This window comes from Chenopodium quinoa, unplaced genomic scaffold (genome assembly GCF_001683475.1).
Source record: "Chenopodium quinoa cultivar QQ74 unplaced genomic scaffold, ASM168347v1, whole genome shotgun sequence".
In the NCBI taxonomy this organism is placed as follows: Eukaryota; Viridiplantae; Streptophyta; class Magnoliopsida; order Caryophyllales; family Amaranthaceae; genus Chenopodium; species Chenopodium quinoa.
Window position 1 is genome coordinate 4,501,663 of NW_018742914.1, and position 144,179 is coordinate 4,645,841.

At 35.6% G+C, this 144,179-nt stretch overlaps 11 protein-coding genes and 1 long non-coding RNA gene across 12 annotated transcripts in view; 2 read left to right on the plus strand and 10 right to left on the minus strand.

The window, feature by feature from the left end:
* The window catches only part of LOC110727658, a 1,293-nt gene extending 1,277 nt beyond the window's left edge, over positions 1-16 (minus strand). The window contains exon 1 of the mRNA XM_021907237.1: positions 1-16. This exon is cut by the window's left edge and continues 507 nt beyond it. Within this exon, the coding sequence (XP_021762929.1) occupies positions 1-16 (16 nt within the window).
* Positions 17-25,018: 25,002 nt separating this feature from the next.
* Positions 25,019-28,084, minus strand: LOC110727659. The gene is made up of 4 exons (XM_021907238.1): positions 27,998-28,084; positions 27,286-27,898; positions 26,897-26,938; positions 25,019-25,500 (listed from the first exon to the last, which is right to left on the minus strand). Exons 1-4 carry the CDS (start codon positions 28,082-28,084, stop codon positions 25,019-25,021), a joined length of 1,224 nt encoding a protein of 407 aa, XP_021762930.1.
* A 6,833-nt stretch (positions 28,085-34,917) lies between these two features.
* Positions 34,918-37,122, minus strand: LOC110727947 (major allergen Pru ar 1-like). The gene is made up of 2 exons (XM_021907540.1): positions 36,840-37,122; positions 34,918-35,520 (listed from the first exon to the last, which is right to left on the minus strand). The coding sequence occupies exons 1-2, from the start codon at positions 37,027-37,029 to the stop codon at positions 35,225-35,227; spliced, it is 486 nt and encodes a 161-aa protein (XP_021763232.1). The 5' UTR covers positions 37,030-37,122; the 3' UTR covers positions 34,918-35,224.
* Positions 37,123-42,159: 5,037 nt separating this feature from the next.
* On the minus strand, positions 42,160-47,353 carry LOC110727949. The gene is made up of 2 exons (XR_002512604.1): positions 47,068-47,353; positions 42,160-42,496 (listed from the first exon to the last, which is right to left on the minus strand). It is a non-coding gene; the product is annotated as an uncharacterized LOC110727949 (long non-coding RNA).
* Positions 47,354-49,498: 2,145 nt separating this feature from the next.
* Positions 49,499-51,069, minus strand: LOC110727950 (pathogenesis-related protein STH-21-like). Its single transcript, XM_021907541.1, has 2 exons — positions 50,742-51,069; positions 49,499-50,083 (listed from the first exon to the last, which is right to left on the minus strand). The coding sequence occupies exons 1-2, from the start codon at positions 50,929-50,931 to the stop codon at positions 49,788-49,790; spliced, it is 486 nt and encodes a 161-aa protein (XP_021763233.1). The 5' UTR covers positions 50,932-51,069; the 3' UTR covers positions 49,499-49,787.
* A 10,088-nt stretch (positions 51,070-61,157) lies between these two features.
* LOC110727660 (protein FAR1-RELATED SEQUENCE 5-like) lies at positions 61,158-62,345 on the plus strand. The gene has a single exon (XM_021907239.1). It carries the CDS (start codon positions 61,158-61,160, stop codon positions 62,343-62,345), a length of 1,188 nt encoding a protein of 395 aa, XP_021762931.1.
* A 10,904-nt stretch (positions 62,346-73,249) lies between these two features.
* On the minus strand, positions 73,250-74,468 carry LOC110727951 (pathogenesis-related protein STH-21-like). The gene is made up of 2 exons (XM_021907542.1): positions 74,166-74,468; positions 73,250-73,760 (listed from the first exon to the last, which is right to left on the minus strand). The coding sequence occupies exons 1-2, from the start codon at positions 74,353-74,355 to the stop codon at positions 73,465-73,467; spliced, it is 486 nt and encodes a 161-aa protein (XP_021763234.1). The 5' UTR covers positions 74,356-74,468; the 3' UTR covers positions 73,250-73,464.
* A 3,174-nt stretch (positions 74,469-77,642) lies between these two features.
* Positions 77,643-81,002, minus strand: LOC110727952 (putative disease resistance protein RGA4). Its single transcript, XM_021907543.1, has 2 exons — positions 78,345-81,002; positions 77,643-78,052 (listed from the first exon to the last, which is right to left on the minus strand). The coding sequence occupies exon 1, from the start codon at positions 80,957-80,959 to the stop codon at positions 78,353-78,355; it is 2,607 nt and encodes an 868-aa protein (XP_021763235.1). The 5' UTR covers positions 80,960-81,002; the 3' UTR covers positions 77,643-78,052; positions 78,345-78,352.
* A 6,706-nt stretch (positions 81,003-87,708) lies between these two features.
* LOC110727661 lies at positions 87,709-89,097 on the plus strand. Its single transcript, XM_021907241.1, has one exon. The coding sequence runs from the start codon at positions 87,709-87,711 to the stop codon at positions 89,095-89,097; it is 1,389 nt and encodes a 462-aa protein (XP_021762933.1).
* Positions 89,098-115,648: 26,551 nt separating this feature from the next.
* Positions 115,649-117,076, minus strand: LOC110727765 (pathogenesis-related protein STH-21-like). Its single transcript, XM_021907342.1, has 2 exons — positions 116,421-117,076; positions 115,649-116,158 (listed from the first exon to the last, which is right to left on the minus strand). The coding sequence occupies exons 1-2, from the start codon at positions 116,608-116,610 to the stop codon at positions 115,863-115,865; spliced, it is 486 nt and encodes a 161-aa protein (XP_021763034.1). The 5' UTR covers positions 116,611-117,076; the 3' UTR covers positions 115,649-115,862.
* Positions 117,077-128,979: 11,903 nt separating this feature from the next.
* On the minus strand, positions 128,980-130,334 carry LOC110727953 (pathogenesis-related protein STH-21-like). Its single transcript, XM_021907545.1, has 2 exons — positions 130,048-130,334; positions 128,980-129,542 (listed from the first exon to the last, which is right to left on the minus strand). Exons 1-2 carry the CDS (start codon positions 130,235-130,237, stop codon positions 129,247-129,249), a joined length of 486 nt encoding a protein of 161 aa, XP_021763237.1. The 5' UTR covers positions 130,238-130,334; the 3' UTR covers positions 128,980-129,246.
* A 6,756-nt stretch (positions 130,335-137,090) lies between these two features.
* On the minus strand, positions 137,091-138,989 carry LOC110727662 (chaperone protein DnaJ-like). The gene is made up of 5 exons (XM_021907242.1): positions 138,873-138,989; positions 138,629-138,716; positions 138,239-138,312; positions 137,586-137,696; positions 137,091-137,189 (listed from the first exon to the last, which is right to left on the minus strand). The coding sequence occupies exons 1-5, from the start codon at positions 138,987-138,989 to the stop codon at positions 137,091-137,093; spliced, it is 489 nt and encodes a 162-aa protein (XP_021762934.1).
* Positions 138,990-144,179: the final 5,190 nt, after the last annotated feature.

The window sequence follows — 144,179 nt, forward strand, 5'->3', positions numbered from 1 at the left end:
GAAACTGTCTGTACATCTGACCAATTTTAGACCTTGATGCCTCCAAGTCATTACGAATTTGTATGATGCGATTACCGATATGATAATGGACTCAGGCCCATACGGTATCCAAAGCACCTGCCAATGATTCTAATTAGTAAATACATTTTAATTTTTTTTATAATTACAATTACGTAACAACGAGAACAACTAATAAAATAATACAACTAACCCGTGGATGATTCAAACCAAGTTTTCACTGCTGAATGTTGGCTCTCAACTCTGCAGTTGGTGGTGTTACCAAAGTGAAGAACCTGGTTCGTCCAAAATTTCACAAATTTCTCCTTATGACAAAGCCATGTTCTCTGAACATACTGAATCACTGCCGGATATTTTCCCCACCTCACTTGCATGGCAGCTAGAGCATGATCATACTCCGCCTGTGTTGTTGCATTCACAATTTTGAACCATCTCCCAGCTCTAAAACTGACACCAACCTTCTTGTTTCCGAACATCTTCGTCACCTTAGCCTCCACATCTCCGTTGATGTGCCGTAGACAGAGTAAATGTGACGTCCCTGGAAAGACTTTTCTCAAAGTCGCACATAGCCCAAGATCACGGTCTGAAATAAATACATATGGCTCTTTATCAAACCCAATCAACTCCCGTAATCTCTGCAACACCCACCGATAGCTAGCCGTGCACTCGTCGTGCATGAAAACATATCCAACTAGAAAATTCTGGTTTGTCGGTGTCACGCCTACTATCTCAAAAAAAGGCATGTTATATCAATTGGTCTTGTAAGTAGAATCCATACCTATGACATGTGGGTATGTGCGGAGTAGGTTGACCATGATCGGGTGCACCATAAATGCATGTTGCAAAACGTTGTGATCATCGTTCGTGACCCAGTAAATGTATTAACTCTCTCTCGCCAGATGAAGAAATTGCTGAACAACTCCTCTTCCTTCGGACATCTCCATCCTGAAGTCATTTCGGCAATTGTAAATGTGTCGGATGTTTGGATGATCATTAGGAAATTGCTCGGCAATAGTGGACATGATGTTACGGGGAGAAACCTTGGACTTTGTCATGTCCCGCACAACCTGTTTTGCACCCGGACTCAATCCGCTCACTTTACGGTGACCCTCTGGGTACACAATCATTGGGTGGTTATGTGTCCCGGTGTGATCATTTTTCGCAGTGATCTTCCAACTGTCGGTGCTGACTTCATAATATATCTTGATGTAGAATGGACAACCATTAGCTTTGGTTTTGGTGTCCTTCCATATCGCGTTCTCCAAATCTCTCGGCTTGCTCCTTCGTGACCAATCACATCGCAAATACCGATACGACCGACCATCTTTGGTTTTGTTATAAGATGATTTCACTAATATAAATCCCAATTTTATGGAAACACCATCAGCCCATGTAACTGCATTGTCAAATGTAGGAAAAAACGCATCTGTGACAAAATTCCCACTATAATTCACACCGTCACCGCCTTCCTCAGATTCCATATCCTATACAAATTAAACAAAACACGGTTTGTGTCAAAATAATAATAATAAAAACAATAATAATAATAACAACAACAACAACAACAATAATAATAATAATAATAATAATAATAAAAATAATAATAATAATAATAATAATAATAACAATACTAATAACAATAATAATAATAATAATAATAATAATAATAATAATAATAACAATACTAATAATAATAACAACAAATACAAAACAATAACAATATTAATAATAATATTAAAAATAATAATAAACAATTATAACAACAAATACAAAACAATAATACCATAACATTAATTAATAAATAATAATAATAATAATAATAATAATAATAATAATAATAATATTATTATTATTATTATTAAAATTATATTTCTACTAATTAATAATAACAATATCATCATCAACAACAACAACAATAAAAATAACAAGAACAACAACAACAATAATAATATCAACTACAACAACAACAATAATATCAACAACAACAACAACAACAACAACAACAACAACAACAACAACTACGATAATAATAATAATAATAATAATAATAATAATAATAATAATAATAATAATATTTTCAATAATAATAATAATATAAATAATAATAATAATAATGTAACAAAAAATAATCATATTACTAATAATCATATTAATACAAAAAAATTACATTAATTATCAAATACTAAATCACAACAATAATCACAAGACCACGAAAAAAAACATAAAAAAAACAAACTTAATTAACATTAAAAAAATAAATAAACGTACTTAACATTTAAAAAAAAAATATATAAACAGGGACATCCGTCTAAAATTTCCGGATGTCCCAAGGTACATCCGCCTAAAATTTCCGGATGTACCATGGAACATCCGGATTTTTCAGGCGGATCCCTGCTTCCGCTTGAAATTTCCGGATGTTCTATGGTACATCCGGAAATTTTAGGCGGATGTACCTAGGACATCCGGAAATTTTAGGCGAATGTCCTATTTGCTGAAAATAAATAAAAAAACTTACAGGATGTTCCGACGCATTCTCCGGCGTACGAATGTTCCACTCGCCGTCCATGACCCAAGACCCGTCGGAAAATTTCACGATTAATTATTTTTTTTCAAAAAAAAAAAAATTAAGGTGGTCGTGGGGACCGATTTGGTTTTAAGGTCGTGGGGACCGATTTTGGGAGGCTCGGGATAGCAAGGTCGTAAAGTGAGGGGACCGTTTCATGTAATGTGTCCAAATGGGGAACAAGTTCCTTTTTATAACCCAAATTGCATAAAGGGCATAGTTGTCCATTCAAGTCAAAAAGGGAGTGTTACCCGGTAAAATGGGAGCGACGAATAGCAGTTGAGAAATTTATTGATACTAGTTGTGCACCCGCGCGCGTTGCACGCGGTTCCCCAAGATATCGATAATAGGTTGAAATTATTGCTTTATGAGTGTGTCTATGTTTGTTAATGGATTAATTGAGTAAATGATATACAAAATTGATGTTGCTGATTAAATATATTGTTTAATTATTAAAATAGAGTATTTTGTATTGGAATTTTATTAACTATTTAGGATATGTAATTTTAATGTGAGGGTTTACAAATTATCTATTTTCAAGTGATAAATAGGTATAAAGCGTCTTAAAAGTGAATTATAAGTCATCAAATTGACTGAATTAAGAAAGTGAATATCAGACTTTTTAGAAATAGCTTTAAATGAATTATATAAATTTAAAGGGCCGACATTGTAGTGAAGTAGAAGAAGCCCAATCTTAAAGAGATTCAAATAGTGGTAATCTTTATTTGGCATTGTAGGGTAAGCTTGTTCAATTGGCTCTAGATTAATTAGTGGGCTTTGTTGTAAAGGCCCAACTAATCTGGACTACTTGATTCAGATAGTGGTCCTGATCACAGTGGCTACTCTGATGCTGCTAATGATAGTGGTTTTGATTCTGATTCTGGCGATTATTGTGGTGGAGACCAGGAATCAAGTGAAGATTCTGACATGTATCGAAGGAGAAGTCCGTAATTTGCTGGTAGAAGAGTGCCTTTTGCTTTTGTAGGTATTTATTGCCTTTTGTAAGGTTCCTTTTTTGTGGCTCTGATCAAATGATAATATGTAAGTAGGCCCTTATATTTAGGCTTTTTTTGCTATTAGATTTAAGAAAGAAACTACTATGGTAGGATGATGGGGTATGTGTAGGTATATAAAGATAGGGTGCTAAGTTCTAATTAAGTAATGTATCAAACTATGAAGTATATATAATGGTTGTGTTTCTTCTGTTTTTTTTTTTTTAATTTTTTTTGGTTTTTCTGTTGAATTTGTTGTTCATTGCTTAACACTACAATTTGCTATTCTGTGTATTTGGTTGATATTGATAAGTGGTCTAGGAGGATGTAGCTAATGTCAGAATGAACTTGGGTGCTAACTGCCAGCTTGGAGAAGAGGGGTCAAAAACATGTTTACGGAATTGAAATATGTAAATATCTACTATATATATATGGTCAAAAATATTTGTAGACACAATATATACAATATATATATATAAAAACATGTTTACGGAATTGAAATGTGCGAAATATATAAATACATGTTTACAATAGACACAAGCATTATATTGTTAGGCTATTGAAATTGGAGCTATCTGAACCATTAATCCATAGTTAGCAAATAAGATATTATTGATATAGGCAACACTTCTTTATTAGCATGTTCTACATTTCCATAACTCCATTTACAAGATACAAAAGCAAATTCAAACTTGTCTTAGATAAATACAACAAACCCACAATGAAGAGAAACATTGGTATATCAATTCGTAACAAGAATTTAATCAAATATTCTCTTAAGCCCAAAATAAAGGGCAATAAGCAAAACAGTATATTAAAAATTAATTTTATCACATTAATGGATGTATGAAATAAACTTAAACCAAGGTAGTGTAAGTAATACCACTCAAATCACCTCACTACACATGTGAAGCTAATTAATTGAACTACTATATTGAGGTTGCGTAATTAAAGTAACTTATTTTTTGTATTACTTACTTTATGACTAACTACTTTGTCATTAATAATACTAATACGGAAAAGCAAATAAAGGGTTTATCATAATAATAGCAAAGGGAGTATATAGAGATACTACATAGTATTTAAAAAGGTAGATAGTAGTACATAAATGATCATATCTTTTGCATAAGTATGTATTAATTTTCATTTCATTATTTGCATTAATATAGTAAATTTTTCATAATGAAGTAAACTAAATTACAATTGTAATATCACTTAAAATGCTATCAAATTTTCCCGGGCAACAATAGTATTGGCGACCCGGGTTAGCCGATTTATTGCTAACCCGAATTTCGCACAACCCGGCACTGCTAAAGCAGTGAGTAATTATTTTGAAACTCTAATACAAATATGTTGTTGACGAAGACGATTTAATTGGCAACTTCATATTTGTATTAAAGAATCAATTTTAGGAATACATTAGCAAAAATTGTGCTAATGATTCCATATTTTATCAAAAATTGTGCTATTGAATATCAAGGTTTTGGGGTTGCAGAATGGAATTTTAAAATAAGCTGTAATTGTTTTTTGATTGATAAGTGGGAAGTAGGAGGTTTTTTTATTTTGTATCAGTTTTGGAATCATAATGTATGTAGGTTTTTTTCCAGTGGTTTTTTTGAAGGGGGATTTCTTGGTAATGTGAAGGCCATGGTCTAAATTTGTAGAGATATATTTATAGAGGAAGTTTCTGGTTTTTTTTTTAAAAATTTTTTGTTTTTTTTCTTTTGTTGAAAAAAAAAACCAAAAAGGGGAAGATAATAATTTAAACACGCGTTGATCTATTGCATGGTTCTACAGATTGCTTATACATTTTTATAGATTTTGTGATAAGATAAGTAGTTTGTTTTGTCAAACTTGAATAGTGCATGCCACTTGTTTACTTATTATGGTTCATGTATAGATCTTGTATAGATTTTTCAATGCTTTTTCTGGCAAGGCTACTATGTACAACCTAGGCTATTCAACATTCTAATTATATTTTATGGTATATAATGATAATATAGGTTATAAGTTGTATATGTTTAAAAACAAGCTGGGTTTAATTGTATTATGAGTAATTTCGTGTTGGTTTTTATTGGGTATAGGAAGTTTTGAATTGGATAATTAAAGGTTAGGTAAAAAGTGGTATTTTTTCGAATCTAGATGGATACAAGTAGATTTCTTTTCGGGCTAGATCAAATTCAGATATTATATTAGCAGGTCTTACTGGTTTCGGTTTAAATATAAGTCGATTTCAAATTTGGTTTGCATCGTAAATTACCAGGTGGAGTCGGTCTTGTAGTATATCTTTCGAACGGGTAAGTTTTTGACACACCTAATTCTAATGATATTTAAGAAAGCTAGCATTTTTAACACATCAAAAAATCGAGCATTGTTTTTTTTTTTGGAACAAAGAGATTAATTAGAAGTCTAAATTTTTTAAAAATTAAAGGTAACAATTGAAATAAGCTATAGCATAGTAAATTGGAATCGATTTCATAATATTTGAAATGTAATGTCAACTATATAAGACAGAAGTAAATCTTGTAACAGATAGTATTTAATTTTATAACATATTTTCCATTATAATTAATATATATATACATAGTATATAAAGTCTATAGTTACTTAATATCATATCTGTTTAGGGTAAAATTACCCATGACAAATGGACCAATCCGGACCTGCCACGTGTCCACCACGCGGGCCAATCAGCGTCCGCCACTTGTCACCCTAAGAGGTCCAACATGGACTAATCAGGCCACGCCACGTGGCCTCCCATATGCCAAATAGGCAAAAATGGCCACCAAGGCCCAAAGTCCGAGAGAAGCCCAATTTGCCCTGGTTAACCTAAACCTAGGATTGGCACGCTTCTCAAGACTATAAATACTTAATTAATCCTCATTAAAGGGGATTCAGCAATTGATGACTCTCACCTTGAGAAGTCTAAACACATTGATCACTCCTCCCCTAGAGGAACCAGATCTCCCACCTTTAATTTCCGCATCTATTACTCCTCAAACAAAGTACTAACTTGATCGTTGGAGGCGGAGCTCCCACCACAAGGAGTCTCCGTTGTTTTGCAGGTACAGGCGTCCGGTTCCAGTCTCGGAATTGTAACTCTCCCGCAGGACATCAGAAAACCCCGAAACATTTGGCGCCGTCTGTGGGGAGAGTACTTCTGAGATGGAATCCACGTCTGTACCGACTCCTGAAGAGAGGCGTCCCCTAGACGACCCTCAAGTTCAGTCGGACCATGATACTAAGGAAGAATTTAAAGTTGAAGCTCACACAGCTTCAGACGGGACCCTAAGGGCCCGGTGCACCCGTCCTACCGAAAGGAGGGAACGAGAGGCTGGTCCCAGTCGGCCAGCCGACCTACCGCCTGAGACTCAGCAGGCGGCCGAAGGATCTGCTCCTATTACTAGGACATAACTCATGACTCTCATGAGTACTTTCAAGGGAAAGATCCAAGAGCTTGTCAATAAAAAGGCGACTGCTCCACCAAAGGAACAGTCGGCCAGATCAAACAACTCCCAGTTGAAGTTACATGCGCCTCGCATGAAACTACTGGGTACAACCGGCAATATACCAGCCTCCGAGCATCCGGCCAGGCGGCCAACTACTGCAGGCGTCATACGGCCGAATGCAAAGAGTCAGACGGTCAAGCTTCTCCACCTAAGAGCTCGACGCACCCGTCCCATCGAAAGGAAGGAACGGGGAGACTGCCTGGCTGAATCTAGTAAACCAGTCGGCCCGCCGCCTAAACATCAACAGGCGGCCGAGGGATCTGCCCCTATCACCAGGAATGAACTCATGACCCTCATGAGTAGTTTCAAGGGGGAGATCCAAGACTTGATCAACCAAAGGGCGCTTGTTCTTGCAAAGGAACAGTCGGCCAAATCAAACCACTCCCAGTTGAAGTTACATACGCCTAGCACGACACTCAATGGGTACATCCAGCAAAATATCAGCCTCCCAGCATTCGGCCCGACAGCCAAGTACTATAAGCGTCGTACGGTCGGATGCCAAGAGTCGTATGGATAGGCTTCTCCACCTAAGAGCCTTAGGTGGCAACCTACTACAAAGTTAATCTTAGCATTTGATATTATCAAGTGGCATAAGTAGTATCATAACTACCAGCCCACATCGCTATATACATAGCCGGCTCCCATGATGCTTGTCACGAACAGCTTCCTCGGTCGGTTGTTCTACATGTCTAGGAAGCCTGCTGTTTTTCCTTCGATAAAGGCCCGACTGTGAGTGCAGTAGTGGCATGCCAACGTCGAGCCTTTGAGCTTTTAGGCGGCAACCATAAGAGCAGCCCTCATTCTCGCATAAACAGCCGGCTCTATATGATGTTTTATCAAGGTACAGTCGCAAGGTTTTTGCTCAAAATATAATGCCAAGTATACTTGATACAAATGAGTTTGGTTCCAGCTTGTTCTTCCAAAAGCAAACAGCCAAAATACTCGCACATATAAAAATCTCTCGGCCTGCCGAGAGGAGTAGCGCTTGGCTCGTAGTAATATAATTGGCCATGAGAGTGAATGCTTTAACTTGTTCATGTGCTAGTCTCTTATTGTGAAAGCTGGGCATTGGCGTCTCGCCCAAGGAAGCAGACGGCCAGATGACAGCCGGCCTAGTCCTAGCCACGAAGCATGACAAATCAGCTAGCCATGCTAATGTAGGCGACACGTAAACAGCCAGCCCAATCCGAGCCACCAAACAGCCGGATTGATCACTTCAAGAACAAGCAACTCAAAAGGCCGAGACGAATGAGTTCGTGTGTATGTAAAAAATAGGCAGCTAGGCAGCTGTATTTATGTATGGGAAGCATTGAAACCGGCTGTTTAGCCATCAAGTAAATCCAACAAACCACTTGTCTTTCATGAAAGCAGGCGGCATCCACAGCGAACGCATCAAGCAATGCGTGAGGTGATATGGTCTTCATGTTTTGTAATGAGGGCCGAGTCTTGAATCACTTTGGTCTAAATAATGCCCGCCACGATCAAAACATAATTAAAACAAGCGGCAAGCTGATCATACGACATCATGTGGCCGAATAAAATTTTGAAAGTTAGCTCCATTGAGAAGAGCAGCTCGGCATCCTTACCAAAGCACCATGTAAGCTCAAAATGAGTGCCTTTTGAAATTTCATAGTATCATGGGTAAACATCAAGAATCAAACGACACATTGCTATTGTTTGTAAAGAAACAACCACCATGTGTATGCACGCAACAGCAAGTCCCTTGTATGTCTATAGACAGCCAGCCTAGTCCTAGCAACACAGCAAGGAGGCGGCTCTAAAACACATCCGGCTTGGCTGAGTTCAGATGGTTGAATCATTCGAGAGCAGGCGACATCTAGGTGTCGTAGCTCAAGCTAGCAGGGGGCACTTGCAACCAAAGAAGCTAGCCATAGTAAAACATGCGGCACATGAAACACAATTATCGTGCTAAGTTCAAATATCATGCTGAGATTTGACGTTGATGCTGGGTACGAGTACATGCCAAGTAGATGCTAAGCTATCCATTCGTCCAACCAAGTGTGTATCCATGTGTTTGAAGAGCCGCATGAAGTGATCATCCAAGCCAAATTTATGAGCCCAAGAGTATATAACTCAACTTGCTAAGTTAGGGAATCCTCATTGCTCTTATTTCAGCCGGCATTCAGTGCTCAGACGCTCAATAAAATCAAATAGTCGGCCACCCTTGTTAATGAAAACAAGTGGCCACAAGTGCTCTTCAAGACTCAAGCCCAGACCCAGCTAGACTCACCTTAAACAACCGGCACTTGGTTGAAAGGGCATGAGCAAAAGTGGGTCTTCATACTTTTTAAATAGGGGCCGAGTCTTATGATCATTTTTGTATAAATAATGCCAAACACCTAAATAGCATGCAACCGGCATCATGCGCTAGTCACCTAGCTTCAGCCGGCATGTCCACTTCGATGGCACCTTCATTGGTCCTCACAAATAGGCTAGCAGGCGGCAGCTCAAACTCCAACCGGCACATCACGGCAGAACCAGCCGGCCTTTGAAATCATTGACAAAGTACAAGGTGGAGCATGGGCACCTATGATTAAAGCATCCGGAAGTAGCACAAGCAAGGGGCGAAAGCCGTATGTTTGATAGACTCCTTGCTGAGTGGAAAAATGAAGATGAATTAGAAACACAAGCGGCATAATAAGCCACCTGTGAATATGCAAGCTATATACAAGTGGCTCGGCAATCGACATCATACAACAGGCGGCATGCCAAATGATTATTGAAAACACCTCCTCGTATCTTGGTGCTATGAGAGAGCCAGCTCTCTTTGAACAACCAACAAAGGAGACCGGCACCATGCTTGGCCGGATGTGAAGCTTGAGCAGGCGGCATGTAAAGCGTCGTAGCTCAAGCAGCCGGCCTCAAAACCCAAAGAGTAGTCGATTGCTTTTTCATTGCAAGCATGTGTGGGGCTTGACGCCTTGCATATCGTATAAAACCTGCCGCATGATTGTTCAGGAAGTCTCATCTTATGTGTGAGTTGTCACCATAAGCACATTATCATTATTATGATTGCAAGAAGTAAAAAAAAAAAAAAAAAAAAAAAAAATTGCCTAAGGCGGCACCCTACTGAAGACCGTCCTCCACTTATTTGTGTGACAATCTATCAAGCAAGAGAGGCGGCATGAATAGTAGTCGGCCCCCTATACGACGAAGTCTCGAAGCTATGAAAGCAGTCGACCCTCATTAATTTCACTAAGGGGCTAAAGACCGGCAGAAAATGTGTGGGCCGAACAGCAAGGTCGCAAACCACATTAAAACAATTGTTCCCATTCGAAGAAAGTAGAGTCACCAATCCTCCATGGAAGGGAGCTAAGTCCTCCATGGAAGGGAGCTAAGTGATCTATCTACTCTAACACTTGAAATTATTTCAATACTTGGGGCATGCCGTCTGTACCTTTACAGTCGGCTACTCTCCATTGAGTATTTTACTCTATCTTCAGAGGGGCATGCCGCCTGTACCTTTACAGTCGGCTACTCTCCATTGAGTATTTTACTCTATCTTCAGAGGGGCATGCCGCCTGTACCTTTACAGTCGGCTACTCTCCATTGAATATTTTACTCTATCACCATAGGGGCATGCCGTCTGGACATATAGTCGGCTACTCTCCATAGAAGAGGGCCGACTGGTTCCAAACACACAGCCACCCCCCTTATACTTAGCTAAAAAAGATTAGGGCCTGGCCGACCCTGTGCCTAAACAGGCGGCTACCCTCCTCTTACTTAGCACCTACGTTCACCAAGAACTAACCAAGGCCACAAGCCGAATGATCAGTCCAGGCGCCAAGCCAACTGACCCAATCTTTAAACTAATACGACCTGTCCCAACATCATAGCAGGCGTCCGGCGGCATCCCTCAGGATGAAATTCGTCGTAGAGAGCAGCTCCCTTTTGGGTGGAACATTGCTCTATAAACTAATTACACGGCACCTATACGACTGTCCCCAAGGGCAACCACGTAGCCGTTTTTGAGACAAGGATAACTCTATCACTAACCAAACCAGTGGTAGTAGTTGACATCTGAGTCAGATGACCGCCTGTATTACTTGGGATAAATGCAGGGGGTACCTCTTGAGTTAATAGCCAACAAACATTGGCGAATCAAGGGGTCTAGCCGGTCTTCGCCGCCTGGTACCTCTACTTCTCAAGCAAGAGTGACGACGACTGGGTAACACCAACGTTAACTCATAGTCACTCCCTCAAACTTGGTATGGAACCTAAAAGGTTTGAGTAGACCGCCTGTTTTTTGGCAAACAGGGGCACTCAAACCCCTATTCCTACTAGGTAACCACTCCTTGGGTTAATAGCCAACAAACATTGGCGAATCAAGGGGATCAGTCGGCCTCCGCCGCCTGGTACCTCTACTACTCAAGCTAGAGTGTGACAGAGACTAAGTAACTCCTATGTTAACTTATAGTCACTCCCTCAAACTTAGTATGGAGCCTAAAAAGTATGACTCGCCCGCCTGTTTTTAGCAAACAGGGACTCTCAACCACTACTCCTGCTAGGTTAACAACCTTTGAGTTAATAGCCAAGCAAAACTTGGAGAATCAAGGGGACTATCCGGCCCCCGCCGCCTGGTTTCCCTACCACTCAAACAAAATAGGCAGTGATTGACTAACCGCAAGGTTAACCAGTCGCCCTCCTTAGTACAGAACCTAAAAGGTATGAGGAGTCCGCCTGTTTTTTGGTAAACAGAGGTACTCGACCACTATTCTTACTAGGTTGGCTATACTTAAAACTGCCGTCTGTAACCCAACAGGCGTAGCTACTTTGGTTGGACGTCCTGTCTGACGCCTGCTTCTATGCAGCCACCAAAGCAGACGACCAGCCATCCCCCAACGAAATAAACTAAGTACCAAACTTAGTATATTGAATCAAAAGAGGCCAATGGCCGAATAATGCTAAACGCTTACCCCTTATGCAATAGTTGACAGTCCACTTGATCAGGGGCTATCTGCATAGTGGGGCAAAGAATCGGCATCTGTTTAGTTCGGCGGCAATCATTATTATGATTGATTAACCTTGAAAATGTCATACCGCCCAAGGTATCAAAATTTTCTAAGATAATCAAGTCCATCTCCCATTAGAACTAGACAAGATGCCGACCTAGCAAAGCTTTGAGGGTCTAACTTTCGAAAGGAGCAATCCCTCCTGGAAAGAGAAATAACTCCTTCCGAGGGGCAAATGTTTAGGGTAAAATTACCCATGACAAATGGACCAATCCGGACCTGCCACGTGTCCACCACGCGGGCCAATCAACGTCCGCCACTTGTCACCCTAAGAGGTCCAACATGGACTAATCAGGCCACGCCACGTGGCCTCCCATATGCCAAATAGGCAAAAATGGCCACCAAGGCCCAAAGTCCGAGAGAAGCCCAATTTGCCCTGGTTAACCTAAACCTAGGATTGGCACGCTTCTCAAGACTGTAAATACTTAAATAATCCTCATTAAAGGGGATTCAGCAATTGATGACTCTCACCTAGAGAAGTCTAAACACATTGATCACTCCTCCCCTAGAGGAACCAGATCTCCCACCTTTAATTACCGCATCTATTACTCCTCAAACAAAGTACTAACTTGATCGTTGGAGGTGGAGCTCCCACCACAAGGAGTCTCCGTTGTTTTGCAGGTACAGGCGTCCGGTTCCAGTCTCGGAATTGTAACTCTCCCGCAGGACATCAGAAAACCCCGAAACAATATCTTATTTAAACTTAGATGGTTAGGTAGAATTAGGAAAAGAGTTACATTGGTGTTGATATTGAATGCAATGGATAATGAGAAGTTGCTGTATGATATTAAATAGCTGCCAGAAAATATATTTACCATAAAATGTTTCTATATATATTTACTGAAATTTGCCAGAAAATAAATACTTACCTTAAAATATCCGTACACTAAAATTTGTTAAAATATCATCTAAGGTTATGTATATTACAGTGGAGGTATTGGACTTATTTTTTCATCTCATTAATCAGAAGGAATGCTTTTGGGTTTCAAACAAAAACGAACCTAATGATATATCCATCATGAACCGATTATAAGTAACATTCAATTAAAGGCTAAATAATTGTCAATTGTGATGTGGAAATGTCCCTTTGCAACATGCAGTTAAAGGCAAATAATTATTTTTGAAAAAGGGATTATAATAGTAGTAACAAATCCAACATCCAGAAATAATATTGAAAATGATTTTCAATAATAAAGGATTTGTAATAAGAATAACAAAGGCAACATTGAAACTGTATAAGACAAAAGTATATCTTCTAATAGATAGGGCTTAGTTTTTAAAATTACAAAAGTTTAAAGTCTACCTTCCTATACATAGCATATAAAATGTAAACTTACTGAACAGAATAGGATATTTAACCTTAAATGGTTAGCTAGAAGTAGCAAAAGAGCTAAACCATTTTAAATTTAGGTAGATTAAGTGTTATGAAGGAACACAAGTTATCACTTATGTTCCTTCACAACCCTCCAAAAGACTTAGGATTTATAGTTCCAGATTGTACATGGCTTATCATACACTACTAAGTTGTTGTGAGTGCAAAATGCAACAACTTTATATTATATTCTAAGCTAAGTGTTATGTAGGAACAAGGGCTATTACCTATGTTCCTACACAACCCTTCAAAAGATTTAAGTCATATACCATAGTTGAGTATTTAAAGTAGTTGCTGAAGTTTTTAAGCACATCTTGTATCTTGTCTGGGTTATTTTGGAAAGTCTGACCTGATTGCTGAGGAATTTTCATCCGCTTGTGGAGGTATTGCGCTGATGTTTCCAGTCATGTCAGTGCATGGCTCATTTAGATCAGAAGATATATTTTTGAGACGAGCATTGGGTATGCAGATCTTGGTCTTAACAGATTCATCATCACTAACTGTGTTGCATTGTTTTCTTTTGAGTGAAGAACGTGCTCGTCTATGCAGTGACCAATTAGGGAAGGCTTCTTTTGCAAGTGCTGTGCAATCCCCTTGACCAACGTCTATCTGAACTGCTTCTAAAGTCCACTGAAGTATGTTGGTAGCAGTTAGTGTTGGTGAGGGACTAACTTTTAGACAAAAAACTTTGCTCCTGATCTTTTGTTGCACCGTTGTGAAACAAATTAGATTTTCCTGTGACCATTAATACATGAATATGTTAGCTTATGTATATATAATAGTGCTAACTATACTACTTTATAAATAAGAATACATACATTTTCCATCATATTATATATATCAGTTGTATTCATTCCAAAAATTTGTTCAGTTTCATTGCCGAATGCTGTAAGTGATATGTTGTCATAAGCGTCTACAGCGTTAAAAGTTAAAGCAACCCTGCAAATTATCCTATGTTGATCAATATATAGTAGAAAATTATGTATTATTTACGCAGGTGCTATAGCAAAATGTAAGTTAAGATAACTTGAGACAAGCAATTGTTTCTCTGGTATAGCATTTAGAACAAGCAAATTGCCTCCCCTCTGGTAGTTTTGTTGTCTTCCCACACACTGAACATCCTACATATACTTCAAGTTGTTCCATAGATGTAAAGCTCACACTTGCAAGTATCCAATGCCTTTCATCCTGTAGTGCATTCTGCACCTGTATTTTATTGTTGAAAGGGATGAGTTGCAACATTAGGACAAATCATTATTTAATATATTATAGTATATGTGACATCGATTACCTTTTTTTCCTTAAGATACTGAACAGTGACAGGTGTTTTTTTGCTTGCAGGGTCTCGGACTTCTAGAATCCTTGCTTGTCGATCTAACAGCATTTGTGTGTATAGGCTTGACCTGTAGAAGTTATAATACATAAATATAAGTGATGGCAATGTAATTTTGTCCTACAAGTTATTATACAGAATAATATTACCATTCGCGCAACACATTAGCCCTGTCTCCCTTAGGATCATAGATTATATGACTATACATTTCGGCAGACATAGAAAAACCTTTAAAATATACAAAATCATTAGTTCAGAAGAAACTCAATGAATGAATTGTATGTTAATATCCCTGTTTTCTAACCTTTGATGTTGCTTGGCCTGACTGATGTGAACCCAACAACTATAAATTTTTCAGCCCAACCTTTGAGTTGTTCACAATTATTCCCAGCAAGATGATTCCACACATTAATAATTATAGGCTGGGTGTTGCTGTTCAATATTTACATAATTAGCTTGTGTATATCTCAACAATGTTAGTATTTATTTCCCAATAGATAGTAGAATATAATACTTACGTTTGATCAGTTATGACAACTTCTCGGACATAGGCTTTCTGTCCATAGAATGAAGTTACCAAACGCACTTCTTCCTCTACAAACAAGACTACTCCTAATACATCTGCTATTATTAAAGGCATATATTAGTTTAGCTTTAATAGTGTATATAAATAAATCAAATAAGTATAATGTAAGTGTTCATACCATATCTAACATCTTCTCGTATGTCCTGTGATATTGAACTGATTTGCTGAAGGTTTGTATAGAACATTATGTTAGAATGACATATCTTTTATGATTCAAGGTATTAAAAGTTTAAGTTTTTATACCACATATTTCATCCAAGAAATGTGCTTTGGCTATTTCAGATATCTCTTGAAAATCTGGTTCTATTTGACCAGTTACAGAACATATACGCTGAATCAAAGTCTTGTCTGTGAAATTAATCTGATACGGTATGTTTGTAATTGCTCTCTCAAAATGTCGTTCCATTGGATTTATCAGTATTAGTTATCTCATAGTGAGCATTCATTGTGAAATGCTGACCAATAGTGTGAATTTGATCCTCAATCAAACGAGCATGCATTATAGTACCCTAGAGGATACAGTGAAACAATTTAATGTCAGTAATATGTTGCATAATATTCTAATTTATGGAACTGATACATGTTAGTGTGAGTTGTTTAATAGGGGAAACAATAACCTCGTGTTCCTAAAATACTTTTCATATAATCATTGTCTATATATCATATAAGTTTTCTATTTATAAAGTTATAGGTATATCAAGACATTATTTCAAACTAATATATCCAAAAATAAAGGATCCATAAGTATCATCTGAATTAGAAAGTAAAAGTTGGAAATTTCTGCCAAGCCATATAAAACTAAGATCACTTCAAACCTCAAAAAAATCTTAAGATTCAACTTGACTGCTGCACTAATCACATGGTTTAGTAATTGGTGATTCGTTGGCTTAGAATATGAAGAACCATGCAACCAGGTATTCAGAAGAGTTACATAGTGACAAAACCTCAATAATTATGCTGATATCAGTTAACAATCCAAATTATAATGATGCTTTTTGCATTAAAAGTCTGAAAAAAGTAAGGCATTCTAAAGTTGGTACTTGTTAGCTTGTATAAATTCTGCTTTTCAATATTTTCAATCAAAGATTTTATCTTTTGCTTCTGTATTGTGTGTTAATGATGTATGTGATAGTCCAGTAAGTATTAGTGTATCACAGTTCTTAATTATTTTATTGAATATTCGATTTGGAGTCTACTTATCTGACCACTTCTTCTGTTACCAAATACATATACTGGACATATTATGAAATTAAAATCTTTGTAGTGGCAGGTGTAGGTGAGAAATAGGAAAGATAATGACACTATATTTTTTGCCTAGCAACAGGTCCTGTAGTCTATTTCAAAATACAGATAGTATAAACTTGCAAACTTGATATCTTCTTCCTAGATAATTTCGTTTACATAAGCATACAAAAAGCTTTATTAACCAGTCCAGCATTATGACTCCTTTTTATTAGCTTCTTTTTTTTTGCCTTAGTTATATTTATGTATGAATTATCTGTAGGCAACATTTAACTTAGTATAGTAAGAGTTTGTGTATGTATATTTGTCTTTATACTGTTGTAGTTTAGTGAGAGTACTACCAATATCATAATAGGTTGAAAGAATAGCCCCCCCTTTTTTTTGCTCCTTGTTTTCCAAAAATCAAAAATATATATTCAAAGAGTAAATATCAAGGGAAAAAAAGAACAGATAGTGTTGTACAGAATATGATATAAATCAGTATAGCATTTATACAACAATAAAAGCAAGATCTGTACCACAACAATGATTTTTTAATGAAGTAACACTGAGCTATAATAAATGTAACGGCATGTAAGTTTAAAATATACCTTTTCATCACAGAATAGAAGCGTTTCATAGAAAGTGCAGTCATCTGTAGATAGTTTTCTGTCTGAAATGTCTACTACCTTGACTTTTATTCGATAATCATCAACTCCTGGACTCAATTCACTAAGAAATAGTAATTCTGGTTTCATTTTGGTCCCTATAATTGTCAAGGAAAAAATTAGTCAATTACTTGATTATTATAGATAACCATAATTCAATAAATTGAAGGAAATTGATAGATAGCCTTAATTTACCGAATTCGAATACATGATATATCTATACTGCATTATCTAATATTGTTTGGTAGCTCTTTGTTTTATGATTTTTTCCCCCTTGTTTTTTCCTTTGTTTTTTAAAAGGATTTTCTTAGAAATACAATGTACAATACCTTCTTCTACTAACAATTTAGGTTGATTTAAAATTAAATTTCTAACATATTCTAACACTGCATGTTTTATCAAATATGCTGAATTGCAACAACAAAGCAAGGATCGACACAATTGCTGAGAAAAATTGATTGACACTGGGTATATTAGTGAAATTGCAGTAACTAAATCTAAAGTAAAATGTGGAAATAATTAAATTTATACATAGTAGGAATTGTAGCAGATGAATATGGTAAAGGAAAGCCAAATTACCTAGGTTATAAGCTTGGTTGCTATATAGATCTGCTGATTTTTCCAAAATTTATGGTGTACGAATATTACTTTACTGAAATAAATATATATATATGAAGCAATTAAAGAATGTCAACCTTTTGAGCATCAAGTATATATAGTCTATATATAAGTAGGGATATATAACGGCTAAAAATATATATATTTAGAAATACAATTATATTACTTCTATATTGGTAATATAATTTATTATTTTAAACAAATTTGATCCTTTTAAAAGTTGTGGTTGTCCATAAAGATATGTAATTTTTTGCTTGTAGTAGTATGCAAAAATTTAGGAAGTAGATTTTGTGTAGAGGTGACAGTGCTATACTTCTATTGTGTGTTTTTTTTTATTATTATTATTTTGTACCCAAAAAATCTCCATTATGATTTTTAAAAATAAGTAAAAAAGGACTAAGTCCCATATTTAGTACTGTTTGTGATTCAGAATTTAGGAAATCTTGGTATACAAGCTAAAACTTTGCTTAATACTGCTATCCATTTTTTGTTTCATTAAATGAAAAGACATAATTTTTGCAAGTCTTAAAATGTGGGTTACCTCTTGAGCTTGGAATGGTTTAGCAGGCTTGCATGATCCTAAGCGTGTTAGGCTTATCTTTCTGCTTAGTGATTTGTCATAAAAGCTATCAATATGTTGGGGTATTCTAGAAAACCAAATTATTTGCACAACTATTGTAACCCATTGTTCGCGAATATGAGATTTGAGCTTGAGTGTACATCAATTCGTTATAAATACATGAAAACACATGTTGTTTATATGGTTTAAGTTCAATAATAGCTGGTTCTTGATTATTACATCATCCATATATTGTAAGCATTCAGATTCATTTGAAAGGATTAGGGACTACAAATTCTAGTTCTAGGCAGATATGTATATAGTTTGTATACCTGAATAGGAAAAACTTGTTAGCTATTATTATTACTTTGCTCCTGATAAGTTGTTCCTTTTTTCATATTCATAAAATTAAAATTTCACTTCATGAACAAATCTATATGTGCTTTTGTCGATCAGAAACATCATTTTCAGAAATGGCTGTGTATAAATCTATACATTAGGAATATCAAACTTCCATAACCCTTCCTTGCCTCATTCTTGGTATTAATTAACACTACACCTTAAATTATAAATTGATATTCATTAACTAAGCTCCTTCAGTAAAAGATAGTAAAGTTATCAAGTCATAAGCCATCTAAACAGAGAATGCACAATACGTTTTAATGGAAAAGAGTAAGAGATAGAACGCAAAGTCTGTTCATTCCCTCATTTGATAAATAATTCAACATAACCTTATAGTATATGCTTTATTTTGTGTTATTTAATCAACATAACCAAAGAATCTATGTTTTAAAAAGCATAAGTGATACGATTCTTGTTGAATCCAATCTGTCAAAGAACTTTTAACCTCATGTATAACCAATTGTCTTCTATAGTCTTGTTCATCCAAGTAAAATTTTTTAGAACAACCTTTATTATCTGAGTTTTAGTAATGCTAAAACAGTTTGAGCTTAAAAGAATTATTATAAGCCTATTAAATATTTTCATTTGTTTCAATGTACCTATGTAGTGTTTTTGCATAAGTTTTATTTGATTTATATAGAGCCAATAGGAAATCTGGAAAACAATAAAAGTAAACTATAGATTATAAAGAAGTTCTAATAACTAATATTTATAATAACATAATGCACTTCCATTATAACCATAGTAATACATATGCTTGTTTTTTATTTTTTCTTCTCCATTGCTTTTTTTTTGTTGCTTCCCATACTTAGCAAAATCTAAATACATTCTACCTACATCATCATATTATAATGACAAAAGGGTAGTCCTTACATGCATAGCAAAAGATACTGAAATCACCAAAACATGATCAAATTGTAACCTTAGTTTTTGTATTCATTAAGCCAAGGTTCGAGGACTGCTTATCTAATCAGAGTTTTCTCCATGTGCTGGTGCATCAAGACTTTGTGTTCCCATCACTTGATTAGTATTTTCTGATTTCTCCTTGAGTTCTGTCCCTATGAATTCTCCACCTATAGTCAGAGCATTCAATGAACGCTTCCTCCTAGTTGTTTTTAACCCGCTGAATTCGACATTTCTTTTCTTCTGAGTACCAGGGTTTTGCTGTGGAAGACAATCCAAATCAATTTCTGGTGCACCAATTTTCTTTGCAGGTGTCTTTGAATCATCATCAACTGAATAAACATCTTTGCTATGATCTGATTCAGAAATATTTGGTAGTAACCCAGCTATCAAGTCTTGTGCATCAGTATTGATCTTTTTCTTTGGGTCCTCAACGCAAGCCTTTTGCTATGCACTTGCTACAGAATGCAGGTTTAGCTTATAATCATGGGCATCCTAATTTTCCCCATGAACAATTTGTGAACTATTTGCTGCATTTTCAGGATTACTTCCATTATCAGAAGTATCAACTGTTGATTGTGCAGAGTATTCATTATTCTCTGATGATAGTTGATTCACAGTACCAACTGAAGTAATGTCTGTATGCATCGTAATTACATCAGTATGCAAATTCTCAGCAACTAAAGTGGTAGGCACTTTCTCATTTTTGTCTTTTGGATTAATTTCAATTCCTTTCAAACACCATTCCAGGACATTGTTCCTTGAAAGAGCTGTTGTAGGGCCAACTTGTACTAAAATCTGACTTGTACGTAGTCTACGTACAATAGGCAAGAATGTATTTTCAGCTCCCTGTGAATAATAATAGTCTTTAATAAGTATATATCCTGAGAAAGTAGTGCAAAATTTATAACTCTAGTATATCACTTACAAAATCTCTTATAAAATGAATTTGCTGTGCATTCTGCCCAAATAATTTTTCTGTATCATTGTTGAATGTTGTGAAAGTCATAGCTCTAGAATCATCAACTGCTTGAAATTTGAAAGTAACTCTGTATCATGAGAAGCCATTGGATATGTTAGCATTACATATTGGACAGTTTTCCTTAAACTTCTTTAGGATTTTATTTTACCGGTATGAAGCATTGCTGTCTTTTTTGCATCCACCACAAAAGAATCCTGTCCCTACATGAACATTTGTACGTCTTCCACAGCTAAAACATCCGATATAAGCAATAATATTATCAACCTCAGGTTGGGCAATTGTTATATTCAACCAGTGGCGTTCTTCTTGTAATACATTATGTGCCTGCAATGTAAACACAAGGGCATCCTTCAATTTAATTCAATTGGAAAACAGGAAGCATAGTATTATTATTTAACCAATAGTGAATGTACTTGAACCTTCTTTTCTCGCAAGTTCTGAATCTTTGTGTAGTTGTCATTTAAAGTTTGACATCGAACTTGCAATATTTTTTCCTGCCTTTGTAATAGCAACTGAGTATGAATCCTAGCCCTGCAAGGGATATCAAACGTTTGAGCACAATTATGTTATAAAAGCAATAAATCATATAGAATCTTGTGAAGGTATACCATTCATGCAGAATGTCTGCTTTCTCTCCCTTGGGATCATGGATGATTTCAGTGGACATACCAGTAGATAGCGAGAATCCTTCATTATCATTAACAGAAGTTAGATGTAATCTGTGAATGAGATATGAAATTGAAATTCCTCTAAATAACTGTTGTTACCTTTATGTAAAGAAGGTCTTAATGTTGTAAAACCAACAACAGCAAAATCCTTGGCACATGTATGCAGAGCATCACAAGCCATTTTAGCCAAATCATTCCATGCAGTTATAGTAAAAGGCTGAGTGTTTCTGTCAGTAAAGATACACATGTAAGCATCTAAGTTTCTGTTTATTTTTTTTTTTAAAAAAAACCCCTCCTAACCATGATATCAACCTTAGGTTTCTAAAATGTAGACTATAAAGGATGCAGGTATAAGCTTACGTGTGATCTGTCACAACAATCTCTCTGACATGATATTCCCGACCTTGGCTTGAATTGATAACTCGTAGCTTTTCTTCCACATAAAGAACAATTCCGACAACATCTAGAAAGCGAACAACAAACATAATTAAGCAACAAATTGTAAGACTTAGTGATTATGTAATGTTTGGAATAGACTTTTCAAGAGAATCTTTGATATAAGTTACCATATTTAGAGTCTGCTATCATGATACGAGGTATTGTGTGTATAGACTGAAATATTGGGCCACCAACTGGCATATCAGAATTTGCTGGTCTAACAACAGTTTGTCCTCCAAAGGTCATTTGGTAAGGTAGTTCACCATTGTTGGATCTCCACTGTTCTTCAATAAGTTTGATAGGTGCATTCGAAATTATATACTCTCCATTGTAGACTATTGCATCACTAAAACTGTCAATTTGATCTCCAAATAATGCAGCTCTCATTTTATTACCCTAAAATGCACACTTGTAAGTATTTCTGGTCTATATGTATAATATTTTAGTGCCATCAAATTTCTAGGATATCATCATGCAGACATAATAAAGAATTAACATTGTTCTAACTAAACATATTATAAGTTTACATAAAGCAATTACCTTAGCATCAGTAAGTAACAGAATCTGATACAAAAGGCCTTTCTTGGAAGATGGTTTTGCTCTTGCTTTCTCCACTACCTTAACTTTCACACTGTAAGTTTTGCTACTACTATTTAGCTCATCAAGGTATGAAAACCCTTTATCCATGGTTCCAAGCCTATAAAGAGTTACAAAGTGAATTAGATCAGTAAGTGTAGCTATATTACATAATGTATAAATTAAGGCTATTATAGCTAACAATGAGCAACAAATTGTAGTAAAAGACATATTTGAACTATAATATATGAAATTTTTAGCAGGTTTATGTTAGGTTATAGATAATAATTGGATTTAAAACAATGAAAGATGTTATTACTATGTCTACTACTATAGGTACATACAATAATACTCAGAAATTTGAATAGAAATATAACCGATGAATAAGTGAAGTACCTTTGATAAAAGCAGGAGTGTTTTCTAGATTGAAATCTATTGATCTTCTTATACTAGAACAATAATAGGTTGTTTGGAAATGATATATATATAGTCTATGAAAGTATAGTAAAATACAGAGGAAGACACACATGGATAGTATAGTTAGTTAATTCTTACCACAAATTTGAAAAAAGGCTTTTCCTTCACCTCCAAGGCTGCAAAAGGTAATTCTAGAAATGTTATGTGTACTATCAGAGGATTTTATAGTCAAGATAATTGTAAAAAAATTCTATAGGAAACTTTAACAAGTAATCTATTCACCTAATCCCTATGTATCTGTGTACTATGGAGATAATAAAAGTAATTTTTATATCTATATACTTATGTTTTTTTGTTTTCTTTTCAAAAATAAATATATTGTACTTATATTATTAAGCTATCTTCTGTGCTATATAACTGATCTGCAATACTAAACAATCTTCGTAAAAGACTGATAGTATAAGTGCAGGTGTATTGAGTATAAATGCATATTTATCAGTTTTCATACAAAATTAAATGAATAGGAAGCACATTATTTGATAGGAAATCATAGTCCGTATTATATATAGTATTTCTGATGTTAATGTGCTAACAGATTCCTGATAAACGTAGAACTTCATAATACACTACATTTTTAGTACATGTTGAAGCAAATGGCTGTGGAGGCAATGCTGAAAAGACTGTAACATCTTCCTTTTTTTTTGCTCGCGAAAGGGCAACATATAACTGTCCATGTGAGAAACAGGGCCGAGGTAAGTACACAGACACCTTGTTTAGTGTCTTCCCTTGTGATTTATTTATTGTCATAGCGAAACTTAATTTCAAAGGAAATTGTTTTCGCTCAAATTGAAATGGATATCTAACAGAAGCAGAAGGTCGCAAATTGATACGCGGTATGAAAACATGACTGCCTTGATACTGTCCCACAACAATTATACAATGAACTACGTTTGGGAAAAATCCTTTGCATATAAGGCGTGTCCCATTATACAGTCCAGCATATGGAAGTAAATTCCGCAGCAAAATAACTGGACAATTTTTCTTAAGTACAAGTTCATGAGGACTCAATCCACCTGGACAAAGTTTATTCAAAAACTCCGTTGGATACACATCACATGTATCACTTAACATGACATCAAAACTTTTATACACCACAGGTTCACCAGGAAATTGATTTATCAAAGAACTATTGATACAATCAACATTATCATTCAAAGGGGTTAGAATAGCCCTTTCTGTAAACAAATTGCTATCAACTTTAACAGTGTTAAAATCTGGAAAGACTGCTTTTGTTACTTGGGAGATAGGATTATCGCTGGCTGTAAAAGGGCATGCTATATTTGCAGGCAGTTCTACATATGCATTTTAAGACCTTTGGAGCTTGCCATTTCCAAGTGCAAGTAAAAAAGAGGAAAATTCTGGATCTTCTTTTGCTCTTTGGTTTTCTGTTAGGCTGAATTTTGTAAGCTGAGGCCATATATATGAAGTGACTATGCTAGCCTGTACAACTTCTTTTTGATTCTTTAAAGGAACAACCGGTAATACTTGGCGAAAGTCGCCTCCGAGAACTACCAATTTTCCACCAAATAATTTGTTATTCCCACAGACATCTTGCAGCAACAAATCTAAAGACTCTAGGTTGCTTTTATTTGCCATAGAAGCTTCATCCCATATAATCAATGTTGTTTCTTTCAAAAGAGCTGCTAGACTACCATGTTTTGGAACATCACATACCAATGAACTTTCTACATCAATCGGTATTTTAAACCTTGAATGGGCAGTTCTACCAGAAGGAATATTAGCTGCAGTAATCCTTGAAGTGGCTGTTGGCAACACTATTTTATTCATCAATCTAATTTGTGCATACAGAGCATTGTACAGGAAAGTTTTCCCGGTACCACCAGGGCCATCTATGGAAAAAGCTCCAGATGTACCTGATCGCACATGTTCCATTATACAGGTGAAAGCATTCAACTGTGCGGAATTAAGTTTAAGTATGCAATCAATACATGATTGAGGAATAGGCGCATCTAAAGCACCAATAATATCTTTAGTCCGCTGAAATTCATCCTCTTCACCCGAGTACAATGCAGCTAATCCTACAGTCTTTAGTGATTTTCCCATAGCCTCAAGAAACTGTTCAAGTGATCGTATAGTGCATCATTTGGCTCTTTCAACCTGGCCTGGGTACTGATGCTGAAAGTCTTCAGATAAATCACCCGAGTATTTACACCACAATGCAAATGGATCCTTTGGTTGGCAAAATATCAGAATAGTTGCAAATAAACATCGCAAAGCAACAGGCAATTGACTGTCTTTTGCCTCTGACATACACAAATCACCAATGTCATCATCTTCAAGCAATCCCAACTTCAAAGCAGCTTCTTGGAATGTTGCATATACATGGCTATTAACAGTTCGTAGGTCCTCAAAAGATGTTGGACTCCGAACATTGATCAAGAGTAATCTAAGAAAGAAGCGTTCTCCTTCGCCTGGATACGCAAATGCTAGTCTGCCAACCACAATCTTTTTTGTCTTTCGTTCACACCATTCTTTAGAAGAAGGATGCCACCGATAACGCTCATAGAATTCAGAATATAAATATCCAGTACCTCCTATCAAAAACAATAACTGAGTACTGCCTAATTGTTGCACAATAAATAAATAAACTATAGACATATTAACGATAACCATTCTACACACTATATATCAAATGTCCTGCAGCCTCACCTGACAATGCACTTATGGCAAGTATTTTCTGGAATCAACCTTTTATCTATCACTAATCCTAAGGCAATACATCATGTGAAAGAATATGGGAGATTATTATATATGGTATTGTGACAATCCAAATCAAATTCTTTATTCATAATTTTGATAATAGTAGCACATGCTATATTCTGATTTCTAAATTAGTAAGAATAAACAAAAAGTCAGGCTATAAATCTAAATCAAAGCATATAAAACTGTAGTAATGGAGAATGTCTAAATGGGAACCAATTTTAAGATTTATTTTAGGATTATTATAATACTACAGCAATTCCTAATGTTTTTTTTTTCAATCCCTACTTTACATACAATGACATTTTAATCCCTAGATTTACAAAAGTATCTTCCCAATTATTTACCTTATATAAATTCTGCCATTACCAAGTTCCTAATGGTCAGCATATAGCTAATTACTGTTTGACAGAAATACATGGATATGCATATATAGAACCTATGTTCTGTTTCTGGACACAAACTTCAGAACAATATATATATGCATATGTTTCTCTCTATATCAGTCCACATTTATAAGCATAATCTGAATTGTTTTGGGTTTCCAATGCTGTACTATCTCTTCTCCATAACCGAAATCATTTCAATCCCCTTTGCTTAGGTATATGCATCTATACAGCCTTTATTTTGCTTCTGCACAAAAATTTCTAAAGAATATATGTATGCATAAATTCACATTTATAGACAGGATCTAAACATTACTCGGTTTCCAATGTTGTACTATTTCTTTTCCATAATCCAAATCATTTGAATCCCCTTAGCCTTTTACTCTTACCAGCCTTGCCATATAATTTTCCCTAAATACCATTTCTTTTCTAAGCAACACTATCTGCTTCTTTTGCTCCTTTATTCCACTCTTTACATTGTTCTCTGGAATCAGAATGACTGTAAGTATTACACAGTTCTAAATATCCAAACTCTTGGCCTTCAGATTTGTTTAGTCTTTAGGGTTATTCTGATTCCAGAGAACGGTATAAAGTGTAGCATGAACTGGTAAAACAAACTGATAATGTAGTCTTGAGGGAAAAATGCTATTTAGGGATAATCAAATACCAAGGGCGGTAAAGATAAAAAGAAAGAGAGTTCAAAAGGGCTGAAGCATGGAATAGGAAAACACAATGAATGGAACACTACATGTAACTAATAATCTTAAATACTTTACATCATAGAAATAGTGAAGAGAAAGGAAATACAAATACCTCAAAATCCTAAATTGAACAGGACATTCAATGAATATCTATGAGGCAATATAAAAACCTGTTAACTCTATCACACTTTCTACATGATCCATAATCAAAACTGCATTACAGAAAAGTAAACTACAGCCACAACACAATAATGATGAATTAAGAAGATAGAATGGCATGCTTGTCATAAGGACTTATAAATTAATAGCAGTACAATTCCAGTGTAACATATTAGGAGTGCACTTTTACCGTTCACTTAATAAAATATGATACGTCTAGTAGAACATTTACATCCAAATGAAAACTCGACCATACTAAGTAACCTAACAAGAAACCAAAGGAAAATGTGACTAATAAAAAATGGGCACACATCACTGATAGCTTAACAGGAAATGCATAATCTAAATATAAATTAGTTAACTATCAATATTGGTATACAATGCTTATAATATGTAATACCTGGAACAACAACATTAACTGCAAAGAACTCAGTCAATGGAGTCCTGCTGCGTTTATCATCTGCAACAACAGATCTAAGTCGTTCATGTGGCCTAAGAGAAATGCTCTGCATATTTGGCAAATGTACTGGCAAGAGGAACACTGGTGGATGCATTTCAAACAAATCAAAACCGAAAATCCTCCATGCAGCTTCACATGGAGATATCCATCTCCCAGATTGGTATTCTTCAATTTCATCCATCACATTCTCTTGTTTAGAGGTAATATTATATTGAATGCGATCATGACCCTTGTATACATATTTATATAAATACTTGACTGCTTTAATAGTTGAGCAGACCTCAACATTAATATGACAATCGAACAACATCGATAAATATGGATTGTATGGTATGACCCACCGATTATCAAGCTCAGCACCCCGTATATTTACAGTTTCACCGGTATTCCTCCTCCTATATAAAGGATAGCCATCTTTGTTTACACAAGTGTCATCACAAAATTTTCTAGGAAACCTAGATTTGCAAGATACTTGCATTCCAGATTTTCGCATGCATGAACATTTTGGATTTAAATTCCCACATGGGCCATGCATCATATGACGAAGCACAATCTTTCACAGAGCAACAGATGAAAGAGGAGGTATCTATGAAGATACAAACTTGTCATAGTCTTCAATACATTTCATCTTGAATTCTGGCTTTAAAATTACCAGAAAATGAGCATGTGGGAGACCACACTTTTGGAATTCAACTACATAAATCATAGCTGCAACTTCTCCAAAGCACTTATTCTCCATGATTTATTTTTTCAAGGCTATCAACTTAGCACGAAAGATGCGGGCTACTAAATCAGGATGATCCTGTGCCTGCTCCCGACCACTTAAGGCAACTTTAATTTCTGGCCAATTACTATTACATGTCATGGTCACAAAGAGATCAGGCTTCCCATATTTCTGCACCAAAGCCATTGCATTATAATAGCGACGTTTCATATCTCGTGGCCCACCAATATATGTAGGAGGTAAAATAACTCTTCGACCAACATTTGCTGCTAACGTCTCACCACAATATAGAGAATCCAGTACACCTTGATATAGATCAGCTCTGATAGTATCCTGATGATTCCGAAAATAATCAAGCCGCGAGTTCTCTATTTTCACATACATGTCAACAATGTACTGTTGAAAGCATCTACCAGCCCGAAGAAGCAAATTATTTGGCCTAATTTGCAATTTATAAGCATAATACTCTCTTGCAGACACATATTTATCTGCCTTTGTGTTTTTCCTTTCAGAACCTATCAATACATAAATGATTTAGATATATCACAAAAGATTGCTTCTGTAAAATTAAATACATACATTTTAAAATACATAGCATTCAGAGAAACTTACGAGTTCCTTCTTCACCAAGGAGTTCATCAGCAGTATGAACAGCACAAGACATCACTGGGTCTACTTGTGTGGCTGCTTGATGACGACCACCCCATGTTTTTTTTCTTAAGCCCTTGTGTCCATCCACATTCACCTTTTGGAAATAGAAGTGGGTACTGTAATGGATCATAGCAGCCATAATAGTGCTGAATTCGGTATGACTTTGTAAGCTTCCCTTGAACTATAACATGAGGACTACAATTTTCACTGGAAATAGAACTTTCTGGCAATATTCCAGCAACTTCATCAACAGAGGGAGCGTTATAAATTCTCTGATCAAGTACCGTGTTCTTGTTCAGAGCAATCGTAGTTGTTTCATCTATAGGAATCTCTCGTAGAGATCTGAAAAACCTAGCATATGGATTATCCTTGCTAACTGCCATTAGGATAGATATCAAATCATCCCTTATCTCTGGAAAACTTTTTGTGCGGTTATTAGCTTCATGCATTCCATCATAAAAGTACAGCTGCAGGTATTTTGGTTTTCCATCAGCAGGAATTAAATCTGGCAAAGAATGATACATCTGACCGTGTGCCTTAAATACATAGATTCCTTTATAAGACACAACATATGTTTTTCCTCCCAGTGAAATAAAAGCAAAGAGATTGTTGTATAGGCGAGCATACTTCTTAATATGTATAGCATCTTCATCATCACTCATAAAAAGTCTTCGTAACTCAGTAGGATATTCATTTGTAGCTACCTCAATTTCACCATCGCCACAACAAAAATGTAAGCTCTCATATGCAAACTTTTTCGCATAGCATTTGTGACAATAATGCGGAGCAGGAAGCTGAATAGAGCACGCAAGCAGTTCCAAGCCAATAGTTGCTGCTGGTACAACTACATTAACTATTATTTCTTAGGTAGTATATAGGCAGAAATTGTGCATTATTATAAATTCTATCCATGTAAATCACTTCAATTAAACTAAAGTTTACCAGTGTTCTTTTTACAGTTTTGCCTATGTGATTGCTCGGGCATTCTGATGATGATTTATCAACATATATATAGCATACACATGTAAACAACAGCATAACTATGAGTAATGCAATCAACAAAAATGCATAAGTACAATATTAATTAAGAAAATGTTTCATTATGGACTAACCTCAAAACATGTGATTGTGACATGGCCTCAGTAGTCCTCATTCTTTTACTTCTGCGTTGACCACTCCGTGGCATAATAGATGCATCACATATGAAGTTACATCCAGTAGACACTGGTGACTAACCTGTAACAGATGACCAACATTATGTGAAACGTACTATGATTCGATAATCACTACAAAATACTAAACTACATAATTCAAAATACAAAATACAGTAAACCACGTCTACAAATAATGGCTACATAAATTAATTTTCACAGTGACTTTATGTTCTCATCCTCATTTTACAACACACATGACACAACAATTTAACTATCAAAAGTCAAAAGACTTTTCATTAAGGAACATTGAGCATAGTCCTCCTTGTGTGTAGCAATTCTAAACCTAAATTTATGATCATACGACATTGATATCTTTAGCATACATAATCTACATTTACACTTATTATCAATAACACAAAAGGAAAAATATACCACTGTCATTATTATCAACCAGGTGTCCAGCACCCAACTGTCGAGGCACTCTAGCAGGCGTACGTCCTCTTCCCCTGTCACCATACAAATACACAAAATTGTCAATACACCCAGCTGCTTACTGAATAAACAACTTAAACCACAACGAACTGCACTTGCACAAAGTACAGATTATAGTTACCTCAGAAGTGCAGTTTGAGGCATAGCCTGTATTCCACGCCTTCGCCTAATTATATTAGGTGGAGCTTGTGGGAGCATTTTCAAATGAATCTATTGACCATATACTATCAGTTACAACAATATAATATAATAATAATTGAAGTATAAGAACACTGGAATATATATATCGACCACATTGTAAAAAAAACAAGACATGAATCAAAAGGGCAGTAAAGCATAACAAATAATACCATTTTCATAGTACTATGAAATTTGAATAAGTAAAATTACAAAACTGAATTCCATAACATAATTTTAAAATACTAACATTCTGAATGCTGTCTTACATCAGCTTGCATCTATATCTTACATGAAATTTTAATAAGCTTACAAAATAAATGGGCATAGTAATAATAACAAGCACCCATAGACAGATACAATTAACTGAACCTAACACGTTTTGCAGATGGATTCTTTCCTACAAATTCTAGAGTACATGGTGTTCCCACCGGGCGCTTAGGCACTAATTTAGCAGGGGTACTCGGAGCAGCAACAATGATCACATCTTCTGAACTCTCGCTAGATGGACTTACATTAACTTCTTCAACTAAGAAAGGCATAAGCCTCGCAGTATCCTTTTGTCCTTTCTTCCGTTCTTCAAGAGATAAGCAACTCTCCCTCTCTAAAGCACAAAATACACCTTTCAAATTTGCACCTCCATAATTTGCATCCACGATGTCCAAATTATACTGATGCATAATATAATATATTGCTTTTTTCGCAGCCATCTGTTAGGCCTTAGTACTATCACCACACAGTTCACTAAAAAAACACTCCATACCAGTCTTACTATGTAGACATGTGACTGTAAGCCAAGACATATACCCCTGATCAGCATAATACGCTGTTTCTATACTTGTAATCTGAACTCCTGTCTTTTTAATAACTCTAGGCATAAATCCCACATAATCAAGTGAAACATGTACAACTCCACCATACACCTTACTACCACACAACTTTGATCTATCACCAGATTCCATGGAAATCCGCTTCAATCTATATAGCTTCTCACAGAATTCATAAATACGAATCCTATCCATAGTGAAATCACCAACACAAACACTATATTTCCTAATTAAGAAATTTATTGCTCTTTGAGCTGCAAATTCTTTAGACTCATCAGCACTTAGTGCCTCTTCACCATTAAACCAAAAGATGCCACGTTCACCCTCGGTCCTTATATATACAGTTGACCTAAACTTGCCAGCAACATTAGTCACAGAATATGTAGGCTTAGGAAAATCAAGACAGTCAGTGATCTGAATCAATAATGGGCAGAAAAGGATACAAATCTTTTCACCAGAAGACGAAGCCATAACCTAAAACGATGACATTTCTAACGTTCAACAGATCTTACAAGGCAACACAAGTGATTACCATACATGTGTACCAATAAATGTAGGCTACAATAACTCAAATTCCATAATAAGAGACCTAAAAAGAAGCTTATAATAACAAGGTTTACTTAACTCCTATGTATAATTGATTAATTGATTACCATTAACATACATACTTAATTAATGAATGTTATTATACTATATACTATAGCCTATAATTATATCAATAACAATCAACAACAACAAAGACGAACCAATTTCACATATATATCATATATCATATACTATACTACCAGAAACCAATAAGTACACCTATTCTAGCAAATACATTCCACACATATATATATCATACATACTATACCACCAAGACCAATAAGTAAAATTACTCTAGCAAATAAATCCTATACATTAACATAACCAGTAATACCAGTACACAAAAAAATACATGCAAAACTCTGTAATATATAACTTGCAGAGCTCTTGAACTCACCAAATTGTAAAACCTCAAACAGAAGCAGCACCTTGAAAAGAATTCAACCAACACCCCTATATCCAGAGGACAATAAACCTGCAACCCACTGTGAACAATTAGTGTTCAAGGGATAATATGCAGGGGAACAATTACTGTAATGAATTGGGGTGTAATTTATTTTACTGTAATCCACAAGTAAATCAAAGAACAGAGAAAGAGTGTAATATACTAACCAAAAACCACTGACCTTTGGAGACAGAAAAGTAAACCTAACCAGATGCAAAACTAATGTACTCAATCGCTATATATATATATATGTTAAAAGTCAGCCCATTGATTAGTTTTTTTCAAAAATATTTACTCTACTACTCTGAAGTACAAAAACAATATAATATATTGATTTGATAGTACAGGAATAAGGACAGAAAATCAATTTTAGATTACAAACCTTACACTCCAAGCAATCACAAGTACAAAACACCAGAAACCCCCATGATAAAAGTGAAACTTTAGTCAACCCATAAACAGTAAAATAAATTACTCCCCAATTCATTACAGCTGTAAATTTTACCCAGAAATAACTATCCACATGTATATATATATACATATTCCACAGCTAAATTACAATTTATCAATAAATATCTCTATAATACGAACATTTGCCAGAAAGTAGATATTCATTAACTAATGTAACAAAACCAGTTAAATTACAATTTTCGGAATGTTTTTAAAAACACTCTAATAGCCAATTTATACAATTAATTTAAACAGTATGAAAAATACCGATCTAAGCGCCATAATGCATGTATGACAAAATACTTAATTGAACCGCCACAATGAGGTCGCACACCTAAATTAGAAACGAACTCCATTAATATATAATATATATGTATTAAGCAATAATTAATAGAGGGATTTATTTATATGAAAAAAAACAAGCGATATTAATAGAGGGATTTATTTATATTTTTTTAAAAAAAACAAACGAAGCATTTATATAATATATAGCATTTGATTTTAAAAATTAAAAGGGTTTTAGATAAATCAATATTAGTTTTTAATAAAAAAAAATGAAGCATTTATACAATATATAGCATTTGATTTTAAAATTAAAAGAGTTTTAGATAAATCAATATTAGTTTTTAATAATAATTGGAACAAAAAAACCGATGCTCACCTCATTGCTTCTTGATCCTTGACTTGATTAACAGACACCATCTTCAAGACAATCGTAAATAAATAACTTATTGATCTCAAAAAACCCAAAGAGGAGGTGAAATAGAACCCATCAACAAAACAGCCCATCAAAAATAAAAAGGCCACAATAACAGCCCAACAGAGCCCAAAGCTGAACATAAATCCAATGGCAAAAGAGGAAGGGCACTATTCATTAGCAGACACTGTTCATAAGAAACAGTAGCAGAAGTTCGCATGTTTATTAAAAGGGTTTTAGATTTTCAACTATGTATTATTAAAAAATAATAAGAATATGAATATTTTGAAACTACACAATAAGACAAATCTTTCAAAACACAATATATATAATTTATCAAAAAATGTTTTTTCTTGGTATGTTTATCAAAAAATGTTCGTAAATTTATGTTTCACTCACTTCAAATTGAAGATTCCAAGTAGCATACCAAAACTAAAAGGAGAGACAAAGTACAAAACAAATTCTATATTAATTAACAACTTGGTATCATTTTTTTTTACACAAAAGATTCTTTAAGCAGTTTGGTAATTTCGCGCAACATTGATATACAAATTACAAAAATCATAAACAATCATCAATCGTGGATTCGTGGCCATTTAATTTAGCCTAGAGTGTAACACCTATATATATTGAAAAAATTTCTTATGCTTTTGTCATTTTCTGTTTTCACTTAGCATAATAGAACACTTATTTAAGTGACTAAGGGCATGTTCTGATTTACAGAATTAAATTGAACTGAATTGAATTATTTACGAGAGAAGGAAATTAGGAATTGAACTGAACTGAATTGAAATTAAACCGAAGAGAACTAGTCCTAACACTGCATTCACGACATTAGTTGCATATACTTCTCTTCGTTGTCTTCGTGCTCATGTAGAACAAGGATGGCTAAAACGATAATCTATTTAATTCTCAAGGATGGCTAAAACGATGATCTATTTAATTCTCTAGGAGAATTTCATTTTTATTGTAAGTTTCTCTTTTACTTATCTAGTTATCTACAAAACATTATGAAACTCCATATTCTTTTGCTTATCTATAAATCTCTCTTTTTAATTTGCATGTCTATCTTGGGATCTATTTAATTCTCCGGTAGAATTTTATTACAATTTGCAGTCACTCATATACATATTTGATCATACATATAGAATATAGCCAATGTAATGAAAATACACATATAGAAGAGCGCAACTATATCAAGGAGTACTAATTCACCCTTTCTTGATATAGTTGCGTTCCACTTTGTTTTACCTTGACTTGTACTCTTGTAAATTTTTTTATTTACAGAAATTAACAAAAATGACAGAAATTAAATATAATAAATTGACAGAAATTAAATATAATAAATTATATCGCTTTGACTAGTTTAGTTACTCCACACACTTTCTCTACAATATGATTGAAATGATGACCAACTACATATATTTTACAATTGTATACTTCAATTCGTATGAAACATAGACACGTAGCATCTCATACAACATCGTATCTCAGTTCACCAATTAAATGTCATTATTTTTTCAAACCCAAAAATTAAATATTAAACAAAGAAACTAAACAAAGACGTGCACCACATCATACTACGTAGTACATAATTTCATTTTTAATTAATGGTACGTACTACGTAGCATATTTTTGTAACCATTAAAAAACTTGAATATATAATTATGATTAAATTCAAGCATAAACTTGAGGGTTGGCAATGAGATGGTCTTCAATAGCCTTAAACATCATTTGAATCCCTTGTTTGGCACTTTCAATTTCTTCATCATCCATAACATTGTCTCCCTTCATATGGTAGTGTGCTACCATCTTGTAGTGTGTTCCGGTGCTCGAAGCGTCGTATTTGTTCTCATACACGGCACATTCTAATGTATCGGGAAATATATCTCCTTCAATGCTTGTATACTTTAGGTAGAAGTTAGTACAATCGATTTCGTCTACTCTAGTTTTCACATATCTGTATGGAGCCTCTGCATATATAATTGATCATCATAAATTTTGTCAACATGGTTATAATTATAATCTCATGATCATTTAATTTAACATATATACTATTTAATTATCCATTTCACAATGACCCTTATTTATATGGTTATTTTAATAGACATTATCGCGTAAGGCAGGGGCGGATCTATTAAGGTGCACAGTGAGTCACGTGACTCACCAGCACAAAAAAAAAAAAAAAAAAAAAACTAAGAGACCGCCTAATACAGATAGGAGGTCTCTTTGTTGCTTCTATTTGAGACTAGCCCACTGTCAGTTTTTTAAATATAAAAGAAACTACCTATTAAAATATCAGATAGGTGGTCTCTTTGTTGCTGCTATCGCCACCACGTCATTAGAGACCTGTTACCTAGATGACAGGTCTATTTTTGTCAGCCATTGAATTAGAATAATTTTGTGCGCTTCTTTCATATTTCATTAAAGAGACCTGTTATAATTAATAACAGGTCTCTTAAGTTATCTATCTTTTTTTGTAATAATTATTATTTTTAAGTAAAAAAATCATAAAGTTCGTTTAATGTAATAGTTTTATAGTATGTATTTTTATATCCTATTTTTGGATTGAAATCATTTTAGTGAAATATAATTTTTTTTATATAATTTTTGGATTGAAACAAGTTATCAATTATTGATGGTGACTCATAAGTTCGAAAATTCTGGATCCGCCACTGGCGTAAGGAGCAACTAAGATGATCATTATGAAGTACAATTTTGTGTTATTTGAAACGATAATTATCTAAAATTTATAAATTAGAATAAAGTTTTAATAAGAAATTCAAATTATTGGTTGGGAAAATAATTATATACAAAATACCATACAATCTAAGCTAGGTGATGAAGTTGTGAAGACCTAAAGCATATGTTTGCCGTTTTGCCTCATAAAAGTATGTTTTTTTATTTTTATTTTTATTTTTTTTTATTTTTTTTTGAAGGAAGCCTCATAAAAGTATGTTACTCCTTCCGTCCCTAAATTACATTTCTCTTTCTCACATTATATGAGAAAGAGGAATGTAATTTAGGGACGGAAGGAGTAATTATATTTAGTTTTTTTTAAAAAAAATAAAATAAAACTACAATATATTAAGTTTTAATTTGGTTGAGTTGAATTTTTAAAAGAGAATTAATTATGGGACTAAACGCATTGTATTTGACTAAGTGAGACAGAGATCAAGTAAATAGTAAATTCTTATGAACATTTATGACATGACGAACTCAAAATGGACACAACTTAACAAGAAAAATGGAGCAAATAAAAAAGGACGGTAATAAGCTAAGATAAACTAACCATCAGGGAAGTTGATATTTTTGACGCAACCAACAGTAGTAGAGTCGCCTTCAACAAACTCGACAGATTTAACAAAGTGAGGCACAACCTTTGGCAAGAAGTTGTGGCTGTCAATGGACATAGCTTGGAACAACCGGTTCGGGGCGACAACGCTATCAAATTCAGCTAACGTGCATGTTATGACACCCATGATTATCGTTTACGTTTTTGTAAGAAAACAAACAAAACTATACAAGCTAGTGAAGAACAGATGATATGATGAGAGAAAAATGGATAATGCAAAATAATGAGAATTTGTGTTGGTATTTATAATGGTTGAGAGAGACTAAGGAAAATAGAATTTGGTAAGAAATCAAAGAAGTTGCCTATTTATTTCCTTAGTTTTTTCAAAGTCTTTATTATTAGTCTTAGTTTGTTAGAGCAGCCCTTTGTAGAATACATGATGATGGAATTCTATAAGAAGCAAAGATTAGGCAAGTTAATTTAGAAGAGTTGGTGAAGAGTACAAGTGTGTATGTGTTATAAGAATTCCACAAAAAGATTGATATATGGTTGACTGTGTATTATTTTGGAAAATTTGCCATTATATGACTAAATGATGCACGTTTTTAATTTTAACTAATTTATTCCAAACAATTGTGGCTCGTTTTCTTTGTAAAAAGTACAGGATATACATTTTTTTTTATGGAGTGAGAAAATAAAGCTAAGTTAGCCCATTTGATTGGGGATACCTAAAACATCCTTTTGGATGATAAGGGAGAGGGAAGGCGCAAAATTATTAAAGGACCAAATTAAATTTTCATGGTGGTGCCCCTTCTTTGTCATGTAGTCTGCCGCCATATTCCTCTTTTGCAACAATGATGAATGGAGAGAGAATAAAGTGAGTTCAAAGCTACCTGGCCTCCGTGTCACATATGATATTGTAAATCTCCCATGGAATTTTTCATGTCCTCTTGATGACGTTTATGACTACCAGATTATCGACTTCTATAATCAGATTACGAATGTCTAGGAATTTAGCTCCCTCTAAGCCTTCTCTTAGGCCCATTGCTTCCACGCGCTTGGAAAATTGAAGTGTCGGGGCGAAGAGCCTTTGCCCCTGCAAGAATAAGATTTTCATTACTCCCTCCGTGTGTTTTTAAGTGTTACACTTTGACCGGCATATAGTTTTAGGAAATTTAATTGACTTAAATAAAATAAGAGGTAAGTGGGGTAGTTCGAGTATAAAAAATTGAAAAAGAAAGATAGTGGGGTTAATAGTTTATTGAAATGTAATGAATGTGAAAGGAGATATATAATAAAAAAGTAATAGTACGTGGGTTTAAGTGGGGATCACGAGAGGAGAGAGATATAATATTTTAATGTAGCTTTTTGCATAAAAGAAAGTGTAATACTTATTAAAATACGGCCGAATTTGGTAAATGTAACACTTAAAAAAAACACAAAGGGAGTATGATTTCTAATTACAAAGCCAAAAGTAGAGCTATTTTCGCCTATTTTTGAGCCATCAAAATTTAACCTGTGGAAATTTCTTGGAGGGGGAAACCAAGCTCTTTGAGTTGTATTTTGGCAATTTTTATTTGCCCGGGACTTAGAAGATCTATGGGGTTGTCTTCATGGCATATTTCAATATTTTGATAGTTGAACCAATCATTAGTGAAGTTCTTGATTAGAATGCAGCTTTGTACAACATTGAAAGATTCATTTCTAAAAATTACTGAATTTCTAATGTACCAAATAAACCACCATGCTATAAAAATATTTTGTGTCATCTCTAATGGGTTTTCTGCTCTAATATTTGAATAGAATTGATAAATGATGTCCCATATATTTAAACGGGTTAGTCCATTTGCCTATCTTGGTAAGGTAGCTGAAGAATGAAGATGTCTTCTAAAAACGCACATTTAAATAAAAGATGGTCTACATTTTCTGTGTGATGATTACAGAATTGACAATGAAGAGGAACGGTGACATTGCTTCTAAATAATCTCTCTTGTAGGAACTCCATCATTGTAAATTTTCCAAATAAAGTTTTTTTTTTAATATTTGGAGGGAGATTAGTTTTCCATATCCATTCGTATGAAACTTTTGCATTTAATGATGGGTCATAATTAAGAACTATCAACTAGAAGTGTATCCCCATAATACTTTATCTTCTTGATTGTTAAAAGGGATATAAATGTTGTTGCAAATGCGTTTGTGTAGACACCCATTTGTGTCTCCCCAAAACCAAACCCAGTGATGAGTACCTTTCACGTCGAATCATAATCGAATAAAGCGAAAGTGTGGAAAGTCTAGTGTTGCGAAAAGTTTTTAATTTCTTTTCTCTTCTCTCTGTTTTTGAAAACTTATTTTAAGAAAACAGACAATCCAGTTTGGTTGGTCCATGATATGGGTCCAATAATAATGTAGTTGGATGGAGTTTGAAAAGACCTTTCCAACGATATATTATAAGCCCAATTCCGATGAATATCGAGGAAGTTATGGCCAAAATACTAAACTGGACCCGATTTGGTTTTTATATGCGGCCCAATGATCTAGAGGAGAGTCTATTATTAATTATCATTCCTAAAGCTATTAGGATTGATTATAGTCTTTTAGAATACTCTAGAAGGTTCTTTTAAATCCTAATGGAGTTAGGATTAATAATTATGTTTTAAAGAGTTTGAAATTGAATAAAACTACTCCTTTTAAGAATCCTTGTTTTGTACGAAGTGGAATATATTCAGATTTTATTTTCGTGCCTCATAATATTTATCCAAATTTTATATGGTTGGATAGATCTTGAAATTATCTTTCCAATGATATATTATAATATTAAATCCGAGTTATAACGAAAAAGATATGAATGAGACATGAAACTTTATCCAAAACTGACACCCTTCCACTATTTTGGCCATATCTTTTTATCTACAAAATTTTTTAACCTGATTCTAATTGGGTTGGAAAGTAGACTTTAAGAGCTTTCCAACGACATATTATATGTCTTATTTGGACTTCCGGATCAAAAGATATGATGAAAACAAAAACGCGTGAATTTCTGAAATCAGTGCCTAGCGCCTGGTGCTAGCCATTGGCGTCTGCCGCCAATAAGCTGGTGCTGGTGCCAGCTCTGTTTTAGGTGCGCCAATCTCGTTTTATGTGCGCCAAGTGCTCTGTTTTGATATTTTATCTTTTGGATGATTTTCTCTATAAATAACGTATTAAAAACTCCGTTTTCATTCACCTACAATCAGTTTTCATTCGCAATCATTAATTCTCTAATTCTCTCTTAATCATTCACCAACTCTCATCAAGATTTTCTTAGATTATTCTTTATCTCTCTCTCTCTTTTTCCAAACTAGCCTTTTCTCAAATACAAAATTCCGCATTCGCAAGACTTAGAAACACCTAACCATATTCGAAGTTGCCTTCGCCCTAGACGTGAAAGGTTTAATTTCTGAGGTTTGGTCCCAACCCAAATCTCTATTTCAATTATTTAATTTAATTGTTTTGATTATTATTTTCCTTGAAGTTAATAACGTGTGTATTTTGTAATTAGAAAGAGATACGAGGCATCAAAGTAAGTGCTTTAAAGGTTTTAATTGATATTATGATGTAGAAATCATGTTTACGTTGTTATTATGATATTCCTAGTATCATGTCTAGGGTAATTTTAATATTAAATATGATTCCTACGAGGCTTTCTATATTCTTCCTAATATTTATGATTGTTAGTATCATGTTAAGGTTAAAGATTTGATTTTTATTGCTTAGTGACATGCTAGGGTTTGTTATTAATCTTGTTATTTTTATTATGCTTTAATATTAACATGAACATGATTATGATTATAATTGTTATGATGATTATGAATATTATTATTATTTTGATGATGATTATTTTATTTATGATTATTATTGTTATGATTATAATTTTATTATTCATGATATTGATTATAATTATGTTGCTTGATATTTATTTTTATTGCTTGATCACACCTTCTATGCATGTTAAAGGGAATTAGTACTTGTAATTACGCTTAATAAGATAATAAATAATCTTGTTAGGGTTAATGTGATTATATTTCAAGTGATCGCCAATAATAGATTTATTTGTGCATTTAATATTCAACCAACATAGATTAAACAGATTTAGGGTTAATCCTAATGATTGCATGTTAATTAAAAAGCGCACATGAATATGATCAGAATAAAGTAGAGGCCTATTATTAGGGCAGGTTCAATCTCTTTTAGGTTGGATTTGTACCTTCATCCCCGAACCCTTATTTGGTTCTAGACCTTATGGAGTTGACGATCTCTTGGATCGTTAAGGGGTGTAACTTTCATCCTATGAACGGTTTACAAGTTCCTAAAACTTGTTGGCGACTCTTTTGCTCTATCTTCTTCCCTTTTGGACGCCACCGTACTTTAGTGTATGATCACAGTGGGGTTCAAGCTAGTGGGATTTTAAAAGGCTTGAGATTATTCCCTACAGTTTGACTATATTTTGGGGGAGGATTTGGTTTAATGTAGTAGTATTCCATTGCTTGTGTTCAGTGAAATAGGCACACACTTTCTCTATCAAAAGACTATGTGGAACATTATGAGTAATTTGTATCAATGGTTTCTTAGGAATCCAGGTGTCTGTTCAAAAGTAAATTTTATTATCATTTGTACAGGATACACATTATATTTCTAAATTGCAAAAAAATGAGTTATTTTTGTACATAAACTCTTTTTGGTAAATATTATAGTTCGTATGTACAAATTAGCTTGTAGCTAGTTGTAGTAATTGAATTAATAACCAGGCCTGACCCTTAACATGTGCAGCTTGAGCTTCTGCACAGGGCCTATTTGCCATTGGGGCATCAAAACAGTCAGACTATATAAAAAATAGTTACATGTGTTTTAATAATATTGGAGTATAATTCAATGGTGAAATACTTTAGCATGTTATAAGCATCCTGAGTTTGAGGATTGTCTCTAAAATTAAATAAATTTGAAGAGAAAAAAAATCTCAAAGAAAATTAGGTTTGAACAACAAAAATATCATAGATATGAAAATATATGAAATGTCCATCGAAACATTAAATAGTCTTCTCTCCCGACCTTTGTTAAATGAATGTAATAATATGAAAATTACTTATGTATTTATTTACAAATTATGTAAAATTAATTATAAATTAAAAAATTAAGTCAAAGTAAATATATTATTATATTTCACATAATTAATGTATATAATTTGTTACTTGGTAGAAATGGTGAAAAGTCTATTACTCCCCCTGTCCTTTTATTACATGCCTATTTCTCATTTTGTACGGGAATTAAAGAAAGTTAAAGATTCCTTCAAACTAATAGTTGAATTGGTTGGATTAGAGTGATTACAAAATCAATTACAAAAGTTGTTAAGCTATTGTATTTATACATATACAAGTTTTTATTATATAGACCATAGACCATCACCTCTCCTACCCCAGTACAAGACAGCAGTATAAAGCTTTCAAATTTATGCCTATGTAATCCATCACACTCCTTGTCACAAGACTGCAACCTGTTGAAAGAAAGCTCAGGTGGCCTCTGAATATCACTAGTCGACACAGCAGATAGCTGTAAACTCTGACTGTTATTGCAATGTACTTCTAATGATTACCATCTTGAACATGAATTAGGAAAGTTTTCTATGACAGGAAATTGATGACATTCACATCAGATATACAATCTTCAATAACACTTGTAGAAAGACCAATTAAAAGCCTAAGAGAAAAAGTCAGCATTCTATTTTCATAGTTTTCCAGGATCAGAGAAATAGGGAAACTATCGAATCCCTTTACAAAAAGGTTAGGAAGGGAATGAAATCCTTGATGATCAAATACTTACTATCCGCATTGTGATCATAATCTTCAAAAACCACATTACAATGAACACTCTTAGAGTTTGGACTACCAAGGCATCTAAATCCTAATGAATTGGAGCTTGGACAGTAGGCAACTAATGAGCTAAAATACGGAACATCTTCTAATAGATTATCTTTAATCACTTGCTTTATTTGTCTACCGATATTATTAAATTCTTCGAGTTTTATGCAATTTCTTTCTCATTGCAATTTGCAATATGACAAGTCTCAATTCCAAAGCTCTACCACAAGTATAATTAGGCTTGGGGGTTATCAGCATAAAATTTAAATTACATCAAGGATCAAACTAAACAGGCAGCACTTCATCGAAATCGACAAACTAGGACACAGAGGTATAAATTTCATCCCTACTAAGCTAATTACTTCACTCTAAATAAATGATATTCACTAATAGGCCTGGTTATTGGGTAGGGCTACCCAATGGCAAAAGGGTCGGGCCTAATACTAAAGGGTTTTGACCCTTTAATTTTTTAATGGACAGGGCTTTTATAGGGTCTTATTTTATAGGGTTTTTATAGGGTTTTATTTTATAGCCCAATAATTTAATAATTAAACTAAAGAGCCCAATAATAATTGTAAGGGTCAGCAGTCAGCTACTACCTCTCTTCCATTTTCTCTCTCCTCCATTTTCTCTCTCCTCCATTGAAGCCACTCAGAGTTCTCCATTGAAGCGCAACTTCAGAGTTTTCCATTAAAGCACTCAGAGTTCTCCATTGAAGCGCAACTTCAGAGTTCTCCATTGAAGCGCAACTTCATAGTTCTCCATTAAAGCGCACTCAGAGTTCTCCATTGAAGCGCACTCAGAGTTCTCCATTGAAGCCGCGCACTCAGAGTCTCAGGTAACATCATTTTCTCTCTCTTAATCTGTTATTCAATTTTAATATCTGATTGAAGATCCGGTTTAGGTTATATGATGTGATCGAAAATCAATTCAAATTGGATTTTCTTCTGGGTGATTTTGCTTCTTACTTGAGCTTGGAGAGTGATAAAAGGATTGTGGGTAATTTTGCTACTTATGAGTCTGTTGTTCTTGGTGTTGCTAATGCTGATTTATTTTGGTGTTTTTAATTATAATTTGGGAGTTTTTTTTGCTTGATTATAATTGTGTTTGATCTGAACTCATGGATGAATGATTATAACCCTTAATTTTGTGTGCTAATCATGTCACATATTTTCTGCACTTGTGCCATTGAATGTTTTCATTTCTATATTAGCTACAATTTGAAAATACTTGAATTAAATCAAACCAATAAAGGCTTGATAAAGTATACTATTAATCCATCTATATATTCATACAAAGCCCATATTATCTACTAATATATGTAGTACTTTGAATGAATATAATGTGACTAAGCTGATGATTTAATTATAATTTGGGAGTTTTGCTTGATTTGATTATAGTAGTATAAGAATTGACTAAACTAGCATGATTATAGAACGAGAAAGCAAATGTGGTACTTGTGTGTTGACTGTTAAGGTTAGTGTAGTTGTGATACTACTACTACTACACTGAATTGGAGGCTGGACACTTATAAAATTTAACTATGTAGTACAAGTAGTATTTGTTTTATTACCTTAGCAAAGCACAACAGACCATATAAGATTCTGTTTTCGGATTTTGCTATTCTCCTGATCGAACTCCTAAATGTGCTGGCAGGGCAAAACAATTAATATGGATGATGATACTACTACTACTACTACTTCTACGGCACGTGATGATGGATATAATGAATACATTACTCCGCAACGAAAGAGAAAGAAGAGGTCTAAAGTTTGGAGAGAGCTTATTGAAGGGAAGAATGTTCAAGGTGAGAGAATTGCTACATGTGTACATTGTAATTCTATTTTATCTGCAAATCGTGATAGTGGTACATCTCATTTGAAGTGTCATTTAGAGAGGTGTGCAAATAGGCCTCTAGGACTTACATTTGAGGAAGATAGTGATGAAGAAAATTTTGTTTTTGACATGAATGAACTTCGAAAAGAGATTCTTAATTTCATTGTTGAGGGAGGTCATTCATTCACTATGGTTGAAGAACAAGGATTTAGGAGAATGATGAAAAGAGCTACCCCTAAGTTTAAACCATTTGGTCGTGCAACCACAAAGAGAGATTTATTGAAGGCTTATGTATTGGAGAGGGATAAATTGAAAGATTTCTTGTCTAATGTTTCGGGTAGAATTTGTTTAACAACCGATAATTGGAAATCAAATCATACTAGACAACATTTCATTTGTGTCACTTCTCACTTTGTTGATGATTCTTGGAAACTCCGTAAAAAAATTCTTAGGTTTAGGGCCTTAGCTCCTCCATATGATGGGATAAGTATTGCTAATGAGATTTGTATGTTCCTTTGCCAATGGAAATTAGATGATAGGATACTCTCTATCACCGTTGATAATGCAACTTATAATGATGCAATGATATCTTGTTTGAAGAGACGTCTTGTTCCTAGAGGAGGGTTAAGTTGTGGTGAGACATTGTTTCATGTGCGGTGTTGTGCCCATATTATTAATCTTATTGTGCAAAAAGGATTGACTTGTATTAGTGGAATTTTGGATAAAATTCGTTCATTTATAAAGTTGATCATCAAATCTTCTCATAGAAGTGAAGAATTCTATGATTGTGCGGAGAAGATATTTCACCTTGATGTAAAAAGGAAATTGAACCTTGATATGCATGTTCGTTGGAATTCCACGTATAAAATTCTTGGCACTTCTCTTTACTTCAAAGATGTTTTTCTTCACTTGAGATCTAGTCATGCTTCATTTCAATCATATATTCCTTTAGAGGATGAGTGGGAAAAAGTAAGCGCACGGGATTTGTTGACTATTCCTATAAGTACTGTAGCTTCGGAGTCTGCTTTTAGTATTGGAGGAAAGACTGTTTCGGCATCGCGAAGTTCATTAAAGTCAAAAACAATTCAAGCTTTAGTATGTATGCAAGATTGGCATCGTGAAAGCAATCAAGTAGAGGTTGATAGTGAACTTGAAGATGAAATCATTGAAGAAGAAGAGGATGATGATGCAGACCCTTTCTACTAGGTAATATTCTCTTGTTCATTTCTCTACTAATAGTTCTGTTTTTTAGTCACATTACATTAAAGTAGTAAAGATTTGCTTGGTAGTCGCTATTTCTGTTCTTGCTGGGTGCAACTTATGTCTGACTTCTGTTTTTTTTTTTTTTTTCTGCTGGGGGCTGCAGGTCTTGTTTCTGTGTGCTGCTGGCTTTTTGGTTCTGTAGTTGCTTGTGTTGGTGTGGCTGGGAGGTGCTTTGTAGCTGCTGCTGTTGCTGGAGGCTGTTCTGAGTTCATGAAGCACTCAGAGCCAAAGAGCTTGTTTCATTCCTACTGCTGCTTCATTCTTTTGTGGTATCTGAGAACATTTGCTAAAATGTTGGCAATGAACTAGACCATTCTAGTAGTATTTCGTAAATCTAGAAACTAGTATATTACAATTGATGTAACAGGGTTAGTACTCTTGGTGAACTTATTTTGGCGTGCTGGTTTTCTCTACACAGGCTCTACTTCTGGTTTTATTTTGATGTGAAAGATTTTTATGAGACTTTGATCCTGCATATATCTTTGTCTGAGCACAAGTATACTATTTAAAGATTAGTATACCATTTAAAGATTAGTATGCTATTTAAAGATTAGTAGAAGTTAATGGCCCGTTAATGGCCCGTTTTACTTTAACCTCGACCCTGACCCGCATTGACCCTGACCCGACCCTGACTCGCTAAATATTCATCATGACCCGCAACCGACCCGCCCCGCTAATGACCCGCACCGACCCGCACCGACCCGCCCAATAACCACCCCTATTCACTAATCAGCAACTAATCAATAGCAAAATAATGGCATAATTATCACAAAAATGACATTCAACCTTCTTAGCAATCATAACATCAAATTAAAATTTTACCAAATTTCAATTAGGATATACAATTCCGAATTCTGAAGCAACATCACCTCTCCTACCCCAGTACAAGACAGCAGTAGATCATCACCTAATTATATAGACTTGTAAAACAACACATTGTATCCCACGCACTCAAAAACATAGGTAAGATGAATTTAGCTAAAATTATTTTTATTACTATTGAAATTAATATAAATTCGACAAAATTAAGGGTAATTTGATTGAACTTACTGTAATTCAACTGAAATATTTATTTGCATACAAACAGTCGATTGAATTTAACCCTAAAACTATAAAATAGATGAAAACTATGAATTTAATTATGTTCCCTTCACATTTTGAATGATTCATGCATGCAGTTCAATTGACAAATAATCAAAATTCAATTACTCTATAACAAGAAGAATCGAACCTACCTCAGCGGAGTGGTGCAGTGCTCAGAAGTTGTGCGGCGATCGGTGGTGCGGCGGTGGAGCGGTGAGTCAGCGGCTGAAGGTTAATTATTACAGCGGTGGAGGTTTCACGAATTGAAGCAATAAACAAGCAGTACTTTGATTTTTTTTTAAGGTTTAGTAAAGTGAAAGTGACAAAAGAACGTGAAAGTGATATTAAGGAGTGCGCTTTCAATTCCTTTAAGCCGCCTTTAATTAATTAATTTGGGCAAATTATTACTATGTATATTTTTTCCTCCTAATAATTAAAAAAAAAACAATTAATTAATACAATATAAAACAGTTGTCAAGATGACCGTTCTATATTATTTATAATAATTAATTATTTTTTTAAAATTATTTCAGAGTAAAAAAATAGAGAACGGTTAACTATGCTAACCGTTCCATATGTATTTACATACAGAACGCCTCTTATATAAATACGTTCTATATTCTTCTGGAGAACGCCTATCTTTGGTAACCGTTCTATATTTTGTTTTTGGTGTAGTGAATTGTGACCAAACTAAATACAATAATGGCTAGTCTATTGGTTTGCAAGTAACACCTTCTCTTTCTTTAAATTTTGAATCAATATTTGATTGATCATTATTATAAGGTGTAAATCAAGCACATTATTTAGATACAATAATACAATTGCAAAAGTGACGTGGCAAAAAATATAAAGTGATATGGCGAAATGACAAAAAAGAATTGACAAATGGCACCCCTTGTTTTGGAGTTTTAATAATAATATAGTTTCAATTTTTCTCAATTTTTTTTTGGGTTATTTTATTTTGGATGGGAGATTTCACTATTTCTATATCATTAATTCATTATGGTTAACTTTACAATAAATTTTGTTAGGTTGTTTGATTTTTAAATGTCATTTTTTTTATTGGGATTAAAAGTGGCGGACGGAGCAAAGTTGGGATTAATAGTGACATTTTTTTTTAAAGCTAGATTGGAGACTGCACAGAGTTTTAATGGGGTAAATTAGGTAATAAAAATTTATAAGAAAAAATAATAAAACTATTATTATTTTATTGAAAAGTAGAGTGGTAAGTGAGGGAGTAAGGACCATTGAAGGAGTGAGAAATGGTAAAGTAAGAGAGAGTGAGGACCATTAGCAGATAAAAAAAAATTATTAAACTAAAAGAGTTTCCAAAAGAGAAAGCATAGCTTTTTAAAAAATCGATCGGACGAAATTAACAAGTGTAACTTAAAAAATGGAGGGGGTAATATCTTTAATAATTAGGAAAAATTGTCAAAAATAATACAAACTCTGAGCGATCCGCTAAAATCAAGTCAAACTTTTAATTATTTCTAAATAATACGAACTTTAAGGAATATCTTCTTTAAACAAGTTAATTTACCTACATCTTAGAGCTTGTTTGACATCAGTTTTGGTTTTCAGTTTCCTGTTTTTTTTGAAAACCAAAAACCAAAAACAGAAAACAAGAAAAAGGTGTTTTCACTTTTCTGTTGTCAGTTTTCAAAATTATCATAATTTTAATAAGTTTATATAATTTTTTATTCATTATGGAACACATATCATATACTTTTATAAAACAAAAAACCAAAAAATAAAAAGCCGCAGTAATGCCAAATGAACCTTTATTTAACCGTTTTTTTTATATATTTTTTTTTATTTTTTATTTATCTTATAAAGTTGTTTAATATTTTTAAAAAAAATAATACAATGTCACGTGTTCCATATAACTTATTCATGAACTAATCAGTTTCAACTTGTTTAAAGCGGATAACCCTTAAAGTTTGGCCATGTTTGATAAATGGCTTTTTGGTGGCTTTTTGGTTAGCTTTTGGCTTTTGGCTTTTTTATGAGGTCAAACAGCCAAAAAATGTGTTTGGTAGTTGGCTTTTTAGCCAGTGAAAAAGCTGGCTTTTAAGCCAAAATGAAAAAGCTGCTTTGAGTAGCTTTTTTGTTGGCTTTTGGCTTGTTGGCCCACAAATTATCTAATAAACAGCCAACTACCAACAATTAATTTACCAAACACTTTTATAAGCAGCCAGCTTTAACCGCCAATTTCAAAAGCCATTATAAACAGCCAAACATACCAGCTGGTCAAACAAGCCAAGTGAACCAGCCAACAGCCAACCGCCAACAACCACTTGCCAAACAAGGCCTTTGTATTATTCAAAAATAATTGGAAGTTTGATTTGTTTTTGGCAGATTGCTCAAAGTTTGTATTATTTTTGACAATTTTTCCTAATAATTATACACAACTAAAGATTATTTAAAATTCATCGATATTTAGTTTATAGATGTAGAGACGAGTCACAAAACTCCATTTGACTTAGTTTTTCATAAGTTAATAAATCACACAGTAAAATTAAAGAGGTTTATATGAACAGTAGCAAAAGTCAAAACATGATGACCACCAAAATGACCATAAAATGTAGTAAAGTATAAACCCATAAAAAATTGAAAATGCTCTAAAAAGGTTTATATAGTCAATTGACAGTTACAACATCGCCTAATAAATTCATATCTCACCCAACACTTTCTCAAATCAAACCTTATTATTTTTTCTCAAATTATCAACGAAAAAGCAAAGGACATCATCACACACACTACATAATCTCATTATAAATGACATTATTTTTCTTCACAATAGAAAACGACCTAATTGAAAACATAAATTAGTAAAGATTCATCACTCATTAGAATTGGATTATGGTGAAGTTCAAGCATAAACTTGAGGATTGGCAACAAGATGCTCTTCAACAGCCTTAAATATCTTTTGAATTCCTTCTTTGGCCTTCTCAACATCCTCATCCTTCATCACATTCTCTCCCTTCATGTGGTAGTGTGCCACCATCTTGCACCGGGTTCCGGCTTCGGATACCTCGTACTTGTCTTCATACACAGCGTACTCCACTGTATCAGGGAACACATCTCCTTCAATGCAAGTGTACTTGAGGTAGAAGTTACCGGAATCAATCTCGTCCACTCTATTCTTCACATATTTAAATGGAGCCTCTGCAAAAATAATACGTACAACTAAGAGCAAGTTTAGCTCCAAGTCTTAAGACTTGGGGTGACATCATCATTTTGAGTCTTAAGATTTATGCTTAAGACTTTTCCCATTTTTCTTCAAAAATCTCAAGCAAGTCTCAAGTTGGGTCTTGAAATTCCAAGACCCAACTTAAGACTTGAGATTGGGACCCACTTCACCCACCTCACTTTTACTTTATTATCCCTCTTTTTTTTACACATATAATATGTTAAATATTTAAGTCTTAAGGCTAAAGTGATAAATTTGTGTAAGTCTTAGTGATTCTTAACAAGAATTTGATGACATCATTTTCAATGGGGACCACAAAAAATGATGTCACATCCAATGGCTAAACTTGCTCTAAATAAAAGTCAAAAAAGTCAAATTGTGTAAAATGAAAAAAAAAAACCAAAAAAAAAAACATTATTTGAAAATATATATAGTAAGGTTTTTTTTTTTTAATTAAAAAACAGTTCATTAAAAAAAGTCATATGACATCTACAAATTAAATGAAATCTTAATTAATAAATACATAAAATTAATGTTAATTTAGATTTCATTTGTAAACGTTGTATGACTTTTTTAGTTGATGATACAAACGCAAAAAAAAATTGCATGATATTTAGTCGTTAAAAAACTAACCATCAGGGAAATTGATCTTTTTGATGCATCCAACAGTGGTGGAGTCACCTTCAACAAACTCGACAGATTTAGCAAACTGAGGGAAGGTTTTAGGAATGAAGTTGTGGTTGTCAATGGCAAGAGCTTGGAACAATCGGGACGCGGCGACTGGGCTGGTGATGTCGGCCAATGTGCATGTGATAACACCCATGATTATTGTGTTGTTTTCCTAATAAAAAAAATGGAGAGGATATTATAAGTGAAGAGGCTAATATTGAAGAATTAAGATTACTAGTAAGAGTAGCTAGTGAAGAATGTGATGATGAGAGAATTGGATGTGCAAATAACGAGTAAATGTATTGGTATTTATAATGTTAGAGGGACTATAAAAGTAACAACTTGGCAATGAGCCAAGGACAATGAAGCCGCCGGCCTCTTTCCATGCTTTTTTTTTATTAGTGTTTGGTGAATTTGCTTTTATTCTATGGGAGTATGTATAATGATAATTACACTGTATATACTTGCACCAAAAAAAAAAAAAAATTACACTGTATATACAATCCTCAAATAAGTAATTATAGAAAAAATATATTATTAAATGGTATTAATTTAAAAATTAAATGTATGACAAAATCACACGTCAATAGTTACTTATAATTAGATCTATATATATCATTAGTGTTTGTTCTAAATATATATATATATATATATATAGAAATGGGATCATGTGAGAACCCATGGCTTAAGTGAGAACCAATATAAAATGAGAACTTATCTAAGACCATTCATTTTTATTAGATGAATGGTTCAAATTTATTAGTAACTATAGTGGGAATTCACGTGGGCCAGCTTGAAAAGGTAATGCTTGTTTGTAATTTTTTTTTTTTTTGTGCATTGTTAGACGTTGTATTCCATTGGAATACATTATGGGTCAGTCATTGGAAGACGTTATCTCAGCCATTGGAATAGATTCAGCCATTGGAATACATTATCAAAGGTTAGAGCTCAATTTTTTTTTTTCTGTAGTTATATTAAGCATGGATTTGTCTGTTGAATTTGGTACGTCTAATGTTCTTCATGCTTTTACCCCTGGTGGAACGAAGATATGGATTCCATGTTGTGATAGTGAAATTAGACCAACTATAGGTATGAAATTTTCAAAACTTGATGAAGGTTTGCGTTTTTATGAGTCCTACGCAGCTGTTGTAGGATTTATTACTAGAAAGTCGACGGTCAAAAAAAGAAAAAATGGTATTATTTCTTTTCAAATTATTGTATGTAATAAAGCTGGGTTTAAAGAAAAACGAAATAATGTGGTGACAGAGAAAGTTGATAGTATCGGGGAAGAAGATGATAATTTTGTAGATGATATGAATGTTGAAGAAGTGGTTGTTGGTCAAGATAAAGAAGACTATGATTGTCAAGAAGCGAATACTCCTATGGTTAAAAGAAGATTGTCTACTCGAGTTGGTTGTAAGGCAAAGATGATTTTAAAGTATTGCGAAGATGGAGGTTACATTGTTTCTAATTTTGAAGAAGGGCATACTCATCATATGTATTCATCCGAGAACTCTCATTTTCAGAAGTCCAAAAGAAAGCTGACAATGTTTCATAAGAAAATGATAATTGATAATTCAAAGGTATTTGAATATGGTTTTGTTTAAAATGATTAAATTTTAAATGTGAAGTAACAATTGTGTACATATATGAAACATTGTTACTGTAATATGAAATATATATTGTTTTGGATGGAACAATCGTATTTGAATATGGTTTTGTTTAAAATGATTAAATTTTAAATGTGAAGTAACAATTGTGTACATATATGAAACATTAGTACTGTAATATGAAATATATATTGTTTTTGATGGAACAATTGTTTGTAATGTATATACTCAAGTAGGTGTAAGTACAACTGTATGGAACAATGGTTTTAATAAATGAAACAATATTACGTATAATTGAAACATAGTTGGAGCGATTGGTTGTAAAGGTTTAAAATTATTTCGTTATTATAACAAATGTAACAATAGGGTAATGCGTAGGAACAATAGGTCAGATATATGGAACAATAAAGTGCATTTTTGGAACAGGTGGTCAGATATATGGAGCAATAAAGTGCATTTTTGTTTCATATAATATGTCATCATCGAATTTCGCACTATCCATCAAGAATAACGTGTACCGTTATTTGTTATTAAATGTGTGCCTTTTTGTTTTTTGTTCACATCTATATTTAGAATCTTTGAAATCTTTTTTGCCTTTTTTTTCATAAAATTAAATATGCACTGTTAAATCTGTTTCCATATATATCATGGTCCTCAAACAGTCTAGTCTTTTTACATTTTGTCTCCACAGGTGAATATTGGTCCTGTCAAGACATACAGAATGGTGAAGGAATATGTTGGTGGGTATGAGAATATAGGCGCTAGTAGGAATGACTTCAAAAATTTTCATAGAGATTTGAAGGCGTATATTGAAGGATCGGACGCCCAGATGTTTGTTGATAATTTTAAGAGGAAAAAGTTGATGTGGTCGGCTTATTTTTTTGATTACGAAATGGATGAAGACGACTGTCTATGTAGAGCTTTATGGGCAGATCCTATTTGCCGGAGAAATTATGCCGTATTTGGTGATATCTCTCGTTTGATACAACCTACCAAAGCAATAGGTATCATAGTGTTATTTTTAAAGTTTTTTGAATTTTTTTTTTTGGGTTTTACAATTTGATGTAACATTTGTTTTAATTTTCGTAACATTGGAATAATATTACGAAACAGTAGACATAAATATGGAATCGTAATTTCAGCGTATGTTTCATGTTTTCCAGATATAATATGGTATTTGGTCCATTCACGGGAGTCGATCACCACAAGAAATGTGTCACTTTTGCTGCTGGTTTTATTGCAAAGGAAGATGTTGCTTCATTCTAATGGCTATTTAGAACATTTGTTAAGGCAATGGGTGGTAAGGAGCCCAATTGTTTAATTACGGATCAAGATCCAGCTATGAAAATTGCTGTAAATTCTATTTTCCAACAATGTGAGCACAGGTATTTATTTTATTGTACTGCAACTAGAATGATTCATTTGTGAATACTATTGTTTCAAAATATGTGTCTGATGTTTCATATTAGTTTATTCATGTTTCCAGCTGTTGTTATGATGTTAAATATTATTGTTTCAAATTTATTGGTTCAGATTAGTATTTATTTTAGTGAAACGCTAAACATCGCCCGCAATTTACCATATAAAGCCCACAAATATGATATGATTTGACCATTATGCCCTTTTTCTAAAATTGAAATAATCTCAGTGTAAAAAATGTGGAGCCGTACTGGCTCGCCGGGGGAGACCGGATGGCAGGCCGGAGATGCGGGGGACGCCGGAGGTACGTCGTCGTCGACGGAAAACGAGGTAAATCACCGTTAAAATTCACGGTTTACCGTCGGAGTGGCTTCGACGCCTAGGTTGGACGCCCAAACCGTAGCCTGGACGTCCAAGCCGGACGCCAGAACCACCAGAGTGGCGTCCAGCCCAGACGCCCAGACCACCAGACTGGCGTCCTGGGTAGACGCCACTCCACTGGGTGAGGCGGCCCTGCCAGGCGCCAGTCCAGTGGCTGTGGCAGCCCTGGCAGACGCCACCTTTAATAATTAATTTTTTTTTCTTTTTTGATTTTGTTGTTGTTTTTTATTTAATTTTTTTGTAAAAAAAAAAAATCGAAAATGATTTTTTAAAAAAATTCGAAATGGGTTTTTTGTAAATTAAATTTGAAAATTCGAAATAGGTTTTTTTAAAATTAAATTTGAAAATTCGAAATGGTATATTTTTAAATTTAGTTTGAAAATTCGAATTGGGTTTTTATAAAAATTAAGTTTGATTATATATAATTATGTTTTTTTTTGTGTTAATTCTGTGGAAATATAGAAATTAAATGTATTATCCGTTAAATGTATTTATTGTAATATATAATTGATGCAGAAATATGGTGGAGACGGAAATGATTACAGTGGGATATTTGGACATGATGGTCCATTCGAAGAAGCTCAACAGGCGGTTGATTGGGCAAAACAGGTTGCAATTGCAGCTGGATTTTGCTTGGTAGTAGCAACTCATAAATCTCAACGGGATGGTAGAATGGATCGCATTTTGAGATGTGACCGTTATCGCAAAAGAGAAGAAAGAGATTTTCGTACAGCCACTCGGTTTGACACAAAGCGGAAAGGTTGTGGGTGTGAGTTCAGAGTAAAGGTTCGACAACTACGGAGACGTGACGGTTGGGAAGTGATAGGTTACTCTAAATGGGGGTATCACAACCATGAGATGATAGTATATGAAGAGGGTCATCGACAACTGAGCGGCTTAAGTCCTACTGCGAAACTAGTTGTGAAAGAAATGAGTGATGCTCAAGTGAAGCCTGCTAAAATATTAGCATCTGTGTTAGAGAAATTTCCAGAAGACCATCCAAACCGAAGACACATCTACAACGTCAGACAGCAACTCAGGTTTGAACGGTCAGAGGGAAGGAACCCTATACAGCAGCTGCTACACCAGGCACAATCACGTGGTTACCTGTTCTGGTTTGATTCTGATGAAGATACAGCGGAGGTGACTCATCTTTTCCTTGTGCATCCTGATTGTGCTGATATGATCAATTCTTGGCCATTTGTGATTTTGATCGACTCAACGTACAAGACAAACAAGTACAAGTTCCCTCTGGTTGAGATGGTTGGGATGGCTCCAACGAACCAGAACTTTCTGATTGGTCATGCAATCATTAGGGATGAGACGGCTCCAAGTTATTATTGGGTGTTGGAGAAGCTGAGAAACTACATCGGGCCTAATGTTCATCCAGCAGCCATCGTCAGCGACTGTGAGGGAGGTCTCTTTGCCCCCATAACAGAGTTGTTTCCCGAATCGAACCACTTATTGTGCACATGGCACATCAACAACTGCGTGAAAGTGAAAGCCTACAACCTTTTCAAGAAGAATTTGGAAATGGCAGAGAGATTGGTGAATGGTAAGTAGCGGAAGATCCTACAGGCTACCACAGAGGAAGCGTATGAGCGAGTATTGGCTAACTTCAGGGATTCGTACCAGTGGTGTCCGGCACTGGTGGACTATGTGATGCATCAATGGGTCCCTCACAGGGAAAAGTTTGTCAAATATTGGACAAACCAGGTACTTCATTTTGGGAACACTACAAAATGTAGAGTTGAGAGCGCTCATAGAGCTACCAAGGACTGGATTGATTCATCGATCGCTGCTTTGGATACACTGTTCGCTAGACTGAACAAGTCAATTGAAACTCAGAAGAACGACATCAGGAACTCTCTAGAGGACTCCAGACGACGACATGGTACGATGTATAGCCATTTTATATTTAAGATTCTCCAAGGTCGTGTGTCGCACTACTGCTTGGGGTTGATTCTCACTGAGCTGAACAGGGTGAGGGACTTGGCTGACGAAGTGTATACTCGGTGTGGGTGTACTATTTCAGTAACTCATGGATTAACTTGCGCATGCACCATTCACCGCGTTATTACAGAAGAAAGGGCGTCGTTACATGTTGATCAGGTCCATTCATTCTGGAGGACGCTTGTTATTGGTGAGCATGCAGACAATCAAACGACCGACCGTGAACAGGAGGAGTTGGAGCAGTTCCGTTCGATGTACGACCGAGTGTCCTCCAGCCATCCTTCTATTATTCGTGACGCTACTCATGTACTTCATGACATGTTCCACCCGTCTAACTTAGACTATGAGGAACCCGAAGGAGTTGACCGTCCTCGAGGTCGACAACGGCGGAACAAGAGTGCGTTTGAGTATATCCGTGGTCTTGGTCGTGGTCGTTCTCGTGGTCGGACATCGTCATCTAGTCGTAGTCAATCTTCATCGTCTGTGAATATGCCCCTGAGAACTGGTACGTTTTGGTTGTTTTTATTGCACATAGTTTTAAAGTGTTACTCCTGCCTTCTTAACTGTCTATAATTAATTATATGGTGAATAGGAAGAAACGATGTTGATCAGTTTCCGTACAAGGAAAGTATACCTGCGATCATCATGTCGTACTTGGAAGGGTGGAATGATGTAATCGGAGATGGTAACTGCGGATTCCGGGTCGTGGCTGATGTTTTTCAAATGGGCGAAGACAACTACGGTTTGGTGCGTGAGTTGATGTACAGCGAAATTGCCTCTAACCGAAATGTTTATCATCATGTGTACCAGGATGACTTGGATGGCGCTCTGCGGCGTATCCGGTGGGGAGGTGGACCTTGCGGCGAAAATCATTATTTTGATGCGCCCCTAGATCTGTTTGCCGTTGCAAACATTTACAAATGCGCAGTCATGCATTTCGGCCTGGGAGTGCATAGTCAAGCTTATTATCCTTGTACCACGGTTCTCCCTTGGCGGTCGCGTGAGACTGTCACCACACCGGTCAGAGAGCTAGCTATTGCGTTTCTTGGGTCGTCATACAGACATTTCATCCGACTAGACATGTCAACCGATTTTCCGGTGCCACCGATTATACCTCGTGGTACAACATTCGCACAGCGAGCGTAGAGGGTTGGGATGCGCTATATAATGATCGGATCCACGAATGGAACACCCTAGCTGCATTTTAGTTTTTCATGTTTACATTCTTTATTTGTAATCTTATTTGTACGTTGCTCTTTTAATGAGAACATTAATATTTTATATTGTATTGCTTACTGCATTCTATATGTTGCATGGGTAAGTTGCGCGGATCCACGAACGGTTATATCAAAATTTAAAAATAGCACTGATAATATGTTTAAGTTGGAAGCTAAAAGAACAATCTAAAATGTTACAATTTTACAACATAATGTCCAACATAATGCTCTATAAATAAAATACAATAACCATCAGTAATCCCTCCTCAACGACGACTCCCACTGCGCAAGGGTCTGTTCCAGACTATCAACAACAGCTCTCCCTGTTGCACTCATGCTGTCCTTCTCAAGAGAGAGTTTCTGTACGTCTTGCATTATCTTTCCCATCCACTGCATACAACAAAAAACAGAAGATGAAATACAATAACAACAAATAAAACTTAATTAAAAGACAACGATAAATATAATAAAAGACATACCGCTTCCGTGGCAGTAGGCGGTGGCACATAATCGTCATCGCTGTGGTCGAGATCAGCGATCAACCTCGGGTGCGAATACCGGTTGAACCATTCCATGTAGTAATGGTCACACATGGGAGTAACCCCAGAGGGCGGCCGCTGCAACTCCGCAGTCCATAAGCGGGCCACCATCGGAAACTGGTCCCACGTCCCGGTCATGATATCCGGCCATTCCACGACGTAGTCCCTCGACGATGCAGGTCGGACCGCCTTCATCGGGCACGCCGGGGGAGGAGGGACAACTTGGACAAATCCAAGCTGGCGAAGACAACGCTGGGGCATGTACGCCTCGACGATGTCACGATACTGAATGAGTCCCGTGTACAGGGTCCTGGGTACCCTAACACTAGGGTTCGGGCCGAAAGGCATCCAGTTCACCTGTACAATAACAACATATAAAATTTAATAACATGAATATAATATGTGCAAATAATAAAATGTAGACTCTATAAATAAACGTTACCTCTAAGGGGGACAGCCTGTCCAGCAATAACCGTATCGATCGGAGGCGGTCAACAGACTTCTTCTCCGAGCGCGGACTCCACGCACAAGCACGTGGCATCCCCTCATCAATAGGAACTGGGTCATGATGTGGTCGCAATGCATGAAAGTACTCGTATATCCAGGTCTGCAATAGAGTCAGACACCCAGTGATACCTGCCGCGTCAGCCCGACTCGCAAATCCTAGTTGGCGATACAAATACGCCAACGTAGCCGATCCCCAGGAAAACTGGCCTACATTGTCGGGGTCACACGCCTCTACGATGTCGCGTGGCTTGAGCTTGTTTCCGCCGCTCTTATCCGGAAACAAGGTACATCCGAGGAGTAGAAAAACATAAGCACTCAGCTGTGCGTCGGGCGTCCTACGTGCACTCGGGTACAAACACCGCTGCAACACGGATGCGATCTTCACACCTCCGTGTTCCCAAACACCTAGCGCCTCGGTGTACAGTGCAGCCCTGTCCACCGCCAACAACTCCGCCAGCGAATCTGCCTGATCCGCATCAGCCATAGCACAAAGTCGTTTACCCTCAACACGAATCCCCAGAATGGCCTCGACGTCATGTAACATGATCGTCATCTCACCGAACGGAAGGTGGAAAGAGTTTGTATCCGGCTGCCATCGCTCAATGAAAGCCGTGATCAGCGTACTGTCAATCTTATCGTGCATGGTGGCAGGAACGTGCTTCACCCCAGTGCCCTCCAGTCGCTCGAACATCTCGCTCTCCGCCGGCCAGGCCTCAGCCCATGTACGCAAAAAGCTACAAGTCTTTTCCCGGGTATGACATTTCAACAACCCCGTAACTGAAGGCCTCTCCTGGTCCTCCCAAATACGGGCAGCTATGTGTCCTAGAAAGCTAGGAATCACACTCCCGTCAACAGGCCCACCGGGCACCTCACTCCTAACAACCCAAGAATCATTACCGGCCCTCGACCGTTTCCTGCTTGCCCCAGATACAGTGGACGCAGATGATGTGCCAGATCTACTAACAAACCTACCACCCCTACCCTTACGCACCTCCACCATATGCGTCTCGTACATGTCATCAACCCTCTGACTGAATGGACCGTAATCATCATACGGTCCACTGCCATCGTCCACATCCTCATCCTCATCTGCGCCCTCCTCCTGCTCCTCCTCCTGGTCACCCTCCTCAGCATCATCATCGTCATCGTCATCCTCATCCCGACGGTGGATCCATTCTCTACGAACTGAGGCCGAAATACCACGGGATCTGACATGTCTATGCCCCGACCTCTCCACTGAATAACTTCTACTAAGAAGCTCTATATTCTTCCCCGCACCATGACGACCCAGTGAATTCTACACAAAATTTTAAAATATATAAACATACAAAAATTTATACGATAAATAATCATCATCGCAAATCAAATAAACTAAAAACATACAAATAATTGTAAACAAAATATAAACGTAGAAAAAATACAACGAAACTGAAAAAATTTATAAAAATAAACAACAAAATATAAAAACAATTCAAAATTATATTACAAAAAAAAAAAAAAAAAATTAAAAACAATTTTTTAAAAAAATAAAAAAAAAAAAAAAAAAAATTGGGGGGGGGGGGGCGCCCTGGCTGGACGCCCAGCCGGCGGTGGTGGCGCCAGCTACAGACGCCGCCACCAGTTGGCTGGCGCCTGGGCTGGACGCCACAGCCACGGCTGCGGCGCCTAGAATAAACGCCACAACCGTGGCTGTGGCGTCCAGCCCAGGCGCCAGCCAACTGGTGGCGGCGTCTGCATCTGGCGCCACCACCGCTGGCTGGGCGTCCAGCCAGGGCGCCCCACCGCGTTCACGGCGGTTTTTCCCTTTTTTTTTTTAAACAAAATGTACCTTTCCTCCTTGGGACATCCTTCCCTCCGCCGCCGCCGCCAATTCCTTGCCTTGCCGCCTCGACATTGCCGTTATTTGAATTTTTTTTTTTAGAGAGGTTGAAAGAAGATGAGCAATGAGAGTGTGAGTGATGAGAGTGTGAGTGATAAGAGTGTGAGTGTTTTTTTTTAAGGTCAAGGGCAATTTTGGCAAACCAAGTGAATTTTGTGGGCTTTATGTAGTAATTTGTGGGCGATGTTTAACAAATCCCTTATTTTATTGCACTACAACTAGAATGATTCATTTGTGAATACTATTGTTTCATATTATTGTTTAAAATTAATGATGTTAAATATTATTGTTAAAAAAAAAAAAATCTTGTTCCTAAATAGTGTTTTATTGTTTCAAATTTATGTTCTCATGTTCCATTAGGTTAATCAATTGTTACGAGAATTTGCCTAATTACTCCAATTATTTTTTTTATTATTTCAAATCTTCAAGATAATGTTCCGGAATTTTACTACAGTGTTACAGTATTAAAAGCTAATGTTCCTAAATAGTGGTCTAATGTCCCATAATTAATGTCATTGATTCATTTGTGAATACTATTGTTTCAAAATACGTGTCTGATGTTTCATATTAGTTGATTGATGTTTCCAGCTGTTGTGATGATGTTAAATATTATTATTCTGAATTTTTTTTTAAAAAAAAACATTGTTCCTATATAGTGTTTTATTGTTTCAAATTTATGTTCTGACGTTCCATTAGGTTAATCAATTGTTACGAGAATTCGCCTAGTTATTCCAATTATTTATTTTATTATTTCAAATCTTCAAGATGATGTTCCAGAATTTTACTATAATGTTACAGTTTTAAAAGATAATGTTTCAAAATAGTGGTCTAATGTCCCATAATTAATGTCCTTCAGATTTTGTATGTGGCACATAATGAAAAAGCTGCCTGATAAAGTTGGAAGGAATATCATTCAGGATACTGAATTTTTGAAGGAACTTAGTAAGTGTGTTTGGAATTTAGAAATTGAGGCATCTGAATTTGAAGAGAAGTGGAACAATGTTCTTGTTGAGTTTAAATTACAAGATCATGATTGGTTGAATTTGATGTTTGAGATGAGAGCTATGTGGATTCCAGCGTATTTTAGAGATGTCTTTATGGGTGGTATTATGAGAACTACCTCAAGGTCAGAGAGTGAGAATAATTTTTTTACATCCGTTGTAAATCCTCACGTGTCTCTTGTGGAGTTTTTCATGAGGTATGAAACTGCGTTGGATGCACAGAGACATTGTCAGGCAGAGAATGACAATGAATCACAGGAGAAATTCCCTCAATGTAAGACAGAATTGTTGATTGAGAGGCATGGTTCTGAGGTGTACACCGTTTCTGTATTTTATGAATTTCAAGATGAAGTTCATAGTGCTTTTTATTGTTGTGGTGTAGATGAATTGAGGAAGGAAGATGGTATTGATGTAGCAATTGTTACTGAGGCAAATAGGAGAAGGAAATTTAAAGTTTTGTTTGAGTGCTTTAGTCATGACACTACCTGCTCTTGTAAGAAGTTTTATAGGATAGGAATCCCATGCAGACATATGATATGGATGTGGAAGGCAAAGAATTTAAAAAGCATTCCAAAGCAATATATCTTAGATCGTTGGACAATAAATGCTACTCAGAAACCAGTGTTAGATATAAGTTGTTTAGACACCGAAGATGATAGGCGGGTGGTTATAAATGAAATGTGGTCGGAGATATTTTCTTGTGTGAGTTGGGTTAAAGGTCATGAGGAGGACTTTATTAAGAATATTCGAGAGTTCAAGAATAAAATTGAAGCGACAAAAAATGTTACTTTGGAAGATACTCAGAATGTAAGATCTAGTGAACATGATATTGAGATGTTAATAGGATGTAGCATTCCTGATGAAATACTTGTTCAGCCTCCTAAAGTGTCGAAGAATAAAGGTACAGGTGTTCACGATGGCTCTGGAACTAGTGGGTCTAAAAGATTAAAGGGTGCCAAAGAAATAGCGGTTGAACAATTTAAAAAGAAAACGAAGAGGAAATGCAGTGGCTGTGGCGAGCTAGCATATCATGATATTCGGAATTGTCCTCACAAAGCATGATGATTTGTGCAGCTGTTGTTCCTTCTTATGGGAATGTTTTACTCATTTTTATGTTTGTTGTAATGGAACAATTAGTTACATTTGAGAAACATAAGTTTTAATATATGTTACATCAGTTTTGAGAAGCATCAGTTTTAAGAAACACTAGTTCTAATATATGTAACAATTGTTTCATTTATGGGAACAGTAAGAACATTCCCTGAAACATTAAGATTCGTTTTAGCATGTTTTATATAAAAAAGTTACGGAGTATATAATATTTTTCACAAAGTGTGCAAATTGATTTTATGTGGCAGCGTGTATTGATTTAACTAGTCGTGGCAGCGTGTATTGATTTGACTAGTCATCTTTTTTTAAAAGTACTGGTGTGGTATTGTTGCTTTGGGAACATATTTATTGTAAAGTTTAAAAGCAACCTTACACTTGTCAGTTTCATGTGGAAACGTGTTCAGTTGTGACAGTGCATGGTTTAAATTTATTTCTTACCGTTGACAATGCATGTTGTTTCATATTGTTTCATATTACGTTACCGTTGTTTCATTTTATCTATTTATAGTTTCATTTAATAATTCTAATTATGGGAAAATAATCCAGAACATGTTTAGCTAAACCTATAATCACATTGTTTCATATTACCTAGCTGTTGTTTCATTTTATATATTTAAAGTTTCATTTAATACTTCTAATGTGTCATATTAATAGTTCACAATTGAAAATAATATACGCACATATTTACATACGAAATATAAAAAGATGTTTAGCTAAATTATCCAGGACATGCATAAAAATTATGTATCTTACAACTAATGTGGAAACATTATAAACATTGTTTACTGATTAACATGACGAAGCTGCTCTAATGCCCAGGTCTTTGATTTGGCTATAACTTCATCTTGTAGTACGTTTGTAGGGCTTGTCAATATTTTCCCACAATACTCAATCCTCAGCTTCTTCATTATATCAGGCTGAAATATATTAACAATTCAAAATAAACACCGGAACAATGAACCATAAATTATGTATAAATTAATATAAGAATTACACAAAAACTCACATCTTTTGGGTCGAATCCAATATCCCAACATTCATCTAGCTGCCCCATGTAAGTTTCCATGTGTTTGAGAGCGTATACACCGCAGTCATTATAATTCTCATTATTCTTCCATCTCATTTCCTTCATAGTGGTATTGAATCTAGACACTCCCCGTCCATTCCCAACTTTCTTTTCATTTAGAAATTTAGCAAATGCCTTGATCTGTGTAATATGAAACAATTAGATGTACCAAGGAACAATGACACAACAAATATATACAATGAAACAATTGATATATAATATGAAACAACGTAAATGAAAAATGAAACATCAGATGTATGAATATGAAATCACATATTATATGTACAATGAAACCTATTAAATTTAATATGAATCAGCAATAATGAAAAAATGGAACATCAAATGTATTATTTGAAACCATATATGCATATTGAAACAAATTCTATATAATCAGAAACACCAGAAATCAACAATGAAACACCAGATATACTAATTGAAACATCAAAAAATAAAAAATGGAATACCAGTGATGTTTAGTGAAACAATGTCATATTTTTACCATGGTAGTTGGGAAATTGTCGTACTTTGCATCCATTTCAACACCTTCTTCTAGAAATCCGTTGTCTATAATTTGCAGTTGCTTGCGTGAAAAATTGAAACAGAACAGATAATAGTGGTCAAATGCTGGGACGAGAAAGAAAACCTATAATGAAACAATAAGTTATATGTAACATTAAGTAAGTCTTTTTAAGCAAATATATATGCTAAGAATCAGTACTAGTTTAGTATCTAACCAAATCTACTTTGTCAAAAGAAGTTATTTTAGAATGATTCATCTCGTCCACCATCCTGCTCTTGAAAGCGTTGTATCTCTATGCAAACTTGGTATTTGGCGTAAAGTACTTGTTACCGCACAACATATTCTGTTTTTTCCCGGGTAATTAATCATTGTTGTAGTTGTTAGTGTATTAGGAATATTATAATGTATCAATACTATAAAACTGAAGTATTTTATACGGAGCATAATATATTAAAAATGAAACATTGGCACTATATAGTGGAACACTGGCACTATATAGTGAAACATTGGCACTATATACAAAGAAACAATTGATATATAATATGAAACAACATAAATGAAAAATGAAACATCAAATGTATGAAACATTGGCACTATATAGTCAAACATTGGCACTATGAAATGAAACAGCGTAAATGAAAAATGAAACATCAGATGTATGAAACATTGGCACTATGTAGTGAAACATTGGCAATGTATACAATGAAACATATTGTATGTACAATGAAATATATTTAATTAATATGAAACAAAAGTAATGAAAAATGGAACAATATGTTAATGAAACAAATTATATGATAAATGAAACATTAGAACTTAAAATTGAAACTGTAAAATAATTTTAGACATAATTACCCAACATTCAGAGGAGCAGAAAAAACGGTTGATAGCGCCTGGTTGCCTTCTTTTGTTTGCCATGTTAAGGATGTGGCCCCAGGAGTCTATTATATTGTTGACCACATGGTTGTCACCTTGTAGTCCTAAAATGTCTTCCCTACTGATGAAGTTAAGCCCGTCATTGTACAGCTGCTCACTGAAATTGATGGGACAGGAAAACAAATTAATGAAACAATATGTATATAATATGAAACAATGTAATATTGTATATAATATGAAACAATATGTATATAATATGAGACAAAGCATTCCAGGAAATTCTCACGATTTTGGGCCTGCACAAAAGGCATATTCGGCGGCTGTTCTTTGTAGGGCATCAATTTTTGCTGAAATTTTTTCATTCTGCACCATGAATGGGGATCGAAGGTGCACAGGAAGATTTTGTGTGATTCTTTTTTCTCTTTGCAAACCAGTCACTGGCTCCTCAGAATGTTGCATTGTTATCTTATGAACGATGGATTCAGTGAGTGACTCCAAGTGCTGTTCCGTTGGAGATTCTTCCTGCTCTAGTGACTTTCTTTTTGCTGGGGGTGTTGGAGGCAACGCCTGTGAACCTACAAATAGATTATAGTTTGGCTGGAATTCAAATAATGGAACAATGTCATGAACGAAATCATTGTGGGGTGTAGCTTGTGGGGGTACAACATTCTCAGGGGGGGGGTTCATCTTGTTGTTCATCTTGTGGGGCCTGAAAATTTTCCCATGCTTTGTTCATCACATCACTAAGCTCAGATAAAAACGCTGGCTCATGAAATAAGTTCTCATCTTGAGATAGAAAACCCGGGGTGTTGATTCCTTGGGAACTCATAGTGGGCTGTACTGATGTGTACTTGCCCCATACATTTCTTATGAGCTCCTTCATCTCATCTGGGATCTCCACCTCCTTAATCAATTTGTATGCCTTGTCAATCAGTGCATACATTGACTAGACATGGCTAGTAAGTTCCTTGGAAATGTTGTTGAATTCATCAAGTATAAATCCCTATAACAAACCAACAATAGCATGTGGCCAATATGAAACATCAGATTTATTATATGAAATAGCGTAGACAAAACATTAAACACCCGAAATGTATGAAGCAATAGGTATATAAAATGAAACGATAGGCATATAAAATGAATCAACATACATCTAAATCATATACATTATTTTGAACCAACAATAATATGTAATGAAACAAATTATATTTAATATGAAACAATGAAACATCATGTATATTAATTGTCATGTTTTTTTGTTTTTTGTTTTTTTTTTTTTTTTTACCTTAACATCTTCAGGAGCAGAGGACGACGAAGGCCCTTGATTTTCTTCACCAGAATTTGTGTTTATAGCAGTTAACCTGTCGAGGACTTTACCTTGTCCAAATCCTCTCTTCTTCTCCACCTTCATTCGTTCTTGTATCATCTGCTTGTTCCAAACGGCTATTAGGGGTATTGTCCTTCGTGGTTGAGCCGTACCACGCTTCAGTCTATCAAAGTACATAACCTGTTTGAGCAAGTATGAAAAATTGTTGGTTGACATTTTGAAACAACAGGCATATAAAATGAAACAGAACATACATTTGATATCACATATTTTGAATATATGTTGTTACATATTTAACATATGGTGTTTCATTTTATAATAAATGTGATTTCAAATGTATGTTCTGTTTCACAATAAAATGAAACACCATCTGTTAAATATGTAACAACTGTTATATGAAACAACAGTAATATGTAATGAAACAAATGACATATAATGTGAAACAGCATAAGTAACAATGAAACATCGATATATGAAACAACAGTAATATGTAATGAAACAAATGGCATATAATGTGAAACAGCATAAGTAACAATGAAACATCAAGTATATATATGATGTTCCGTTTTATATGCCAAGTGTTTCATATTTTAAACCAACATTTTTCTACATTTTAAACAGGTTATGTACTTTGACAGAAGATATCAAAGTACAAATATTACCAGTTCGTTTATCATATGTAACAACAAATAAACAATATGAAACAGTTGGTTTTAAATATGAATATGTAACAACAGACGTTTATTATGAAACTGCATATTTATTATAAGAAACATAATATATTTAACATGAAACAACTTACATAAAATATGAAACAGCTAATAGTAATGCAAGTACTCAAATTAACAGTGTAACAGTAAGGATTATTTTAGTAACATTGTAATTCTTCAGTGAAACAGTTTATTTAGATTCTGAAACAATATCTGAATTCCAGATCTGAATTCCAGCATCTGCACAACTTTATGAAACAACTTACATAAAATATGAAATAGCTAATAGTAAAGCAAGTACTCAAATTAACAGTGTAACAGTAAGGATTATTTTAGTAACATTGTAGTTATTCAGTGAAACAGTTTATTAGGATTCTGAAACAATATCTGAATTCCAGTATCTGAACAAGTTACGTAAGCAACTTACATTGTGTTGCTAATACTGAAACATTATGTATTTAACATGAAACAAATTACATAAAATATGAAACAGCTAATACTAAAGCAAGTACTCAAATTAACAGTGTAACAGTAAGGATTATTTTCGTAACATTGTAATTATTCAGTGAAACAGTTTATTAAGATTCTGAAACAATATATTTACCATCAAGAATGGCAGAGGTCCTGTGAAGTATGCAACTCCTTCCTTCCATTCTGCTACGGTGTTTATCAGATTCTCAAATGTGTATGTACACCAGTCGTAAGTCTTAATTTGTGAGACATTCTCACAGCAATACAAAAATTTAAATTTAATGTTGAACGAGATGTAGATCGTACACAACAATTTATGGCAGCCACAATGAAATTCCAGATGAATTCATTGGTTACATCTTCATCTTTTTGGGTCTCAATCAGCTGTATTAATGAGGTATTGGTTGGACTTCCATCATCAAATTGATCTCTCCATTTTTGCAGGAAAATCTGCGATTCTTCATCCTCTTCAATCCACTTATTGTCTTTAATTTCTCTCCCTCCAATTGGAAGACCAAATACAGCATGGACGTCTTCCGGGAGGACTTCTATCTCCTCTCTATTTGGCAATTGAAGGGAGGCTCTGTCGGGGTTGGACCTTGCCACAAGCTCGTGACAAAAACTGTTTTTGTTAGAATCCAGGTCCAATAGTAGGAAGGACCCAAAGCCTACATCCCTTACAGCTTGCTTGTGAGCTTCCGAAAGTCCTACAATAACATGTTTCATGAATTTGGCTGGTGGAATACGTTGTCTAAATGCCACTTGTTCCTCCTCATCACTGTCTTCTTGCACATGTCTGATTTTTTTCCCCTTCGCAGACTGTACATTTGCTGGAGTTTCCTTCCTTTTTTTTGGCACGGGTACCACTTTTTCCTTATCAGCGACGCTAATATAAAATATGAAACAAAATAGATTTAATGCATGAAACAATGTAATTAGTATATGAAACAATACATGTATTTTATGGAACATAATTAATAAAAAATGAAACAAAATTGTTATTATTCCGAAAAATGGAAAACTGAATTAATTTATATATTATATGAAACATTTATATGAAAAACTGAAACAATTTGCATATTTTATGAATCATCATTAAAAAAACAATTCAACTACATTTTAACATAACGTTGACAACACAATTGTTTGGAACATATACATAAATAAATGAAACATATGGTGTGATTTTTTGAAACATATTGTATAACATATCACTACACCTAGTTCATATGGAACCCAACTATATGAAACAAGAAATATAATAAATGAAACATTAATCTGAAACAATTGAGACATCTAACAAACAAAACGAACGCATATCACTACATTTAGTTCATAAAGAACCCAACATTATGAAACAAGCAATATAATATATGAATCATTGATATGAAAATATGAACCATCTTACAAACAAAACGAAACCATATTACTACATCTAGTTCATAAAGGACCAAACTACATGAAACAAGCAATATAATAAATGAAACATTGATTTGAACAATTATAACACTTTATATATTTTATGAAACATAATTAAATTACAATTAATCTACATTTTAACAACACAATTGACTGTGACATTAGTTTATTTAATTTTGAAACAATAACAACAACTTATGGAACAAATCAAAATTACTCTTATAATTCAAAACATAACAACGTTCAGAAACAATGGTTCATTTTTCCGTTACAATATTTCCAAATATAGAAACACTATAACAAAATTATGGAACAAAATTAATTTGATTCTAATTTTAAATCCCTAGTTGCAGTAATTTGAAAAATGCCAAAACATAATCTATATAATTTTTGAAACCCTAAGTATAATTCGCGCGACATTAACAATAAAATTGGAAACATTACTTTGTCAATTGAGCTTCCGCCGTTGGTGGTTGTACGTTTTCCGTCGGTTGTTCGGCTGCAGCGGGAACGCCGGCCTCCTCCCTAGTTGCAGTAATTTGAAATGCCAAAACACAATCTATGTAATTTTTGAAACCCTAAGTATAATTCGCGCGACATTAACAATAAAATTGGAAACATTACTTTGTTAATTGAGCTTCCGTCGTTGGTGGTTGTATGTTTTCCGTCGCTTGTTCGGCTGCAGCGGGAACGCCGGCCTCCTCCGTAGGGTTTTCCCCCTCCACTCCATCCAACTCTCTTCGCAACCTTTCTCTGTTAAAAACCAAACATTTTGAAAATTTAAAACCCTAACTGTTTACATTATCTTATTTTCATCATAATTTACTGAATTATAAAAAACTTACTGAAATTTCTTGAAACTCTCCTTGCTTCAGTAGTCCTTTTTCTGCGTTTGTTTTTTCATTTTGCTAACAAAATCGAGAATGGGTATTTTTGGGTAGTTTTTGGGGTTTTTATAGAACAGTGTAGCAGTTACTTCCGTTTTTCTCCCAATGCAAGCTATGGGCGTGAACACAATTGAAGTAAGATAATTGGTTTTTGAAATGATGTAAATTTGTAAGAATAATCGGTGTGTAAGGGAAGCAAACCAACCGTTAGTTTTGATTAGACATTAAAATTGCAGTTTTAAATTTTCGAGGGAAAACGTGATCATTGTCTCAATAAATGCACAGTGGGTATACATGTGCATATGTCTAATCTCAGCAGTTAGTTTCATAATTTTTAATGGCATAAGATTGGTTCTCATTTTAACTTGGTTCTCATATAAGGCTTGGTTCTCACATGATCCCTCCCCTATATATATATATATATATATATATATATATATATATATATATATATATATTATATTTATTTATTATATATATATATATATATATATATATATCATTAGTGTTTTTTTTTCCTTCTTACTATATTAGTGATTTATGTAATATTTAATTTGTAATGTTGATTTGATATTATCTAATAACTCAATTGATTATTCTTACTTTATATTGCCTATTATAATTTTTAATACTAAAAATTAAATCATTAATAAAAAGTCGTCCAACATCTACAACAATAATCGAATTTAACAAATACGTAATTTGATTCAAATACAAATTTCCTTTATAAAAACTATGACCGCTGATCTATTAACCCATATTTTAAACAAAAGAAATTCCCTTTCAGAAAGAGGAGAAAAACCATGTATTTCGAAGGAGATCGAATAATCTTGTCTTTCAAAGGAGATTGATAAAACCTTGTGGTATTTCGAAAGAGATCGAAAACCCTTTCTTTCGAGAGAGAAATCATTATTATAAACACACGCCTAAAAAAAATGAAAAAAAAGAAGAAAAGAAAGTTGAGGCTTTCTATCAGTAAAAACCAATGGAAGCCCTACAAAAATCAACAATGGAGTGATTGGAGTCTAAAGTTTTTCTTAGAGAGGATAGAAGAGAGATATTGTCTATCATATAATTAACATCTAATAATCTTATCATCAAATAATATTGAGGATATTATATTTTAGGAAAATATATGATAATATTTGGCGGCCATATTTTGTGCCTAGAATATATCTTTTGATATCTTTGTGATATTTCCTAATTTTATCATATTAGGGAAACCTTGTATTATATATTGGCTATGGCCGTATCAATGAAAATCAAGCAATTGAGTTTGTTCAATTTAACCTATTCTCTGTGCTTTTAGCAAATAATACATCCAATAACTAATATTACTACGTACTCCGATCCTTTTTTTTAATAACTAACGTTAATCATAAAAATTGTTAATTTAAAAAGCACATTTTTTGACACGAAATTATTAATAAGGACTTACAAAAGTATAGTCTAATTCTCTTCAAAAAGAAACGAAGTATAGTCTAATTTTTAATTTCTACAAAGAAGAAAGCAATAGTTTATAGGTCGGGCAAAAAGCTTAAGTGTATGCTTTTGCATTATTAAAGACAAGTCGGTATAAGACGGTGGAGGCGGCCTGGCTGGTGTGGCAAGAGTTGGTGAAACAAGGAGAGTTGGTGAATCGAACGAAGCGAGTGTGAATGTCTCAATACAATTTGACGCAAAGGACATGATCAGATCATATTAGCCGAATAAGATTGATTAAGAACGAGATAGTCCCAGTTAATCAATTTGTTTATCAAAGGGGAAAATGGTAAGTAAAACAACATATATGTCCAGTCATTAGGGCATTTTCGTAAATAAATCAACAACATTGAGACCCAAATTTAATACAAAATTGTTGATTTAATTACAATTTTGCCATTTGATAAACAAATTTTGTTCATGTAATTGATTAACTGGTATTTTTTTGATTAAGAACTCACTACTAAATATAGATCAAATAAAGACAATCTATTAATGGCGGATTTAAAGTTTGTCCTATATAATAAGGCTTTTAATTACATGATTTTTATTTGGCCTGTCACAGAACATTGCCTAGCTTAAAGAAGGGAATTCAAAAAATAGCTCTTTTCTTAAACTAAAAATCAATTAATATCCAAGATTGTCCAAATTACACATAATGAACAACTTTCAATAATCTATATATATTTTCTTGCAAAGCAAGCTAGCAATCATTATATCATCTCAAGAATTTATATGGTTGTATACTTGTATAAGTACAATGGTGAAAATATGACTAGACTTCCAGCGTATATATTTTACCATATTATAGGCTCAACATGCTATATTTTACCATATTATACGTATCAAATTATTTTTTTTCAGCTCACAAGGTGCATTGGTTGTTACAAGCATATGCTAATAAAAAACAATTGTAAGTAATACTCAAATTCAATCATTCCACCAACCATTGCACATACATTTTTATGCATGATAATTTATTGTTGGTTTATCAATGTGATCAGTAAGTCGGTAACAGTGAATAATCCTTTAAATTGAATACAGAAACAAACACCACACCATGTATGTAACAATGAGGCCATAGTTTTTGGTAGTGAAAACATTGAAAATATAAATATTATCGGGTATATGTCATTAAAATTAAAGTGTTATAAATAAAATTGAGAAAGACATGTGAAAACGAAAGTGTGACAACTAAATTGAAACAGGTATATAATTAGTGTCGTATGTATTCCCCAACCCATTCATTATCCTGTAATTAACTTCTCGAAGATAGGATTTGCCGTGAGGTATCCCAGATTGAGAAAAATAGGGGAATTTGATTCTATCTTTAGGCATGGGGATGGAGAAGTATTGCCATTGTCCCCAATCATGGTTACATTTCTTAATTCTTCTGGCTAATCGCCTCCCTGTATTTCTTCTCTACAAAGATGGAGCACACTTGACTCCATAAATGATTTAAGTCCTCTATTCCATCAATGGTTGTGATATTGTACGTACAAATTCTTAAATGAATCGGGTTCACACTAATTATTGTGGATCACTTACATTTACAGACATTATGCTTGTTTTATTAGTAAAATAAAGTCACTATATTAAAATAAAGGTTATTATGTTGAAATAAAAGTCATAATTTTGGTGTTATAAAGGCTATAGGTTTTATTTATTTATTTTTTATGTATTTTTTTATGTACAGGTCTATATAAATAATATAGGCAGGTCACCATGTTCAATGTAACATCGTACTTCAGATTTCATAATACTACTATAAGTCACACAAGTTTTAATTAAAATTACTATGTTAAAATTAGAGGTCACTATGTTCAATATATATAATGTCAGTTGCGTACATATAAGCCTTAGATTCACAATAATATTATTGTAGACTGGTTTCACACAAGATCTTCTAGAGATACTATGATAAATATTCATTTTGCACTCACTGTAAAGTAGATTTGCATGATACATATTGTCCGAGATTAGGAAGGGAAATAAAAATAGCCAAGTAAAATTAGCAAACTCTTTCATTTAAAAAAGTGTTGCATTTTCTTTTGAAACGAACAATAATGATAACAAACACCTTGAAATTGGACATATATAAACCATTCAAAACCCTTCTTAGCTTCTATTTTATTAATTAGTCACACAAAAAAAAAAGGTACTCACATGATGAAATTTAACATCTCTTACAAGTTCACAATTTACATCTCAAATTAAACCACCCCAAAAAAAAAAAAGCAAATTTCCACACACATTACATAATCTTATTTTTTTTTGTCACTCATTACAATTAATGAAGTTGTACAAAGTAGTTCAAGCATAAACTTGAGGGTTGGCAATGAGGTGCTCTTCAACAGCCTTGAACATCTTCTGAATTCCTTCTTTGGCCTTTTCAAGATCTTCTTCCTTCATCACACTGTCTCCCTTCATGTGGTAGTGTGCTACCATCTTGCACCGGGTTCCGGCTTCGGACACCTCGTACTTGTCTTCATACACAGCGTACTCCACTGTATCAGGAAACGCATCTCCTTCAATGCAAGTGTACTTCAGGTAGAAGTTGTTGGCATCAATCTCGTCCACTCTGTTTTTCACATATTTGAATGGAGCCTCTGCGAAAACATTCAACATATTAAATATTAATGATTAAAGTTGTGCATCGATAAACACAAAAGTCAAACTAACGCTGTAAAATGAATGACAAAAAAAGACGTATGTTGTATAAGTCCATGCAAGATCACGGTTCTATATAGCCTAAGAATGTTGTTTAGGACTTCATAATTTTGACTTATAAATAAAAACATTTGGACTTATGGTACAACTATAAAAACGGAGGGAATATAGATAACAATTTGTTGGCCCTGTTCACTTCACCTTATATACTACGTAGTAATATTAGTAAAAATAATTTCATTTCAATAAAAATAAGTTCAGTTCAACAAAACTAATTCTAATTCAGCAAAAATAAGGTGAAGTGAACAGGGCCGTACATAGTTGTAAGAAAAGTGAAAACTAACCATCAGGGAAATTGATCTGCTTGACGCATCCAACAGTGGTGGAGTCACCTTCAACAAACACAACAGATTTAGCGAACTGAGGCAAAGCCTTAGGAACAAAGTTATGGTTGTCAATGGCTAGAGCTTGGAACAACCGGGAGGCCGCGACTGGGCTAGTGATGTCAGCCAATGTGCATGTTAAAACACCCATGATTATAAGTAACAAATTAAGTTAAGACAAGATATTAAAAAGAAAGAAGAGATTAGTTTAGTAAGAAGATTTGCTAATGAGTTGGTAATGAGATAATTGGATATGCAAATAATGAGGATTTGATTGGGTATTTATAAGGGTTGGCTGTTGAGCAAAAGCAAACTTGGTAAGGACAAAGAAGCTGCCTCAGCTCATTCCAAGTCCTTTTTTGTAATTAACTTTCGGAGCAGCCCTTGCTGAAAAATGTGAAGAGAATAGAGTTCTTTATAAAATCACTCATTTAATATTATTTGATCTTTTAATTGACTACTAGAAATCTAAGCATACACAATGTGTATAAAGGACTATACAAAGTATTTTTAAAATGCAAAAGTTAATTAAAGGGTGATGTATATTAACTTTTTAATGAAAAGAATGAAGTAGTTTTTTTTTTTATTTTTTTTTTATTTTGTAAAATCATTTTAGGAGAAAGGCACAAGGTTATACTTTTGCATTAAAAACAGGTAAAAAGACGGTGATGAAAGGCAAGAGTGCAAGAGTAGGTGAAGCAGAGTTGGTGAACAAGTGTGAATATCTCAATACAATTTGACTCCAATGAGACTAGAATGGTCAAATAATTTTACTCAACTACTAACTGATGAGAACTTGACATAGATTATAGATAAATCTACCACTCCCCTAATCTTTATTTACCATCATGTCTCGTCTAGATCTTAAGGGTACTTAACTACTTAATTGGCATGGAAATTAATGGGCTTATGAGCATGTAATAACACTAACATCGATGCATATGATTTTAAAAGGATGCTCGTGGCTCGAAAGGCCACGAACGAGCAAGGTGTTTGGGGCTTGTGACGGTTGAGCAAGCCAAAGGTGGATACAAGTGAGACCAAATCATCATATTTTGAGACATCTTATACTTTAAAATGCTATAATGCATGTGACGACACAATATGGGTTTAGGTTTGACAAGTTGAACAATAAAGTAAGAAAATGTTGATATTTGGAGAGTAGTGCTCTAATTTATATTTAGCCTTATTAGCTACTTGACATTCCAAACTGTAGACACCCATTTGTGTCTCCCCAAAACCAAACCCGGTGATGAGTACCTTTCAAGTCGAATCATAATCGAATGAAGCGAAAGTGTGGAAAGTTTAGTGTTGCGGATAGTTTTAATTTCTTTTCTCTTCTCTCTGTTTTTGAAAACTTATTTTAAGAAAATAGCCAATCCAGTTTGGTTGGTCCATGACATGGGTCCAATAGTAGTGTAGTTGGATGGGGCTTGACAAGACCTTTCCAACGATATATTATAAGCCCGATTCCGATGAATATTGAGGAAGTTATGGCCAATTTACCAAACTGGGCCCGTTTTGAGACTTATATACGGCCCAATGATCTAGAGGAGGGCCTAATACGATTTATCATTCCTAATGCAATTAGGAATAGTTTTAGTCTTCTAGATTCTTCTAGAAAATTCTTTTCATTCCTAATTCAATTAGCATTGATAAATTGACTTTTGTTGACTTTTCAGAGTTTTAATTAAAATCAAAAAGCATTTTCGAGGAAAAGATACGATTTATCCTCCTGTATGGCAAAACTTATCTGATTTTCGAAAACGCGTCAAAAACAGACCTGGCGCCTGACTCCAGGCATTGGCGCCTGGAGCTAGGCCTGGCGCCTGGGCAGCCATTGGCGCCTGGCGCTAGTGTTGGTGCCTGGCGCCTGGCGCTAGTGTTGGTGCCTGACGCCAGCTCTGTTTCAGTTGCGCCAGGACTCTGTTCTGTTAATTTATCTTTTTGGCTGATTTTCTCTATAAATAACGACGTAAAAACTCCGTTTTGATTCACCTACAATCAGTTTTCATTCGCTAATTCTCATCAAGATTTCCTTAATCAATTCATCTATCTCTCTTTTTCTCTTTCTCTCTTTCTAAACCTTGCTTTTACATACAAAATTCCGCATTCACAAGATCTAGAAACACCTATCCAAGTTCGAAGTTGTCTTCGCCCTAGACGTGAAAGGTTTAATTTCTGAGAGTTTGGTCCCAAATCTCTCTTTCAATTATTTAATTTAATTGTTTTGTTTTATTATTTTCCTTGAAGTTACTAACGTGTGTATTTTGTTATTAGAAAGAGGTACGAGGCATCAAAGTAAGTATTTTAATGGTTTTTAATTGATATTATGATGTAGAAATCATGTTTATATTGTTATTATGATATTCTTAGTATCATGTCTAGGGTAACTTTAATATTAAATATGATTGTTATGATGCTTTCTATGTTCTTCCTAATATTTATGATTGTTAGTATCATGTTAGGGTTAATGATTTGATTTTTATTGCTTAGTGACATGCTAGGGTTTCTTATTAATCTTGTTAGTATCATGTCTAGGATATTAACATGAACATGATTATGATTATAATTGTTATAATTTATGATGATTATGAATATTATTATTATTATTATTATTTTGATGATGATTATTTTATTTATGATTATTATTGTTTTGATTATGATTATAATTTTATAATGATGATTATTATTATTGTTATGATAATTATTTATGATGATTAATTTATTATGTTGCTTGATTTTTATTGTTATTGCTTGATCACACCTTTTATGCATGTTTAAAGGGAATTTGGTACTTGTAATCACGCTTAATAAGATAATTAATAATCTTGTTTAGGGTTAATTTGATTACAATTTCAAGTGATCGCCAATAATAGTCTTATTTGTGCATTAATATTCAACCAACATAGATAAACAGGTTTAAGGTTAATCCTATTGATTGCATGTTAGTTGAAAAGCGCACATGAATACGATCAGAATAAAGTAGAAGCCTATTATTAGGGCAGGTTCAATCTCTTTTAGGTTGGATTTGTACCTTCATCCCCGAACCCTTATTTGGTTCTAGACCTTATGGAGTTGACGATCTCTTGGATCGTTAAGGGGTGTAACCTTGACCCTGTGAACGGTTTACAAGTTCCTAAAACTTGTTGGCAACTCTTTTGCTCTATCTTCTTCCCTTTTGGACGCCACCGTACTTTAGTGTATGATCACAGTGGGGTTCAAGCTAGGGGTTTAACGCTTGAAATTTATTCCCTACACAAACCATTATACCTTGAAAAGAAATTCCAAAAGACACCCAACTTGGATTCAAAAATATGCCTAGTTGGGATTGTGAGAGGTAACACAATGCTTAGATTTCTCATTTCTGCAATAATCTTTCTTTACCAAAGCAATCATTATTATACGAAGTACTTTATTAAGGATGAAATTATTAAAGTCATACATGCCTATATAATTGTGAATGACTTGACTATATTTCTGAATTTGGAAAGAAATAGAACTTACAGAATGATATCTCATACAATTAATTCGTCTAATTAGTCAACCCAACAAGTAGAAATAAAAAGTGAGGCTCAAACTGGGCATCAAAGTCACAAAATGAGTTCTCCATCATCTTCGCCAAGCTTGATTGGCTTTAAAAAGTCCCAAAATGACTCACCTTGTTGAGATGGGCAACAGGGAATCTTGAATCTTGGTACAGCTCTCCCACCGGAGCAGGACGGAACTCTTCAAAGCTCATAGCAAAACTAATACACTCACATTCGATCATCAGAAGCTAGGAATTTGACAATTATGGTATACATAATAGTTTGATGGACTTCAGGAACACCACACAAGTACAGAATCTGCACAAAAAGACATTTTGTAATGTTTTGGAAGAAAATTACAACCACCTTATCATTAAATGTTAATATTAAAATTATTTATGTCAAAAGCACAGAATTATATTACTAGATTTTTTAACACAGATTTTATTCCAACTGATGTTTTCAAGTACTGAGCTTTTTTTTTTTTTTTTTTTTGAGGACAAGTACTGAGCATTTATGGGAAGATCAAATAATCATTAACGCAGCAAAAAGACTGCAAGAGATAAATGAGATATACAACAAAACCATAAGTGAGAATAGAAATGAATACCTGCACAATTATTTACTTCGTATAGTGTAAGGAACATTATTAAGCCAGATTTTGGGAACATGTCGTATCAGATAATAATCTTTTCCACTTGGTATAGCAAATCTTTGTAATAGGTGCGGGCAATTCATTATCCAGAGTTCTTGCAGTGATCTAAGATGCTGAAATCCCTTGGGCACGGCCAAGATATTTTGACAGTCTTTGATTCTCAATTTCTGAAGAGAGGAAAAATGTTGTAACCAATTTGGAAGTTCCACCAAACTAACACAATTAATTATATAAAGATTTTGAAGGGAGGCCGTAGCAGACTGAATACAATTCGGCAGACTTGCTAACTTTGGTATTCCTGTTATGCTTAATATCCGAAGGCTTTGAAGGCCTTGCAAGCCACCTCCTTCCTCCAAATCTAGCTCTGTACAATTATCTAGTTCTAAAGTTTGCAGACCAATGAACTTCATGCTGTTTGAAAGACTTGTCAATATCGGACAGTCCTCAACGATAAAGGTCTGCAGCGAAGTGAGGCCTGTTACAAAAATGTTGTTGTTCCATAAGGATTCTAATCTCTTACACGAACCAAACCAAATGTAACGAAGACAACTCAATTGATTCAATTTGGTGCTAGTCAAACTCTTCTGGCATGTTGTCACTGTAAAACTTCTTAAATTCTGTAGCCGGTGAATATCCCTTGGAAGCTCTTTTAATAGCTCACATCCATCTAGATATAACGCTTCTAGATTTAACAAGTCACATATATCTTCTGGAAGAGATTGTATGATAGAATTCCCTGACAAGTCGAGATATCTCAAATGTTTCAAGTTCCCGATCAAGCTTGGTAGTTCTTCAAACGAACTACCTTCAAGTTCCAGGATGCGTAAACAACTAAAAGTGGAAAGAATTTTTTGAAGAAACGATTGGCTTATATAATTTATTTTAAAACCAAGTCGGAATGTTCGTGCACTCTTGGCCTTCAGAAGCTCTTTAGGAAATTCAACATCCTCTAAACTATTAGAACTCTCATATCCCCAAACTATATGCCTAGTAAATTCTGAAACCATGACTTCATCTTGAGTTACGACTGCTAGTTCTTCCCCCATAACGTTCAGAGCAAGATCATGCAAGAGATCATGCATTTTACACCCTTCAAGCCATCCATTTGACCGAAAACTCGGCTCTTGTAGAAGAGACATTGATGCTAGTTTTTTAAGATACTCGTTCCCCCAAACTTCAATATCTTTGTTTCTATTGCTTTGTGGCAATAGACCAAGTGCGCCCCACATATATGGTATATACCCCGCAGAAAGATGCAAATCCTTCACATATAATGACATGTGAGCAAAACATGGTTTCAAGTGAGATGGAAGTGAGTCATAGCTTAATTTTAAGAGTTGCATCACCTTATCATATTGATGATTCAACTCGGTAAAGCTATCCATATTACTAATTCGTTGCCATTCTTGCTTGTCCCTATTTAACCTCAACAAACTCCCCAAAGTCTTCACAACAAGAGGGATGCCACAACATTTCTCAACTATAGATCTCCCAATCTCATAAAGGTTGTCATACTTTGCTTCGTCACCTTCGATGAATGCTAATCGCTTAAAGATGGACCAACAAACAGGAAATGGAAGCTTTTCCAAGTTATAAGGTTCCATAGTTCGAGTAACTGAGGCAACTTCAGCCATTCTTGTAGTGATCAAAATTGCACTACCAGCTTTGCCAATTTTAAGTATGTTCATAAGGTCATTCCACAAGTTTATGTTATCTACCCAAACATCATCCAACACAAGAAAGTATCTTTTCTCGTTTAATAAATTACGGAGCTTTTTCAACAACGTGTTTGAATTAAGGTTCCCTATATTGTCATCACTACCATCTTTTACAATGTCCTCTATAATCTTACAAACATCAAACTTGTTAGATACACATGCCCACAGTTTAAGATCAAAGTGTTCAATATCATTAATCACTAATCTAGCTAATGCTGTTTTTCCGATCCCACCCATCCCGACTATAGGAAGCACTGAGAGTTTACTAACATTATTGACACCATTGAATATGTTAATAATATCTTGCTTAGCCTCATTTCTTCCTTTAATAGCGGGCTCATACACAAACGCACATCCGCCTAAAGGTTCTTTAGGCTCATCCTTAGAGGTTTTGACTGGACGCTTGGTTAACTCAAAATCATTTTTCTTAGCCACTATATTTTCTAGCTTTTTACGGAGGTTGCTTATTTTGTGACTCAAACCAAAGGTTGAAATTACAGGATTTGAAAAGGAAAAATAGTACCTGAACTGACGTCCAAGTTGGCCTTGATTAACACGACGTTGCATAACATCAAAGGCCACTTCATCCAAGAGGTCATCAATATCATAAACAATGCTCTTAAGATCTCTAAGCCAAATTTTGTAAGCATTATTAGTAAGCTGCTCCTCCTCTGAATCTTCAAGAACAGCGCAAATGGCCTCCAATTGGTCGGCTATCATCTTGAGATCTTTCTTAACTGACTTTGCACCTTTGATCTCTTCAGCAATGTAGGTATAGACAAGATCACCGGGGGCAGAAGCGATCTTTCCTAGAATGAGTTTTGCAATAGTCAAGATGATTGCTTCTACCATTTTTGTGTCTAAGAAACAAAGAAGAGAGACACAAAAATTAAGGTTTGATCAACTAAATAACCGTAATTAGGATAATTAGTGGGGAAGTTGAGTGGATAATGGGCGGTTAATTAAGAGAGAGAGTGTTTAACGGTTACTTAAGGAGGTATTTAAGAGAGATTAAGCCTTCTGACTCTCGAAATTCCCATTTTCTGGAAATATAAAGCCAAATTCGCCATTTCTCTCCTCATTTCTTCACCAATTCACTCTCGAACTCCCTGAGAAACCATTGTTTCCGCTTCGAAACTTCACTCCACACCCCGAAATCAAAGCTTGACGCTCAAACCCGTTGCTCCGACTGACTGAATCGGCGAGTTTCGATTCTCATAAAGGTAAATTTCCTCGAATTCCCCTTAATTTTCTTAGTTTTTCGAAAGAACTCCCTTTTTCCCGACTTCCTTTCTTGCGAATCCATCAATGGCTCGAGGAAGAGCACGCCGGACTGGAAGACGAGGTCAGGCCAGGGACCCCAGGGATCGCGCCGATGTTTGGAATGGGGAACGAGTCGAGGAAGACCCTGAAAGGGGTATTCCGGCCGTCCCCTTGAACGCTGCTCCCCCCAGCAAGGCGCCGAGGCTGGCGGCGCTGAACAGGAGGAAGATCTGCCTCCCGTGCTTTGGGACTTGCTCCCTGGGCACGTTGAGTGGCAAAATGCCGAAGCCCAGAGAGCCATGAGGAAAAACGCCCCCTACTATTGGTGGGTTAGGCATGCCGAAGCTTATCGGTTTGCCGAACAGATAGAGTTGCATTATGGCGTTTTTGAAGAAGATGGGTAATGGTGCCGAATGCCGCGCCGACGGATAGAATTCATCGTCCTCTCCTTCGGTATGTGGGGGTATATACTCGACAATTGCAGTACGGGCTTCGGTTCCCCTTAGATCCCTTCGTCAGGGACATTTTAATAAAGTACAGGATTTCCCTGTGCCAGTTGACGCCTGTCAGCGTTCGGAGGGTAATGACTTATCTCTGGGTGTGTCGGTTTTTTGCTGTTGAGCCGAGTTTACACTGTTTCCGAAAGATGCACAAGCTAGTGCAGAACACCCAGAGCCAATATGGTCATCACGGGCCTGGCTGGTGGCGAATTGAGAGCCACCCACAATATTTAACCATGTGGCCGAACGATTCTTCTGACAAGGATTGGCGAGGTCAGTGGATCTGGGTGAGGGCTCCAGCAGATCCAGAGCACCCCCACTTTTTCGAGCCCCCCCGCTATCTCTCCAGGCCCGATCCGAACATGCAAGACTTGGGTTCTGAAGATCCCGATGCTGCTCGGCATCCTAGTTATGAATAGATGGAATTCTTCGGCAAGCAGGAGAATCCTGGGGGAGCTGGCCGAATGAAGTTCATCCCGACGAGATGGCTTCCAGATAACCATTACGTCTTCCAAGAGAAGATGTTGGCAGTTGTCGGCCGCAGCCGAAAGCACAGAGGCGGTAAGTACCTTCGGCTGGGGCCGAGGACTTGCTTTATTTGTTTTCTTGCCGCTTTATTTGTTTTGTCTATTCCTTAAGGCTAACCTTCACTTTTTCCTTTCAGAGCTGAGCAAGGCCACCTCCGGAATTGACTTCGATCGGCTAGGAGTGAACGCTGAAAGGGTCATTCTAGATCGAGCTCCTGCGATCACTAGTCCGAAGGACCGTCCGTTGCATTTGTACTCAACGGGCCTTCAGATTGAGGCTGCTGTAGACTATCTGAAGCAGAAGCCTTAGTGGGAGAAGCAGGATCCTTTGAGGCCCTTGCTACCCGAAGAAGTGCGGGCCGCTCAAACTGTCGCGGACGTGACCAGAGCAATCAACTCCCTAGAAAAAGGGAGAAGGGACTTCTGGTGTTGCCAAGGCTCAACCGAGGACTTTGGTAAGGCCTTCAGCACTTTGCTTTTTTTTTTTTCTTTTTTTTTTTTTTTTTGCTGATCCTTTCTTGCTCCCCCACTTCTGCAGTCTGAGGAAGAGGGCAGAAGGAAAGAGGGGAAGGCTTCACAGTCGTCAGAAGATCTTTCAGAACTCGACTCTTCGGATTCTAACGACATGGATGATCAGCCTCTGGAACAGGGGAAGAGAAGAAGGACGGGCCCAGCTGTAGTGGGTCCGGGGGATTTTACACTGAGGCCGATGCCTGGCGTCGTAATAATGCAGCCTGCCGCTGGCCGAGGCAGGGTGCCTAGAGGTATAGGGGGTCCACCGCCCCAACTCAGCCACCGCCACCAATTCCGTCAACGCCGAGGACCCCTCCACCACCTCCTCCTACTGACGATATGGAGGTGGATCAGCGAACTCCTGACCCAACGGAGGGGGTTCCTGAGGCGGTTTCTAACAAGGGGAGTGCTGCTGAGCTCCCTGAGGATGAAGATGTTAAAGCAGCCGAGAAGGCGGCTGCTGCTGAAGACGAGGCTCCTAGGGGCTTTACTGCTGAGATCCAGCAGGAGGTTGATGCCTTGATAAGTCAATCTCTTGGGGAGGTTGAAGGGGTCCAGACTGAAGTGGACCACGCCGAAGGAGGGGCAACGATTGCGCCCGAGAAAGCCGATGAAGTTCCCTCAACTTCATTCCCCTCTATCAAATCCTTTCAATCTGGGGACATGGGGTTCTCAGCCAAGAAGTGCTCCATCCCAGCCGGCGTTAGGGCCGAAATCTAGGGGAAACACGGAGAAAGCGCTGAGGCTTATTTCGGCGCTTGCTCCGAATTGTCTGAAATGGAGTAAGTCCGAGAGTGGTCTGTTCGGGCAACCGCTGGAATTGCCGAACCTGGTCCCTCAGTCCCAGATCCCGCGCGAGACAACCAGAGGCTGTTGATGCAGGTATATGATAAAATTTCGCACCTTCTGCAGTTCCTGTTTGCTTTATTTACTTGTAATTTTATTTACCTTGAATTGGACTCCCATTCTGCGGGTTGTCTACAATCATACTCTGACCCGTGAGATGATTGATACGCTCCAAGGGAGGGTAGACATTACTGAAACGGAGGCAAAGCTTGCCCAGCTGAAGCAGGAGAGCGATGAGCATAGAGCCAAGGTTGTGATCGACTCCTTCAACACCTTCTGCGCTGAAATGGAGAAAGATGTCTTGCCCCAGATAGACGAGGGAGAGGCCTTGCTTAAAGCGTTCGGCGCGGGTGACGTCCCCAGCCTCAAAGCCAAGATCCAGCACAAAATCGACACTGAGGTTCAATCTCAAGTGTTGGCCCGAGAAGAAATATCTCGGCAGAAGATCAAGGTCTTGGAGTCTGATGCCAACCGTCATCGCCAAGCCTGTGAAAGCAGGGAGAACGAGCTGGTCGAGGCTGGAGTCCATCTTGAGTCTCAGAGGCATAGCATCACCAGCTTGGAGGTCCAGCTGAAGAATCAGGAAGAGAAGCTTTCCCACGTCCAGGATAAGGCTGAACAGACTGAGCAGCGGCTTGCTGATGCCGAGGCTAAGCTGAAGGAGCAGCAGGAGTCCTCCCAGAAGGCCTTGGAGGAGGTACAAAAGAAGCTGGCCGATGCTGAGGCTCATCTAGCCCTCAGGGTTTATACCCAGGAGGAGTATTCGACCGGCTACCTCAACGGCTATGGGGTGGCTCGAAGATTGGCTCTCCATGCTGCACCTGACCAGGATTGGCATCAATGTGAAATCTGGGCTGAAGACCCCCAGGATCCTCATATGTAGCAAGCTAGCCAGGCTAAGGTCGATCTGTTGGCCTATCTCCAAGCTGAGGATGCTGCGGCCGAGGAGGTTGAGATGAAGGAAGCTGAAGCCCAAGCTCCAGTTCAGCCCGCTTCTTTTGCAGCTGGAGCTGATGCCACGCTGAACTCCAACATTGCTGGGAGGACCGACCCTTCAGCTGAAGCCTAGGGACTCGGGCAGTCGTCTTCAGAATCTTGCGGATCAACGTGCTCTTGAAATGACAGATGCCGCTTTTGAAGGTTTTTTGCCTTTATTTTTGCTCCAGCTTGCCTTAGTGTAAGAACTATTTACTTTTTGCCTTGTACGCATTTCGAAAACTGTTATTTTCTGCTTGTGGGCGGCTGCCGATATTTTATTTCTCATTATTCAGACATTTTTATGCTTGTAGCTCGTAATCCGAGCATGACTTTCATATATGAATCTGACATTTTCCTCTTATTGCCTTGCTTTGAACTTGCATGCTTGCATATTTGGATTACTTTGGGCGAGAGTCCATTTTTTTTATTGCTAAGTACAAAGCTTCGGTCTGAAGGTCTCAGTTGAGGCAGTCTGCACCTGTGGTGCTTCTTGCCTCCCTAGAGATTTGAAAACTTGATCTTCAGATTTCTGAGATTGCTTTTCGTTACATTGTTTATTTTCTATCAGTTGTGCTATTGCTCTTGATTTTCTGTCTATCTGAAAAAAATGGATATCTCAAATATAGGGCTAACCGAAGGCAGTGTTTCAAATAAAGGCTTTCTGGGATACAAGGCTCAGTTAAGGAAATATCCCAGATTTGTCCATGGACTCATTGCCTTGTAGAACAAGTCTTACTGAGGTTTTCACCTCAGCCGAAAGACCAGTGTTCTTTAAAAAGGCGAGTTTATCGGCAATCCGAAACTGGTGCCCTGTGGGCGAAGGTTTCAGACAAGGCCGAAGGAAACCCTTAAAGAGTAGATAGAATAAAGAAAAGATGAAAGAGTAAAGATTGCAAATGTTCGTAGAAAAAAGTGGCTCGGAGGCCTTTCATTAATAATTCAAAATGTACTTTCAAGGATTATTCTGCCCCGAAGGGTTTACACATGATAACTTGCTATTTTATGCGGTTTTAGGGCGTATTTGAACCTAGTTTACCTGAACAAATTTGTGTTTTGGTTCACTTTTACCCTATTATTATGCAATTTTTGTGTATCCTATGCTTCACGGGTTGTTAGTGTTTTTGTTAAGATTTTAGGTCCAAAGACGACCAAATGAAGCCCATGGTTACCAAACCGAGGTTAGAAGCAAGGAAATGATGGAAAGAATCCAAGTACAAGAGCATCGTAGAAGAAAACACGAAGAAAAGGGCCCAGAAGACCCTGCACGGCCGTGCAAGATGTTGCACGTCCGTGCAGGAGTGCAGACTTGAAGCCATCTTTCTGCCAAGGCCTGCACGGACGTGCCAAATATTGCACGTCCGTGCAGATGATGCAGCAAGGACGTGCTTCCGTGATTATGAGGCAGCACGGCCGTGCAAGATGTTGCACGTCCGTGCAGGAGTGCAGACCTGAAGCCATCTTTCTGCCAAGGCCTGCACGGACGTGCCAAATATTGCACGTCCGTGCAGATGATGCAGCACGGACGTGCCAAAGGTGCACGCCCGTGCTGCAGCAGGTCGTCTTAAACTGAGTTTCTGCCTTGGTCTGCACGGACGTGCCAACTTCAGCACGTCCGTGCAGACCTACAGTTTACCCGTTTCTTGTTTTCACCGTCCTCTTATTTTAGGGGGTAATATAAATAGCCCCTTTGGACCATTTTAGTGGGGTTCCCAATTTTTTCCAGATTTTCATACTCCTCTTAGTTTGAAACACAAAAATCCTCAAATTAGCATAGATTTTAGTTCTTGTTTTGAAGGTTTTTCAATCCAATCATTGTAGAAGACAAGTTCCACCATTGTTAGTCAATTATTGAAGCTTCTAGTAATTTTTTCTTACTCTTTCTTTCTCTCTTCTATCTTTAATTCTTGCTTTTTATTAATTGTTTGGTTGTTCTTTGCATGTTTAATTGTTAGATTCTACTTAATTCTTAGTTTTAATTTGTTCATGAATTCCTTGAAATCTTTAATTGCTTTAACCTCCATGGATTGTGAGTAGTCTAATTTCTAGGGTTTGGGTGAACCCTCAATGTAATCACCAACACTTGTTGCATGAACTAATTTGTTAATTGTGGGGTGTTAATTAGTTGAGTTTAAGAGGTTTCATTGTTAATTCTTGTAATTGGCCATTGCTTGAATTATTTATCTAGCTTCCTCAACGAAGGATCGAGAGATGAACTTGAGGAAGCTCCCTTATGCTTGATTGACTTGATTTGCCATGAGAATAGGAATTTCTAGTCAAGGGAATTTTGCATGTTATCGTGAGGATGTTTTAACACTTGTTTCTTGCCCATAATCACGAGAGTAGGTTATGGTTTTGATGTCAAGTAATCCCTCTAGCTTGAGAGAGTAGTTGGGTGCATTTGATAACTTCCCCTAATTTATCCCCTAAATCACCATTTCTATGCATGCTACTTGTGGTCCGTGATGAAGTTTAGTGGTGTAACCCATGCCCTAGGCCTTCTTAATATTGTTAATCACCTCTTAGAATTAGTTGATTTGAATTAGAATAGTGTGACGTAATACCAACTTAAAACCCCCGACTTAATCTAGCTTGTTTAAACAATAACATTTGGTGGTTGATTCAACGCCTCTCATGGGTTCGACCCTTTCTTGCCCTTGCTACTAGTTGAGTAGGATCGAGTTAGGTCTTATTTCTTGATAGGTTGACGACGTCCTATCAAGTTTTGGCGCCGTTGCCGGGGAGGCAAAGTCACATTGAATAAGTTATTGTTGAATGAGTCTAGATTTGTGTATATGTATATAATCTTCTTATTTTGTTTTTGTTTAAGCGTGTTTACTTTGTGATAGTCATTGCTAACGTTTTCCTTAGCTTTGTTTGACTGTGCATGACACGGAGGAGTAAGCAATCACCGCTTATCCCCGTAGATCCGGAGTTAAATAGAACTTTGAGGAACGTAAGAAGGCTCCTACAAGGCATGCCGGAATTTTCTCTAGCTTATACGGATTCCGAGTCGGAGGATAATCTTGACAACGAGCAAGAGATGGCCAACCCACCGCCTCCTCCACTTCTACAAGACTATGACCACCCCGATGCATTCCAACTTCGGAGTGGCATACTTCTTCCCACCACCAATGCAAACAACTATGAGTTCTCTCCTCAACTCATAAGGATGATCCAAAGTGAACAGTTCGGGGGGAGTGCAAATGAGTGCCCTCTAGCTCATTTAGACAACTTCCTTGAGTTGTGCACTACCATCAAGCAAAACAACCTCACGGAGGAATTCATTTGGATGCATATGTTTCGGTTCTCTCTTAGGGACAAGGCTAAGTGTTGGTTGAGGTCCGTGAAAGAAGGATCCTTAACAACATGGGAAAAGGTTACCAAAGCATTTCTTGGGAAGTTTTGTCCGCCCGAAAAGACCGCGGAATTGAGAAGGAAGATTACAAGCTTCACTCAAGAGGATGATGAAACCTTAGGTGAAGCATGGGAAAGATTCAAGGATCTAAAGAGGAAGTGTCCACACCATGGGTTGCCTTTATGGATGATTATTCAAAGCTTCTACGACGGTCTCACTCCTACCTCAAGGGCCAATCTTGACAACGGAGCCGGTGGTAGTCTTAAAAAGCTACCGGTGGAAGAAGCCGAGAATATGATTGAAGAAGTTGCAAGGCATTACGCCTATAGATATGATAGAAGAGAAAGTCAACCGAAGAAGAAAGGTATGCATGAGTTGAGTGCAATAGATCTCATTGCCTCAAAGTTTGATATGCTAGCTCACAAGCTAGACCAAGCAACCTCCTCAAGCGGTACCTCCTCTTCACAACCACAACCACAAGTCATGTCTTGTGAGACTTGTGGGGGTAATGATCACATGGCTTCATATTGCAATGCTACTAATGAGCAAGTTGCGGCCATGAACCAAAGAAATGAGCAACCTTTCAATCAAGGTTGGAGGCAACAAAACCAAGGGTGGAGACAACCCAATCAAAACCAACAATCCAACTACAATAACCCTCCTCAAAACATCTACAACCAAAATCAACAAAATCACCAAGCCCCATACCGCCATCCAAACCAACAAAGACAGCAATTCAACCAACAACCTCCTCCACCCCAAAAGACTTCCCTTGAGGCCGCTCTTGAGTCTTTCATAAATCAACAAGGGAAGAGCAATGCAGAAATGAGCTCCAACATCCAACAACTTCAAGCGCACAACAAAATAATTGAGAATCAACTAGCTCAAATTGCACAACAAGTTGGGAGTTCTACCTCCAATGCTAGTGGTCAATTTCCAAGCTCAACGGTTGTGAAACCCAAAGGAGCATGTCAAGGCTATCACATTGAGGTCCGGGAGAGGGTATGAAGGTCCGGTAATGAGTGAAGATGTGCCACAAAAGAGAGATGAGGGTGTGGAGGTGAGAAGTGAGAATGATGTTGAAAATGAGGTGGTAGAAGTTGAGAGAAAAGAAAAAGAAAAGAGTGTTGAGGGAGACACAAAGAAAGGAGAGGGAGTTGAAGTTGAAGTGGAGAAACCCCCAATGAGAGTCTACAATCCACCTATTCCTTTCCCTCATAGGTTGGTAGAGAAAAAATTGAATGAGAAGTTTTCAAAGTTCCTTGAGGTCATGAGAGGGCTCCAAGTGAACATTCCCTTTCTTCATGCTATGTCACAAATGCCTACATATGCGAAATTTTTAAAAGATCTCTTGTCCAACAAAAGTAGGCTTGAATAGAGTGCAACCATCTCCCTTCCAATGGAGGTGAGCGCAATCATTCAAAACAAGCTTCCCCGAAAGCTTGGTGACCCGGGTAGCTATGCAATTCCGGTGAAGATTGGAGATATGGAAGCCATGGATGCTCTTTGTGATCTTGGGGCAAGTGTAAGCTTGATGCCCTTCTCAATTGCGAAAAATTTAAAAGTTGGTGAGATGAAGCCAACAAGAATCTCAATACAATTAGCCGATCGTTCGGTTAGGTTACCAATGGGAATACTTGAAGATGTACCGGTACAAGTGGGAAGAGTTTTTTACCTTGTGACTTTGTGGTGATGGAAATGGAGGAGGACAACAAGGTTCCTCTCATTTTGGGAAGGCCGTTCTTGAACACGGCGGGAGTGGTAATTGATATGAAACAAGGCAAGCTAACATTGAATGTGGGAGATGAGAAAATTTCTTTCTCATTCTCGCAAGCCATGAGGAAGCCTATGTATGAGGATATCAATAGAATCGATACTCTTGACCGAGAAGTGGAGGAATTGAAGATGATGAACAATAGCAAAGATACTCTACAAGCGATCCTCACGGAAAGTTTGTACAATGATGATGATGAAGCTAAGGGGTACAAGTTGTTGCTAGACCAACCCCTACATGGCAAGGCAAGGGAGTTTGAAGCACTTAAGGTGGAGGTAAAAGAGGAGAGGTCTACGCCTCCTCCTAAGGTTGAACTTAAACCCCTTCCCCCTTCACTTAAATACGTTTTTCTTGATGATAATGAGACTTATCCCGTTATTGTCAATACCAACCTTGATGACACTTCCCTTGAGAAACTCCTAGTTGTGTTGAGGGAGTATAGGAGTGTCATTGGGTATGCCATTGATGACATTAAGGGGATAAGTCCCACGATATGCATGCACAAGATTTTGCTTGATAATGATCATGACTCCTCAATTGAGCACCAAAGAAGGCTCAACCCCAACATGAAAGAAGTTGTTAAAAAAGAGGTTTTGAAACTTCTTGAAGCGGGCATAATCTACCCTATCTCCGATAGCAAGTGGGTTAGCCCGGTTCAAGTTGTTCCAAAAAAAGGGGGCATGACCATTATCAAGAACGATAAGGGTGAGACCATTTCTACAAGGTCGGTCACCGGGTGGAGAATGTGCATAGACTATCGAAAATTGAACAAATCCACTCGGAAGGACCACTTCCCTCTCCCCTTTATCGATCAAATCTTGGAAAGGTTGGCATCACATAGTCACTATTGCTTCTTGGATGGGTATTCGGGATTCCTCCAAATCCCTATCCTACCCGAGGATCAAGAGAAGACTACATTCACATGCCCTTTTGGCACCTTTGCTTATCGAAGGATGCCATTTGGATTATGTAATGCACCTTCTACATTTCAAAGGTGTATGATGTCTATCTTTTCCGACATGCTTGAATCATCAATCGAGGTATTTATGGATGACTTTTCTGTTTGCGGTTCATCTTTTGACACTTGCCTAAGTAATTTGATTAAAGTGTTAAAAAGATGTCAAGAGGTGAACCTTGTGCTTAATTGGGAAAAATGTCATTTCATGGTTGAAGAGGGTATTGTGTTGGGACATGTTGTTTCTAGTAGGGGCATTGAGGTTGATCGTGCCAAAATTGAGGTTATTGAGCGCCTCCCTCCCCCCACTAATGTGAAGGGTATAAGGAGTTTTCTTGGACACGCGGGTTTTTACCGCCGGTTCATTAAAGATTTTTCCAAAATCGCTAAGCCGCTCACTCAATTGTTGGTAAGGATGCCCCTTTTGTGTTTTCTAATGATTGTTTGCTAGCCTTTGATAGGTTGAAGGAAGCTTTGATCACGGCTCCCATCATTCAACCACCGAATTGGGAGCTCCCTTTTGAACTCATGTGTGATGCTTCGGACTATGCCGTTGGATCTGTGCTTGGGCAAAGGAAGGATAAAAAGCTCCATGCCATCTATTACACTAGCAAAACTCTTGATGAAGCACAAAGAAACTACACAACGACTGAAAAAGAGCTCCTAGCCATCGTCCATGCTATCGAAAAGTTTAGGTCTTACTTGGTGGGCTCCAAAGTTATAGTCTTCACCGACCATGCGGCTTTGAAGTACTTGCTGTCCAAGAAGGACGCTAAACCAAGGTTGATTAGGTGGGTCTTGCTCTTACAAGACTACGATATAGAAATTCGGGACAAGAAGGGTGCCGAGAATGTAGTAGCCGATCATCTCTCACGGCTACCGATCGTAGAAGGTGAAATTGAAGCTTTGCCAATTGATGATTCATTCCCGGATGATCAATTATTCGCAATCATTCAAGCCCCGGCCCCATGGTTTGCGGATATTGTAAATTACTTGGCTTGCTCCATCCTTCCTCCCGACCTCACCTATCAATAAAAGCGGAAGTTCCTCCATGATGTCCGCCAATACTTTTGGGATGACCCCTTGCTCTTCAAACAAGGTGTTGATGGTCTTTTTAGAAGGTGTGTCCCCGACGATGAAATTCATGAAGTTATCACAATGTGTCACTCCTCACCTTGTGGAGGACATATGAGTGCTAACAAGACATTGGCGAGAATATTGCAATGCGGTTTCTATTGGCCCTCTATGTTCAAGGACGTATGGGGAGTTGTTAAAGCTTGTGACCGGTGTCAAAGGACCGGTAATTTGTCAAGAAAGAATGAAATGCCTTTGAATAACATTTTAGAGCTGGAAATTTTCGATGTGTGGGGAATAGATTTTATGGGACCTTTCCCATCCTTTTTTGGGAACAAATACATTTTGGTGGCCGTCGACTATGTATCAAAGTGGGTTGAAGCGGTTGCATCTCCTACAAATGATGCTAAGGTAGTAGTCAAGTTGTTCAAGAAAGTCATTTTCCCTAGGTTTGGTGTGCCACGTGCCGTAATAAGTGATGGAGAATCGCACTTTGCAAAGCGATCTTTCAAGGCTCTCCTTGAAAAATACGGAGTGAGGCACAAGGTGTCATTGGCTTACCACCCTCAAACAAGTGGTCAAGCTGAAATTTCAAATAGGGAGATTAAGTTGATACTAGAGAAGACGGTGAATAGGTCAAGGAAGGATTGGTCATCAAGGTTGGATGATGCTCTATGGGCCTACCGCACCGCCTTCAAGACTCCTATTGGCACCACCCCTTACAAGCTCGTTTATGGGAAATCATGCCATCTACCGGTGGAACTGGAACATCGTGCGCACAGGGCTATCAAAACCTTGAATTTTGATATCCAATCCGCCGGAGAAAAGAGGATGCTTGACCTCCATGCCTTGGAAGAGTTGAGGTTAGATGCATATGAGAGTGCAAAGATCTACAAGGAGAAGACCAAAGCATGGCACGACAAGCACATCAACAAGAGAGAGTTCAAGGAGGGTGACAAGGTCTTGCTATTTAACTCCCGGTTGAAGTTGTTTCCGGGAAAGCTAAAATCAAGATGGAGTGGCCCTTTCACCATTACAAAGATATTCCCATATGGCGCCATTGAGATTTCCAACGACAAAGGTGAACCATTCAAAGTTAATGGCCAAAGGTTGAAAGCATACTTCGATGGTTTCGTGCAAGAAGAAACAAAGGTAGTTCATTTAGATGAATTTGATATCCCTCGTGATTGAAAACGTAATATGGTCAAGCTAGTGACAATAAAGAAGCGCTTCCGGGAGGCAACCCGAGTATTTTAGTAATTTTACTCAAAAAAAAAAAAAAAAAGGAGAGTAAACGTGCCAAAAGCAGCACGTCCGTGCCGATTATGGCACGTCCGTGCTTTTACAGGCAGAAAGTTGAGAAGTATTCTGCCAAGTTAAGCACGTCCGTGCCAAAAGCAGCACGTCCGTGCCAAAAGCAGCACGTCCATGCCGATAATGGCACGTCCGTGCTTTTACAGGCAGAAAGTTAAGCACGTTCTGACTTGAGCTGCACGTCCGTGCCAATGCTGCACGTCCGTGCATACCAAGTATTTAAGGCCGAAACTGCTCGAAAAAAAGCCACAATTTTTTGTTCTTCCTCTCAAACCCACGGTTCTCCTCCTTCTCTCTAACCCCTCTTACTCCTCCTCTCAACCCTCAAACACTCAAATTCTCACCCAAAATTCAACATTTCCCACCATAATCAACACTCCTTTTCAACAAAAACGCAAAATACTACTCCTTTCTCCAATCTTCAACCCAAAAATCACCCATTAACCGAAACCCTAAGAAGAAAAAAATCAATTTGGGGGTTTTCTTTTGGATTGAAATTTTAACAATTGGTTGAAGGAAAAGGTTCAAGCAAGGGAAAGGAAGGCTAGGAAGGTTCATTTGCGGGTTTTACACCCACGTTAAGCTCGGTATAATCGTTCCTTCCACTTACTATTTCCATACTTGAAACTTGTTGTTTTGTGCTTATTTTTGCTTGCAATCTTGGTTGAATTGATAGTTGTTGAGTATTTGTGCTTTTATGTAAAGCATTATGGGTTTAATTGAATATTGTGAGGATTAATTGTTTAGGTTTTGTGAGTTTTTGTGATTGTGTGGATTATTCTTTGTGGTGTCCTTTGGTGTGGCTAAGTCTTGGGTTTTTGACCTTAAAATTACTTGGTGAATTGGTTTAGTGTCTTGATCTCTTTGTGTGGCGGGTTTAGTCATTCTAAATAAAACAAAATAAAAACAACCATGCCAAGAAGAAACCAATCCCGAAACACCTCTTCCCTTAGATTTAGGAACCCATCGCCTCCTCCTCCCGTTGATCCACCGCAAGTGGACACAATGGGAATAGTTTTCGCTGACCAGGCCTTTTCGGCCAATTTCCTTAAAATCAGTAGGAGGCGGGTCAAGCCCACCAAATTCTATGATAGTGAGGTGGCGGACGCCTTAGGGGTAGGAGCTGACATCACAATGTTATTCGAGGGAGCCGACCTAGGTTCTTGGCTAGAGTTACATGCCTTAACCTATAGGAGACTGACCCTAGAATTCCTCTCCTCCCTTTGTGTGCACCGTGACACCACAAGATCCCCCCGTTACATGACCTTCCAGCTCATGAATGCCCAACATAGAATGTCCGTAGCGAGAGTTAACCAAGCTTTCGGGTGGCCTGTTTCTGGAACTATGGGGCCTAAAGATAGGCAACCCCGTAACTATATGGCGGGTGAATTTTGGAGAAGAATCACAGGGCTGTTTGGGTATAACCCTAGAACTGATAAGGCCACAGCCATTATTCACCCTGCCTTTAGGATCGCCCAGCGTACCATAGCGAACACAGTTTTTGCTAGGGGAGACAGTTCAGGGGTCGTGTCTACTCGAGAGCTTTACTTTCTATGGCATCTGAGTGAGGGTAGTACGAGTTTAAATGTGGGGTCTTGGTTTATGGACCACCTAGAAGATGTTGCCACAGGATCAGGCAACATCACCATAGGTGGTATGATTACTATAATTGCTGCTGCTCTTAACCTTGATTTTGCAGAAGAGCAGGTTGTTCCAGGTCCAACACAGTTGGATATGCAGTCGCTGAGAGCCATGAAATGGCTCACGGATGTAGAGGGGAACCACCCCTATTTGTGGTTGGTGAGTAGGCGCCCCTATGCCTACTTACCCGACCCCGAGGCCACCGCCATCTACAACCAGGCGAACTGGATCTTTGAGCGGGACTTCCCTTGGGCTCCCGGTCAAGAGGGAGAGGAACAAGGGCAAGAGCAGCAAGAGCAACAACAACATCATCAACAACAACAATTTCAGCAACAACCAAAATTTCACCAGCAGTACAAGTTCCAACAAGGGTACCAAGAGGGGTACCAAGGTCAGGGCATGGGTGAAGGCAACCCATTCCTCACCTTCGAGCAGCAGATGGCTAATATGAATGCGAACTTCGCCCGCATGACTTCCGAGTTTGAGACCATGAGGAAGTCAAATGAAGACTTGAGGACTTCTTTTGACGGAATGAGGTCAAGCTTTGAAGGTCTTCGAACGGAATTGGGCGACTTCCGCAATGTATATCACCATCTCTACCCCGGGGGTTCGAGCTCCCAAGGGGGCCCGAACCAATGAGTTAGTATCTCCTTCCCCTTCTCTTTGTGCTTATATTGTTTCAACATTGGGGACAATGTTTATGATAGCTTGGGGGGGAGTATTTTCTCATTTACCATTGGTTCATGCTGTGTTCTCGTACGTATATGTTGATTTGCATGCCCCTATTCCCATTTCCCTAACATCCAAACCCTTTGAATCCAAATTGCTTCCTTTGAAATCCAAATCCCTTGCATTGTGAATACTTCTCCTATCCCTTATTTAGATGTATAGTTATTTTATGCCTAAAAAAAAAAAAAAAAAAAAAAAAAAAAAAAAAAAGAGAGAAAAAAAGAGAAAAAAAAATGAAAAAAAAAATGATGAAAAAGTGCCCAAGGATGAAACTCATATGAAGATTATATGTTTTGCTTGCTTGACTCTTGAGTGATGAGTAAAAGTTTTTTTTAGAAGAGTGTGTGCACGAGTTGGGGGTCATTTAGAGGTCTATTAATCTTGATTGCATTGGAGTATATGAAATGAAAGCCAATGAATGCTCAATTGCACGCCTAGTATAAGATATTGTCTAATTTGCTCAAGTAGGATATGTTTGAATAAATTTGTGGTCCCTTGTGCCCTTGATGTGTCCCCTTTCCTCCCCGAAATGAAACTCTATTAGGGAATTGGTTCTACTTGTATCATGTGTAATAAGTGGCGTAATAAGCCACACGTTCTCAATAAAGAAAGAGCCGCTCACAGTTAAAAGAGGCGAGGGCATTGAAAATTGAAAAAAAAGAAGAGCATAAAAAAAGGGAGAACAAAAACTACCCCAAAACTTCTAAAAAAAAAAAAAAATTCTCTTCTTTAGAGGTCAACTCGTGGATGCCTCCCACACCTTGTTTGCATTGTTGTTTCTTATGAAATTCCCGAGTTAGAGTGTAGTTAAGGGGCCTTGGGTGTGCATTTTGGGAGGTGGACTAGCATTTTGAGATTTTATAACCGAAAGAGGGCTTGTTACAACTTTGGAATATCTAGGTGTGCTCTAATGAAATAGTAAAAGGCCAAAGGAAGTATCCTAGTGCAACCTTGTTTAGTTCTCCTCTCTACCCCCAACTCATGTGTACATTTGTATGATTGGTAATTCTTGAAAGTTGTTCACTTGTCTTGCTTTTGAATCACATCCCGATGAGTTGACTTGGGCTATAAAAAAAAAAAAAAAAAAAAAAAAAATCGTGTGTTGTGTTTGTGGGAGTTGTGGGTGATTCTCTTTGGAAACCCTCACGAGAGATGGACTCGTCCTACTAGGCGACTTGTAGGTTTAAACGGCTTCTCACTTTTGCTAAAAGTGATCGTTCGGTTTATTGTGTATGCCTACCCTTTCTTGGTTTAACTTTTGCTTCAACCTTCTATAACAAGTTAGTTCCCTCTATTTGTTTTGTCATGACTAGTTTGCTCGAGGACGAGCAAAAGCTTAGCTTGGGGGGATTTGATAACTTGCTATTTTATGCGGTTTTAGGGCGTATTTGAACCTAGTTTACCTGAACAAATTTGTGTTTTGGTTCACTTTTACCCTATTATTATGCAATTTTTGTGTATCCTATGCTTCACGGGTTGTTAGTGTTTTTGTTGAGATTTTAGGTCCAAAGACGACCAAATGAAGCCCATGGTTACCAAACCGAGGTTAGAAGCAAGGAAATGATGGAAAGAATCCAAGTACAAGAGCATCGTAGAAGAAAACACGAAGAAAAGGGCCCAGAAGACCCTGCACGGCCGTGCAAGATGTTGCACGTCCGTGCAGGAGTGCAGACTTGAAGCCATCTTTCTGCCAAGGCCTGCACGGACGTGCCAAATATTGCACGTCCGTGCAGATGATGCAGCAAGGACGTGCTTCCGTGATTATGAGGCAGCACGGCCGTGCAAGATGTTGCACGTCCGTGCAGGAGTGCAGACCTGAAGCCATCTTTCTGCCAAGGCCTGCACGGACGTGCCAAATATTACACGTCCGTGCAGATGATGCAGCACGGACGTGCCAAAGGTGCACGCCCGTGCTGCAGCAAGTCGTCTTAAACTGAGTTTCTGCCTTGGTCTGCACGGACGTGCCAACTTCAGCACGTCCGTGCAGACCTACAGTTTACCCGTTTCTTGTTTTCACCGTCCTCTTATTTTAGGGGGTAATATAAATAGCCCCTTTGGACCATTTTAGTGGGGTTCCCAATTTTTTCCAGATTTTCATACTCCTCTTAGTTTGAAACACAAAAATCCTCAAATTAGCATAGATTTTAGTTCTTGTTTTGAAGGTTTTTCAATCCAATCATTGTAGAAGACAAGTTCCACCATTGTTAGTCAATTATTGAAGCTTCTAGTAATTTTTTCTTACTCTTTCTTTCTCTCTTCTATCTTTAATTCTTGCTTTTTATTAATTGTTTGGTTGTTCTTTGCATGTTTAATTGTTAGATTCTACTTAATTCTTAGTTTTAATTTGTTCATGAATTCCTTGAAATCTTTAATTTCTTTAACCTCCATGGATTGTGAGTAGTCTAATTTCTAGGGTTTGGGTGAACCCTCAATGTAATCACCAACACTTGTTGCATGAACTAATTTGTTAATTGTGGGGTGTTAATTAGTTGAGTTTAAGAGGTTTCATTGTTAATTCTTGTAATTGGCCATTGCTTGAATTATTTATCTAGCTTCCTCAACGAAGGATCGAGAGATGAACTTGAGGAAGCTCCCTTATGCTTGATTGACTTGATTTGCCATGAGAATAGGAATTTCTAGTCAAGGGAATTTGCATGTTATCGTGAGGATGTTTTAACACTTGTTTCTTGCCCATAATCACGAGAGTAGGTTATGGTTTTGATGTCAAGTAATCCCTCTAGCTTGAGAGAGTAGTTGGGTGCATTTGATAACTTCCCCTAATTTATCCCCTAAATCACCATTTCTATGCATGCTACTTGTGGTCCGTGATGAAGTTTAGTGGTGTAACCCATGCCCTAGGCCTTCTTAATATTGTTAATCACCTCTTAGAATTAGTTGATTTGAATTAGAATAGTGTGACGTAATACCAACTTAAAACCCCCGACTTAATCTAGCTTGTTTAAACAATAACATTTGGTGGTTGATTCAACGCCTCTCATGGGTTCGACCCTTTCTTGCCCTTGATACTAGTTGAGTAGGATCGAGTTAGGTCTTATTTCTTGATAGGTTGACGACGTCCTATCAACACATGATATTTCTTAAGTACATCCGCATTCCAATGATTTTTCAGCTCAGTTCCATCCAACTTCCGAAGTCGGTATATTCCCGGCTGAAGCTCATCATAGATTTCATAGGGTCCCTCCCATGCAGCTGAGAGCTTCCTATGAATTCGGCTTTTCTGAACTGCAGCAGCATTCCGAAGGACGAGGTCTCCGACTTTGAGAGGCCTTGCCTGAACTCTTCGGTTGTAAAATTTGCTGATTCTCTGCTTGTACGCCGCTATTCTGACTCGGGCCGAGTCTCTTACTTCGTCAAGGAATTAAAGAGATTCCTTCATAAGTTGCTCATTCTCAGCCGAGAAGTGGTGCACTCCCAGGCTTTCAGAGCCAATTTCCACTTGGAGAACGGCTTCGACGCCATACACCAAGTCGAAGGGTGAATGGCCCGTTGCTTCTTTTTCGGTTGTCCGAAGGGACCAGAGAGTTCCTGGGAGCTCCTCCAGCCATTTGGACTTTTGATCCTCCACCCTCTTTTTGAGGGCATTCAGAACCTGTTTATTTGCAGCTTCGGCTTGTCCATTACTTTTGGGATGCCGAAACGAGTGATGATATTCTGCCAGATAAATTTCCTGACAGTTTGCTCTGTGATGTTGGAGGCTGCTTCGGCCTTGACCCATTTACTGAAATAGTCAACACCGACTATCAGCCACTTTTTCTGGTATGCGGCATCTGGAAATGGGCCCAAAATGTCCAACCCCCATTGGGCGAATGGAAGTGGGCTCAGCACGGGCTGAAGCTCCTGGTCTGGCTGATGGATAAATTGTGCAAATTTTTGACATTTTTCGCACTTTCTGACCAGCTCCTTAGCGTCTGAGATCATGGTTTGCCAATAGTACCCTGCCCTTAATGCTTTGTGGGCTAGGTCCTTCCCCCAATGTGGTTCCCGCAGATGCCGAGATGGATTTCCCGAAGGATATAATCTGCATCTGTATCGGACCCACGCATTTCAGCAACGGGGCTGAGAAGGAATTCTTCAAAAGTTCCCCCTTGAAGACGATTAACCTTGCACCAGTTCGCTTCAACTTGGAGGCCAAAATTTTGTCTTCGGGAATTTCTCCCCAAAGCTTGAAAGCTAGGATGGGATCCATCCAGCTTGTTTCTTGGTCAACGCAACACACTTCAGGTGCTTCGTCGACACTTCTTTCTCGGCGCACCTCCACATAAACAGATCGGTTCATCTCAGTGAGAGTTGAACTAGCAAGTTTGGAGAGTGCATTGGCTTGTGCATTCTAACTCCTTGGGATCAGCTGAACTTCAAAAGTTCTCAGCTTTGCAATAACTGACTTGATCTTGGCAAGGTAGGATATCATCGAGGGCTCTTTGGCCTCGTAACTGCCACCAATCTGATATGCAACTAGCTGAGAGTCTGTCTTCAGACAAACATGTTCGGCTTCCAACGAGATACACAATTCTAGGCCGGCGATTGCCGCCTCATATTCGGCTTCTTTGTTCGAAGCTTTGAATGAAAATTTTAGTGCATACTCGAAGGACTTGCCTTTAGGAGAGATTATAACCACCCCTGCCCCCGAACCATTTACGGTGGAGGATCCATCCGTGAAAACGGTCCAGGTTTTCTTCTCATCGTCTAGCGTCTCCTGGTACGAGCACTCGGCCAGGAAGTCCGCCAGAGCTTGAGCCTTTATGGCCGCTCTTGGCTGGTAGCTGATGCTGAATTCTGTGAGCTCGAAAGCCCATTTGGCCAGCCTACCAGATTTTTCAACTTTGCCGAGAACCTTTTCCAGCGGCTGATCAGCCAAGACCACTATCTGATGACAATCAAAATAGGGTCTTAACTTCCGAGCAGCTACCACCACTGCATAAGCAACCTTTTCGAGTAAGGGGTAGCGGGTCTCGGCATCCGTCAGAGTGTGGCTGACGAAGTAGATCGGTTGCTGAATTTTATTTTCCTCCCTCAGCAGCACTGCACTGATGGTGGCTGGGCTGACAGCCACGTATAAGTACAGGGACTCTCCCTCTACTAGGCTAGCCAGTGTTGGTAGTTGAGCTAGATGCTCCCGAAGCTGCTTGAAGGCTTCTCTCTGCTCGTCCTCCTAAACGAGCTCTTTTGTTTTTGGGAGTTTCAAGGCTTTGCAGAAAGGTAACCCCTTGTCCGAGGCCCTGGATATGAACCTCGAGAGGGCTTCCATTCTTCCGGTGAGCCGCTGAACATTCCTCTTTTTTTTCGGCTCGGGAAGATCGAGCGCTGCCTGCACCTTAGCGGGATTGGCATCAATCCCTCTTTGCTGACCATGAACCCAAGGAATTTCCCTGACTTCACGCCGAAGACACACTTCTTCGGATTCAGCTTCATTTGGTGCTTTCTTAGAGTGGCGAAAGTTTCCGTCAGGTCCTTAACATGGACTTCGTCTTTTTTGCTTTTGACGATGGAATCGTCGACATAGACTTCCATGTTTCGGCCTTTTTGATCGGCGAAAACTTGGTCCACCAGCCTTTGATATGTTTCCCTCGCATTTTTCAATCCGAAGGGCATCATTTTGTAATTGTACACCTCGGCGTTCGTGACGAATGCCATCTTTGCTCGGTCGTCGAGGTGCATGAAGATCTGATGATACCCAGAAAATGCGTCCATGAAACTAAGCAGAGCATGTCCGCTTGTCGAATCGACTAGCTGATCGATCCTCGGCAAGGGATAGAAATCCTTCGGACATGCCTTATTTAGGTTTGTGAAGTCAACGCACATTCTCCAGGTGCCATTTGCCTTATGAACCATCACCACATTGGCCAACCATTCTGGATACTGACATGGTTCGATGAAGCCTGCATCCAACAACTTTTTTACCTCGGCTGCGATGTCTCGGTTCTTATTTGCAGAGTAATTCCGTTTCTTTTGCTTAACTGACCGACATGTTGGGTCGACGTTAAGCTTATGAGAGATGAGGTCTGGACTTATCCCGGGCATGTCAGCTGCCGAGAAAGCAAACACATCTCGGTTGTCCCGAAGGAGTTGGATGCGCTCAACGCGGACTTTCGGATCAAGATCCAGCCCGATTGTAACACACTTTTCGGCGTCTCCCTCGGTCAACTCGACCGTTTCGATTTTGTTGGTCCAGCTCCATTGCCGTGGGGCTGGACTCTTTGCTTTGTGGCCTGTTGTCTATGTCAGCAGGGGTTCCAGACTTTTTCTTTTTCGACTGTCTCTCTAAGTCTTTCGACTCAGATGATGAGCTAGCCTTTTCTTTTCCTGGCCCTTTTTCTTTGGCCAGGTCTCCTTGAGCCGAAGCACTTAGGCCTTTCGGCTTCTTCGCGCTCGGCTGCCTATCTTTTTCCTCCCCTCCATCCTCGTCGTCATCTTTTGTACGACTAGTGGATGGCTTGAGGTAATTGCACCTTCGGGCTTCCTTTTGGCTGCCCTTGATTCTTTCGGGGTAGCCAGCATCCGAGACATATATCATCAGCTGATGGTATGTCGAGACTACCCCTTGAATCTCGTGAATGATGGGTCTCCTCATGATCACGTTGTAAAATAAAGGAGCATCAATGACCAGAAATTCGGTCATGACGTTCCTGGCTGCTTCGTCACAGCCGATGGTGACAGGAAGTGTTACCTTCCCATCTGGATTAGTTGAAGCCCCATTAAATCTAGATACCGGGTAGGGTAACGGCGTGAGGTGCTTGGGCTTCAGCTTGATTTGGTTGTAGGCCTTTCGGAACAAAATGTTTGCTCCGCTGCCACCATCAACAAGAACCTTGCTGACGTCGTGGTTGGCCACCGTGGCGATGATGTAACACCCTAGAAATTCCTTTCTTTCAAAATACACATTTTTCCCTGTTTAAAAATTTAAATAGGAATATGTAAGATATTACCGCCACCGTGAAAACGGCTAAGGTAACCATCAAAGACACACAGCGGAAGACTAACTTTTTATTTTACTTCGTTTGACTTTGGTTTTGATTTTACTTTCGTCGGTTGACCTTTCAAGTTGAAGTTAGTCTTCCGCTGTGATCATACACTAAAGTACGGTGGCGTCCAAAAGGGAAGAAGATAGAGCAAAAGAGTCGCCAACAAGTTTTAGGAACTTGTAAACCGTTCATAGAATGAAGATTACACCCCTTAACGATCCAAGAGATCGTTAACTCCATAAGGTCTAGAACCAAATAAGGGTTCAGGGATGAAGGTACAAATCCAACCTAAAAGAGATTGAACCTGCCCTAATAATAGGCCTCTACTTTATTCTGATCGTATTCATGTGCGCTTTTCAATTAACATGCAATCAATAGGATTAACCCTAAACCTGTTTATCTATGTTGGTTGAATATTAATGCACAAATAAATCTATTATTGGTGATCACTTGAAATTATAATCACAATTAACCCTAAACAAGATTATTAAATATCTTATTAAGCGTGAGTACAAGTACAAATTCCCTTTAAACAAGCAATAAAAGGCGTGATCAAGCAATAAAAATAAAATCAAGCAACATAATAAATAATAAAAAAAAATAATAATCAAAATAAAATTATAACAATAATCATGTTTATAATCATCAAAACAACAATCATAATAATAATCATCATAATTATAATAATAATCATGTTAAAGCATAGCAAGATCCTAGGCATGATACTAACAAGATTAATAACAAACCCTACCATGTCACTAAACAATAAAAATCAAATCTTTAACCCTAACATGGTACTAACAATCATAAATATTAGGAAGAACATAGGAAGCATCGTAACAATCATATTTAATATTAAAATTACCCTAGACATGATACTAGGAATATCATAATAACAATGTAAACATGATTTCTATATCATAACATCATTAAAAACCATTAAAGTACTTACTTTGATGCCTCGTATCTCTTTCTAATAACAAAATACACACGTTGGTAACTTTAAAGAAAATAATAAACAAACAATTAAATTAAATAATTGAAAGAGAGATTTGGGACCAAACCCTCAGAAATTAAACCTTTCACGTCTAGGGCGAAGGCAACTTCGAATATGGCAAGGTGTATCTAAGTCTTGCGAATGCGGAATTTTGTATTTGAGAAAAAGGCTAGCTTAGAAAAAAAGAGAGAGAGAATAATTAAGAAAATCTTGATGAGAGTTGGTGAATGAAAACGGAGTTTTTAATACGTTATTTATATAGAAATCAGCCAAAAAGATAAAAAAATATCAAAACAGAGCACTTGGCGCACGTAAAACGAGATTGGCACACCTAAAACAGAGCTGGCGCCAGCACCAGCTTATTGGCGCCAGGCGCCAATGGCTGGCGCCAGGCCTGGTTTCAGGCGCTGATTTCAGAAATTCACGCGTTTTTGGTTTTATCATATCTTTTGATCTGGAAGTCCAAATAAGGCATATAATATGTCGTTGGAAAGATCTTAAAGTATAATTTCCAACTCGATTAGAATCAGATTAAAATATTTTGTAGATAAAAAGTTATAGTCAAAATAGTGGAAGGGTGTCAGTTTTGGATAAAGTTTCATGTCTCATTCATATCATTTTCGTTATAACTCGGATTTAATATTATAATATATCATTGGAAAGATAATTTCAATAACTATCCAACGATATAAAATTTGGATAAATATTATGAGGCACGAAAATAAAATCTGAATATATTCCTCTTCGTACAAAACAAGGATTCTTAAAAGGAGTAGTTTTATTCAATTTCAAACTCTTTAAAACATAATTATCAATCCTAACTCCATTAGGATTTAAAAGAACCTTCTAGAGTATTCTAAAAGACTATAATCAATCCTAATAGCTTTAGGAATGATAATTAATAATAGGCCCTCATCTAGATCATTGGGCCGCATATAAAAACCAAATCGGGCCCAGTTTAGTATTTTGGCCATAACTTCCTCGATATTCATCGGAATTGGGCTTATAATATATCGTTGGAAAGGTATTTTCAAACCCCATACAACTACACTATTATTGGACCCATAGCATGGACCAACTAAACTGGATTGGCTGTTTTCTTAAAATAAGTTTTCAAAAACAAAGAGAAGAGAAAAGAAAATTAAAACTATCCGCAACACTAGACTTTCCACACTTTCACTTCATTCGATTATGATTCGACGTGAAAGGTACTCATCACTGGGTTTGGTTTTGGGGAGACACAAATGGGTGTCTACAAAAACCATCCTACAATTTGGAACCATTGTAGGCCCTTATTAAAACCAAATTGACTTTAAAACTTTTGCGTTAGTCATGCATGATAATAATATCATAAATAATTAAAGCATTAAACACATCATATACTTATAGAAACTAGCATGATTCGCTGTTCACCCATGCCCATTCATGAAAATGCTTCATCACCTGAAAACCTCCTCTCTACTTGCCCCCGCTACTCGCCATTAGAAAATGGGTCGTCGTAGGGCCAAAGTAAAGACATGGCCAAACACACACAATCTGCAAAGCTGAGTACATAAGTGTAAATTAGCCACACTAACATGCTTTCACCTATCAACACACACTTACCTCATTGCACCTATTCACAAGCATACACACCAATCAACAAGACACAATGACTTAGACACTAATTAATTCATTTTGCGTTGATTACGCATCGAACGGGTTTCCACCTCCTAACCTCCCCCAAATAAATTTGAGGTTAACTGACACGGGAGCTAACCGTGCCAGCGACAAAACCACTCAAAGGTGGCGGAATTCCTGCGCATAATAATAAATAAAAAAGGAATATACAGCGTCCTGCACTCCATTAGAAATTATGGTTAAATATAAAACCCCATAACTCCCCCCATTGTTCATACTCAAGGTATATACGTTCCAAGAGTTTTGGTGCGTAATCTCTTTCACTTTACGTTATTTACATATTATTAGACTTGGTGATGACTCTCAAAGCATAATAAGTCAATCAACAATAATTATTCAATCAAACAAACATACCAATTTAATTCTTGAATAATTAGTGACCACATATTATTTAATGTTGAACCCTTTTTAATTCTACCTCAGTGTCAACGACACCTTAAACGCATGATGCGCCAAAAATCCCATCCCTCGGTGTTAAAAACACCTTAAGTGCACAAAGGCACCAACATACAATTTATTCCTTGTGTACGTAGACACTTATATAGCTCCTTCCTCATGCTTAAAGCATCAATAAAAATTATTTGAACCATAATAAAATTCCTTTTCAATATTCCAAACATAATTAAACATGTAGTTTAATTAATCACGCCTTCTAATATGCCATAAATAAAAATGTGGTTCAAACACAACATGCCCAAAATATAATCTTCCAATCTATAACCATCACAAATAATTCATGCTTCCCAATTCAATCACAAACATCATAATTTCACAATTCCATACATAAACCTTAGCATGAAACTACTTGTAATTAATTGAAATCAAACCTAGCATGATTCTACATCATCAAAATATGCTAAGTACGCGTACGTACCTTAAATAAGCTCTTAAAATAACTGAGTACTCTACAACAATTCTCGAACCAAGTCTCCTACATAAAGGGACAATAATACTATATTAATTACCCTTGTATACACAATTTCTAGCAACTTAAACTCACTTTAAATAACTTATAATAATCTGAAAATTATTTAAAAACCCTAATTAAACTCCTTTTTAATGGATAATAACACCCTTTTATTAAAAATCACAATTATACTACTTTAAATAAAATTCCAACATTTTAAACTAATCAAAAATCCTGTAAAACTTCATCAAAATACATCTTTATACTTAAATTATCCATATAAACATTAAATTATCTTTTACCTCTTTTAAACTCAAAGATAAAATTTAAAGCATAAAAAAAAAACTTCGTTAAAAATAAAAAACTGCTCGAAAATCGTATTTAGAGGCTGAATTTGGCCACGAGATGATGGTGCACACTACCAAAGGTAGTGATTCTTTCTCAGAACGTTGTTTCCACTCGAAAAAACACTACTTTTTTTTATCAAAATCGGAGGAGTTTAGAACCTGATCTGGATTAAAACGAGATTAATATTAACGAACGAAAATCTAATAATTAAAACATGAATTTACGTGTTCAAAATAATCTGGAATTAAGTTAAACTAATAAGTAAATATTATCACCAAAATTTCAAAACATCATTACTATTGATTAGGGGATTTTGCTCCCACCAATCGGAATGCGCCACGTGGGCCAATCAGGTCCTGCCAAGTGTCCCCCAGTTGGAACTGTCAGGGTTTGCCACGTGGCACACGCCTATTCGTCCACCCTGGACCTATTATGTCATGACACGTGGCATCCTCCATGCCTAATGGAGAAACCGGCCACCTAGGCCCAACTTCCAAGGGAAGCCCAATCAGCCCTAGGTTAACCTAAACCTAGGATTGGCACGTTTCCCAAGGTTATAAATACCTCCCTTAATCCTCATTAAGGGGGATTACGCACATTTAACACTCTCACCTAGAGAGACCCAATCACTTTTATTTCCGCATTAATTACTCCTTAATCAAGTACTAACTTGACCGTCGGAGGCGGATCTCCAATCATTCGGAGCATCCGTTTGTTTTGCAGGTACAGGCGTCCGGTTCCAGTCTCGGAATTGTAACTCTCCCGCAGGACATCAGAAAACCCCGAAACAACTATAAAAGCCCTAAATCAATTGTTCATAAAAACCCTAAAAATCAAGTCTTGAATGAATTAAAAACCCTAACTTTATAATTTATTAAATTTGAAAATAATGTCAATAATAAAAATCTTAAATTATAAATTTAAATCATTATAACATGTTTTTTTATACTAAATAAACACATTTAGAACTATTAAAATCAAAAACCCACATATATAATTATAACCCACCATTAAAAATAGAAGAGGAGAGAGAAAGCAAGAAGTGGAGGATGGAACTCCGGCTGGGCGCACGGCAGCCACGTCGCCGGCGGTGGTCGACGGAGCCCGGCAGGTGGTGGTCGGTGTGATGATGTGGCAGCAACAAGGCTGAAATTTGGGTGGGTTTATGTCACCCAAAACCCACGTAAATGCAAGAAGAAAAAGAAAGAATAAGAAAAGGAAAAAGGAAAAGAAGAAAGAAAGAATAAAAAGAAAATAGCTTACCTTGACCATTTGACCTTTTTGGGTGGTAAAATTTTGGGATAAGTAGAGTATTTATAGTATTTATGGTAGATTTTGGGCTTCATAAAAAAAATTATGGAGTTGAATAATAAAATAGTTGGCCCAAATTATAAAAATAGGATAGTTGGATATGGTTTATATTTGGATAGAATACTTATTAACCCAAAAACATGTTTTATTCAGAATCCAATAATTTAAAATGGGTTGACCCAAAACATATTTTATAAATAAATAAATAGCATATTAAATTCGTTAAAAATACGGGGTTTTACAGATGATCACCAACGGATCCTCATGAGGGTACGTCACCCCCCGACAGTCGGCGGATGTGAACGTCATGTTCGGCACCGGCGACTGGGGCGGCTGAATACTAGCATTATTCACCTGGTGGGTCAGAGCCCTAAGGTGATGTTTGTGCTCCTTCCGAGAACATATTCCTCCCGAGATAACGTTGATTGGAGGAAATTTTCCCTCCACATTTTTGCTGTTCTTTCGGGGGAAATCGAGCTCTTGCCGAGAGTCTTTTTCGGACTTCTCAACCTCTTTTTTCTCGCGGTGATCCGCAATGTATTTTTTCAGGTATCCCTTCCGGACCATATCTTCGATTTGGTCCTTCAGCTGGATACACTCTTCAGTGTTGTGTCCCGATGATTCATGGAACTCACACCACTGATTTTTATTTTTGCGCTGATACCACTCTGGGAGCGGTCTCGGCTTCCTGTAGCTCTGCTCTTCCTTCGTTGCGCTATAAAATTTAGCGCGCAGAAGGGCCAGCGGAGTATAGGATTCGTATCTCCCCGTGAAGGGAACAGATTTTTCCTTCTTCGGCTCGTAGGCCGAAGATTGTTCGGAGGCTTTTGCCTTACCCTTCTCCTTCTGGCCTTGGCCTTCGGACGATTGTTTTTGCTTCCCACCCCCAGATTGGGGTTGGGATTTTGTTTTGTTCCACTCTTCGGCTCGAATAAATTTATCCGAAGCGTTAGAGCCTCCTCCAAGGTCTGCAGGGGATGCATGACCATGAAGTCAAGGAATTTTCCTGGCTGAAGGCCATTTTGCATTGCAAAGACGGCCAGCCCTTGGTCCAGCTGAGAAACGCTGGATGACTCGTTGCTGAAACGAGTCAGGTAATCCCGGAGACTCTCGGTCTCCCCTTACTGCAGGCCCATGAGCTCTGCAGTGGTTTTCTCTTGGCGATTTTCTGTGGAGAATTTGCTCTTGAACTTGGTGGACAGGTCGTCCCACCCCGTTATAGAGCCTTCTTTCACTCCCTTGGAGATCCACGCTTGTGCGACCCCTTTGAGAGTAGTGGGAAAATATTTGCACCAGGTCGCTTCGGACCTGGGGCAAAGATGCATGTGCCCCTCGTAAGAGGCAATATGGTCCTTCGGATCCGAAGTTCCATCGTACATAATGTGCGACGGGATTTTAACCGTCGGCACATGCTCTTCTAGAATCCATTGCTCGAATGGAGAACTGGTAGGAAGCATTACGGCCTTGCCCTAGCTCCTGGCCGAAGGGACCGCGCTCTGCCCTCTTAGAGAGGTAAGAGTGGTTTTTGTCCCTGGCTGGGAGGTTCGGGCCTTGGCTACAGGGAATGAGAGGCGGCTGTGCACACTCCGCTCCCTGCCGTCGAGCCGGTAGAGAGCGCTTTGGTGAACAGTCTCTGGCCGAGAGGCAGAGCTGCTGCTTTTGTGAATTTCTGGCCGAGAAGTAGAGGATCCTTTAAAGAAGTGAGGGTTCTTTTTCCTTTCTTTCTTAGTTCTCCAAGTGTCCTCTTCCCACTCTTCCAGCTCCCTAACACTACTAGAAAACAGCTTAATTCCGACGGAAAAATTCCGTCGGAAACACCATGTTTTCCGTCGGAAACCGTGTTTACGACGAAATTCCGTCGGAAGGTGTCGTCGGAAAAGTATTTGTAGGAAAATTGACATTTTACGATGGAATTTCCGTCGGAAACACTTTTCCGACGGAAATTAGCGTCGAAAGAGGTTTTTATGGTCTGGAAAAGTCCGTCAGAAGTTTTCGACAGAATCCGATTCTGTCGGAATTTCCCGACGGAAATTCCGTCGGAAATTTATTAAAAAAAAACAAAAAAAATCCCGCACCACCAACCCCCACCACCAGCCCACCCAACTAGCCCCCACCGCACACTATCACACTCACACCGATACCACCCCACTGCACACCACCACTCGCACTGACACCACCACACTTGCACCGACACCACCCCACTGCACACCACCACACTCACACGGACACCACCACACTCGCACCGACACCACTCCACTGCACACCACCACACTCACACCGACACCACCCCACTACACACCACCACACTCACACCGACACCACCACACGCACACAATAACCCCAAAACACCAAACTTCGCAAAACCCAACCCAACCCAACCCAACCCAAAACCTAGCCACCCCTAACCGAGCCCACACTACCCACCCCTAACAAATCCCCACCAAAACCCACACCACCCTGACCGAATACACTAACCAAGCCACAACCACCACGAAAATCACCATAATACGACCCAGACCACAACCACCACCGAAAAGCACCCAAATTTAGATCCACCACCACCGAAAATCATCCAAAAATTAAATAAAAAATCAAAATTAAATATTAGAACGTACCTTAAGATAAAAAAAATTTCGAAATTAACCACGAACTTGGTTTAACAAGGCCAAATTCGACCACGAAAACCCTAGATCTAGGATTTTCATGGTCGAATTTGACCTTAAAAACCATTAATTTGACTAACATCACCATAAACGACATAAAAGGAGGAGAGCTTGCTTGAGAAGAGAGTAAGGAGGAGGAGGAGGAGGAGAGGAGAGAGAAAGCGTGAGAAGAGAAGGAGGAAGAGGAGAGAGAGAGCGTGAGGAGAGAGAAAGGGAGGAGACAGAGAGCGTGAGAAGAGAGAAAAGGGAGGAGAGAGGAGGATTGTGAATGAGGGGGGTGGGGCGCCGTTTAAGTATTAGGGTTTTGGGGTTTTTTCCTTGTTTTTTTTTGAAAAAAATTAAATTCCGTCGGAAACGAGTTATAATCCGTCGCAAATTTCCGACGGAATTAAATTCCGTCGTAAATTTACGACGGAATTAAATTCCGTCGAAAATTATACCATTTACGACGGAATTTTCCGTCGTAAATGGTATAATTTCCGACGGATTAAAAATCCGTCGTACATTTCCGACGGAATTTAATTCCGTCGGAAATTTCGTACTTACCGACGGATTTTCTTGTCCGTCGGCACGGTTCCGTCGGAATTAAGCTGTTTTCTAGTAGTGTAAAGGAGGGAGGTTTCCCCCCATCTTGGTCGAGCTTTCTCCGCTGATGCCTGGTATGAGGAGGAGGTCGGTCACGAGCAGGAGGCATGCTCTGTGCCTTCATCGCTTCCATGTGCACCGCCAGCGCTCTCGCCACCTCTTCCGAGCTAGGGCCCGTTAAAGGGGTCCTCGGCTGAGTGTGAGAGTGAGAGTGGATACTCAAAGGTCTGCTTTGAGGCACTAATTGAGTCCTATGATCGGACTGACTTTTGTTGTTAGACCGAGGTGGGCTCGGCCTATGATGAGATTGGTGAATTATGGGAGATAGGGAATCCTCCCAGTATGCTTCTCCCGAGCTGGCACCCTTAGAAGAGTTTCGGTCCGGAGAAGGTGATGGTGTAGGAGTAGGAGGGTCCTTAGGCCTTTCACCTGCTCCTTGACTTACTCGCTTGTTCTTGCGATTCTTAGCCATTGTTACTAAGATTTTTGTAAGATGATTTTGATTGGCTTAAAGATTTTTGAAAGTCTTCCCCACAGACGGCGCCAAATTGTTTCGGATGAAAACAATGGGACCTTGCCGAAGGTCCAATGAGGTGGATGAAGACTAATCCGGTCCAAATGATGTTGGGTTGAAGGTTTCCTGCACAGCAAATTGTAGACACCTATTTGTGTCTCCCCAAAAACCAAACCCAGTGATGAGTACCTTTCACGTCGAATCACAATCGAATGAAGCGAAAGTGTGGAAAGTCTAGTGTTGCGGATAGTTTTAATTTCTTTTCACTTCTCTCTGTTTTTGAAAACTTATTTTAAGAAAACAGTCAATCCAGTTTGGTTGGTCCATGATATGGGTCCAATAGTAGTGTAGTTGGATGGGGCTTGACAAGAGCTTTCCAACGATATATTATAAGCCCAATTCCGATGAATATTGAGGAAGTTATGGCCAATTTACTAAACTGGGCCCGGTTTGAGCCTTATACGCGGCCCAATGATCTAGAGGAGGGCCTAATATGATTTATCATTCCTAATGCAATTAGGAATGGTTTTAGTCTTCTAGAAGGTTTTTTTTCATTCCTAATTCAATTAGCATTGATAAATTGACTTTTGTTGAATTTTCAGAGTTTTAATTAAAATCAAAGAGCATTTTTGAGGAAAATATACAATATTATCCTCCTGTACGGCAAAACTTATCTGATTTTCGAAAACGCGTCAAAAACAGGCCTGGCGCCTGACGCCAGGCATTGGCGCCTGGATCTAGGCCTGGCGCCAGCTATTGGCGCCTGGCGCTAATGTTGGCGCTTGGCGCCAGCTCTGTTTTTGGTGCGCCAGGACTCTTTTTTGTTAATTTATCTTTTTGGATGATTTTCTCTATAAATAACGTATTAAAAATCCGTTTTCATTCACCAATTCTCATCAACATTCATCTATATTCACCTACAATCAGTTTTTAATTCTCTCATTCTCTTTAATCCCTTTCATTCATTCATCTCTTTCTCTCTCTTTTCAAACTTGCTTTTACATACAAAATTCCGCATTCATTAGTTCTAGACACACCTAGCCATATTCGAATTTGCCTTCGCCCTAGACGTGAAAGGTTTAATTTCTGAGGGTTTGGTCCCAAATATTTATTTCAATTATTTAATTTGAATGTTTTGTTTATTATTTTCCTTGAAGTTACCAACGTGTGTATTTTGTTATTAGAAAGAGGTACGAGGCATCAAAGTAAGTACTTTAATGGTTTTAATTGGTGTTATGATGTAGAAATCATGTTTATATTGTTATTATGATATTCCTAATATCATGTTTAGGGTAAAGAATATAATGTCAATTATGATTTCTACGATGCTTCATATGTTCTTCCTAATATTTATTCATGTTAGTATCATGTTAGGGTTAAATATTTGATTTTTATTGTTTAGTGACATGCTAGGGTTTGTTATTAATCTAGTTAGTATCATGCCTAGGATCTTGCTATTTTTATTATGCTTTAATATTAACATGAACATGATTATGAACGTTATTATTGTTATTATAATGATTATCTTTATGATTTATGATTATAATTGTTATGATTGTTATGATGATAATTATTATTTTGATTATTTATTATGTTGCTTGATATATTTTATTGTTATTGCTTGATCACCTTTTATGAATGTTTAAAGGGAATTTTTGGTACTTGTAATCACGCTTAATAAGATAATTAATAATCTTGTTAGGGTTAATTTGATTATAATTTCAAGTGATCTCCAATAATAGTTTATTTGTGCATTAATATTCAACCAACATAGATAAACAGGTTTAGGGTTAAACTTATTGATTGCATGTTAGTTAAAAAGCGCACATGAATACGATCTGAATAAAGTAGAGACCTATTATTAGGGCAGGTTCAATCACTTTTAGGTTGGATTTTTACCTTCATCCCCGAACCCTTATTTGGTTCTAGACCTTATGGAGTTGACGATCTCTTGGATCGTTAAGGGGTGTAACCTTCTCCTCGTGAACGGTTTACAAGTTCCTAAAACTTGTTGGCGACTCTTTTGCTCTATCTTCCTCCCTTTTGGACGCCACCGTACTTTAGTGTATGATCACAGTGGGGTTCAAGCTAGGGGTTAACGCTTGAAATTTATTCCCTACACAAACACACGTAAATTGGCCTCGGGGGTGGTTCCGAGGAAAGCCCCTTCGATGCCGAAGTCAAACGGTGTTTAGAGAGAGAAAGCTATGCAAGAGAATTAATGCTTGAGGCTTGTATGTGTATGAATGATAAATGATGTACTTGAAGGCTTTTATACCTTAGCTTGGCAAGGAGAATGAATGGGCTGGACTTAATCATGGGCTGACCATGACAATTTGGGCCGCTTGACTTTATGTTGACTTGGCAAAATGGAGGCTTGGGCCTTGACCTTGGCATATATTGAATCATTTAATGACTAGGCCCAATTAGCTTAATTGGACCCAAACAACAATAATCTCCATTAAAGATAGAGAAAAAGGTTGTATACCTGATGGAAGCCTCTCCCTCGACGTCTCGAGCTTGTTCTTCAAGATCATTTGCGCGTTCTCACCTCCCTCTCTCTCCTTTCTCGCTCAATCCAAGCAGCATTTGCTTGTAAAATAGGGAATTGAATTGATAAATAAGTGTGTTCTTCAATAATCTTATCTTAACCAAGCTGTTTATAATGAAATCCAAATGACGAGTTCAATTTTTCTAAAATTTCAGATAAACTTAAACTGATGCGATAGAAGGATTGATTTCTTCTAAATCCAATCGAATAACTTAACAATTGATCCAAATTCTAAGTATTTAGGGTTCTAAAAAGCTTCAAACGCATAAATAACTCATCAATTATCATAAACGCAAGAAACCTAATCTGCAATTTCAGAAAATTTACAAAAACCCTAAGTTTAAAAAATCAATAATTATAGTTAAAGTTATGGAAATTAAACATCATTGAACCGGAAAAAGAGAAATACCTGAGAGTGTTGACGTTTCATGAGATGAATTAGGGTTTGATAGGCGATCTTGAGCTCAAAGTTGGAGTGTCGAAAAACCATTTTTAATGGTTTAAGAAGGAGAGGATCAATTCCTAGTTCAGTTGAAGCTGTTGAAAATGGAGCAAAAAAAGCTATTGGTGATGCCATTGGCAGTTTTTTTTTTTTTTTCTTTTTAATTCGTACTGCATAATTTAATGGTTCTTTCTCTAAATTACTTATTTAGGGGTTATTTAGTCAGGCGAATTTAGTTAGTAGTGCGTTTTTTTTGTTTATTTATTCAGGGCTTATTTATTTAGCGTGTTTTTTGTGTGAGAGTAATCCCTGACCGGGTAATCCATGAACACGAAACCTTATAATGGTTACCTCTGAATAAGTAACCTTGGCCATGATATAGTGTGGTCGGGTTGCTGCGTCTTGTGTGAGGTTGGCACAACATATGGTCACTTGTAAAAGAACAAAATAACCCCTTGTAATACTGACTGAGTAACTCCTGAATAACCCGATACACTGGCGAAGTAATCCTCATTGAACAAATAACCTCTATATAACACTCACACAGTAACCCCTATGATGGATGATCACACCGTGTGACCAGACACATATAAGAATTTGTGTTTTTTTAAGAAAAAAGTTAAGAGGGATAATTCGAGAGAGTGAAAGTTATGACCAAAAACCCCTTTTCACTTATATAGGATATATATGATGATAAAATCATACTTAAGTCATGTATAACCCTCTAGTGTTGATTTTTTACTTTTGAAAGTTACACACCGTAACCTTAAACTTTCAATTATGTATCAATAGTGACCGTGTTGTTATCCTATTGTTAGCGGACCCATTTCACACCAATTAAATTTTTTTTTTTTTATTCCTCTCAATTTTGTGCCAATAAAAAAAAAAGTTTAATTAAAGGTGTTAGGGATCATTTTGATGCTTAAGGTTCCAAATTAAGCTCGATTTGGGGGAAAATTAAATTTGAAAGCCCTTTTTTTTATGAATATTATTTATTTTTAAAATTACAAACAAATCATGCATTGTAGGAGTTTTATTTATAATCATAATTAAGAACAACATTTACTTCTTTATAGCTTGTTTAGTCACAAAAATACTTTTCACTAGTAAGTGAAACTTAACATCTCTTACTTCACAATTCAAATCCCAACAATTACATACTTTTCTCACAGTTTATTTTTTCTCCCAAACCACACAAATAAGGAACAAAGGAAAATTAAATTCAAAACATCACACATTACATACTCAATAGCTCCAATTTTTTGTAGTTAGATGACTTAAATCACTCATAAAACTTTGGATAATATTTCAAGCATAAACTTGAGGGTTGGCAATGAGGTGCTCTTCAACAGCCATAAACATCTTTTGGATTCCTTCTTTGGCCTTCTCAACATCCTCATCCTTCATCACATTGTCTCCCTTCATGTGGTAGTGTCCCAACATCTTGCACCGGGTTCCGGCTTCGGATACATCATACTTATCTTCATACACAGCGTACTCCACTGTATCAGGGAACACATCTCCTTCAATGCAAGTGTACTTCAGGTAGAAGTTGTTGGAATCAATCTCGTCCACTCTATTTTTCACATATTTGAATGGAGCCTCTGCAAAATGATCAATGTAATAATATTAATGATCAAAGTTGTACATTTTAAAAAGTAAAAGTCAACTCTAAAAAAAAATAATGATCAAATTAAAGTTGTACATTATTGGGATAAGTAAAAGTCGACCTTGTAAAAAAGTTAAATTATTTACGAAAAAGTATGTATATATAAATGTGTTATTTTAGCAGATGTTAGCATGTTACACACACAATAAAATTGGGTAACGTTTAATTAATACAGAGTAGTAAGAAAATAAACTAACCATCGGGGAAATCGATCTGCTTGATGCATCCAACAGTGGTGGAATCACCTTCAACAAACACAACGGACTTAGCCAAGTGAGGCAATGCCTTAGGAACAAAGTTATGGTTGTCAATGGCTAGAGCTTGGAACAACCGGGACGCGGCGACTGGGCTGGTTATATCAGCCAATGTGTATGTGAAGACACCCATGATTACTAAGGACTGATAAATTTAAGAGAGCTAAGGATAATTATTTAGAAGAATAAAAGGCTTAGTTTAGTTGGAAGATTTGGCAGTGAAGAAGAGAATGAATTCGATATGTAAAGAATGAAAAATAGATTGGGTATTTATAGGGTTTGGGGTGTGGAAAGTGTAACTAAAATAAAGTAAGTTATTGGTAAGGACAAATTAAAGAAGCCGCCTCATTATTTTAAGAGCTTTTTTTTTTGGTAGAACTGAATAATTGAGGGAAATACGTATTCGTTTAGTTTTATCTGATTATTTATTTGACTATTAAAGTATAAGCACATAATAAATGTGTGAAGATGTATGATGGAATATATACTATGTATAGCTAATGAGTCGGTGTTATGTTCCACCCTAATCACTTTGGTTGTATATATATGTGTATACGCTAATACAAAAATACAACTTTCTATTCTCTCTAAATTGACATGCTCTAAATTGACATTGTAAAATAAAATACGGAGTAATAAAAAAATTAGATACGACAAGTTAAATCATATGAACTTATGAAGTACGAAATAATTGAAAAACTTAAAATTGTAATGAGTTAACAGTATTAATCACAATCAAAACCCATGTCATCTATCTATATCTATATCTATACTTTAGTATTTAAAAACACAAACCACAAATCTATACTAAGCCACATGTCACCTAACTTAATATACTAAGCCACATGTCACCATAACCATTCATATGCGTCACCTAACTTAATCCTTTCTTTTTAAATTTTCATTTTAATATAAAAACAAAATATATAAATAATGTTTGAGTCTTTAATATTTATGGATTCTAAAACTTACAAATTTAAATAAGAAAATTGAGTGTTTCATATTCAATATAATAAATTAAAGTTAAACTAATTAGTGTTAATTACATTAACAATAAAATAGTCTTTTCATCTCCTAAAATTAAATATACCTTAAACCAATGTGTCATTTCATACCCTACGTATACAATATCTATGTATATATACCTAACTAAATTCCACAACACTGACACTTTTCAAGAAAAATAACCTTAGTAACAATCCGTGCATCGAACGGGTTAAAAAGCTAGTTATAAATATATTACTTGAATCGAAATTTATTTGTTGCTGAGAGCTTAAGTGGCGTTTTTTTTTTTTTTTTTTTTTTTTTTTTTAATGATAGCTTAAGTAGTTTGTTGTTTGTATGAACTGGTTTGACTATAAAAATAATTTTTTTTTATTAAATAAAATCTTTATAAATTTGATGTCAAAATATATATTACTCAACACAAAATCCTTTTACTCTATAACTACAGTTTTATGAATTAATGTACAAAATAAAAATGGAGTAGTGTTTAATATCTTACAAACTTTATTATTGTGTAATTATTAAGGATTGGAGTTACATTCCAAGGGAAATTTAGATAGGGTGTTATGCATATGAAGAGGTTATCAATTAAATTAAACATTAATACATGTAGTTTAATATATGAAGTTTTTCAATTATTAATGGTATGATATAATTTGACGACACATCATATGCCAAAATTGGTGACACATGACAAAGTAGCATGTCTTGCCATGAGTTTTAATAATACGGAGTATATATTGATTATATGTGGTATATCAATAACATACATTTATGTGAAAAGTTGAAGTTTTGAAACTACATACATATTGACTAACTGAACAATATTTTAATTTTACTATATTTGAATTATAATTACAAGCATATTAGTTGGTCAAATTTGATTTGTGAATAATAATGCAAAAGTTAAACTTAAAGCTTGACATAAAACAAACAAATGAAGCATGTAAACATTATGAGCAAAAGGCTGAAAGTTGTGCTTTTGCATTAAAAACAGGTAAAAGACGGTGGAGAAGCAAGACTGCAAGAGTAGGTGAAGCGGAGTTGGTGAAGCAATGCAAGTGTGAATATCTCAATAGAATTTGACTCCAATGAGACTATATTGGTCAAAAAATTCCATTCAATGGATATAGCCCTTGGGCCTTGGCATGGAAAGCAAGATATGTTGAAAACTTGACATAGATAAATCTTCCCTAGCTCCTTCCATCCATTCGGTCTCGGGTTCAAGACTTGATGTATTACTATCAACAGGTGAAAACGTAAAATAAATGCATAATTTGATCAATATGTCAAAATGGGTCATATTCGAGTTGGTTTTGGATCGTATTATATCGATTTTGTGTTATCTCTCAATAATTTTGCGTTTGTATTGTGCTGGTTTCGATCGTGTTTTCATTGTATGTCAGAGATTTCCAGCTCTAGTGGAAAGTACTTTATAACACGTTTAAGGAGTAGATTGCAGCTGTAACAAGGTTTTTTTTTTATTATTTTTTTAATTTTAACCTTAAAGTACGAATTGTGCCATATAAGCAAACAAACATGCTTACTTGAAAACATTTCTACTGTCTCAAGAAAAGTTTTAATGCTTGATATGTGTTGTATTCGCCTAATGTTTACTTAACTAAATGTATTAGAATTTACTTATTTTATTGGAATGTGGTTAGTCGTGTATTAAACTTGGATACAAAGTCTTATTAACCCTTCTTCCAAAAAAAAAAAAAAAAAAAAAAAAAAAAAAAAAAAGGTCTTATTAACCCTTTCAACTCAAACGACTTTGCTAAATCTTTTAAACCTAAACTTGTCACTATTTTTTTTTAGTTTATTTACTAGCACTTGTCACTTGTGAACTTATTTTTCCTATTATTAGTTGATAAAAGATCAACATGTAGCAATCAACTAATTAGTAGCCCAGACATTGTCCTAGGTTGCTAGTGTTGTAGATGTGTAATCAATAAATTTTGTTAAAGGCTTTTCAAAATTAAAATTGTCAATAAAATTGAGTTGTCCTTTTTTTTATTTTTATTTTTTTTTAATTTTTAAAATTGAACCTTGTGGTTTTGCATTTACATATTTTTACATATTATTAACATCCCAGTTGATTATTAACTTAGATGGTCAAGTAATCTTCGAATCTCCTTATCCTCATGCTTTTATATGGATTATTGTTGGTTGTTTGGGTGATGTGGCGTAATGGCTACATGACACATCGACATTTTTAGAAACGTCTTTTAATAGACTAGTTTTATGCCCCGTGCGATGCCTGGGTTGTTTATTGAATTATAAAATAAATTTTTAATCTTTATACGATTTGCTAGATTATGAAGTATATTATTTTAACCGATTAGTATATATTATAAATGTATGTTTTACGCTTTGAACTATTTCCTTTGCCCAAAAAATATTATGATACAAAAACTAATTTATTAATTTTTAAGAATTATAATCTAATAATTTTTTTAATAAAATTATAATTGAATTTGTACATTTGAAATAGTATTTTATCGAAAATAAAACTAATTTTATCCTAAAATTATATCCAAATAGAATTCTAAATTAACTTTTTGTTATTTTATGAGGTCTATTTAAATCTATCCAACGTGGCGAGACACTTGGCAAAAAGTTAGAACGTCAAATGTCGCAACCTCGTGACCTGACTAAAAGTTTAGCTTTATATATTAGTTATATGATTTTAAGAATTGTAATCTAATAATTTTTTTTAATAAAATTATAATTGAATTTGTACATTTGAAATATTGGTATTTTATCAAAAATAAAACTAATTTTATCCTAAAATTATATCCAAATAGAATTCTAAATGAACTTTTTTTTTTATGAGGTCTATTTAAATCTATCCAACATGGTGCGACACTTGGCAAAAAGTTAGAACGTCAAATGTCTCAACCTCGTGACCTGACTAAAAGTTTAGCTTTATATATTAGTTACTAGTTTTGTGCCCGTGCGATGCTCGGGTTGTTTATGGAATTTTAAGATAAAATTATATTATAATTCAATTTAATTGATTGAAAATAGAATTCTAAATTAACCTTTTTTTTTTCTACAAAGTCTATCAATATTTATCCAACGTGGTGCGACTCTTGGTGAAAAGTTATAATGTTATACGATGTTTTCTTGTGGCCTAATTATAAGTTTATTATTTGGTATTTTATCGAAAATAAAACTCTAAACTAACCATCTTATTCTAAATTCTATCCTAATTTGATTGAAAAAAGAATTTTTAACTAATTTTTTTATCTTATGAATCTATTTAAATCTATCCAAAGTGACGCGACACTTGGCGAAAATTTAGAATGTCAAGTGTCACTATTTCGTGACCTGGCTAAAAGTTTAGCTTTATATATTAGTTATATGATATGATATGATATGATGATTAGTATTGATTGAGTTACCTGGGATGGTCAAAAGTATTGATTGAGTTACGTGAGTTATTTACTACATTACGTATTTATTTTTAGATAGGAAAGTTTAGGAGAAGTAAATTAATTAGGAAAGTGAAATTTATCACCTTCCTTTTTCACTTTATATACTACGAGTAGTATTAGATAATTTAAGAAACTTATTTACCACATTAATTAGTATTAGATTCTTTTATCATGTGACTATCATCAGTCTATTACCACCAAAAACAAAAAACAAACCCTGTGAAAAAAAAAAAAAAAAAAAAAAAACCTTCTTCATGGAGAGTGAGGGGAGCAGGGGAACAAAGGAGAAGACGATGAAGGGCAAGGCAAAGAGTGTGAAGACGAACAATGACAGTGACAGTGACATGGATCTATGGTTAACCTTTCAGCCTTTCTTGTCCGATATTTATTTTATTTTTTAAATAAAGTTATAGAGTGGTTTGTTTTGGAGGAAGCCCCAGTTAATATGTGTGAAACATTTGTTTATCACATGACATTTTGGTAAATAAATCAAACAACTTTATCCACTCATCATCACCGTAGGACCCACTTTTATGGAAAAAGTTGTTGATTTATTTACAAAATTGCTATGTGATAAACAAATTTTGTGAATCTCAGAGATTAACTTGTATTTACCCTTTGTGTTGTTGAATTAATTTTGCTAATTTAAATATTGTTATTTTAATTTAGGGATGAAATTGATCTTCCAGGGTATCAACTTCCTGTCCAACCCCGTTCTTCTCCATCTTCTGTAAGGTGAGTCTTCAATTTTTGGATCATAACAAATCAAATTATGCCCCATTATTATTATTATTATTATTATTATTATTATTATTATTATTATTATTATTATTATTATTATTATTATTTTATTAATATTGAGAGTTGAGCTGAATTAAATTGAACTGATTGGAGATGAATTAAACTGGATTGAAATAAATTGATTGGAGCTGAACTGAACTGAATATTTTATGAATGAAGGAAATTAGGAGCTGAACTGAACAAAATATTTTATGAGAGAATGAAATTAAGAGCTGAACTGAACTGATTGAAGCTGAACTGAACCGAACTAAAATTATGCTAAAGTGAACAGGCCTTGAGTACTTTATATTGTATCAACCTTAACTCAATATATTGATTTGGCGAAATTAAAATTGAGGGAATATTTTGTGACCAAGGGTAAATTTATACTGTATTCCTTAAGATCACCACCACTAGCAACAAGAATTGAGAGAATTCATTATTAAAATTGAGTCAGTTCGGTAGCTTTTACTTTGAAATTACGTGTTTTGTGTAAAGGATAATGATATCATCAATATCATTATCCCATGATTAACTCCTTGATTTACACAATTAGGTTGATTGTCAAAAAATTTCCTTACTATTGTCTAATGTACCTAGATATATATTCTAATGTATCTAGTCAATTACTTAGGTAGCTTTTTATTTGTTTATTTATTTATTTATTTTGAGGGAACTTAGGTAGCTTAAATACTCTTGTATATTTTGTATATTTACCAATATAATCTAGCTTTTCAACATTCAAATTTTAAAGATTTATTTATCAAATAATATCTTTAACATAATCTTAAACATATTTTTTTAACTAATATATTCACATATTTTTTTAATGATTATATCTTATATCTCTAACAAATCTGAATAACGATTTAGGAAAATATTTTGATGATATACAAGTATGATTATTATTGGTTGTTAATTTTTGGAGTCTTTGGTACTTTGACTTTCAGATTGACGCGCAAAGGCGCTTCTAATGCCCCTTTACTGAAGCCACATCGTTCTAAGGAAGCCAAAGCGTGTGTTTTTCTTCACTTGTTATGTTACTATTAGTCTATTACTTGCATAATTTGTTAATTGCATTGTTTACTTGTCGAACAGTCCGATAATAATGCTTTTAGTCATCAAAACATTTTCATGAGGGTAGAAATACTCGTAAAAACATATTCTATGTACCGCATTTGAAAATGAGTGCTTATGTAGAATTTCAAACTACACTAAAGTAACCATTATATTTTAACTAATTTAATAGCACAGTAGTATAGTACATATTTAGCTAATAACTCGTTTTGAAAGTTATTGTTATTGCTTTATATCCTAGATGTACTTGCTGTATTATATTTTGAACATTGAAGATGCATGTAACATGTTACACGTAAGATGGTTCCAACATATGATTTTATTTTGGAAAAAAAAAATAAATAAATAAAATTCCTTGCTTTTTATTGTTTATTCATTATTGATTTCATTAAATCTTTTATTTGTTCTTTTTTCCAAACCAGTAGTACAAGAACACCAACGGATGGCAATAACTTTGTTGGGTTGTGTTTGGCATATTACAAAAAAAAGAAGGTATAGTTTCTTTAGAAGTATTTTATTCTTATTTATTTCTCTACTAGGTTATATCCCGTGCCATGCACGGTGATTTTAATATTTATCATTAGTTTAATACAATTATTTTACTATAAAAAATAATATCAAGCTGCAAAAAAGGGTGAAAGTTTTGTAATTACGATTTTTTTTAAAATTATTAAAGAAAACGGAGGAAGAAATGCATGCACGACTAATAAAAATAACTATGGATTACATTACAGTAAGTATTAAATTAAATACTTCTCTAAAGAAGCTTTGGGGAAAAAAAAAAAACACCTTTTGGAGGGAAAATTTATAACCAGGTTATGACAAGTGTCATTTCTGATTTCGACTTTAGTATAACTATATTGATTGATTGATTTTATAGTGTTCAATACTGGTTTATAAGTTTGTAACTAATTAATCTGTTTTAATTGATTTTTTTTTTTTTTTTGCTCCAAATAATATTAGGGTGTTGATTAAGAGTTAGTCCATATTGTTGGACAAACCGTAATTAACAAATCAGTTGGTTGGGGTACTCATATCAACTTTTTTGCTCGGCTCAAGGGAACTAATTCTTCTCCAGAATTCTTTTTTGCTGATCTAAAACATGCACCAAATGAAGTTTTACACTGTTGTAAACTAACTCCAACACCCTATAATTTTGGTATGTTATTCATATTGTTTCTTGCTTTTACCTATACGGTGGATCTTATAAACAGTCTTGCTAATTTTTTTGTGTTTCCATATATTTTCAGGTGAAACTCATCCTCCGGACGTTTTTATCATTCATTGTCCGCATGTTGAGTGTTTGCAATGTGATGCGTTTCTCAACTATTTCTACCACGACGACAGTGAAGAAGATGTAATCTATGTCTAAATATTTAACTAATTAATTGCTAGGATTAAACCGATATGATTATCACTAAATTTGGCAATGAAAAAATATTATGTATTGAATTGTAATGATATATCATGAAAAGTTTGAAAAATATTTATAACTTGTTTGGGTTTTTAAAAATGGTTAGATAAATTTCTTGAATCGTAATGATATTTATAACATATTATGTATTGAATCTTAATGATATGATTAAACCGATATGATTATCATTGAACCGGTTATCAAGTTCTTGAAGATGCAAATCAATTATCCCAAAAAATATTCATAACTTGTTTCAGTTATAATAAGTTATTAGAAGAAACAAAAGAGTGATTAGGGCCTGTACTAATTGAATGAGCTGAAATGAAGTGAACTGAATATTTTATGAGAAAAGGAAATAAGATAAGAATTGAACTGAATATTTTATGAGAAAAGGAAATAAGATAAGAATTGAACTGAATTTATTGGAACCGAACTGAACTTATTGGAGCTGAACTGATAACAAGCTGAAGAGAACAAGCGAATTGAACTGATTAGAGATGAACTGAATTGAACTGAACTGAACTGAATATTTTATGAGAGGGGGATATGGCATATTCTTAGGTGCACACTTATGCACCTAGAAATAGGTGTAACAACAGCACAATATGAACATTAGCTTTTCAGAAAGTGAACATAGACATAAAAAATGTGAACATTAGCTTTCAGAAAGTGAACATAGGCATACAAATGTGTGATTTTCGATTTCTTATGTGGTGACTTTGTGATTAACTTCGATTGATTAGGTTATACTACCTCCGTTAACATGTAGTTGCAACTTTGGGGTATTATTTGAGAGACATAAAATATTCCAAAGTTGCAATAACTAAATGTTAACGGAGGTAGTATATGATTTTCTTAATTCTAATGAATTGAATTTTATCTGATTTTCTGCATTTTTTTTTATCAATGAACATAATAATGTAAAATATGAACATATGCATAGGTTCCCTTAAATGTGAACATTAGCTTTCAGAAAGTGAATATATGCATAAAAAATGTGAACATATGCATTTCAGAAAGTGAACATAACATTTCAAAATATGAACGTAAGCATTGGTTTTCTTAAAGTAAATATATAAGCATTTAAAAGGTGAAAATATACGTAAAAAATATGAACATAAACATTTAAGAAAGAAAACATATGAATAAACAGATTTAATTAATATTTCATGAACAATACTGCATATTTACATTATGAATATTTGAAATTATATATGAACATATAAAATATTATTATGAATATAATGCATTTAATTATAAACATAGAAATTTGAAGAAATAAAAAATAATATGATTATGAAATATATGCATTATAAGTATTAAATGTTCATTTTTTATAGGAAATTTTGTCAGAAACCACCCGTTAAAAGCACTTTTTTGTCAAAAACCAGCTAAAAAAATTTTTGTTGTCTGGAACCTCCCAATTTAAAAAATTAGTTGCCAAACACCACAAGAATCTATTTTCCGGCATTAACCGAGAACCCCGGCGTTGACCCTACCCACATGCCTTGCACATAACTTTTAATGAACCCCTCCCTTAACTCTCTCCTCTTCCTTTTCTCTCCTCTCACTTTTCAATCTCTCTCCTCTCTCTACAAGCTCCATTATTGTTCATGGAGGTCTCACTTTCACATCTAGCGCCACCCATAAACCCTGCTACCCGCATCTCCTATAATTTAACTCCAAACAACTGCCTAACACCGCAGCAATCCAGCCACACCTACCAATAACTCACATCGCACCAGCCGCAATACACAACATCCACACCGCCAGCGCAACATCCGCACCGCCAACAACACCATAAATTTCACCATTTCGCTGCCTACAAACATCAATTCGCCACCAATTGTAACAATTTTGGCATTTTAATTCCAGTAATTTGGCAAGGAGCATCTTTAATCTTCAACCTATTGAAAACCTAGAAGGTGCGCCGCTAAGAAAGAACGGTGACGCGACACCCAGGGGAAGGGGGAGAAGTTGGCAAGAAAGGGGGAGTCAGGGGAAAGGAAGGGTGTGACCGAAAATTTGAGGGTTTACCGGATGGGATTCAGGTTGCTGGAAGGTCTCACTAATTTCAAACCTTAGTCAACAACAATGGAGCTTGCTTGTATAGAGAGGAGAGAGATTGAACAGAGAGAGGAGAGAGATAAGGAAGAGATTCATTAAAAGTCACGTGCATGGCACGTGGGTAGGGTCAACGCCGAGGTTCTGGGTCAATGCCGGAAAATAGACTCTTGTGGCTTTTGACTACTTATTTTAAAAATTGGGTGGTTCCAAACAACAATTTTTTTTCGGGTGGTTTTTGAAAAAAAAGTGTTTTTAAATGGGTGGTTTCTGACAAATTTCCTTTTTTTTTACGTGTTCATATTTTATTATTAAATGTTCATTTTTTCATGTTCATATTTTTTTTACTAAATGTTCATTTTGTAGAGCATAGTGTTGATTTTTTTTAATTTATTTATTTAATTTTTTTTTACGTTGTTGCACCTATCTAAGGTGCACAAGGGTGCACCTTAGACTAATTGAGGAAGATATTAGGAACTAAGCTGCGCTTAATTGAACTGAACTGAACTGAACTTGGGCTGAAGAGAACAGAGCCTAAATAATATTTGAAATTCAAAACTAAAAAAATGTCCAGCTCTATTATCGAAACATTACTACAATAAGAATTCCCGATTTCAAACTAAACCAATATAAGCAACACGATTCAAACTTAGTTTCTACTCGTAGTTTATTGGAAACTATTAAGCTACTGTGTGTGTACTAACAAATGATTAATAATTTAATATGCTATTAATTGTTAATGAATATGAATAATGAAGTGGTTAGTGTTTCGACAACTGGTAAGAGACTAAGGGCCTATTCTCATTGACTGAACTGAACTGAACTGAACTGAATATTTTATAAGAGAAGGAAATTAGTAGCTGAACTGAGCTGAACTGAACTGAACTCAATTTCAACGTAAGAGAACAGGCTCTAAGAATGAATGTAATATCTAATTAGCTTTTTGGCCTGTGTAATGCACGGGTTGTTTATTGGTATATAATATAAATTTATATTTTATAATGGAAAAATTAACAAAAATAATCCGAATTATTGACCATCTTCTCATTTTAATCCAAACTAGTGTTTAAATAAGAATAAACCAAAGTATAGGGGATAGTTGCTCAAATTAGTTTGAGCAAGTTAGTAACCTGCTAAACAGGTTAAACTAGTATAGTATCCGTGCAAATTGCACGGTTTAAAAAGTTTATATTTTATATATGTCGAAATTTGAAATTAAACTAAAATTAGCTTAATGTTAGTTATGGTTTTTCTCATGTTAGTACCTGTGCAAATTCACATTGATATATATGTACCCATTTTATCATGGTATTGTGTATCAGAATTTTAATTAAATGTTACATAAAAAAAATTTAAATTTAAAGATATAAAAAGGTTTATGGCCTTTACATATTTTACCTTTTAAATACAGATGACTCATGCTCATTTATATATATTACTCCGTAATTCCGTATATATTACCTTTCAGCAACTTTTGTAAGTGACTAACTGACACACAATGACACAATTAACCCATGACCACGACCAATTAACCCCTAACCAAGTAAACCCTGACCAACCGGAATCCATGACTAACCGATGATTAACCCCTAATATACCGAGTAACCTCTGATTGATCGAGTAACCCAAACCAAGTAACCTCTGACTGACCGAGTAACCCCTGACTAAGCGAGTAACCCTGACCAATTTTTTTTAAAATGTGTCTGAACTGATTTTGTAGCACCTAACATATGAAAGTTTATGATTACCTTAAAATGTGTACTTTAGGTTTAATCAACATTATAACACTTTCTCGCTATCCCAGGCCACAATGTGGTCAAAAATTATATAAGATCAATTATCTCATTATTTTAATATATCTAATAAAATTTTCACAGTTTTAGAAAAATAAATTGCATTGTTTTAAAAATTCTTATACTGTATCTTTTTTAAAAACTACATCATCAATAATGATGAAGTGCAAACCCACAACGGATTGTTAAAAAATACATGCTCATAGTGCAATTAAGAATTTTCACGGCTTAAGATCATGAATCTTAACATCAAATATTGCTGGTAAAAAAAAAAATCTTAAGATCAAATATTAAGATCAAGATAATAAAAACATTTAGATGTACAATATTATAAGGAAGTATAATCAGAGATTATATCCTGATTTTACATGCATAAGGAAGTAGGTATATAATATTTATAGGTAAGTGAGTATAAAATATTTATATTATTTTATAACATATAATCTTTTATTTAGTTGCTATATTTAGGAGTGAAAAATGAAGCGGGAAAATTTTTAACAATAGCTCGACACGTGTCAAAGTGTAGTTAGAGTGGAGCTTCGAGTGCCCTATGTTTTAGTATATATATAGATAGATAGATTGTGGTCTTGCTATTAAAAAACACGAATTGATTGTTGCCTTGCTATTAAATTAAAGGGATGTGGAATTTAGAACACTTTAACTTCTTGACTTTTTTTTTTGAAACATTTAACTTCTTAACTTGTACAGACTTTAATTTGACTCTTTCAACTTACCGTATATTCTTTTGACGTTATATCAGCATGCAAAATTATCATAACTATTGTATAATTTGAGCTAATTTTTGTCGTAACGTTGTTTAATGTACGTGTATCAGAAATTATATTATCTCATCTAAACTTATGCATAGTATTGAAAAATAATAATCCGTACTAGTACTCCGGTACTAGTAAGAAGTTGAAACAAACAACTTAATCATAGAAAATTGTTACTCATATATTAAAAATGTAAAATCTCTTACAAATTCATAGTGCATTTCTTAGCAAGTACATACATGTTTCACACTGTCACACATTATTATTATTAATTTTTTTTCCCAAACTCATCAAAATAAACGAAGGAAAAAAAATATATAAATAAACACACCACACCACACATTACATATCCTCAATTATATCATCCCAAGTTTTAAGTCAAATTTTCTCATAAAGCTTTGGATGATCAACTAAATAGTTCAATCAAGCATAGACTTGAGGGTTGGCAATGAGGTGCTCTTCAACAGCCTTAAACACCTTCTGAATTCCTTCTTTGGCCTTTTCAAGATCCTCTTCCTTCATCACACTGTCTCCCTTCATGTGATAGTGTGCTACCATCTTGCACCGGGTTCCGGCTTCGGTCACCTCGTACTTGTCTTCATACACAGCGTACTCCACTGTATCAGGAAACACATCTCCTTCAATGCAAGTGTACTTAAGGTAGAAGTTGTTGGCATCAATCTCATCAACTCTGTTTTTCACATATTTGAATGGAGCCTCTGCAAAATAATCAACAAATATATATAATATTAATGATCAAAGTTGTACATTTATAAACACAAAAGTCAAACCGTGTAAAATAAAACCCAAAAAAAAAAAAAAAAAAGTTTGGAAGTTGTATACGGCCATGCTTCTATATATAGCTTAAGAAAGCTAAAGAAAGGTGGTCTTGTTGGCCACACGGTCATTTGTGCACTTAATCATGCGTTATACCATGGCCTAAAAAGGCCATGGTGAAACGCATGCATGATTTGTATTTATCGATCATGATTAGAGCTTACAACAGTTATAAGTTTTAGTTAATGATTCGAATATATTTTATAAATTTTTTTTGCCCAAGATCCGCCACTGCTTTTAAGTTTTGGTTAATGATTCGAATATAATTTATCCGTTTTTCAATGTAACAAGTTTACTTTTAATAAGTGACTTGTTACATGTATTACTTGGTGAAACGCACATAAGATAATTGAATTGGAAAAACGTTAAGCTATTAAATAAACTAACCATCAGGGAAGTTGATCTTCTTGATGCTTCCAACAGTGGTAGAGTCACCTTCAATAAACTCAACAGATTTAGCAAACTGAGGGAAAGTCTTAGGAACAAAGTTATGGTTGTCAAGGGCTAGAGCTTGGAACAACCGGGACGCGGCGACAGGGCTAGTGATGTCAGCCAATGTGTATGTGAAAACACCCATGATTATTGTGATTACTAAGGAGCAATAAAGCTAAGAAATGATATATTTTTTAGTAGGAATTGAAGGTGATCAAGTGAATTGGATATGCAAAGAATGAGAATATGATATGGTATTTATAATGATAGAGTAACGTACTATAAAATAAGAGAAAGAAAACTTGGTAATGACAAAGAAGATGCTTCTTTAATTATTTTAGTGTCGTTATTGGGTAGTTCTTGGTGGAGCAGCCCTTGCTGAATAACTGTCGATCATTTAATTGATTTCATATGTAAGATTAGTAGCTTTTTGATATTTTATCTTAGTAAATTGATCATGATTAGATATATAAAAGTGGTACAATTGATTTGCTCTCGATTGTACGATTTTAAGTATGAATATAATTATAATCTATTACTTTTAGTACATGTACATAACTTAATTTTATGTTACAATATTCACTTGAAATAAAAATTGGAGTTGATTGACATGAATTATCCAATTCGATATATAAGGGTCTCAGGATTTCCTAGAATCGAGAGGGAAGCTCTAACCACTTGAGCTATCCCTACTCTCATATTATTTCTTAAATAGGACTACAAATAGTAAAGTGTTCATATAACCGTTTAATTGCCAATTTAGTTATAATTGTTCACCGTTTTGCTGAATACTTTTTCCATCTATTGTTTTATAATTGCAACAGTTGTAATTTTAATTATACTTATAGCACACATGTATGTTTGATGGTAATTTGTGATTTATAGTTTTATACGTAATGAAATATAAATAAATGTTTAAGAAATATAACAATATATATACTTCTAGAATGTCAATTCTTATCATTGAATAAAAAAGTAATTACACTTATAACTTATAAGATATAAGTTGTACATTGACATATACGAAATATGAACTCCAAGCATTACATTTTAAAAAGAACAGAGTTCGCACGTCTTAAAAATCTCCCTAAGACTTTGTGTTAGAAGATAACATTGCATTAAAGGCATAAAAAAGATGGTAAGCTAATGCAGCGTTAGGTGAAGCAGAGTAGGTGAAGCAGTGAGAATTATTGGTCAAAAGAATACGACTCAAAATAGGAAACTAGGACGATTAAGAGTGAATGTGTCAAAAGAATTCCACTAAATGGATATTATATAGACTTTTTTCAACTTGGATTTATTCAAAAAATAAAAAAGTTTCAACTTGGATAATTGATCTTATTTAAAGAATAGCTACTTGCAAAAATAACACAGTGCTTTCTTCTTTTGGTACTTAAAATTGATTAGAAAGAAATTAGTTAGTTAATCTTCCACAAAATGACCATATTTATGAATAGTTATTTCATTAAATATTATGTGGAACTTTTAAAATTTTTTATATCTCACAAATTATATATACCCAATAGTTAAACATAGGAGTTCACGGTAGTAGTATTATAGTAAAACTATTAATTGATGTATTCCAGTGTGTATACTAAGGCCCCGTTCTCTTCACCTTAATTTTGCCGAACTGAAATTATTTTTACTGAACTTAAATTAATTTTACTGAACTTAAATTATTTTTGCTGAAGTGAAATTTTTTACTGATTTTCTATTATAATTATTCTTTAATAAGGCCCTGTTCACTTCACCTTAATTTTGCTGAACTGAAGTTATTTTTACTGAAATGAAATTATTTTTGCTGAAATTAAATTATTTTTACTGAACTTAAATTATTTTTACTGAATTGAAATTATTTTTGCTTAATTGAAATTATTTTTACTGATTTTCTATTATAATTCTTCTTTAAAAAAAACTGAATTTTACTGAACTGAACTTATTTTTACTGATCTGATTATTTACTGAACTGAAATTAATTTTACTGAACTGAACTTATTTTAACTGAACTGAAATTATGAACAGGGCCTAAAACTGAATTTTGCTGAACTGAACTTATTTTTACTAAACTGAAATTAATTTTACTGAACTGAACTTATTTTTACTGAACTGAAATTATTTTTACTCAATATTATTTTTTTAAGCTGAAAAGAACAGGGCCTAAATCATTTCTACAAACATAATGTTATATGTATATTTTTCACACTGTTAGATCTATCCATTGCTAATTGTCAAATTAAAAGACCATAAGGATAATGATATTAAATTATTAAAAAATGAAAATACTTTCCCCAAATTGTCTGACTAACTTGCCACTAAATTTCCTTTAATTATACTTCGTGTCTATTAACTATTACTAAAACATAAGTTGCTGACATCACCAATTGCCCACGTGTCGCTTTCTCAATAAAAATTTTCCCGCGTAAATGTAATGATGATGTCATTTTTTTAATTTGTATTTTATCATATTTAACATTTTTACAATTTAAATATTGGAAGCTTCTATATTACAATTAAAACCTAAAATAGTACACTAATAAATGACCTCCTACATTGAAATATGAATTATATTAGACAACGTTGAACACATATACTATATTATAATTTTGATGAAAATATAAAAATTTAAAATTACAAAATATGCGTAATTCTTATTTATATTCATGTATAATAGAGATTATTTTTAAAATATACAAATTAAAAATAGGTTTTATATAAATCGTGCATCGCACGGGTTCTAACCTAGTTGTTGAATAATCTATCTATCTATCTATCTATCTATCTATCTATCTATCTATCTATCTATCTATCTATCTATCTCTATCTATCTATCTATCTATCTATCTATCTATCTATCTAATCTATCTATCTATCTATCTATCTATCTATTAAACCTATACTAAGGGCATGTTCACATTTATTGAACCGAGCTGAATTGAACTGAACTGATTGGAGCTAAACTGAACTGAATTGAGCTGAATTGAATATTTTATGAGAGAGGGAAATTAGGAGCTGAATTGAACTTATTGAATTGGAGCTGAACTGAACTGAACTGATTGGAGCTGAACTGAACTGATTGGAGCTGAACTGAACTGAATTGATTGGAGCTGAACTGAACAGAAATTAAGTAAATGTGAACGGACCAAATTGGGTATTAACTTGGTTTCAAAAAAAAAAAAAAAAAAAAAAAACTTATACGTAAAGAAAATCCTTCCATGACACTTGTCATTATCTTGTGAAAATTTTTCGTCCCCTTTTCGCTTTTTTATTTTTTTTTTATTTTTTTTTTTGCAAAATCTTTATGTAAATTATTTATAGATTATGTATTTTCTTTCCAGTTTGACAATTACTTTTCATATATACCCAAATGCAGTATTTCTGAAAGTCTTTTATATACTTTATATTTTGTAATATTATTATTGTAAAAAATATTTAACTACTATGCATTGCACGAGATTTTAACCTAGTTGTAGGTGTACATGTACTTTTGGGACCAGGGATTATCGCCAAGAATCCAGGAATAATACTTGTGACGTTTATTATATAATCAAATCCTTTCTCTCACCCCCATCATTAAAAAAAATATATACAAAAAATTGAACAAAATCTACTATATTTTTTTGAAAAAAAACTCTATTACATTTTAATTGTTTAAAAAAAATTAAGAAAGAAAATCAATTTTTATACGAAGATTTTTAATTTTAAAGGGATAACATATTTCAACTTGTTAAGAGTTCAAGTCTTATGAAATCCTTATTTCAAGTTTTTAAACATATGAAAATGAAAATTAGTTTATTTATTATTCTGTATTCTTTCCAAAAAATAAAAATTATTATTCTGTACATGTTTGTTGTTAGTATTAATGCATTAACCAATAATATAAAACCTGCAGGCGTTTCCCTCAAAAAATAATATAAAACCTATTTCGTACATATATAAAGACTTTATTTAATTCAATTTATAATTAACTTGTGTGTACAATTAATATGAAACCTATTTCGTGTATAAAGACTTTATTGGAAAAAAAAATAGTTTGTTGTTAGTATGAAAATGAAAACTAATATTAACACATCCAAAAAACTAGTGTGTACATTGAAAAACAATTAATATGAAACCTATTTCGTATATAAAGACTTTATTTAATTCAATTCATAATTAACTAATTTTATAATTAACTCTTTCAAAACAAAAAGTTAATTATAAAATCAAAGAACACTTTTTTATTTCCCCTACTTGTCCAACAAACTTTTTATTTTATTATTATTATTATTATTATTATTATTATTATTATTATTATTATTATTATTATTATTATTATTATTATTATTATTATTAAGGAAAACTTGTCTAGCAAACTTACCACTTAATAATGATTCCAATTTATATTATCTTCTTCCTCCACTTCACTTTATTTGCAACATATTGGAGTTTGGCACTCTTTTAACTCTCTCCTATTACGTCATGTTGCAATGTATTCTATCCTTAGCATATTTTTTTTTATTGTAAAAATGAAATATTTTGGCCTTATATCAAAATTTATCATAACTAGTTTTGTGCCCGTGTGATGCCCGGGTTGTTTATGGATTTTTAAGATAAAATGAATTATAATTTAATTGGATTGAAAATAGAATTCTAAATTAACTTTTTTTTGCTACAAAGTCTATCTATATTTATCCAACGTGGTACGACACTTGGTGCGTGGAAAGTTAAAACGCTATATGATGTTGTCTTGTGGCCTAATTATAAATTTATTATTTGGTATTTTATCGAAAATAAAACTCTAAACTAACCATCTTATTCTAAAATTATATCCTAATTTGATTGAAAATGGAATTTTTAACTAACTTTTTTTTTATCTTATGAAGTCTATTTAAATCTATACAAGGTGGCGCGACACTTGACGAAAATTTGGAAAATTATAAATTTATTATTTGGTATTTTATCAAAAATAAAACTCTAAACTAACCATCTTATTCTAAAGTTCTATCCTAATTTGATTGAAAATGGAATTTTTAACTAACTTTTTTTTTTTAATTTTTATTTTATTTTTTATCTTATGAAGTCTATTTAAATCTATCCAAGGTGGCGCGACACTTGGCGAAAAGTTAGAATACCAAGTGTCGCTATTTCGTGACCTGGTTAAAAGTTTAGCTTTATATATTAGTTACTAGTTTTGTACCCCGGCGATGCCCGGATTATTTATTGAATTTTAAGATAAAATTTTAGTTCGAGTTAACTTATGATCAGACCTAACAGGTCTATATAGTAATAAAATTCTATTAGATTGTGAAGCACATATGTTATTTTAACCGGTTAGTACATATTATAAATGGATGATTTACGCTTTGAACTATTTCATTCGTTCCAAAAAAAATATTATGATATAAAAAAATAAATTTATATGATAATTTTTGATAATTATAATATAATAATTTTTTTGAATAAAATTATAATTCAATTTGCACGTCAGAAATATTGGTATTTTATCGAAAATAAAACTAAACCAACAATAATTTTATCTTAAAATTCTATCTTATGAAGTCTATTTACATCTATCTAACGTGGCACGACACTTGGCGAAAAGTAGGAACGCCAAGTGTCGCTATCTCGTGACCTGGCTAAAAGTTTAGCTTTATATATTAGTTATATATATGATATGATATGATATGATAATTTCACTTATTCCAAGAAAATATAATTTAAATAAGTTAAATTAAACAAAATTCATGAAAATTATGTTCTACAAAAAATTAATAAAAGCAAATTAAATCATGATAAAATTTTAACTAAATGAAGTTTTAATAATGAGTTCATATTAAGCTCAAATAAATGAAAATCAAATAATATAGATCAAACTCTAAGGATAAAAAATGAAATTATTAACATAAATTATATACTCCTTATAAAGTAATGGACATACACATACTCGAGAGATTGTTATATAGAGATTTAAATTGTTCTTGTAACAATTCCATAGTTTGAGTTCGGGTTCACAGGTTAATATAAATTGTGTTAACCTTGGGGGCATTCGTCACAAGAATACATGTATTGATGCTGGCATATTTTGCTTATCTTCCACGATACAACTATTAATTTAAAGATCTTCAATCGAGTAATTCTTCTCCTTTGCATATATTAATTTTATCAACATTAATTACCGCCCCGAAAGCCAGTTGTAGGGAACTACGAGTATTAATTGTTGTCCTAATTGCTTCATGATTAACTCAAGCTCAACTTGATAATTTCATGAGCTGATCACAACTAAGCACGGCTCAAAAACCTTAAATCAAGCTCTAAATTATACTTTAAACTACTTATCTTAGTATAAAAACACATCAAACTTAATCTAAATTTGTGATATTAAGATTTATACAAGTTAGTTTTACACATTTATCACAAATGAGCATAGCTTACAAAAGACTGTTTTAAACTTTTGTCATATTATATCATCGATTGTACTTAGGTTGTATTGTTGTAAGGTGCATGAGTTGCAAAAAAAAATAAATAAAAAAAAAATAAATAAAAAAAATTGAATGACCTATTCTCTTTGGCTTATTTTCAGTTCAGCTCCAATAAATTCAGTTCAATTCTTAATTTCCTTCGCTCATAAAATGTTCAGTTAAGTTCAACTCAACTCTAATAAATTAGGTTAAGTTAAGTTCAGTCAATCAGAACAAACCATTATTACTCTGTTTATTACTAATTACGTTTGTGATGGAAATCTTATTTCGCGTGTATATGATCAAATTCGCAAGATGAGTTGTAAGTTTGTAACCACAAAGACCAAATGACTTTTTTTTTTGTTTGAAACACAAAGACCAAATGACTTGTAACAAAAAATATCTGTAAAATATAAATAAAAATAAAAAATAAATAAACAAAAAAACATTGGGCTGGGGGTTTACATGTTCATGTGGGCTAGGCCTTAGTTGGGCCTGTCAAACATAAATTATTTATCTACGTCAAAAGATAGGCCTAATAAGCAGCTTAGGTATCAGGTATTAGCTAGTACGAGTCTTTTTCATGGAGGAATTAGACGTATAATCACAGCCAATCATCTCAATTAACATCTTTTGTAGCTCTTCCAAATTGTTCCCCTCCTGCTCATGCAACATTTCAACGCCATTAATTCAGTGTTAATTTTAATCAGCAAATCCAAATATTGTGGCTTTTAATAATATACAACCTAAGGTGAATATAAGCATTGAAATATTTCATAAATTGGTACTAAATATTAGGTTACAAAAAAATCAAGTTTGTAAGCTAGTTTTTAGTACCAATTTAGAATTTACTATTTAGCTTGACCATAGTAGTTGGAACACATTTTATTGTGCGAGCTCTGAACTCGAACTTGAATTATTTATACTACCTCTGTTACATATTATTTGCAACGATTTGACATAAAGTAGAGAGGAAAAATGTCTAATCGTTACACATAATATGCAACGGAGGTAGTATATCAAACCAAATTCAAGCAAAATTTAAAAAGTTCAAACATGGGTTTGTATTCCAATATACATGCCAAAACAACAAATGAAGGTATAAACCTGTTGGCATCTAGTTCTCTTAATGGTGGCAGCCATCTCTTGCATAAAATCTTCAAAGTTCTGCAAATGATCAACAACTTTTAATAACAGGATAAAAGAGCATTTTCTTGTAGAGTTGTAGTGCACCTAATATAGTAATATGAATAAGGCTTTGTTCTCTTCCCCTTCACCTTAATTTTGCTAAACTGAAATTATTTTTACTGAAATGAAATTATTTTTCCTGAACTTATTATTTTTACTAAACTTAAATTAATGTTACTGAACTGAAATTATTTTTGCTGAACAGAAATTATTTTTACTGATTTTCTATTATAATTCTTCTTTAAGAAAACTGAATTTTACTGAACTGGACTTATTTTTACTGAATTGGAATTAATTTTACTAAACTGAACTTATTTTTACTAAATTGAAATTATTTTTACTTAATATTATTTTTTTAAGGTGAATAGAACAGGGCCTAACTAAACAAATAACCAAGTAAAAAAAAAGGTGGGTTTATAGCTTAATATATTAATTATGTGTGAATGACCTCCAATCAAATTCGACCAGTTAATTAGAGAATAGGGATTAAGATAGTAATATTGGACCTAATTTGGACTCACCTCATCATCATCATCTAAAAGGAGATCATATAATCCTGCATCATACACTGATCTTTTACCCTTATCTGACAAAACTGCCCCCAATGTAAAAACAATAAAATAAATCATGTCAATGATAATGTAACATTAAAATTTTGCTATCTATTCAAATACTCCCAAGTATTCCCTCAGTCCAAAATTACTAGTCATATTATTCATATGTTCGAAAAAATAAATTCATATCAGTCGCTTCTTAAATTACTATGTTAATGATTTGTGATTGGATTTCCAAAATACTTTTGTAAGTAAACTCGTGTTATAACCATAATTTTACTATAAGGGATTAGGAAAATCGCGACAATTAACTCCTTAGAAGAAATGTACGTAGTTCTAACAAAGTGTGAAACTAACCAGAATAAGCCTCTTGAATTTGTTGAAACCTTCTCTTAGCTTCCCCTGCTAATTTCGGGTCTTTTATCCATCTATCTGGATGCCATTTCTGTAACCCAACACACCATTACTCAAATTACGTACATTCATTCAAACAACTCAACGTAATAGTCAAGTATGCAATAATGTAACAGAATTGAAAAAACATAGGCTATAATTTAATCAAATGTTAGCATATAATTAAGCTAGTTGCATTAAGATATACCAATGCAAGAGAGCGATAAGCGCGACGAATTTCATTATTGGAGGCTTGTTTACAAAGGCCTAGAATTCCATAATAACAAGTGGAATTGGAAGAAAGTGTTTCAAGGTGATCACCCATTTTTGTGTAAGAATTTTTCAGAGAAAAGTAGTTAGGAGTTTTATGAGGTTAAGGTTGTTTTGACGGTTAGGCTGAATTGAATGTTAGAGTTGTGTAGTTAAAAGAGGTTGCTATTTGTACGTAGAAGATTCCAGAGGTTTAGAAAGTAAGTTTTGTTAGTAAGCAAAAATGTACTATTTTTGGAAAAGATGTGGTGCTCCATAGGTTTTGATTGGACATGTGGTAGTCTGGTAGAGATTGAGGCTGGGGTATTGGAGCAAACATGTGTACATTCTTGTGCTTCGTATATATTCTGTCTATCTATTACCAAGTACGGAGTAGTATGTATTAATGTATACCATTTAATTAAAACCTCGTCCTGAATCCGGCCTGTTGAACAGGTCTACCAATAATATGTAGTATTGAACTTTATAATACACATAGTGTTTTTAGTCGAATAAGATATAACTTTGATAAGTACATAGTATTGATCAATTTTTTGTTTTTTAAATGGATAACTTCTATTCTTTGTGTTATTTTTTTATAAAGATTAATGTTAAATGTCGTTTTATTCCACAATAATCAAAAGGTCGTTTTGTTTTTAAAAGATCATTGAAATATTTTATGATAAAAAAAAAAAAAAATCTAGTGTATTTATACTATTATATCTCTAAAACTAATATCTTAATTAAGAGTAACACTAAGAATATTTTAAGGGATAGAAATTCGAGTTACCATCGTATAGTTATATTAAAACTTATAACTAAACGCTTGTATGTATAATAATGTGAGAGTTAGAGTTTTTATCAAATACCAGCTCTTAAAAATTTATCTCGTACTATTATTGCCTAATAATATTAATTCCTAAGAGAGTCATAATTTATGTCATCACTCCTCAAAAACCTATATAAACCCCCTTATTGGCCTTATACCTTCAAAACTACACAAGTCAACCTTCATACATCATACTCTTTATTGAGAAAACAAAACCAAAACAATAAACCATACAAAAACAATGAATTCAAAACAATGCATGGTTTGTGCATGGATGCACGATCCACATGGTGCATCTCTTCCAAAAAAAAATGGAAAGAACATTGCATAAAAATATAAAGAACATTTAGTTTAAGTGAAAAGAACATATATTATAGAATTGTAAAAAACATTGTATAGAAATGTAAAGAACATTCTGTTAAAGTGCAAAGAACATGTTATAAAATTGTAAAGAACATAACATGTAGTTAAATAATGTTTTTTATCTTCATGTTCTTTGATTGTCAGAATAAGGTACTTTTATTTGTGACATATGTTAATTGTTTATTTTGAAATCTTCTTTGAATTTTATATTTAGATTATGGTGGTTGAATAAAAATAATGTTCATTACATTATATTATCATTAAAGGTGATAAAAAATTCGGGTCGGGCTGGGCCATAACATAATATCTCGTGTCCAAAAAACTCGGAAAATGTAGTGGGCTTTTCGGCTTTTTTTCGGGCCGAGTTTGGATTTTTTAACTAAAAATGCATTTTTAGGCTTGTCTAAACCCGCCCTATTTTCGGGTTGGATCGGGTCGGGCCGAAATTGATCACCTCTAATTATCATGTTTTTAATTAATATTACGGATGTTCTTTAGATATATATAAAAAACGTGAAGTTGGACTTTTTTTTTACAAAATAGGTATATGTTTTTTATAAAACAACTATATGTTCATTACAATACAACTCTAATTTGGATTTTCGGCTTTTTTTTCGGGCCGAGTTTGGATTTTTTTTTAACTAAAAATGCATTTTTAGGCTTGTCTAAACCCGCCTTATTTTCGGGCTGGATCGAGTCGGGTCGGGCTGAAGTTGATCACCTCTAATTATTATGTTTTTAATTAATATTACATATGTTCTTTAGATATATATAAAGAACGTGAAGTTGGATGTTTTTTTTTACAAAATAGGTATATGTTCTTTATAAAACAACTATATGTTCATTACAATACAACTCTAATTTGGAATTTCGGCTTTTTTTCGGGTCCAGTTTGGATTTTTTAACTAAAAATGCATTTTTAGGCTTGTCTAAACCCGCCCTATTTTCGGGCTGGATCGGGCTGGGCTGGGTCTGGTCGGGCTGAAATTGATCACCTCTAATTATCATGTTTTTAATTAATATTGCGGATGTTCTTTAGATATATATAAAGAACATGAAGTTGGATGATTTTTTTACAAAATAAAAAAAACAAAACAAATGTGTGTTCTTTACTGAACAACGGAATGTTCATTCCGCATTTTTAAAGAGAAAATGGATGCACGGAGCATCGTGCATCCGCCTCCATAGAAAAAAATTTCAATTATATTCATTGGTTTACAAGCTCTTCTCATAGGAGGAACCTATGCCCAAGATATGCAGCCGGAGAGCAAGAAGCCTATAGCTCAGTGGAGCTAAGCTTCAGTTCCCGTGGTAGTGACCCGGGTTCGAGGCCCCCCTTCCCTGTGGGTAATACCCCCTTGATATTCCTATGATAGGAAATTAAGGTGGGGCCCACCCCTTACCCCTAAAAAAAAAAGATATGCAGCCGGAGGTGTTTGTACACCCGCGCCTACACCCTCACCCACGCTTGCACCCACATCCGCACCCTCACCCAAATCCTCACCTTAAGCCAACTCACTACCGCCACATGTTCCCCGGATGGAGATCATTGCCACCATTGGCCGATTTTCCACCATTGTTCCCGCCATTGCCTCTGTTGCCTGCCGACATTGATTGCAAGAAAGAAGTAGGAAACTATCTCATCAATCATCAACAAGGTTCCTTGAGTGATGAATGTTGTTCTATACTCGAAATCAACCCGATCCCTTCAGTCAAGAGCATTTACAGTCAAGCATGCTCTAGTGGTGCTGCATCCCCTCCTAGTGCTTAAGAAGTTACATAATTAACATTGCAATAGTTTTATTATTATTATTAGGAAAAATTAGAAAAAATAATCCCAACTTTTATTGATTTTGTTCCAATAATCCCAACTTTGGATTATTCCAGAATAATCCGAACTTTAGGGGTTCCTCTTTTTCTTCAATCCTAAACCGGTCAACGGAATTCAATGACTTATCATATCAGGTCACTTGACACGTGTCAAGTCCTGAGTGGCCCAAATATTTTTAAATTATAAAAAAAAAAAACCGAAACAAAAAAAATCAGAAAAACCACTGCCAACCTAACCTCTACCACCACTTTCCTTCCACCACCACTGCCCTTACACCACCAGCCCACCCTTACCTACACCACCACTGCCCAGTTCGCCGGACCGCCACGTCACCTCCATTCCACACAACAAACCACCTCACGCAACCACCAAAGTAATACATCTCCCACGCCAAAAAACCCTAAATTGCAACCAAATTCGACCAACACAGAATGAATCGCAACACCGCCGCGGGGGGAGGGGAGAGACGACATAGGGGGAGAGGAATAAGCGGCGCATGGGGAGGGGGATATAGCAGCAGCCGGAATTTGGGTTTATGCCGGTGGTTTTTGGGGTTTGGTTGGTGGCCGAAATTGGAAGTGGTTATAATTGATTAATTGGTGGTCGGGGTTGGGTTTCAGGGAGGAGGGATGGTTGTTTAGAGGGTAGTGGACGGATCGACGACTTTAGTGGTGGGGGAGGGCCAGAGGTCCGACGAGGGAGGTGTTTGGCTGGGCGGATTGCCGGAATTGCTGGGTGGTTATGGCTTTGGCTGGCTGTTTTTTTTTATAATATTTTTAACTAATTAAATTGTGACACGTGTCACTTTAAACCAAAAAAAAAATTTAACCCATTCAACCGGTAACTAGTATTTGGGATTGAAGAAAAAGAAAACCCCCCAAAGTTCGGATTATTCCAGAATAATCTAAAGTTGGGATTATTTTAGCAAAATTGATGAAAGTTGGGATTATTATTTCTAATTTTTCCTTATTATTATTATTATTATTATTATTATTATTATTATTATTATTATTATTATTATTATTATATCTCAAAAACAAAAGTCACACAACCTACAATAAATTAGTGGGAAGTCGAGATACAATATGGGCCCCTACTCCTCTAGGTATAGCAAAGCCTACCCTAGTAGAATATATGAGATGCAACACGAGCCCCAATATCTTGCGTCGTCGAGAACCTTTGAATAATCCGCTTCAGCAACGCAACAACCTCCTTCTCTAAATATATTATTATTATTATTATTATTATTATTATTATTATTATTATTATTATTATTATTATTATTATTATTATGCAGTAATAGTCCTTAGGAACTTTAGATTAAAATAGATGTAATTATCATATATAGCACTGTCAAAACGGTTTGACAGTTTAGGTTCGGTTCGATTTGAAATTGGTTCGGTATTAAATCGGGTCGGTTTGAAATCGGTTTAAGTGTCTCGCGGGTCGGTTTCAATTCGGTTTAAATAGTTATCGGTTCGATTCGGTTTTGGTTTATTCTTGAGCGGTTTTAATTTGGTTCGGGTTGTAAACGGTTCGGGAAGTAAACGATTCGGTGCAGCTGGGTTGCAGTTTGTTAACGGTTCGGTGTAAACGGTTTTTATACCGGTTTAAACAGTTTCGGGTTGGAAACGGTTTCGAGTTAGAAACGGTTCGGTTCTTTTTCGGTTCAGTTTTATTTTGGTTCGGTTTGTTAACGGGTTTGCCTTTCATACGATTTAACGTTATTCGGATCAGTTCCATTTTACGTTTACTAAATTATGGTTCGGAACGGTTTTTTATTTTAAAAAGTCGGTTTTTAATCGAGTCGTTTGGATTCGGGCAGTTAAACGATTTTGGTTTGAAGTTTCATAGTACTTGCTAACCTTTTGCTAGTTAACAAGTTTTATATCAAGCCGAGAATTCATCACATCATATTTAGGCATTAGGTATTATATTATATACAAATTCTCATCGATTTCAAAAATACATATCATGTTATTTCAAGTTTAGTCATACTGATCTTACTAGTTTATTACGAAGTAACGTAGATTATAAAAGTTTAGTGTATTAATGAATTATTATTGTTTTACTATCACATTATTAGCTGCTTCTTATTCAATCAACTAATTGATGTGTCATAATCATGATTTGATGAGTTATTGTGACGTCGAAATTACAGTTTGATTTATAGACGGTTCGGTTTGTAAGTGGTTCGGTTTATAAACGGTTCGGTGGAAATGGGTTGCAGTTTGTTAACGGTT

Coding starts and splice junctions, on each gene's coding strand:
- LOC110727662 (XM_021907242.1), bottom strand. CDS start 138,989: ATGGGTGATCACCTTGAAACACTTTCTTCCAATTCCACTTGTTATTAT. Junction 138,313..138,628: donor AATTCAAGAGGCTTATTCTG/GTTAGTTTCACA, acceptor CATTGGGGGCAG/TTTTGTCAGATAAGGGTAAA. Junction 137,697..138,238: donor TTTTAGATGATGATGATGAG/GTGAGTCCAAAT, acceptor GATCATTTGCAG/AACTTTGAAGATTTTATGCA.
- LOC110727660 (XM_021907239.1), top strand. CDS start 61,158: ATGAAAAAGCTGCCTGATAAAGTTGGAAGGAATATCATTCAGGATACT.
- LOC110727951 (XM_021907542.1), bottom strand. CDS start 74,355: ATGGGTGTTTTAACATGCACATTGGCTGACATCACTAGCCCAGTCGCG. Junction 73,761..74,165: donor GCAGATCAATTTCCCTGATG/GTTAGTTTTCAC, acceptor ATGTTTTCGCAG/AGGCTCCATTCAAATATGTG.
- LOC110727952 (XM_021907543.1), bottom strand. CDS start 80,959: ATGGTAGAAGCAATCATCTTGACTATTGCAAAACTCATTCTAGGAAAG.
- LOC110727953 (XM_021907545.1), bottom strand. CDS start 130,237: ATGGGTGTTTTCACATACACATTGGCTGACATCACTAGCCCTGTCGCC. Junction 129,543..130,047: donor GAAGATCAACTTCCCTGATG/GTTAGTTTATTT, acceptor ATTATTTTGCAG/AGGCTCCATTCAAATATGTG.
- LOC110727765 (XM_021907342.1), bottom strand. CDS start 116,610: ATGGGTGTCTTCACATACACATTGGCTGATATAACCAGCCCAGTCGCC. Junction 116,159..116,420: donor GCAGATCGATTTCCCCGATG/GTTAGTTTATTT, acceptor ATCATTTTGCAG/AGGCTCCATTCAAATATGTG.
- LOC110727947 (XM_021907540.1), bottom strand. CDS start 37,029: ATGGGTGTCATAACATGCACGTTAGCTGAATTTGATAGCGTTGTCGCC. Junction 35,521..36,839: donor AAATATCAACTTCCCTGATG/GTTAGTTTATCT, acceptor TTATATATGCAG/AGGCTCCATACAGATATGTG.
- LOC110727950 (XM_021907541.1), bottom strand. CDS start 50,931: ATGGGTGTTATCACATGCACATTGGCCGACATCACCAGCCCAGTCGCC. Junction 50,084..50,741: donor AAAGATCAATTTCCCTGATG/GTTAGTTTTTTA, acceptor TTATTTTTGCAG/AGGCTCCATTTAAATATGTG.
- LOC110727659 (XM_021907238.1), bottom strand. CDS start 28,084: ATGGAGAATAAGTGCTTTGGAGAAGTTGCAGCTATGATTTATGTAGTT. Junction 26,939..27,285: donor AGTTAATGTTGTTGTTCCAG/GTATTACATATT, acceptor TCTGTAATGCAG/TTTTGATTATGGATCATGTA. Junction 25,501..26,896: donor AAGTGTGATAGAGTTAACAG/GTTTTTATATTG, acceptor TGCAACAATTAG/GCAGTACTCAGTTATTGTTT.
- LOC110727661 (XM_021907241.1), top strand. CDS start 87,709: ATGCCGGAATTTTCTCTAGCTTATACGGATTCCGAGTCGGAGGATAAT.